The following is a 144,179-nucleotide window of genomic DNA, read 5'->3' as shown; positions in this document are numbered from 1 at the left end:
AATACACGCACCTGGCAATCCACACAAAGAATAATCCAGTTCATGAGTGATTTTGGTCTTGGCGACAGTTGGCGTCTATAACACCCAACTCTAAGAGAATTCTCAATTTTTTCATCAGTTCATCATTCATATTCATGCATCGATTTCTTCCTTACCAGTAATTCAATCATCTCAGATATCTTTGATCATCAAATCCACCCCATCATCATCAGTGACCATGCCCCAGTATCATTCAAATGGAACCCACCAAGACCACACAAACCAGTCACCAGATGGCGCTTTAACACATCCCTCCTGAAAGATCCTGAATGTCACAACCTCATCAAAAGAGAGTGGGCATCCTTCCTGGAATCCTTCCCCAAAGCCATCCCCCACACTTCTATGGGAAACAGGTAAAGCCGTCATCAGAGGAATTATCATTTCATATTCAGCCTATAAGAAAAAAGAAGGAAAACAAACAAGAATCTGAATTACAAGAGGAAATCAAACAGCTAGAAACTGTCAATGCAACCAACCCAACAGAAGAAAATGAGAAGAAATTAAGACAATATAAACTAGAAATAGGGCTGCACGGTGGCGCAGCAGGTAGTGCGCATGCCTCACCGCAAGAAGGTCTGTGTGAAGTTTGCATGTTCTTCCTGTGCATGCGTGGGTTCTCTCTGGGCACTCCGGTTTCCTCCCACAGACCAAAAACATGCTCATTAGGTTGATTGGTGACTCTAAATTGCCCCTAGGTGTGCATGTGAGTGTGAATGGTTGTGTGTATGTGCCCTGCGATCGACTGGCGACCGGTCCAGGGTGCACCCCACTGACAGCTGAGATAGGCTCCAGCCCTCCCGCGGCATAGAAAATGAATGAAATCCTGAACAAGAAAACTAACTTCATGACCAGCAGACTCCGACAGGAAAACTTCCATCACAATAAAAATCGCAAACCAAATGAAAAGAAATAAGGAAAAATCCACAATCTCCATCATTATGAACTCAGCAGGGAAGTCAACAAACTCAACCAACGAAATAAATCAAATATTCAGAGAATTTTATGCCAACCTGTACTCCTCAGATAATAACCCTAAGGTAGAAGACATCAGACCATTTCTTGCCAGCCTCAATTTACCCCAACTCTCCCCTGAACAAAAAAAGACATTAGACACAGCACTATCAACTGAAGAAATCCAATCTGCCCTCAATAGAATGCTTAACAATAAAGCACCCGGTCCTGATGGCTTCCCTGCTGAGTTCTACAAACACCTCTGGTCCATCTTAGCTCCACTTTTCCACAGAATTTTAACCGAAATACAACAAAACTCCAGACTTCCACCCAACATGAATACAGCATCCATCTCACTCCTTCTCAAACCAAACAAAGACCCCACCCTGCCTTCAAATTACCATCCCATTTCACTCCTCAATGTTGACATTAAAATTATCACCAAAGCACTCACCACAGATTAGAAAAAATCATTCCGTCCATTATTCACCCGGACCAAACAGAATTTATCAAAGGGAGAAACTCATCCAATAACACATGCAGACTATTCAATATAATACACCACTCAGCCACACATAACTATAATTCAATCATAGCCACCTTAGATGCAGAAAAAGCCTTCGACAGAGTTAACTGGTCATTCCTCATCCACACCCTACTCAGTTTTGGCTTTGGGGAATCATTTATTAATTGGATTAGAACACTTTACACCTCATCTACATCTACAGCCACAGTTATTACTAATGGACAAACCTCACAAAGCTTCACTCTTCACAGGGGGACCAGGCAAGGTTGCCCACTCTCTCCCTTTTTGTTCACCATTTTCATTGAACCCCTACAGTAGCAGCAGCCATCCATCAGAACCCCCTCATTACAGGAATCCAAACCCCCAACATGCACCATAAAATCAGCCTCTATGCAGATGATATATTACTTTTTATTGAGAATCCACAATCATCACTACAAGAAGTAATCATCAAATCATTCTCTCTTCTCTCTGACTACTCAATAAAGTGGAACAAATCCTCCATACTCCCATTAAACACAAACAGTCTGGATGTGGCAGCCCTTACAACACCCATCCCCTTCTGCACAAGTCACATCACTTATTTAGGCATCCACATTTCCCCCAGGCTGTCAGAGTTGATCAACCTGAATTTCACTCCACTACAAAAAACAATTCATGATTGGATTCATGATCCAATGATGGATGAACTTTCCACTATCCATTCTAGGCAGAATAGCAACAGTTAAAATGACAATCCTCCCCAAAATCAATTATCTCTTCTCAATGATCCTTACTCATCCACCTCTCACCTGGTTTCATTCCCTCGATTCATCCATCAACAAATTTTACTGGAAAAATAAACCCCCACGAATCAAACTGGCCACTCAAAAATCAAATAGATTAGGCGGACTCAATGCTCCAAATTTTCATTATTACTCACTAGCAAATCAACTTCAATACATCTACAAATGGACCCACCCCACTCAGTCAGATGGTTAGACATAGAACAAACAGTTAGCAAAGACATCCATATTTCAGATTTACCATTCCTTAGTCAAACTATCAAAAAACACCCGTGTTTCCAAAACCCCACAATATCATCGGCCCTGACAGCCTGGTGGAAATTCTACAACATTACTAACTCCACTCTGACACCTTTACTTTTCACCCCGATCTGGCACAACCCGGACTTCATCAGCAATAAACAATCACTATACTTTAGCACTTGGGTGGATATAGGGATTACTCACCTCAAACATATCTTCAACAATAACATCCTGGTTCCATTTTCCCTTCTGGTCAAGAAGTTCGGCATTAGGAGCCATCAGTTTTTACAATATCTACATCATCCATCCAATCAACAATGAAAAACAAGAATATAAACTTAGACCTCCCTCCTCCAGCCTCTACATTCATTAACATCCTTTCCTCAAAAAACTTTTATCTAAAATATATAACTTATTATCACAGGCCAATACATCACCCTCCATACCTTCAGAAAAATGGGAAACTGATCTCGCCATTGCTCCTGATGCCGACTTCTGGCTCAAAATCTGCCAGAACATTTTGTTCATGACAACAAATGCCAATTTACAACTCACACAATACAAAATCCTCCATAGAACTCATCTGACTGGACACAAAATGCAAAAAATGGGCTTCTCATCATCTGGAAAATGTTCACACTGCTCACTAAACTGCATTGATACCTACATTCATGCAACCTGGCACTGCACACCTGTTCACTACTTCTGGAGAAACATTACAGAAACATTATCCCAGATCATGGGCTGCCACATCCCACTTTCCCCTTCCCTCTGTTTATTAGGAGACCTACCCACAATTAAACTGTTCACTTCTAGTAGCGCTGGCTGTCGCCAAGAAAACTATCCTGAACTGGAAGTCTCGGAACTCCATACACATCATACACTGGAAAAACTGGGGGTAATTGATAAAACCATCATTATTACTGTAACTATTATGATTAACATTATTGTCACTGTCATTTTCTATTATTTATTTATTTATTTATATTTATACTTACCACTTAACACTTGGGTCCCTGCTGGGTCACGCTTGTTGGGCCATGGCCTTTGATTTCTTTATCCCTCCTGGCCTTCCCCCTCCCCCTTCCCCCAATTCTCCACCCTTGACTGTTTTCAGGTGGCACATCACATTTTTTTTAATGCACATCACACATCTAGTTTAGGAAGAGGAAAGGGGACCCAATCAAATCAGATTACAGTTCATGACAACCCCCCTCCTCGTTTTTAATGCACCACATTAGAAAGCAAACACACCTCTTACAGACAATCTCATATATATAAAAAAATAACTAAAAACTAAATAAACTAAATAATAAAAATAATAATCATAATAATAATAAAGACTATATATACACATCTAGACATAGGGTAAGGTGTTGTGCCGCATACAGTCCGGGGCACGCGGGAGTGGAGGGCGAGGTCCAGGGGTTTTGGGGGCTGCAGGCTGGTCCCGTACGGGTGGGCAGGGACCTGAGGTTTTCCATAAATTAAAAGACCTCCCCTCCTCCTCCACCCTCCCTCATCCCCTTCATCTTTATTAATATTGAATATTATTATTATTGATATTATTCGTACTATTATTTTTGCAAAAATTATGTTTACATTGTGGTATTTCTGTTTTGCTCTTTTGCTTCTACTTTCTTTAATTTTCTTATTTCTTTTTTTTCTTTTTGTTTCCTTCTGTTTAGTCATTTCTATTATTATTATAATTATTATTATTATTGACAATTATAATATTTATTATCATTATTATTAATATTATTATATATACTACATATATATAATACTGTTTTTCTTACTTTCATATCACACAACCCACATACGCAAACACAAAACAACAAATGTTGTTGTTGTTGTTTGTTGTTCACAACTGGTTTGTCTGTCCTGTATTGTCACTGTAATGTCATATTGCACAAGAAAAAAAAAACAAAAACACCTGTAGGCTGTGTAATTTCTCTCTCCCTCTTCTTAGCGCAGGGGGGAGCGCGGACTTATGGATCACTTTATTATTATTTATTTATAGTAACAGCATTTTATATTGAGCAGCATACATATGTTTTCTACAAATCTCGACCACATTTGTAAAGTTTGGATGAAAACAAATGCTGGTCTGCAGTGCGCACTGCCGCTATGTGTTTCATTTTAATTCTAAATTTGAATTAACAGGTAGGCTAATAAAAAAACAAAATTTTCTGACCTACATGTCGTGGGTTCAAATGCATCAAATTCCCACATCTAGTTCATGAATCCTGTTCAGTTCAGTTCAGCTGCTCTGGCAGCTGTCCAGGGTGCTGAACCGGGTGACAGTTAAAGTACTACTCGGAGCAGAGCCATGGCCTCTGCGTTCTTGTGGCTTGTTTGTGAATCGCGCAAGCCGCTGCTCAGGGACTGGCGGGCCGCACAAGTGGTGGTGGTGGTGGTGGTGGTGGGGGGTCTGTGCGTACTATGAAATTGAATCCTGGCGGTGACATCCATCCATCCATCCATCCATCCATCCATTTTCTATGCCGCTTATCCCTTTCGGGTCGTGGGGGGGCGTGGGGGGGGGGGGGGGGGGGGGGGGCTGTCAACGGGCAGGAGGCAGGGTACACCCTGGACCGGTTGCCAGCTGATTGCAGGGCAACATATATACACAAACAACCATTCACGCTCACACTCACACCTAGGGGCAATTTAGAGTCACCAATTAATCTAATGAGCATGTTTTTGGTCTGTGGGAGGAAGCTGGAGTACCCAGAGAGAACCCATGCATGCACGGGAAGAACATGCAAACTTCATACAGAAAGGCCCGACCCGGCAATCGAACTGGCGACATTGTTGCTGTGAGGCACGCGCACTACCTGCTGCGCCATCGTGCAGCCATCACTACAACATTACCATATTACATTTGCAAAAACACTGCACACAAAAAAAGATAACAAATTTTAAGGTCCAGGGCCCCGTTGGTTGCAGGGTCCTGTGCTCGTGCTCACTTTGCCGATGCAGTTTTTTGTCAATGCACAGCAATTATCTACCTCAATGACAAACTAGAGAGAGGGATCAGGTTGGACCATGATTGGAGTGAAGGTGAAGAGACATTAGCTTGGAAAAACCTTGCTCAGCTTCCAGGGCACAGGAAAACAGAGTGGAAGAGGAGATGAATCTGACCAAGCAGAGGCGTAAAATCTCAGGCGGACAGCATGGTGGTGAGGCAGATTAGTGGAGGCCACTAGAAGAGGATGAGGATGGCCCACAGGCAGGGAAAACTGGTGTGACTGCTCTGGAAGGCAGCACAAAGGCAGGGTGAAGTGGCAGGACCACGCCATCGCGCTGCTTTCACATTCCCTGCCCCAAATGCACCCACACAATCAGGCCACCACTCACGCAGCGTAATGCACACATCTGATGATGATCATCTGATTAGAAATGCAATATAACATACCTGGGTTCGCCCGCGATCCCAACACTTCTCCTATCTCCTGGCCTGCGACAATAATCCTGTGTGCATCTTTGAAACGTGAGTGTGGTTTCTCTTTCCTCCTGCCTCTGATGATGGGCTGTATATCAGAGATCTGCGTGCTTTTTGAAGTAGCTGCAAGTGCGGCTGTTAGGACCTGGCAGTGTGTCTCTCCCTTTTGTTTCCTTTTTCCCCTTTTCCCAGTGTGTTTTGTCTGTCTGTCTTCACCTACCTGTGCAGCTGGGTGTGTCTTACACCTGGCCGGCTCCGCCTTCCTGTGCAAAACAGTTCCTGATCAGGCTAATCAGGCACAGTTTAAAAGGAGAGAGTGCTTCTTTACCTGTTGCCGGATTGTTCCAGTCTCCTTCCTCCCGAGATCCTTCCAGGCCTGTTTGAATATCATGATCGTAAGTACTTTCGTCTTTTGCCATTGTGAGTGTGCTAATGATTGTTTTCCACCTTTAATGGTGTGTTCCAGTTGCCTGTCGTCGTACGGAGCTCCCTTGGTTCTTTCCACTCTGTTAGAATGCGTTTTTTGTTCATCGTTTGTTCCACTCCTTTTGTTTATAATAAATTTGTGTTACTTTTACCTGCCCTCTCTCTGGTCTGCATCTTTGCGTCCTTCTAAAACCGTGGTGAAAACCATAACAGCAGCACTACCACAAGTATAGTTTGTGTTGCAAGCAGTGATAAGGTGGGCACTATGCTGATAACCAGAAGTAGTTAAAATGTAAATATGTAAATATTTAATTTGCATTATATTGATTTATTCTCTGTTAATTATTTTATGTTAATGCTGCCATGGTAGTAAATGATGTATTGTGGTGTTTGAACAATGAATTAATTATTGAGGTAATTTGTGAATGAGATGTGATTAACTGCAGGCTAAGTGCTGGATTATGTATTTTTCTGATGGATAGTTTTGGTTCTTTTGTTGTTACAGCACAAATGAAAACAAATTTCTTGTAAACTGAACATTAAAGAAAAAACATTTGAAAGGAAAAGAGAATTATCAATAAATGCTTCGAACTCCCCAATCATCTGACCGTGGTTTTCCCTGCCTCTGTCCAAAGTGTCCCAGTGTTTCACCTTACTTAGAGTGTTCCCCACTCGTTTCAACTCAGGTTGGTGGCTTGGAGTCTGAGTGGACAGACGAGAGTGCTCTGAGGCTGAGTAGACAGGTAAGACCACTCAAGTAGTTGGCCTGGAGGCTGAGCAGATGGATGCCACTGGTGGTAAAGGCAGGACTTCTCCAAGGGTTGGGAAGGAGGTTGGTGGTGAAAGTGTAAGGCCAAGTGTAAGCAAGAAGGCCAAGAGAATGTGTAGACCATCAGGGCCCTGGACAGTAGGCAGGCAGGGAAAACCGAACCCCTCCGGATGTTGAACAGGAGGCTGGTGGTGAAGACAGAACTCCTGAGGAGATTGGGTTGGAGGTTGTTGACAAAAGTGGAACCCCTCTGGAGGTCGGGCTGGTAGGCCAGTGGCAAAGATGGAACCCCTCTGCAAGTTGGGCAGGTGGGAAAAGGTGGAATGCCGCGGGAGTGAGAGTCACACTTCCTTCTAAAGGGCTTCCCAGACAGTGGGGCCGGGGCAGAATCAGGCAGGAAATTGGGTGGCTCCATGCTAGCTAACCGGGTAGCTGGAAACTAGCTGTCAGGAGGATGTCTAGCTTTACAGAAAAAGGTGAAATCAGGCAGGAAGCTAATCTAGTTAGGAACAGGAACTGTCTGGATGGTAGCAGACTTGTGGCTAGCCAACTCAGGAGCTGGAGCCAGCTGGAGAGAGTCTGGCTGGATGTTAGTAGTCCAAGAGGGTTGATTTAGGACACGTAGGATGCAGGCTTACAAACCCAGTTTTTTTTGGGGGGGGGGCTGGAGTTGCCGCTGGGAGATAGCTTGCTGAAGGCTGTAAGACCAGGATGCAGACTGGAGGCTGGTGGGCTAGATGCTAGCAGGCAGAGGTACAGACAGGAAGCTAAGGGGTTGGATGATAGCAAATCGAGTTGCAGAATCCAAGACAGTATACTCGGAAATTGGGGCAGGTGGGAGGCTATCAGGCTTTATGTTAAACCAAGCATGGGAGCCACTGGAGGAATCCACAATGGCCAACATGATCTTTCCAAGATTGTCAGTCCCAGACAACCATAGTTCAACCATACCTGGAGCTTCCAAAAACCAGGGCTTAGAGTAGATCGCTACTTCAAAGGAGGTTTTGGTCCTTAATGTCCATTTTACTGTTTAAACAACAGGAGAAATTATACATTGCAGATCTCACCTCCACTGGAATCACCGTTAGAAATCTGATGACTGCTGGGTCCATCTCTGGTCAAGTCATTCTGTCATAATGATAGCAGTGCAAATGGACCCATATCCAGGGGACGGTGGAGTAGACAGGATCAAATGCTGAACTCTATATTGAAAACATCAAATCTGAGACACAGGAGCAGGCAAACAAAGCAGATGACTCAACAAAGACTGAACAGAAAACTGCAAAACTTAAGATTGTGAAATACAAAGAGATTTACCTGGCGGTGATAGGCTTGGGCTTAATGAGTAGTGTGTGAAGTCATTTGGCAAGGGATTGAAAGATATTTATATGTAAAACTTCAGTCTAAAGCAGAGAAGCTGACCACTACTCCCAAGCCATTTTGGTCCAAAAAAAAAAAAAAAAGAAAAGCCCAGGCTTCAAATTCTGTTGCCTTTCTGTGTTGAAGAGCATTAAGGATTAAAACACCTGCATAGCCACCTAAATGTTCCTTTGTCACCCAATGCTGAAGCTGGCACACCAAGGACAATCATGAAAAATGTATGAATGTAAGTTGGCTGCAAATCAAAAAACTTGAAAAATCCATCCATCCATTTTCTATGCCGCTTATGTCGCGGGGGAGCCTATCTCAGCTGTCGATGGGCGGGAGGCGGGGTACACCCTGGACCGGTCGCCAGCCGATCGCAGGGCACATACACACAACCATTCACACTCACACTCACACCTAGGGGCAATTTAGAGTCACCAATCAACCTAATGAGCATGTTTTTGGTCTGTGGGAGGAAGCTGGAGTACCCGGAGAGAACCCATGCATGCACGGGAAGAAAATGCAAACTTCACACAGAAAGGCCTGACCCGGGAATCGAACCTGTGACCTTCTTGCTGTGAGGCACGTGCACTACCTGCTGCACCACCGTGCAGCCCACTTGAAAAATCTAATCAGAATATTAACTCTCCTCCAAGCTCTGTTTTTGTCCACACAAATTGGAGAAATGTATCTCTGTCTGTGTGTCAGTGGATCCTTGGTAGGTAACATGGAGTGGGTTTATCCAACAAGTTCTCCAAAGTAATTGGCAAAATATGGCACAAAAATAAACAATGTTTCCTTATGCTGTATTTGCATTACAAATCACTGTTACAAAGATGATTCATATTAGCATATTTGGATCTGCCAACTTAATGGTTAAATTTTGGTTAGGTTTAGAACACAAAAGGGAAAAATGGTTTTCTGGGTTCCAGTAACTATGACATTAAGATTAACAAAACTTTGTCCTCATGTTTAAAAGAACTGCTTGGTTAAAGTTGGGGAACTATTGTGGTCATGATTACGAACACAATACCACAGAAAATGAAGATTTTACATTTGTTTTCCAATGTTATGTCCCTCTCCAAAGGCGAATTTATTGTATTTAACTAAATAAATATCAATATTTATATTCAGGCAATTTATATTAAGGTCATCTATAGTAATAGTTTGGATATTTATGCTTATATGTAGGCTATACATCTTTATATTAAGGCAATTTATGTATTGCTGTTCATATACAGCTGTTCGGCTGGGTATGCTGTCAGGGCCAGCAGCTTTACAGACATTCACCCTGCTGAGTGGAGAACACACGTCATAAGCGGAGAGCGTGAGGGGCTGGGTGAGGACCAGTTTTGGTGGCTGGTTGTGTGTTGTCCCGGTCGAAGCAAGCACAGAAGTTGTTGAGCTCATCAGAGAGGGAGGCATTGCTGGTTGGTGGGGCTGATGGTCTGTGATAGCCTGGATGCCCTGCCACATGTGGCTGGGGTCGCCTGTTGTGGAAGTGATCCTCAATCTGTAGCTTATGAGCCAGGCTGTTTATCCCCTTTCTGGAAGAAGTGTCGTGCTCTGGACACCTCTGACTTGCTGGAATACTCGCAGAGGCTGGCACAGTTGATTTCTTCTTTCTTCATATAGTTGCGCAACCGGATGTAGTCAAAGTTTGTCGGGATGTAGATCAAAGTGTGGGACATAACTGAGTCCCTGTACTGAGGCAGCACTTTATCTAAAAAGAACTGAAACTGAGCATCATGGTCCATGAAGCTGTCAGAGGAGAACATCTGAAACACATGAGGCAGCTGAACCAGCACCTGACTGATGGAGCCTGTTTCTGGCATGTTCTTAGTGTTCACTGTGCTTGGTGAGGATGCTGTTGAACTGTGGGTCCTCAATCGAAAGGTCAGAGTACAGCGGCCATTTTGAAACTAACATATAACCTATGTCTGGATGCTTGGAGTTATGATGGCAGATATTTTAGAGATGTGTGGTTCTCACAGGACAGCAATGCTACAAACATATGATGATCTTATGGTCTATTGCTGCAGATTAAACTACCCAAAAGATTATGAAGAAGCTAACATTATCTCAAACTTAAATATCTACAGCAGTAAAGTAGTACATTAAATTCAGCAATAAAATTAATCCAAAGACGACATATGTAAGAGCAAACCTGACCATAGACCAACTGACCACTGACCACCATGCTTTTACTTTTCAAATTTCAAGTAAATTAAACTGACATTACTTACAGCAGGCAGGGTCGATAACAAGAAAGCAGTCCGATACTAATTGCTGGAGAGTCTTGCATATAGGCGAAGAACAATCTGGCAAAGAGTGAGTGTGATGGAGCAGCTAAAGTATAGTGTAGCACTGATTGTGATTAGTCTCAAGTGTGTGCTACTGTGCCTGAATATGGTGTAAGATCGCTGTCAAAAAGACGTGTCCATAATTAAAGTTTCGTATTTGTAAAGTGAACAATTTGTGTGCCATAAAAGTTGTTTTACACAAAATTCTGCTGTCATATACGCGAGTCTGTGAAATTGGGTTTGGGTTACGGTTGTTTTTATGAGTATGAGTCTCAAAGCTGTGAGTGCAAAGTCTTGAGAATACAACTCATTTTTCAACAACTACGAAGTCTTCACTGTGAATACGAATTCAAGTTTACGGGTACGACTTGAAAAGTGCTGAAATGACGTCACTGAGGTCACAGTCAAGTCGCAGGGGAAAGTAATCAATCGGCGATTCCTCCAACTGCGCATGCGCATGCCCTAGACGCAGACATGCAGGGCAACGCCGCCATATTCCATTGGAATGTGTGCTGATTTGTTCATAAAACTTATAGCTGCATCTGAATTGCCAATTGCACCAGTCATGTCAGGGGGCCATGAGTTCATCTTGTGGCTGTGATTGATTAGGCCTTTCCCCAACCCCAGTCTGTTGGATGTGTTGGTCTATACCCCTCACACCAAGGTTTCATTGCAGACACCATTTCTAAATGGTGGTTCTCGAATGGAAGGGATGGCCCCTTTTAGTGGAGGCTCACTTTGCATGCTCCTCTTATTCACTTTCTCATCTCTCCTGTTGAGCTGGGTTCTGCCTGGTGACCCAGTTCATCTGATCTATTTCCTTCACGGTTTTCCACTTCACAAAGGCATACGATCCCACCATTGCCACCAACTTTTGTACTTGAGGATGATTGGTATGTGTGGGAAGAATGAACCAGCAAGCAAATGTTGAAATTTCAGGATAAAAAATAAGAAAACAGAGAACAAAAAAAATTCATTAGGTTTGTCACTTAGGAGCCTCTGCAGATAATTAGTTAGAAAAAAAATCTTCATGGTACACAAAACACCTACCCTCCATTTTCTGGGCGAGGGGAGAGATACAAACAGTTTTGCTGTCTTCAAAAACCTTTTACAACCTGTCACCTGCTGACTTTGGCAAATGAATGGGTCTCTGAAATTAGTGCCACTTGCCAGTACTTGCCAGTACTAGCCAGATGGCATCAAATTCCCCTTGTTAGCAGCTAAATAGTACTCAGTTGTACTTTTACAGAAATATTAATTGAATTCACCCTCTCAAGAGGCATAATTAAAACATACTAACATATTGTTAGTGAAGTTGATAAACAAGCACCATTCCCTTCTTTGAAACTAACTAACATTACAGCAGAAAAAAAATCTACAAAGACAGGTTAGAGCGCTCCATCTTCTTCTTAAGGGGTCAGGCATTGTCCAGACTTTTACTAAACCACCTACTATAGCTTAATAAACTCCCTTCTGGAAGGATAATCAGAACAAGTACGGCAGATACAACTCGAGGCTCTTTTTTTTCTCCCTTTTTCCTTTTATTGCACGCACACTCATTCACACGCTAGTTAGCCTGCTTACTACAGCTACACTAGCCTACTGATGCTTAATCAGCCAGTTAGTTAGACATTTAGTTAGGTTGTAAACCTGTAATGCAAATACAAAAACAAAACCCAGAATTAACCAACGAAAGTTTACAATCATTCATGTTTTGATACACTAGCAATGCCAGCTTATAGTCACCTACCAACAAGACGTACTGGTCCTGACGATCAATTAAATGAACTGAAACTTCAGCATTAGTAAACTGCGCGTGCTCCACCCACACAGACCGCAGATTAGGAAATTATAATCAAACAAACCTCAAAGTAAGATGAGAGATAAGACAGTGATCAACATTACAGTAATCTGGTTTGATTAACATATATAAAATGTAAACACAAAATATACCCACTACTTCAGGTACGTTCTATACAGCAATGATTTCAACTGCTGAAAAGTTCAACAGGCAGGTCAAGGAATCAAATTTCCCATGCAGAAAACCTGCATGAGCAGAAAGACTAAACACTAGTGAACAAGCATTTCTGAAATATCACAAGTTCATGGCTCATAATGTAGAACTGTTGATCATGTGCGCCTCCCGCTCAGTATACATACCAACATTGATTCAAGGGAATTGCATAATGGAAATGGAAAAATTAGGCTGTGTGACAGAAGACTATTTAGCTTTTGAAAACACATTCATCCTACAGCAAATAAAGAATTCATAAACAATAAAATCCACTCTTGCTCAGTTCAACACACTGAGGGACTTTGTTGCTGCAGTCTTACTTGATCTGGCAGTAGTGTTTGGTGGCTAATATTAGCTAATGACCAAGCTTCTTTGGAAGTATGCTGGTTCATTTTCTGGTGGAGAGACAAGAAGATTGATGGCCCTCTCGTACTTGTCTGCCAAATGTAAGACTACAAATCAAATCAAATCAAATCAAACTTTATTTATATAGCACTTTTCATACATATTAAAATGTAACACAAAGTGCTTCACAGGATTTAAAAACAATAGAAATCAAAATAAAGCAACAATAAAAACCCATCCCTCCCACCCTCCGTATGTACAAGCACCCACCCTCAACTACATGCATACACACACGCACACATGCGCACATACACGCACACACACACACACACACACACACACACACACACACACACACACACACACATATACACATTCTTACTGCAGACGATGGCAGGGGTAACGAGACATGGCACGGCACTAATGACTGAGGAAAAGGCCACCTTTCGGGTCGTCCACACCGAGAGACATCAGGGACTGTGAGCACAGGGGGCACCCGCACCCTGGCCCACCCGAGCCCGACAGACTGGTGGGCCCCACACCAAGGTAGGGAGTCCCCCAACCAGCCGGGCCAAGAGGGCCCGAGGACAGCCCCCCCTGCAACAGATCAGACACATCTCTCAGTGTGGAGGACCCGCCGAGGAAACACTGGAATTAAAAAATAAATAAATAAATAAATAAGTTGAAAAAATAAATAAATAAATAATCATTTAAAAGAAGAAAAGTTCATAAGACAATAAGTAAAGTAGATAAGATAGAGTAAAATAATACAATATATAAAACATGAACATTGAGTGAAATGAGATGAGTAAAGGAATAAAAGGAATAAATAGTAAATAAACTATAAATGAAAGCTATAGATAAACTAGTAATAAACTGAGTAAATGAAATAAATAGTAAATAGTCATGTCGTAAGAACATACAACTAAAATATGATAAGATAAGAAGCCTGATTAAAGGAATGAGATAAATCAGACATATCAATTAAAAGCCTGGTTAAAGAAATGAGTCTTGAGCCTCTTTTTAAAAACATCAACGGTCTCTGCGGCCCTGAGGTTCTCCGGCAGGCTGTTCCACAGTCGGGGGCCATAATGACTAAAAGCCACCTCCCCGTGTGTTTTAGTTCTTACTTTTGGTATGGTTAAGAGGCCGGAGCCGGAGGACCTCAGGGTCCGCGAGGGTTGATATGGTAAAAGAAGGTCAGATAAATAAGAAGGCCCGAGACCGTTAAGACATTTGAAAACTAATAAAAGAACCTTAAAATCTATCCTGAAACGCACGGGGAGCCAATGCAGCGATTTTAAAACTGGTGTAATGTGCTCCCGCCCTCTGGTCCTCATCAGCACGCGAGCGGCCGAGTTCTGTAGTAGTTGAAAATTTGAAGTACTCTTTTTGGGAAGACCAGAGAGCAGGGCATTACAATAATCTAAGCAACAAGAGATAAAAGCATGCATCAGCACCTCCGTGCTGGCCTGAGAGAGAAACGGGCGGACTCTGGCTATATTCTTAAGATGGTAAAAACCTATCTTTGTTATGTTTACATGTTTATGTTTATGTTACAGCCAGCAGTTGGATGGCTCAGCTTAGCACGAATGCTGAAAACAGGGGAAAGTAGCACGGCCCATGACTTAAGTCCTGGAGTCTCTGCTGGCTGCCAGGCAACTGCTCGAGCCAAGAAATAAAAATCTGATATACAACATCCTGTATAACTACATATTGTCGTTAGGCTTAGGTTTTTGTAGAGATTGAACAAGTAACATATACCATTTTAATGGTGAGGTCTAGAGTTGTTGGTAGTGGCATTTTGTTACCTTAAGACAGAGCAAGGCTAGCTGTTTTTACCCTGTTTCCAGTCTTTGTGCAAATCAATACGCCCACTCGCTAAAGTGTTTAATTTAACAGACAGACATCATATTAGTAGTGTCAATCTTGTGAATCAATCTTTTCTTAACATTCACCATTATGCTGTAATTGTCACTTGTGGCCACAGTGGCAACTGCTCAGCAAAAGTTGCAATGTGTGGATTTAAGGCCAGATGTGCTCCAAATTGAACGGCTCTCCGCATGTCAAGTGTACAGTTGGGCATGGACCCTCATCTGCAATTGACAAAATTTACATGCCCCTGACAGCTTTGTGGCTATGCAGACACAGTTGTATAATCCAATCTGTACTTCGACGATAGCCTGAATTCTGTTTCTGGAGCTGAGAGAAGAACAATGCTTTGGGGAGATCACATTTGGATGAGTTCAACATGAAAAAGAGAAATCTGAATGAGATTGAAACACAGAAAAAAATTGCAGCAATAGGTCATTTCTATTCAGTGGCAGCAGTATTTGAAAAACTCCCACAAACAGAGGAGTCAGGAAAAGAAAAGCACAATGATGGAGATGGATCTCAGTGTTAACAGGAAAAAAAGAAATAATCCACTTAATTTATTTAAAACCAGGATATCAGTTAGAGAAGCACCAGTGGGACACAGCTCATTTGTCACTTAATAACCCGAGTATTACTGCAGTCGATGCTCACATTTTAAGGATAAAGCTACAAAATTCCTCCTTGTTCAGAAAAAGATATTGAATATCATCTGCAAGAAATATCATGTACCAGCTGTTTCACTTAAAAACATTAGCATCTGTTTTCAACAACCCATATTAGTAAAACTTTCACACACACATGCAGAGACAAAGACAGCAACAGAGAGATAGAACAGAGGATTAAGATAGAAGCTATGTGGTATGTTCATCCCCTTAGGAGTTCATTCTGTTGGGTTTTCTCTGTGGAGGCAGCCAGCACTCAGAACTGAGAGGTTTATGTGGACACTATCTGTGCTGCACCACCTTCAAACACTGTGCAGGAAATGACATGAGACTTGCAAACTTACAAACTGGAAATGTTATATATCATATACACAAATGCATCTATATTCATCTATATATCTACACATTAGAAGGACCATTAAATTTCCTTAGATTCTTAACTGAAGACAGAAGAGGCAAGGCTTGGATATCAAAGTATGTTTTTCTCATGGGGATATTCAGGGACACTCAAGGGTCAGAGAGGGGATTCACTTAGATGATTTGTACAGAGATAAAAACATATATGTAGCAATGCAGTCATCACATTTTGAACACGTCTTGTAGTCGTTTGACAACCTTATTCATCTGGTGGCTGGAAAGAGCTGTTCCTACTCTGGTCTTCTACCATTTACAAGACTCAACCAGTTGCTGTCCTCCAGTAGGACATTCAACTGCAGAAAACAGGTGGATAATGAGAAGTATGCAACAAGCTGAGAAAATGATCTTTCAGACCACATCTTCCCTCCATCATTCTGTCAAGTGTCTCTCTGGAATAAAGTGAAGATAAAATACATGGTTTAAAGGGACTTTAGGGATGCCTTTATTACCATTCTGACCAAGATCTTGCTCAGTGAGGCTGTCTCAACTGATGAAGTCAGCCTCAGCAAATTTACTGTCTTTAGGGTGGACTGTATGACGTAGTCAGGTAAATAAATGAGTGGCTGAGTCTGCATTTTTATTTATACTTCTGTATCGCTTGCCAGACAGCAGAGCGAACAGGCAGTTGTTGGGGTGGGTGTTGTCTTTAATAACCTTTGGGCTCTGCACACCTCACTTCATTGATATCCCTGATGCATGGTAGATGGGTAGTTATGATGTTCTGAGTAGTTTTAATCACATGACAGTGTCACAGGATACCACCTTTTTCAGAAGTCAGTTTTGGAAAATTCTGCAACACTATATCAAGTGGGTGGGTGAACTGAAAGATCACTGTATGTAAGCCTCATATCACTATGTACGATGCCAAAAGTTGTTAAAAGCAGATTTAAGCATATGACAGCAGGACTCTGGAGCAGTGGAAATATGTTCTCTGAAGTGATGAATCACACTTCACTATCTGGCAATCAGATGGGCAAATCAGGGTTTGACTGATGTCAGAAGAACCCTACCTACCAGAATGCACAATGCCCACAATAAATTTTGAGGGATGGAGGAGGGTTAATGCACGACTTCTGTCCATAAAGACATGGCTAGATGAGTTTGATGTGGAGCACCTTGATTGGCCTGCCCGGAGCCCTGACCTCAACCCCACTGAACATTTTTGGGAGGAATTACAAGTTACACAAAACACACACACACACACACACACACACACACACACACACACACACACACACACACACACACACACACACACACACACACACACACACACACACACACACACACACACACACAATCACAACATACATTGTTCCATAGTATCCATCTCAGGGTTAGTCAACTCAGAGTCTGTTCTGGAACATACCACAGACATTCAATAGATGTGTCCACACAGAGTAGACAAGCCAGTATTAGTAGACAATATGGAAAATGTGTGTGTGTGTGTGCGTGCGTGCGTGCGTGCGTGCGTGCGTGTGTGTGTGCATGTGTGTATACAACTGAAAGCCCAATAACACTGTGCAATGCTGCAACACTGCAAATCTAAACCACCTACAGGTCTAGACAGCAAGTAGAGTATATCCAGATGTATCCAAATATAGAATATTCATAGTCATAGTTTCAAGTTGCAATCTATGTGAGACCAGTCTGTTGTCTGTATCACCAGCAGTCCAATGTAAGTGTAATATATGGAGTAATATCCCCGACAGCCTTATTGCTTTACATGGTAATGTAAAACTATTTTATAAAACTTTACTACATCAGTCGGTTTGGGCATGAAATGACACCTTTGCAGCTCTCTCTTAGCAGAGGTAATGAAGCAGGAAAGAAGTTATTACACACCTAATGACTGGATTTCCTTTTTCACACCCTTACAAGTGCCATTCACACATAAGGCTATTTGTATTAAAGCCCTGTTGTTATCAGTTGTGATGTAATGGTGATAAGTAACTTGGCAATTGGTGCATCAGAATGTATCTGGAAAGGACTGCAGGCATTTTGCTGAATTGAGTAAACAATAAGTGGACTGTATTTATGTAGTGCTTTTCTAGTCTTACAGACCAGTCAAAGTACTTTCTCGATCCAGCATTCATCCATTCACACACACATTCATGCAGTGATGGCAAGGTGCCACCTGCTCATTACAAGCAATAACCACTGAAATGCACACACACACTGATGGGACAGCATTGGGAGCAATTTCGGGCTCAGTGTCTTGTTCAAGGATGCTTCGACATGTAAACTGCAGGGGATCCAGGGATAAAACCATCGACTGTCTGATAAGTGGATGAACTCCTGAGCCACAGATGCTCTCTATATAGTCAGGATATTAATTAGCTTTACACCACACAACAGTTCAAGTTTTTGTAACATCTTTTTCATAAAAGGTTCACAAATTTATCACTTCAGCGTACACTTCCAACGCATGGTTTTAACACTACATACAAGCCATAATCAGTAACACTTTTCATTAAGGGTACATTAATTTACAATAGTTAATGCAGCAATAAGCATTAACTACTTAACTGACAGCTAACTAGTTTGTCAAGTTATAATTTAATGTTAATGGTGCTCATGTTAACTGAGGTATGAATTCATACATTATGTAATAACTTATAAAGCTGCCATGAACCATTTATATGGTAATAAGTATCAGCTAATTTATAGAATAAAAAGCATTAAGTAACATGCTAACATGCTAACCTACGGTAAAATGATTCTTAAATGCATTCTAATGGTGTTTGAGATCTTTTCAATGTGTTATTTGACATGCTAATGTTAGCATTAGCCCCAATGCTAACAGTGGCTAATGCTAACATGAGGTCCTATGAACTTGTTGGTGCATACAGGTTTGACTTTTGATGTCAGGTTGTTGTGTTAATATGCTAATGATTAGCATGCTAATTCTAACATGCTAACCTACAGTAAAATGCATTCTAATGGTGTTTCAGACCTTTTTAATGTGCTATTTGACATGCTAATGTTAGCTTAGCATTAGCCGCTGTTAGCATTGTCATAATGTACACACTTGTAGCCCCCGTGGCCCTTTCAAAATATCACCAGGAGAAATTGTCTAGTTGTTCATGTTCTGTGTTGTATGTTGTCTAATATGCTCTCAAACAGTAATGATAGCTTTACCACTTTGTTTCCATTTAGTCCTAAGTCTACCCTTCAGTACTGAGCAAGTTAGGGCTAATGCTTGGTACAATTCACTCCTTCGCCATTATTAGCTGTAATGTTTAGTGGCTAACATTAATGCTTTGTAGCTAATATTAATGCCAACATCAGCTGGTCCTCAGCTGCTATGTGGTGATATGGAATATGTACTGTAGATGGTCTCTGATATGTAGCTGGCATAGCGGCATAGAGTGTTAGTGTAAATATTAAATTGTTTGTTATTATGCTTTATTTCCTGTGAATATTGTACACATAATATGCAAAACATCCAACTCTGACTCATCTGCCTGACTCAAAACAGCATGCAAGTGGCAGGTCTGTAATATAAATATATTTGTTATTATTTTCAAAGGACAGTGAAATTATTAATCACTTTTTTGTTATTCCTTTCAAATAAAATTGTTAAATTTTCTGAAAAAAATAATTGCATTTTCTTTTAACATGTACTATAATGCTTAATAGCTGTGTGATTGTAGTGAACTTACAAGGGTCCCAACGGGTGCTAATAAACAGTGAAAAATTATGGAGTAATGTTGATTCAGCAATCTGATGCATCACAGACGGCCTCTACAAACAGGCTTCAGCCGTTTTCAAACACTAACCTATTTTGGGATCTATGCACAACTATCAGTTTTATAATTCAGTTCAATCTCTGCATTTTCTCACCCTTGACTTGATACAGTCTGTTGAATCTACCTCACCTACAATTTTAATTGCTGTCTTCGCTATATATAATGGATTGATATTCGGTGTTTATGTTCTCAACTAAACCACAGTAAAGTGGGGAGTGCAGCATGTTGAGGTGCTCCAGCATTTACTTTGCTTTGTTCAGAATTGCAATATTTGTGTCCTAAGTAAGCTGTGTGAGGTTTCTAAGGGAACTAAGGGAACCTCGCACAGCCTCCATGTGGTCTATACTTACACCCACTGGACACCTGATTTTGGGACACCCTTTCAATATTTATTCCCGTTGTAGATACTGTGACTTCATCATCCTTTTTTCAATTCCAAAAAACCTACATATCAGAGCCACGGCCTTTTTTCCCCCTGTCCTTTCCTTATGTTTCCCTCTTTCCTGGGTCTCCTGTGCTCCTTTCTGTCTGTGGTAGGTGTGGCAAACCCTCTCTCACTCCTTTAGCTCCTGGATCCCTGCTAATGAGGCACACCTTCTGAACCTGCCCACTTGCTGTCCATCATCTCATCAGCCTGGCAGGATTTCACCTTCGCCTTTACTTCCACTTGTCGCTGGATCATTGTTGCAATCACAGTGGATCGCGTCTCATCTGCCTGCCTGTCTGCCTGCTATCCCTGCACCTCTCCTGCCAGCCACGCTCCACTTCACCCACATTCCCCAGCTCTGGATAATTAACGGCTTTACTTCACCTTACCTCTGTGTCTGTGTCCTGCATTTGGGTCTACCTGCAACCACTCTGTAACAGCACACTTGGAAATGTACATTTAAAATGTATTTACTGGTCAATATATATAGTATATATATATGTGTAATAGCAACCTTACTACATGTAGGGCAGCTGTGAGTTAATAGGGTTCAACCTGGCGGCAGGGATATGTGAAAAAAGGCAAAAGTTTAACAAACAATTCAAAAATGTACATCGAGTTTAAGAGATCCACACAGTGAAGCAGGTGCGTCTACTGGGAGTGAACAGGCAGGGAGAGAGTCCAGTTCCAGTTCACTCATAACAGCAGACTGACACGGCGTAGGCTGGAGCATGAAGGTAGGCACCTGAGCACAAAAAGACAGGAGTCAGGAAGGATTGATAGAAGGCTGATGCTTATGTACTGTGGCAGCAAGTGAGTCTTAATTGTCTGATAGAGAGCAGGTGTGCTCAGGAGAGGAGGAGGCCAGAGCTGACCTTCCAGCCACACCCTGCAGTGAAACATACCCACACAACAGACAGAGAGGGGAGAGACAGACAGGAGACAGGGGGAGAGGGAAACACAAAGACACAGGAAAAAGAGGGGAAAACAGATCTCCACATACTCTAAACACAACCAGTCGAAGCAGATGGCCATCCACCCACAGCCAGTTCTGTTTGAGGTTTTCCACGCTTTTATTGCCAAGCACTTGCTCATGAGGAAATTGTTGGGTCTCTCTATATTAAAGAGTATGGTCTAGACCTGTTCTAGAAGAGATGACTTTGTTGTCATATAAATAAAATGGAATTGAATTGAATGAAATGAAATGAATTGGACATAGCTGAATTTGTCTGGGCTGTTTCTGAGTCTGTTGTTTTAACTTGAATTTAAAAGCCAAAACAGAGACAGTGACTGCAAATTGCCTCAGTTAGATGCCCTAAAACATTATGTCTGTTCAAATTGTATTATAATGTTTATCTGCATCATCCATGTTAAATTAACTAACAAACAAAGTAATTCAATACCTAATTTGAATGCCACAAATCATATTCTACTCACCTCCACTGTATTGGGAGTGTGGTGGAAATGACAAAGACCTGCATGACATAACAACAGGGGTTTTTCCGTGCTGATGGCTGAAAAACTACAACTGCTAGGACAAATAAATAAATACATAAATAAAAGATATGTAAAACACGATATTTTTGTTTTTGAGGTGGAACCAGCAAGCAAGCGTGATTTATGAAGTATAACATGGAAACTACTTGACAAACTGGTGTAATTGGTGTAATTGATTAATATGTCCCACAAATTGGTTTCACATTAAAACACACACTTTGTTTTCACAACCACTGACCTCTTGCTGCAAACATACAAACCATCAAAACTATTCAATTTTATTTTCAATTTTATTTGTATAGCGCCAAATCACAACAGAAGTTGTCTCAGGACACTTTCCATATAGAGCTGGTACAGACCAAGCTCTTTTATCTACAAAGAAACCAACAATTCCCCCATGAGCAAGCACTTGGCGACAACTATTATACTACTTTCTGAGTGTAGTGGGCTAGTTGTGACTTAGTGCTGTATACTAATCTTATTTTTATTATTATTATATCAGCATTAATATTGTTTACCAAAATAAATCACTTTGTCACACTAAACTCAATTTGGAAGTCAATCTAATTGATCACACTATTTACTTTTCCATAAAATTAACAGTCACAAATTGTTTCATTTAGCTGCACTCAGCTCTCCAGCTATGGATCCATGTTTTATGGTTGTTTTTTTTTTTTTTTTATGAATCTGGAAAGGCTTGATGCACCGGCAGACACACACAGTATGTGATGTGTGATGATGGCAAATACACTGAGAAAGCAGTGTAGAAGACAGAATGTGTTTGTTTAATTGTGTGTGATCTCAGGAGAGGAACTGGATTTTTCCTGCCTGTTTTCTCTACCTCATCACTGTTCTTGTGCCTATATGAATGGCTGGCTGCTGGGAAAAGATACTGGTGAAGTGCCCTTGGGCCCTGAAACTACAGACTGTGTGTTTCATGTCGGATTGGGGATAAAAGGCCAGAGGAGGACAAACAGGATTTAAAGCTGCCACGAAGAAGCAAGATACTTCTGAGGACTACAGTGGAAGAACAGTGCTGGGATTTGTGTCAGTCCATAGTTTGTTCCAGTGTAATCACAAGACCTGCTATTACTCCGTTCCTAATCTGCTCTTAAAGTGTTTAATATATGTGATTCAGTGCTCGTACTGTCACCAACAAACACTGAAACTATTGAAATGAAACCAGTTTACCCAGCAAACATGCAATGTCGGGGTGAGACAGACCTTGTGATTTATGTTTATTTTGGAATGTGTACTACTGAGGAGCAAGCTTTTCTGATTGTACTCTGGCTTCCTCATATGTCTCCATCATGGCTCAAGAGTCCACAGGTTGTGTTTGCATTATATGTTCTTCAGCAGACTGACTTTTTGGTGTTTTGTGGATGCAGTTGCATCATGGCCAGAGCATGAAGCAGATTTGTCCGGTGGACTTCAGGGTATCTGGGCACTTTAATAGGACTGTGGGATAAAACTTACATGAACACAGCATGATAATCCTCAAGGACTAATGCAGTAAGAGTTTTAAGCTGGAGGTCGGAATGGAGAACAGGTGTACAAGAGTTCAACTTGACTGTCCCACATTCCTTATGCTTTAGGGCAGTGGTCCCCAACCACCAGGCCATGGACTGGTACTGGTCCATGGGTCATTTGGTACCGGGCTGCACAGAAAGACTGAACAAAAAATATTTTATTGATCATCAGAGTCTGAAAGAAGTTTTGAACGTCTTTGGAGAGCTTCTTTTGAAAGAGGAAAAGGCCAAATGATGAGACAGGAGAAGAAGAGCCTACAACTTCCAAGAAAAAGAAAGCTGCATTTAAGAGACAACATCAGCAGTCCTACTTAAAATATGGGTTTATAGCTTCAGGTGATTCTCACGCACTAAGCCTCCTCATTGAAGAGAAACAAGCGCAGGGCCCCCACTAATTACAACTACATTCAGGGTAATGGTGAGTTGTATTTTGAATATTTTTTTTGTATTTGTTTCTATACCGGTCCATCAAAATATTGCTTTACCTGAAACCGGTCCATGGCAAAAAAAAAGGTTGGGGACTGCTGCTGTAGGGCCCCTGAATGGTCATGAAATCATTAATGCCACAATATCATAATCAAAGTTCTTTAGTTGACTAAAAATCTCTGCTCTATCTGTATATCAGATATTTAAGATTCATTTACATGAATCTGGTGGAGGCCATGTGGATACATTGAGAGAGGCAGAATGTTGTAGAGACTGAATTCTAAAAATGACTTCATCTGAGTAAACAACACCTGAAATGCATCATTCAGATCCAAATACTCCTGGGTCACTTCAAAATGAAAACAAAAAATGATATCATGAAACTAAAAATGAAACTACAAAATGATGTCATGCAGTGTATGAGTGTACTGTCCTCTATATGATGACAACATGTGTTGATCCCGGAGTGGAAATCAATGTTAAATATCCATAAGCTTTCTAGCACAGATTAGAGTGAATCTGCACTTTCAGAGATGACAGTTGAAGGGGCACTCTGCTGATTTGACACAACAACATCAATTAACTCTATGAATGTTGCTCATTTGCAACTGTGACAACACTCATGTTACACACACTTTAGGTTTCAAAGCTTGTGAGAACATTGCTCTATGTCTGTTGGATGTGTAAATTAGCTATTCCAAACCCTTTTCCTGAGGGGGACCCCTCTTTATTATTGATTAAACTGATGACTCCTGACTAAGTGACATTATGTGAATTTCATATTATATTGAATGCATAAAAATAACAGTACAGAATAACTGATAAACTGTAGAATGAGCCCAAATAGTGAACACAATAAGTGCATAAGCAATTTGGTTAACAACTTGATATCAATAATCAGTAATTACAAGGTTATTGAGGGAAAACACTGAGTTAATGTCCTAGTAGTTGTAGAATATGGTCATACGGAATAAGGCATTAATAAGTGGTTTACAGTGACTATGCTATAATATATATGCTACTAATATGCATGCTAATGAGCAGCTAATGCATGGTGATTATGTGCACCTTAATATAAAGTGTTACCAGGTTTTCTTACACCCCTTGAAATCAATTGCTTCAAAATGTCCTACTTCTACTGAGTGTTTGAGTGTGTGTACTTGGTGTTGAAGGTATTAGCAAAAGATTTGAAAAATACTTTTTTCCCATAATGAAAAGATAAAAACATGCAAAAACTTTTTAATTTGTAATCCAAATTACACATATACAAGGATTCAGGATATTAGCATGTCATTTTCAGAGACCACAGCCAAAAGAACAACAAGAGAAAAAAAAAATACAATCTGTACATATTTCAGTTTACAGTGAGTAGCCAGTTGGAGAGTACCAGAGAACACTAAGGCAAATCATCAGCAGACAGAAGAAACATTGCCTTTTTTGTATTTAATCCACCACAGCAGAGTATCAAGAAGTACTTTTGCTACAAAACAAGGACTGATGTTTGCCTTTATTAGCAATCAGCTGCATAAGTTACATTGTGATAAAAGCAAAACAAAAAACAGAAGGTATCTATCTAAAGTCTAGCATTACTGTACATGTCTTCTCACTAGCTTTGGAACACCACACTGGCAAAAATATGCAGCTCTTTTGTACAGCTCTGGGTTTGACCAATGTCTGCCTCCCACCAATAGAAGCTCTCAACAACACTGTGAAAGGCTGTGACTCGAGAGGAAAAAGTGCAATTCATCCAGTCTAACCACCCGGCGCTGAATATGATACAGGGGATTTTTAACTCAAAAGAGGAGCATGAAGCTGCTCTAAAGCTTTACAGCAATTTGCCCAATTGATTTTAAAGGTACAGGAAACAAAAGCGTGAATCGGTCAATCTGCAAAGAATTCCCATTGTCCAACACAGTCTGCAGCATGTTAACTGTCAAAATCATTCTGACCATCTCAAAAGCCTGCCAGCAGAGTGAGAGTGTCATTGCTAAACACAATGAAGAATTAACTGCACATGAAAATATAATTAAACACAGGAGGGACTTTCATTAATGGAAGGATATCATCCAGACTAAAGGGGGGAGATTTCTCAAGTTTGATTAAGTAATCTCTCTCCCATATACAAACTGGAAAACAGAGCTTGTACTGTCGACATTTGTTGGGATGATGCATTAGCTTGTCTGTTACTCAGGAATATTGACTATCAAAAGTGAACAAACGCCTTCCATTTGTTTTTGTTTTGTTGGGTTGACCATAGATTTATAAAAGAGATGTTATTCTGTGTATTCTATCCTGTAGCTTTAATATTTGTTTTGTGCAAGTGGAACTTTTCATCTTCATATTTGTCCTCCAGGGACCATGGACATCTATGGAAAATGTCATGAAAATCTGTACCCTGAAAATAATGTACCCTCGACTAAACTGTTGTTGAATTTTTTTGCTACCACGGCAAAATATCTCCAGATGACCCAAAATAATAAAAAAGTAAAACAGAAAATCTACAACATCACGGTTCCACTGCTATATGCAAAATTAGTGAAGTTACATCGTCATTCCTGAAATTCATGTGTGTTATCAGTAACTGTTAGAAATATGTATTTGCAGAAGCAGAGATAGCAGTTTGATTAATCGCTTCTCTGCCTCTTTTTCACATTCTGGTATTCCACCTTCGCACCATTCTGCTGCAGATCCAGACATTACAGAGGAAAGGTGTTGGATTGGTCATTTTAAGCTGCAGACCTGAATATTAGTCATCCCTCAGTCACTTTATATTCTGTTCACTACCTGTTCATCAAACATACAATACACATTCATCTGTAAATATAAACTCCTTCCAGAATGTGTCTCCTGAACCTACACACACACACAAAATCACTCTTGCTCTCTGTTATATTCATTACAAAATTAATTTCTCAATGAATTTCCTTCATGATGGGAATTTTAATTTATTTGTTATTTCATAGATCTTACTGTTGCTCTGCAACCAAAAGCACTTCAAGTGTTTTCAGATTGAGTTTTCTTTGCTTGTGGCCTTGATTCTTTGTTGTTGTTTATGCTTTCTGTTTTCTTTCATCTGCACAAACACATAAATGGAAATGATATTTTAGCACTGTTTTTCACCACTTTGCTTCTGTATTTTTGTCATTCTGCAAATGAGCTAAACTACATCCCATTTAAAGACCCCATTTGTGAAGGTGCAGCAAGGACATAACCATACTATTTAAAATGCACTACAAATAACATTTTCTGCTTGTAAAAACCTCCTGGATCCAGAGAAGAAGTTTTTTAATTTCATTGTAGCACTAAATGTCCTCGACTCTCTGACAGTGTTGAAAGCCAGGAGAGGCAGACATTCTTTTATAGCAATTCAATCAAAGCTTTGACGTTATGTGATGTTGACTGATCAGAGTTTGGAGAGGAAAATCAGTGAGGGAGAGCAGAAAGAAATTAAAACTTCTGATCTCAGCTAGCTTTGTTAACATGGGCAGTCAGTCACATTAACACCAGAGCAATGTAGTGAAATGAGCCTGTCTTTTATGCATACAGATATGCACCTCAAAAAGCCATGGAGACGTGTACCAAATATATGTGCCGTATCACAGAGAAAACAGTTGTGAGTCAGCTTCTGGCCGGAGGAGAATGTCCCTTCAGAGATTCAGTATTCAGTGTGTATGTTACTCATTAAGACAAAACTTAGTCACAGCAAACCTAAATATGTATATTTGATTCTGCTAACTGATTGAGATCTACACATTGTGCTATATGTGAGTGAAGCGGTCATTTTCTGACTGAATTAAAAAAAAAACCTCTAATACCCAGAACTGTACAGTAAAGACATGTTTTTGCTGGTAGGATCATCCAAGGTGTCTCATAGTAGGCTCTGCCCTTTAGAGTGTCCATCCAGTGTGTCTCTGTGGAAATGACTCACACGCACTCTCACACACACACACACATACAGGTAATGACGTGGAACCCAAGCACACACACTCATCATCATGGCGAAGTGCTCCTCCAGTTGCTGCTGCAAAACACTGGGAGCTTTAAAGCAACATACAGAATCGAGACTGAACACAATCAAAAGAATGTACAAAAAGGCACATTTGACCCCAGTGCTCCTGTACTGTGAGATTCAAGTGTAAATGAGCGTCTGTAGCATGGCTGTCGTAGCTCTTAACCATCACAGAGACAACGTCTCTTCTGAGTGCATTGTTCTGGCTGCTCACATTTGTTAGCACAAGGGCTAACACTCACATGATAACGTCCATTAGCTTGAATGCTAGCCGGTGCCAGGCCTTGCTAGGCCAGGAGTCAGAATGGTCTCTAGTGTCATCAACCGTCGTCAAGGGGCAGCAAGTCTCTTTACAAGCTGTCCTGTGGTAATACAGAAGTGCCAATCCATACCCCATGTTTATCCCATATTCTCTTTCATCAATCCCATCCACCACCTGAGCCTTGAAGCAAGGGTGGGGTGGAGAGGTGGTTGCTGTTGGTGGGGGTTTGGGGTGCTAATCATCACCTCCACCGTATAGGTCAGCCAGCTTGCGGAAGCGTGGCCCCCAGTCGCCGAGGTAGTCGTAGTCCTGGTCTCCGCAGCTTGAGGAGGAGTGGAGGGAGCTGAGGGAGCCAGCGGTGGAGCCACTGCCCTCATAGTCAAACACCAGCAGGGAGTCATAGGGGGGCGCAGTGGGATCGTTGTCTGCTGCCTTCAGGCCCTGGAAAGACAAATGGAGGAGAGAGGAAGCTGAGCAAAGGGAATCACAATGTAAAATAACAGTAGCAGAGAATGCATCCTTGTCTAGCACCACTGAGAAAGAAAAAGACTACCTCTACAAAAACAGAGTGTGGAGGACAGGTACCAAATACTAAATATGGGTTTCTAGTCTTGTAAGAACATTATAGATTAAATAAATATGGAGATAGGAAAGTAAGCAAAGAGAGAATTAGAAAATATGCATATGGAAAAGATCCTGTATCAAATTCACACATTATCGCTGACTGATTAATAGACGCCCAGAACCACGTCAACGCTTGGTTACTGTTGGTGGCTACACATCAGCAGTGGATCAGTTGGGGATTCAGTTGCTTGATGTCACCTTATCAGTGGTTGCTGAGGCAGGGGAGTAATATCGCTGATAAAACCTTCACACACAAAGCCTGTGTTTGATGAGGGATAAACAACATGCATATTCATATCAGGCTCATGACACAGGTTAATCCTTGGAGTTCCATATACATCTCTTCTAAATCAGAGAACACTGTTTGAAATCTCTGCTAGGCAGAGCTGTCAACTTTCAGTTCATTAAAAATGAACAGTGCCATGTTTGCACCAGAGATTTTCCACACGGCAGTGCAATAACCCATACTCCAGAGTATCACTGAGACTGAGAAAAGCAGAATTTATGGTTGAGAGAGCTACAAGACTCTGAGGATATCTAGTGCAGGATTATAGTAATCCTATAATATTTCCATGGTAACTGTACAGTAAACCTAAAAGGGTATTATAGAAACCTGTGTACATGCTTTCATACCAAAGCAGAGAAGTGTTAGACTCAAAACCACGTCTGATGACCCTTGTTGACCTATGAACACCATCTGAAAGTTCACTTTTCCAAAGAACTGGGAGTCAAAATGTCAACCTTAAATACCAAACTCTGAAGACAAAATGAAAGTCCTTGTCTCCATTTTTAAAGCAGGTTAGAGAACATCTACCCTATGCCATCTGTCCAGGGGAATGAGAGAGAGAGAGAGAGAGAGAGAGAAGAGAGAGAGAGAGAGAGCACTGAGGGCCATTGAGGAGGGGACAAAAATCCCAGGAGAGAGGAGGGGTGGGTTACGACGACAGGGTCTGAGGGTCTCTCTGGGAAGCCTCACCCAGATTAGTCACACAGAATTAATCGCAGCGGAGAACAATGGTCGCCGAGCTTCTGGCAACCCCAGCTGTCGCTCCGTGAAAGAAAAGAAAAGCAAGATTTAGGGCTGCAAGAGTTTGGCTGCAGAGTGTGGTGGCAGTCACACACACACACACACACACACACACACACACGTATGCACACACATATTTTGAAGACATATACGCAGTTTTTATCAATTCATTCAAAGAACATTTGTAAAATGAAAGTACCATCTAAAATTAACATTTAAATACATTTGCCCAAACTAACAGTCAGAAAATGGATGGTTTTTGCTCCTCAATGCTATTCAGAATGGTTGAAATGAAAGCAGTAAATCTGATAAGCTGTGGAAATGTTTTGTGGGCCACATCTGTCATCTGACTCAAGACACTCCTGTCACTCTGAAACTCAACAGGAGGAGAGAATTAGCACAGAGAGAGAGAGAGGGAGTGGCAGGGCAAGAAGCATCAGCTTGTCATGTCTGCCAGATTAAGCTGTCTAGATCAGCTTGCCTTGTCTGACAGCTCCCGCTCATTATTCATAGCTCCGCTTGGCAGATGTCTTTATGCAGCCGACCAAAAGACACACACGCTCGTGCACACAAACAATATGGAAGCAGCTAGCACACAAAGAACAACATGCACCAGCAATGATGACTCTTCACACCCAAGATGCCCAGCTGGCCATGCACTCATGATGTAATGACAGTTATCAGCCCTGTTAAAAGAAGAGTTCAGTCTCTTCAGGAGGCCTATCTAATTAACTCTGAGACTCCCGTTAATTCATTTGAGAGAGTGTAACATTTTTAGGAAGGCTTAAAGGTAGAGCACACACACACACTGACAGCACAGATGAAAAACCAATGACAGATACTCATATAAAACATGCTAAATGCATACATAGGGCAGTACAGGACTGATGGTAGGTGGAGTGTGTGAAGAGGGCTTTTGTCACCTTTCCAGTGTAACCATGAATTCCTTTGAGAAAAAGTTGTCTGCTGTTCTACAAATATTTACTGCATCAAAACGACAAAGACAAACAAGAGAAATCTTGAGAGGAGATCAGGGAGGCAGTGGGATGTAGCAAGGTGAAGGCTTTGATGGCTGGCTTTTCACCTCACCTGTGGACGTCTTCAAATGTGGTAGGACCTCTTGTCTTATGAATTAGTTCACTTGAAGCATAAATCCTTGGAAAAACTCTCACATCCACACCTGGAAGCTGCTTAGTACAACCACAGTCTGATCTGCCAGCCAAGGAGCAGCTCCACTGGAGCAGTTGGGGTTAAGAGCCTTACTCAAGTGCAATGGTGATGAAAGGTGCTTTTCACTTTCTCCATCCAGACCTAGCTTGCTGGTCTGTGGGACTGAACCTTTAGGGCACAACTGCCCAACATGATTTCGGTTCAGTTTCCCATTAATCTGGTATCCAGCAACAGCAGGCAGCTGTTTTTAGTGAAAATGCTCTGATAAATCTTCTGCACCTGCATCTATCCAGCACGAAACAGCAGACAGATAAAGTTCACGAATATGATAGGTATCAATTGATTCTCATCTGTTGGTACACGCTTTGTCTCATTTCCTGTTAGTATAAAATGGAACACTGTAATTTCCTCTCTGCTGTGGGTTGTTTGCACATGATGTCACGTCACTCTTTTGTCGTGGCGCAAACTGCAGATGGAGGGTCAGAAGTGATTTTCTGCATAGGAAGCACTATAACACTCACACTCAATGCATACGTTTTGCATCGTTTATGGTTGCTCAGACCGATCAATCCGAGGAACCATGAGGAGCTTTTGTTGAGTACCAAAAGTTGTTGTTTATAAGGGTGAAAAATGCAAGAAATTTACAGAAAAACGCTGGAGAAAATGGCTTGTTAACTGTCTGCAGTCAGAAATGGTGAAACATTATTGTTTTAGATCAGTGATGATAGATTTAAAGTAATGGCTACAAGCAACAGACTGACACTTATTAAATCAGCATTAACAGTTTCACATAAGACAGGTGAACGTAAATAATGCAGTCTGTCTTGTCTTGTTGCCACGATTCACATCTTATTGTTGATTCCGCAGACCTTTGTGGTAAACCTACCAAACAACTGCAATGGAAATGTCAATATTCAGCATCGCGGCTCTCAACGTTTGTTGCTCGGTTAATCCACAAGACAATACAATCTACACAGCCTGGACAAAACCAAACTACAGTCATCCCAGAGCACTTTGGCATCGAGGTCGTGGACCTGGCCGCTGACAAGAAAGTGGCATGCCTCCATACTTTTGTATGCTTTCATTTGTCGTCTTGAGTAGAGCGACAGCAGAATGACAAGGTAGTTGGTTATATCCACGGCATATCCACTGCCTCAGTAGCAGGCAGGCATATTGTCCATTGCAGTTTTCACTTCCGACTCTCTGTCTGACTTTAATGTCCTGCGACTGTAAACAACCTGTTCTATGTATACCTATAAGAACAGAAACTAGTATACTCTATATATCATGGCAAATATCAGAGAAAATAGAACACAGTTTTTCCCCAAACCACAAACTGTCCTTTCAAGAAGCTGAGGATGGCCTGTAGCCAGTCTGTGGGATTAACTAAACTCAGTGGATTTACCTCCAATTAGGTAGCCAGGCTGTGGCCACGTCTGAGGCCAGCTAATCCTGACCATTAGCAAAGACAATTAAGAATTACAGACACTGTACTCTGTGTTTCTCTGCCTCTCACTCTCTCGCTACACTATTTTCCCTCAAAAACCCAGTGTTGTCTGCAACCTCCTGCTAACCACACACCATCACATATCAATGATACACCACTGATACTTGTGTTTTATATTGTGGATACACCAGAAAAACAGACTGTACAACTCAACCCATAACCAAATGCTTTTATGCATTGTTTGTTTCAGAATTTCTGCCTGTACTTCCCTGTTTGAAAACAGCCATTGCATTCTGTTTTAATTAGCAGTAATTAAAGTCTTTAAATGTTACACTGGGTTAGTCCCCATACTGGCAGCTCTGAATAGCAACTGTTTGAAAAAAACATTTGAACTTCAATATCCTTAAATCCTGTAAGGTGGTGAGGTAAACTGCACACACCCCAGCCAGTCTTTGATGCTTTATAGTAAAGGATAGAAAAGGGATGAGGGAAGCAAAAATCTAACATTGGCAAATCCAGCTTTTTCTGGACAAAGTGTTTGCTTACTGCTGTCGAATAGACAGTTTGTATTTCACTCAAGTTGTGATTCATCACTTCCTGTGTGCTGAGAAGGGCATGTGACAGACACCAGAATTCAATCTGGGCAAGCAGACTGAATGTCAGTTAGTGAGGATGGGACACCCTCCTCTGCTGTGCTCACATGCTGGTTTAGACAGACGAGAACACTGACATTTTACACAAACATGTTACCATAGAAGTTTAAACTGGTAAAAGACACCATAAGATGTGTGGATTCCAGTTGTATATATCCAAAACAATCCATCCCTGAGTGTTGTCATACCTCATGGATGAAGTCTCCTATGTCACCTGGGTGGGGGGCAGCAGAACGGAGAGGGTACTGGTGGTCATGATGGAGGGGCCTCTCATCCAAACGTCGGATCCCCACCTTGACACACTCTGACTCCAGGGCATCAGGCTGCTGCAGCTGACTCAGATCGTAGTCCTAAACACACACACAAAACCACACATACACATGTTGACATTACAGTAACTCAAGTCAAATTTATTTATACAGCCCAGTATCACAAATCACAAATCTGCCTCAAGAGGCTTTACGATCTGTACAGCATGCCCTCTATCCCTAGACCCTCAATTAACTGTAAGGACATTCCACACTGACTACACATCCACAACATTGTCCTTAAACCCCATCACCACTGGGATACCTAGATCCTGGAGGAAATAGTCAGGAGGCTTGCATGTATTAAACTTTTCATCATTCCTGTTGGTGTTGCTTGCTTGTTTGGTTTCCAGTCCAGCTGAATTGAAAAGGACGAACAATCATGACTATGGAAAAATAAATTATTTCTGGTTAATATCTGTTAGGTGAAGCACACTAACAAGATTGAGAGTCTGCAGCCACATCAGCAGCTCTGTGAGGCTGCACTAAAGCACTTCTGTGCAATGTGCTAAATGTCAATGTCAGCACACCAATACGCTCACAATAACAATGTGAGCAAGCTGATGTTAGAACATAGTGACCATCTGTGAGCTCTCATAAAAAATAAACCAGCGTATTGGACAGATTCAAATGATGACCTGATAAGGGTTCTAGATGAAAAGTCTCAGAGAAAAGTCAAGTGGGTTCATTGCCTCAGTGCCAAGAAAGTCTGAACCAAAGTCTCATGGCATCTGTCAATTACTTGTTGAGATATAACTGACTAAATATTATTTTTCCTGATTTCATATGGAATTTAGAAAATAATTTGCCTATATTGTGTAATACAACCTCTATCGCCACCCATCTGCTGGAAAAGTAAAAGCAATAAGGTAGAATTGCTGAACTTTTCAGATAAATTCCTCTGAAGCTGGTGAAGGTTTTTTCATCTACTCTATCGTGACAATGTTGAAGTGAAAGTATGGATGACCTTCCACATACCTCTATCACTGTGGAGACTTTTCTACGTGGATGTGTGCCAGTGAAGCAGAAGCAAGGATTTATCTATTTCTGTCTATACTGGTGTGGTGTTTTGCTGGTGCAGGGAATGTCCACGTCATTTCGTATGCATCACATAAATACTCGCAAGGGAAGCTGACCTGTTGCTGCAACAGCATGATATGGTGAAATCATGGCTGTATACGGTTTAAAACACATTATTGTGTGAAGCAAGATGAGAGTAAGAATACACTCTTCTGAAATGTCAAATTTATTACAAGATTTGACCAGTAAGGCATGATGTAAAGGCAGTAATACGCTGGCAGGACTGACTTAATTGTTGCCTTTAGAATTCAACCTCAATAACTGTTAAAGTAAAACAACCTGCAAAACACTTTTACTGTCCTACAGTGTGATTACTAACTAAACATGGTTGTTTTGTGGATTATTGTGATCTCACATAAAATTGCATGATTATGCATGGAGATGGTGACCTCCGTATTGTCCTAAAACATAAGTTCAACTTCAAACACCTCTCCTGAAAGTCATTATCTGTCCTTGGCAGAATATTTGGGCTGCTGTAAATTCACACTTCAAGCTGACAGAAAAATTAGTTCTGGGATGGGATTTCAATTCCAAACCCTACCAAACCTACATAAATGTATAATAGTACATTCTTCTTAATGCCAGGTTGGAAGAACATACATTCACACACTTCTAATAAACTCGCCTATCACTACCTTCAGGTTCTAGCTGCATGAAATAGTTGATGTAGTGAGAATTTCAATGACTCAAACGAGCAGCACAGTGTTCCTCTGATCCAGCGTCTACCATTTCTCCTCCATCATCTGTCCTAAGGGAGGTATGAACCCGACTATCTAATTAGCATCCACTTAGAGAAACACAGTCTCTCTTTAGTCTCTCTTTCACCTTCTCTTACAAAACATCTGCACAGTCAGCGGGCAGACAGGAAATGTGTGTCACAGCCTCTGATCTGTTTATGTTGAATAGTATTGTCTGAGTCACTGCAGCAACCATCCAGAAACCATTTCGTGGTCCCTTGTCTCCAGGGAAATCGACTAAAGCAGCCTTTTCAGGACAATAACAGCATGCTGTGGACTGACCTTGGACTTTTTTCACTATAATGGCCGACTGGCAGAATACTTTTCACTGAAGAGCAGCTGAGAGCCCTCAAATAACCTGGCAGGGAGAAAGGAAATGCTGTGCGCTTCTTGTATTTCTATACTTACAAGGACCAGATAGTCATCTCAGCAAGGACAGTTTCACTTCTTAAAGGACTTTGTTTAAAGAACTATAGCAGTATTTTTCCACTTATTTCCAGCAAATGATGTATATTTTACATTATTAACCATTTAGTAGAGCATGTTAAGTCTTGGATATTATAGTTTCAGGAAGAACAAAACTCACTGTTCACAATCACACAATTGCACATGCAGACAAATTTCTAACAATAAAAACAGTTATAGCTGAGTTTCATATTTTATGGCAATGAATAGACCATGATGATAGGAAATTCCATTCGGAAATTGATAGCACTATAATGTTTTCATTATTGTACTTAAACATGCAAAACGCTGCTATAGCTCATTGTAAAAAGTTAGTACTTATTCTTGGGATCTCAAGTACACACATGTAAAGTGAAGACAACAGAGTGGAAGCGCTGCTGGGTCTTCTTGTTGATTACAACACAGGTGCTCTTTGGATACTTCAGGTACTTTGCACTTACTTCTCAGGTGAAGGGCTTGTTGCATAGGTCTAAATGTCTCAGTAAAAAATCAAAAAATAACAAGCCTCCTTCAAAAACACCAAGGCACACTGTAGAGCTTGTGTGTTATTAAAGGGGTTAAAGTTAAAATGCCTTTATTTTACATGACAAAACTGGTCCAAAAGAGTTAAAAAAAAAAAAAGAGACCAACGCGTATCGACCAACATAGGTCTTCATCAGGGTCAGACTGGGGTAACTTGCACACCTATGCTGTGTTACACTAATGAGTTGAGTAGGTGGGAAGTTCCCTGTCAGAACACACACCCACTGGCCAGACACCAAGTATATCCAAGTGAAGAAATGGGGGTGGGGGACAAGAAAATAAAGAAAAAAAGAGGGGGAAAAGTAAAAAAGAGAAATGAAAGAAGAAAGAAAAAAGAAAAGAAGAAAGAATATAAAATAAAATAAAATAATAAAGAAGAAAAGAAAAAAAGAAAAAACACCCTAGGGAAAGAAAGGAATGAAAGAAAGTGAGTAGTAAAAGAGAAGGGAAATGAAGTTGGAGGTAAATCCAGACCATTAGGAAAAGGGAATGAAAGTAATGTGTCTATCAATGCAAAATTAACTTAATCCTTTCTTTATGTACACCTGGTAAATACATCACCATCGTCTGTTTTCATGATTTTCAAATCTAAGAAATTGATGTCCTTCTTGCTGTATTCCAAAGATAATTTCAAACTTCTGTTAGTATTGTTCAAATATTTGTGATTTTCACAAATATTACATACTACCATTTACAGGAAAGTCACAGATCAAAATACAATCTTAAGGGCAAACAGTTTCCATCCTAAGACCCTTATAGATAACATTCCATTTGGTCAGTTTCAGAGACTAAGACATATCTGTGACACAGATGAAGAATTTGATGACAAGGCTATAGATATGGCAAACCGATTCACTGAGCGTGGATACAAAAAGGAGACAGTGGAAAAATTTTGCCAACTGCAACACCACATATGTCATTTACAGACTGGAATGCCCATGTGGTTATTTTTACATTGGACGAACAAAAAGAAGGCTGAAAGACAGAGTTGCAGAACATAAAAATGCCATTTGCACAAAAAATCTTGACTATGCCATGGCATTACATTATGTGGAAGCTGGACACGACAACCCAAATACACTGAAGGTCATAGTGTTGGAAGTTGTTGAAAAGGACATCAGAGGAGGTGATCTCTTAAAAAGGCTCCTTCAACGTGAAACCTTTTGGATTGTGCAGCTAAAAGCAACAGAATATCCTGGCCTCAACGATGACATTGATTTTTCTCCTTTTTTATAAAAATGTTAATGAAATGAATTCTAAACTGTGTTGATGGTTATGGTTGATAGGTATTTTATTTTATTTTATATTCTTTCTTCTTTTCTTTTTTCTTTCTTCTTTCATTTCTCTTTTTTACTTTTCCCCCTCTTTTTTTCTTTATTTTCTTGTCCCCCACCCCCATTTCTTCACTTGGATATACTTGGTGTCTGGCCAGTGGGTGTGTGTTCTGACAGGGAACTTCCCACCTACTCAACTCATTAGTGTAACACAGCATAGGTGTGCAAGTTACCCCAGTCTGACCCTGATGAAGACCTATGTTGGTCGCTACGCGTTGGTCTCTTTTTTTTTTTTTTAACTCTTTTGGACCAGTTTTGTCATGTAAAATAAAGGCATTTTAACTTCACACAAGCTCTACAGTGTGCCTTGGTGTTTTTGAAGGAGGCTTGTTATTTTTTGATTTTTTACTGAGACATTTAGACCTATGCAACAAGCCCTTCACCTGAGAAGTACACACATGTAAAGTCTTGGCTTTCAAAACTGTAATTTTGATCAGCTGTAGAATAATCCTACTCCACAACTACAGCACAATTGGTGGCTGTTTGAATAATGGAAAACAATGCTGGAGTCAGTGAGGGGCTCCAAAAAAGAAGCTTATGACTCGATCTTGTTCACTCATGCAGATTCAAAAATGGCAGGCTGTTGGGCATGTTTAGCATTAAACATATAATTTATGTACTCAGCTCCAATTGAGCAGCTGTTTTTTGACATTGCCTCAATACTAGCTTAAGATGAAGCAGTTCACTTTAACATACAGATTAGCTCATATCTTTGCAGTGGGCTATATTTTCTGTGTACTATATGCTCTTGAAATATTGTAGAAAAATGACACAAAAGCAGAAAAAATTGAACTTGTCTCTGCACTGAGAAAAATGATTCATGGGAGGATGTAAATATAACACAATTAAATCATATAAACAATAAAATGTTAGTTTTTCTCTCTACAAAGAACAATTTTTGCCTGGACTTAATGTAGATGTGTTCATGTAATTTCAGCCAATCTTCTCATGTCCATTCACACAACAAACATTTTATTGTAATATTTAATTTGAAAAGTGAGTGGAGTCACGTGATTCCCTTTCAACTGCCTGTCACTCAAATCAATGCTGTTACTGTGAAGTTTGCCATTGTAGCAGCCAGGGGTTCACCACCACCCCGCCGGACATTTTAAGGTAAGAATAAAGTTAAAGTAGTAGACGTGTGTAACCGTATTTTCACTTTTCGTATTGTTATAACGCAAAAATTACTTTAACATAACCGTAGGCTTTTTGTTAAGACCATGTTAGTATCTGACTTTATGGCTAACGGTTGAAGGTCTGTAGTGTGATGTATGTAACAGGGTTTCTGTTAGTCAGTAATTGCTGGTTTTGCATGGTAAAATGTAATGTAAAATGTAAAACAATAACTGTTAACAAGCATGGAATAGATATGCCCTCAATTGTACAGGAGGAACATTTATTTTATAAAACATATTTTGAGTAGGGCTGCACAGTGGTGCAGCAGGTAGTGCGCGTGCCTCACAGCAAGAAGGTTGCCGGTTCGATCCCCGGGTCAGGCGGGGCCTTTCTGTGTGAAGTTTGCATGTTCTTCCCGTGCATGCGTGGGTTCTCTCCGGGTACTCCGGCTTCCTCCCACAGACCAAAAACATGCTCATTAGGTTAATTGATGACTCTAAATTGTCCGTAGGTGTGAGTGTGAGTGTGAATGGTTGTTTGTCCTTGAATGTGGCCCTGCAATCGGCTGGCGACCAGTTCAGGGTGTACCCCGCCTCTCGCCCATTGTAGCTGGGATAGGCTCCAGCCCCCCGCAACCCCGAAAGGGATAGGCGGTATAGATAATGGATGGATGGATGGATATTTTGAGTAGGTGATGGCCAATCATATGTGTTGATAGGGACATGTGATGCATATGTATAAAACTGTGTGTGTGCTACAATAAACTCTCTTCCTCCTTTAGTTTCCAACAGAGTGTTGAGCAGTTTATGCCTCTGTATTATTAGCCTCTAGGTTATATCAATGTAACTAGGTATGCACGAGTCTCCGTGCGATTCCACTCTGACAACAATATGCTAAAAACATGTCGGTGAAAAGTCCAGTCATAGTATCTTTGCCAGCAGGCGCTAAGTTAATGTTAGCTTAGCCGCAAGCTATAATGAGTGGTGTTGACCAGGTGAGGTGAAGTTCATTTCGTTCAATGGGATGTGCTTTAATTTGAGAATCCAACTTTTTCTTGAATACGTGACTTACATAAGTGATTTGCAAGTATTATATTCACCCTTGGTTGAAATCAATAGCACAACTGTCTAATCGTACAGTCCTGTTGCACCAAGGCCTAAGTGTTAGGATCCACTAGCTGAGTGTTTCCCCACACCTAGCTGGCTCCGCCTCTCCAGCAGCGCACCTGGAGTGCATGAGCCTGATTAGGGCTCAGTATATAAGGAAGACGCTCAACTTCGTTTGTCGTCGGATTATCCTGATCTTTCCCATGAGTTTCCAAAACCTGCGCTTGGTGAGTATCTCCAGTTGATTGCCAGTCGCTGTCTCAGTATTTGCGCACTTTTTGAAGTGTTTTTTTCTTTTGCCCTCATGTGTGCTTCTGTCTTTTTTCAGTGCCTACCAGCCACGCCCAGCCTTTGCTCAGCCTCAACCTCCCATGTAGAGTTTTGTTTGTTCCACCCGTTTGAGTGCGCTTTTGGTTAGTTTGTTCCACTCCTTATGAGTGCGCTTTTTGTTGTTTTCTTTATTAATAAACTTGTTTCCTTTTTTACTCTTGTCTCCGGTCTGTATATTGAGTCCAACTACTTCCAAATTAAGGCCCAGCCTAACACCGAGGGTATCAAAAGAAACGTGTCCGTTCACGAGTGAACACGATATACAGACAATAAACCTTTCAGTTTTGGTGACTTAATGACTTTTCCATGAAAGTTTTTTTTTTATGTCATACACAAAAAGCTCAAAATCTGTGGGGCAGATATTGAGTGACCAAAATGTTAGCTTTATACAAAAGGTATCATAAAATGTAATACTTGATTGCTGTTATATTTCACTGGGAAATGTCGTGCTTGATTTAATTAAAATTAAGGCAACTTTTGCATGAGGTTACTGTGCAGATCAAGCAAAACTGGTATTTGTATGAACTACTTAATTATTTGTATGGAAAAATTACATTTTTAATTAAAGTTAGCCTGATTTTGGCTGTAAAATAACTTATTTTTTCAAGTAAAATTTATATGATGTGATTTTAAGTTGACTTTACATAGAAAAACTAAGTTGATTTGTTGAAGTTGAAAAACAAAGACAAGTCTTGTGTGAACTACATAATAATCTTGTGCAAAAAGTTGCCTTAATTTTTTTAAGTAGATTAAGCGGGTTATTTTCCACATGTGGCGCCATCAGGTATCAACTCAAGCACTGCTGACTGCCTCTCCCACACATCACACAACGTCTGCATTAAGTTTAAACTTTGTCTCCTTCATGTCATACCACTGGACATCTTTGAGTCTCTGCAGCTGGTGACATTATGTCTATTGAGGCTCAATTCACAATGACTGCCATCCTGTCTCAAGCATACTTGAGTCCTTGTGTGCGAATAGGGGGTTAGTCTGGTCTACTAGAGCTTGGAAAATCTAATGACTTAAGACTTTGGAAGACTTTTGTACACCTAAATTTGGAAAGACCTAATATTTGGGGGGAAAAATGGAATCCCTTTATTACTGATCCCTTTATTAGCCTAATTCTGTAGTTTTCAGGAGAACAAATGTGTAGTTTGCCTAGTTTGCATATAAGTAAGTGTGAGCTGAGCACTCCATGCCCAGAGAAGGCTTAAGTCCCTACAGAAAAAACATATGGGAACTGTATTTATATATTACGAGCTACAGTGACTTTGGTAAAGCCAGATTGTGTCAAAACCCTTACAGTGTCCAAAATGTAGAACCCAATTCTCATAATGTCACTGCTGCTATAACACACCTCTACAAAGCAAGTAACTGGAATGCTATATCATAATACAGGACATTGGTGAGCACTAACATGTAAGTCACCATAGATACACTACATGCATACACATTGATAACAACATAGCATGAAAATGTGCTTTGCTAAGAGCAACTTCTGAATAAAGTTTAAAGAAAAACAGTGCAAAATTTGCTGCACAGCGCATGAGCAGCGCATACAGATAATGTGAGCTGATGATATGTCTCTGCTTGCAAGTATTCTTTCATTCAATGTGACACAGAGTGTGACCAAAATATTATTACACTCACCTCACACAGTGTGATATGATGTGACATGATTCTGCAAGATTCCAGGTATCACATAATGTATGGGGGCCTTTGGGTACAATGACCTTTGAACAACAATAAAAGCACAACCTCTACCAGCTCCTGAGCTTTGAAATGCAGCATTCACTGATGACAGTTCTCCACAAGTATTTTACTTTGTGTTACTCTTCACTAATCAGAAACCTCTGATGGTATTTACCAGCCATATTCTCCAGGACAGACATGTATACTCATAATTTAATGTCACTGCATAATGTAACCTTTAATCAGCCTTTAAGGTTAAAGAAGTATTAGTCAAAGGTGGGGATTAGAAGTGATGGAACAACTGCTATGAATGAAGGACAAATAATCTCTGTGTACGGTGTGTGTGTGTGTGTGTGTGTGTGTGTGTGTATTATTCTTCTGTGTATTACTGTTGGGGACATAAATCTACACAGTCACCTTCTTTATAGGGACAAAACTCAAGTCCCCATAATGTAAACCATTACATTTTAGGATGAAGACCTGGGTTAAGGTTAGAGTAAGGCAAGTAGTGGTTATGGTTATGGACAGGGTAAGTCGCAGGGAAAAACTGTGTGTGTGCGTGCGTGCGTGCGTGCGTGCGTGCGTGCGTGCGTCTGTGTCTGTGTGCGTGTATTTCTCATCCTTCGCATGCTTAAAGTAAGAGTGTGTTCCTGGGAACTGAGTCTGTTTTTATCCAAAGCTTAAATCCAACCAGGCTGTCTGCAGTAAAAAACTCAATAACATAAATATCTACTAAAACACATTCCAAAACCTGTGCAATGTGTTAGTATAGCAGTAATAACAGGAGAAGCAAACCTTGATTTTTTTTCAATAACTTGTGTTTACTGTTAATACAGCAGTTGAGAGATGACATAGACTCCTATGTATTGACTCATGGAGAGGAAACTAACACAACCAAAGTCAAACAGCACAACCACTAAGCTAAGCTTTTATTTTATGTTTCATTGAAAGTGGTGTGCAAGACATTTTTTAACATTTGACTTTTGTCAATATTCGGGAAAGTTATTGCTTTTAGAAAATAACAGAATTTAATCAAAACCTCCACCATGCCTTCAGTGCCTGCTGCTCGAGGAAAGGGGCCTTTCTGTGTGGAGTCTGCATGTTCTCCCGGTGTTCACCTGGGGTATCCTCCTTAAAAAAACCCCCACTAAAAACATGCAAGAAGATCACCACCTGACCAATGGTGACAAAGGAAACTGGGTCCCCAGGCGCCGGTCGGATGGCAGCCCACCACTCCTGGTCTTCTAATCCAACATTTGTTTTTGTTTTAGGAGAAACTACAAAGCTTTTTGGGGCCATTTTTAGTTCCAACTGCTTTGTAAGTTCCAGGTTCAGTAAGATCCTAACAGCCCCTAACATAACAATCCCTATATCAGTGGAACATGCTCAGTTGCCAACAACAGAAGCTTAAGTCTGGCACCATCATGGAGGCACAGTGAAGAACTGTCTGTCTAAATATAAAAACAGCCAGAGAAGAAAAAGGAAGGTACATGAAAGAGTGTGTTGGTGTGTTGAACTGACCTGCATGACAATAACACAGATATTCCACTTAATATGGTCATGTTAATCTAAACACTCTGCTGAGAGAGAGTTCTCACTTCATTTCAAGGTTTGCTTGATGTAAACCATGGGATCCAAATCCTTCTAACACCACACTGTATAACAAAGCTCCATCTTCCCCCATTTATTCACCTCCCTCACTACAACACTATGTATGACTGTCATGAGTGTCACATTGGGGGATAATACTCTCCCATAAATTGTGATATTCTGATATGAGATTAGATATGTATGAGATTAAAGGTCATACAGAAAGGTAGACCCAATCAGACTTGAAAATGTCAGATTGAGTGTGATTATTGCTGTATGTGTCACCTGAGTCACACATAAAATATTACAAAAGGTCTCAAGCCACGCTAGTGGCTCTGTGAAGATGGACTGAACAGCGGAGGTGCAACATGCCCCCAGTGACACTACTAACATGCTAATGCTAGGCTGCTGTAATGTTTACAGTAAAAACTATGACTTTCTGGGGGCGATACATGAAAAGTCAGGGGATCAACCAATTAGGACAATAACAGGCAATAAAAGTAGTCTCAACCAGACTACAGCAGTGAATCTTGCAAACTCTGCAGGCAGCAGGAAAAATAACCACAGGCTTACTAGCTCTAAGTGTACTGTCTGACTCTGATACATGAGCGAAGCTGGTGAGCACCGAAAACGTGGTCTCTTTGGTATTCTTCAGCATACCGGCTGTTGCTCAGTGTGTAAAGGAAGTGCCAAGCACAGCGAGTCTGTAGGAGCAGAAGTTGAGTCAAGTATTTGGGTTTGTGGAGTGAACAGTTTCAGCAGTGAAGCTCATACAGTGATGGTAAGGCCTGAGGGTAAAACATGCTATCAGTCAGTCATCGTCTGCAATGCTTAAAGGAAACGAAACTTCGTTACTCTGAGTGAGTCTGTAATACTGTTAAGGTTGTAGTGTTTCCACTGGGACTGCTTGCAGTCAATGTGAAAATGTAATAAAAGCCAGGTGGGCTGGTGAAGGTGCAAGCCTTTGTCAGTGCAAGGCTGAGGCTGTATCCTGGAAGCAGCATGCGCCTACTCACAAGAATAATTGGTACAAAAGATTTGTTTTTCATTTTGTTCAAGCATTAATCAGTTAGCAAACAGTAAAATAGTGTGGTGCTTTATGCAAATGAATCCCTCACCTGTGTCTGCACAATACAATCATATGTGTATGTTTGTACATACAGTATACTGTGTAACTCCCTGCCTTCTATTGCCTCTCTAATGAGCTTCTGCTGCAATAAGTCCTCAGTCGAGTTGGCTGGGTAAGTTAGGGTTAAACATTTTTCCCAGCACAAGTGCAGAGCAGCCTATGTACTTGGCACAAGCATACGAGTTGTGGGGAGGGACACAGGAAATTGTTCTCCAACAGAAAGCAATTAATCCTGTTTCGAGGTCCTCTTTTGTAGTACACTTAATCTTAGCTGGAGGACAGATGATTGAAAACTGTAGAGAAGCAGTGTCTGTCTGTGTGGCAACATTTTGTGTCTTTTATGGTTCATTTCTAAGACTATGTGTGTGTGTGTGTGACTGTCTGTTGGTGTGGGTGTGTGAAAGAAATTAGTGTTGCAAGAATTGTTAAAACGATGTGTATACCATATATTTAAATACAGCTTGAGGCAATTTTTGTCACAATTAATAGTGGCAGTAAGGTAAACCTAGAGCCAAAACTACCAGCCACAGGTAGTGTAACACTAACCTGTTGTCAGTTCAGCCAATCAGAAATAACAAACCAACACAGTAACAATGGAGAGAGAAACCTGAGCCAGATTGGTGCAGATGGCCTCAAGGTTAAAAATTGCCAATTTTTCGTGTGTGCGTGCATGTGTACCTGGTCCTCTTCTCCGCCTCCCTCCTCATCATATTTCAGAATATTGTCTCGGACGTCGTCCTCTGGGTCAATGAGTAGTTGCTTGGCCTGGCGCTCCTTATCCCTCCTCTTCATCCACATCACAAACAGCAGCACCAGCACTGCAAACAATAACGACGCTACTTAATATGAAGGACAAGTCAGGTTCATGAGAGGGTTCCAGAGGAGTCTGTGAATGAGCAAACCAATATTCTACAGCTCCACTATCAGCTAAAAAAAAGCCCAGAACATTCAGTACACCTCACCATAGTTAAAAAAGAACACTCGACTGACAGTGTTTCTGTTCTTAGAGCCTTGTGACTGCAGTAGGAAATATAGGCACTATAGAACATCCCATGAAATTGTCTGATTCAAAACAGTTCTTATTGGGAGCCTGTACATACTTTTCTTGGATATATATCTTAAATATCCCAGCATTCAGTCTGTGCAAGTTTGTTGTAAAAAATTCAAAATTCAAAGCTAGTTTCATGATGATCTAGCTATCATTAATCTTGCACACAAACTTGGCCCATCAGTGGTACTGGAGGCCAAAACATATAGTGATCTGACAATTAGATTTTGAGACAATGTGGAAATTTTGGCAAGTATCAAAAAGAGGAAAGTTCAGAGGTTCACTAAGAAAAATCTGAATCATTGTCTGGGTCTCTGATTACCAACAGCAAATTTGGCAAGTCATGCGACTTCTTTGAAAGCAATAAAAACAACATCCTAAGGGCACACCAAAACATTGCAATAAATGAAGAGACTTTATCAACACGTATCCCAAAATGACTGAGACATCTACATTTCCATGAATCACATCTAAAATATCTAGTTAATTTCCATGATTGTCTTTTAGTAACTACATGTGGTTTGCTTAGTGGATATTTAATAAATGAATTTATTTTATCGCTGATATGCAGTTTCTCAGTCATGGTTTTTCATCACACGGTAAAATCAGTCTAGTCTTGGGATACATGACAATTCAGTTAACCATAATCAAGCTAACTCTACAGACCTTTGCAAGGTCCACTCTTATGCATAACCTCTGTAATTATGTATTTGCAGCTGGCAATTCAACTTGGTGTGCCAGTATGTGCACCTTAATTATTGCAGACAGTGCTGGGTGAGTCCAAGGTCAATAAGATGGATTGAAAGATGATTAAAGTGAAAAGAAAAGAAAAGAAAAGAAAAGAAAAGAAAAGAAAAGAAAAGAAAAGAAAAGAAAAGAAAAGAAAAGAAAAGAAAAAACTAGTTTTGTTTTCTAACTTTTTCTTCTCTGAAACCTAAATCTGAAAAGGGTACATGGAACCATTCCAACCTACAATAAATCCATAAATTGTGACAGGGGATTGCGACATTTCTTCATTTTAAGAGGTGACAAGCCAAAAGAGTTGGGGAACCGCTGCTGTAAAATACCATGAAACTTAGCACTTTACTGTGTGATGGAAAACACTCTGCATTCCTAAACTTCTCAGCTTTTGGAAACACAGCTACCTCAAAGCCTCTGTTATATCCTCAGCCTACCTTTTAGACAGTCCTAGTTCAATACCAAACAACAATTGAAATCCCCCCACATGGGACTACGTATTTTAAGGAATGGCAGAAACACAGAACTCTTATTTTGAGACAGCTGGTGAGTTTTACAACAAGATGTGAATCTTTTTTCTTTTGATCATATTAATCTGGGTGGATATATGAGAAAGAGGAGCTCAGGGTGTGCATGTGCATGTCTTTGTAAACCTGCACTGCTGTACCTGAAGGGGCCAAAATACATTAGGACACTGAGTGAAATTCTAAGTGAGGACAATTTAAACCCTAGAGGGGCGATTTGAAAAATGGCCTGTCACCATTAGTAACATTGGCTGGCTGCTTGCAGCCTCACAGCCTTTCAACAAGACAACAGACAACACATCTAGTCTATTTAAAATAACAAGACTGCTGCTTGTACCTGACTCCAGAATTGGCCTCATTCCATAATGTGGTCAATGTGCCAAATACTGAGCTTTAAATTAACTCTTTTGTCTTCAGGTGACCAGGCCCAAGGGCCAGCAGCCTATTACTTCTGCTGTCTCTTTTCTTTCTCCTTTCTCTCCTCTTCACACACTGCTTTTTCACAAACTAAAATGGCTAAAATTTTGCACAGCTCTTAAGAGTGGTGCCATAGCAATTGTCAAGATTTAAAATGAAAATTCACAAAAGATCACTCATTAAGGAAATAATTTTGCCTTTAACTGCAAATAATAAAAGGAGAAGAGCAATAAATTTTGTTCCCATGGAACAGAGGCATAAAGGTGTTCATGGTTGTGTAGCAGAACTGGCCTCTAACTGACCTTCTCTTACCCTTTCTGCATTCCTTCAGGAGAAATGGAGTTGTAAAGCATCCCAACTTACAAGAGCTATTGACCATTTGAACTGTTTACAGGGAAGGTGTTAATTTCAGAGACAAGATGTCTGGACAAGAGACATCTCCTCCATGTTTTCTTTTCAGGGAAGCCAGGGACACATACACCTCAACATCAAAGCTGGCCTTCTCCTCACCTTCTCCTCACTATGTTTCTCATGGCAATGCTAATTCTCTCCTGATAGCCCCAAGAGAGATCAAGACAATAAAACCGTCTGGAGAGACAAACGCCAGGCTCCAGAGGAACCTCCACAAACATCAGCAAATGCTGATGGGTCGTAAACCGGACATCCATTGAAGCAACTTGTGTATGCTTGTGTGCTTTTCCTCAACACTCCAAGATAACCAGATTTTATGTTAAACTTAACTTTTCATGTTTTGAACTTGCAGGACTCGTTGTACGCATAATATTGATGTTTTCCCAGTATCTCCCAGTATTGAGTAATTATACCTGTTGGGATGAAACTGTACCAGAATTATCATTTAATGTTGTCACCCAACCATAGGAAGTGTCTAATGCATGCTGTGAACAATATTGAAATGTCATTGAAATTTTGTCATTGAAATTATATGTGATTGACCATAGTGAGAAGCAGATGAGCCCCTCGTATGAATCATTGATTAGTTCAGCTCCTTGAGGCGATTGCGTCACAGACCGTCTCACGTGATTCGATGGCCTGCCCTTTCGACACGCCCCGGAGCGACCTTTAAAAAGCAGCGTGTAGTACGCGTTACTCAGTTTTTTTTTTAGTTTAAGTTTAGTTTAGTTAGGTTTTGTTTTTAGTTTTTGTCTTGTCTAGTTACTCTCAGCTGAGTTCTTTTCTTTACTTTTGTCTTAAGTTTTGCACAGTCGTTTTGCTCCTTAAGTTTTCGTCTTCGAGCTACTCCAAGCCATTCTGAGTAGCGTAAATTATCTTCAGAAGACGTATTCTTATAATTTGCCGTAAGCTTTAAAGTTAACTTTCTCTTTAGCCAAACGTTTTGTTTTTAACATCAGTAAATTTAGGCAAGTAATACTAATTTTGTAGCCTTCTTCGACCGGCCATCGAAGAGACTCTTAATTTGTACTATCAGTCTAAAATAAGCCGTCACGGACTCAACCGAACCAAACCCTGCAGCCAGCTGTTGATCCTTGGTCCGGTTAACAACCATCCGGAGACGCCCCGTTCAGCATCAGCTCGTCACCTTGGTGCCTGGGCCTCCCACCAGATCACCAAGCAGATCGAGCCACGGACGAACATCTGGAACATCTTCGAGTCAGTTCGGAGCAGAGCACAACGGGACGCCAGCAACCAAGTAGGCACGCTAAGCGGGTTTGAATAAGAGTTGGTCCGTGAGGTTAAGAGTAGGTCAATTCGTCCATATTCTCTCCATTAATCGTTCATTCCCTTAACTCCGCGTTCGCGTCCCCATTATTCCCTTTCAACTACCTCTCACTATCGCCAATCTATTTACCATTGTGTTGCCATAAGTTTCTTGTGTGTTCTGTCATATCACCTCCCATCTTATGTCTTATTATTCATGGTACATTACCCATTATCCACAATTCTGCTTAATAAATGATATTTTGATTTAAGTCCTGGTTAGACGGTGTCCTTTTGAACTGAATATCTACGATCCCTGTATCCAGAATTTACACTTCAGGTTATCAGACTGGTTTACTGTTAGTCCATTCGTTAGTAATTTTTATCAGCTTATAGCAGTTAATTTCTGCAGTCCTTCTTAGCTCAGGAAGGTGGTGCCCCGACATTTTATCAACGAATGCAACATCAAATTAAGGTAGTACACACTACAGTTGGATTAAAATAGTCAGGTGCCCTGGGAAAAAAAGGCCGCTGCCTACTGTGAACCTCTACACCAAACCCTACTTCCACTCTCCGTGCCTTGTCCACGTAGCTTCTTACCTGCAAACCCAGAGACCCAGATATCTATCAGTTTGTAATTTGATTGAACAAATCTACAATATCAATCTATCAATATCAAGTAAAATAACATTGGTTAACCTGTCAGTACCACAGTGTCGCTAAAACAACATGTGTGTGTATGTGTATGTGTGTGTGTGTGTGTGTGTGTGTGTGAGTGAGTGCATGCGTGTGTGACTAAAGTGGTGGTGACAAGAGAGAAGTGTTGATTTTTAATGACAATACCCTCACTTTCATTATTATACTGTGCACATATCATTAAAAACCTGTATTTTGAATTCATGGTTTGTTGTGTTCTTCATCAGTAGTTTACTGTAAATGTAGATATTATGGCAATTCACGATGGATTTTTGCAAGTTTGGGTTGCAGGGAGAAACTTCTCTTTTTGGTTTTGTGCTGAAAATTTTGGGAACCCCTGTTGCAATGCCACCAGCACGGCTAAAAAATGCACTGACACATCTATGGTAAATATAGGAGCTCAAAGTTGAAAAAGGGAGTAACTGATGTAGGTGAAAAGAGAGGCAAAAAAATGTAGGCTCACCTAATAGTATGATGATACAGATGAGGATTGCGATGATGGCTCCGGTGCCCAGTCCAGCAGCAATGATTCGCTCCATGTCTACGCAGTCTCCATGGTGATCACACTGACAGACCTTGACCCTCAGGTAGGACGTGTTGGACATGGGCAGGTTACCAGAGTCTGTGATCATGATGGGAACCTCGTAGATCCCACTGGCCAGTGAGCCGATCCGTAGTCGAAGCTGGGCATACTCACCTGGAGTATGACAAGATGAAAATGGAATGACAGATACACAGACAAAATGAAAGATGGACGAGATTGATAATTCTTCACTTACAGACTTCACTCTGTTTCATATTCATACCACTCAATTACACTGGGATCTTCCCAATACTGCCAGAGTGTGCTAATGGTGGTCACTAGAATAGCCAGGGGTTCTTAACTTTGCAAAAAGCATTCCAACAATATTTGCACTTTCCACAAAACACATTTTAAAAAATACCAACAAATACAGAAGTAGAGATTTTACTCAAACCTTACTCCAGGCCTGAACCCACAGAAACCACTCAGTTACTGTGAGATAACTTGCAAAACTACTTAAATGAAAAGGGAAATAAAACTTCTATTTCTAAATAGCTCCTGCCACAAAATATAACAGTCCAACAGGCTGTAAGGTATCTTTAATCTAACAGGAGAAAGTTGTATTGGAAAGGAAAACCAAGAAACGGAGCTGAGAAAAATAAAGATACACTGCATGAAAAGTCACATTTCCGTCAATTTCCGTCACTGTAAATTGCCGTGGAAGTTCTCTCTCAGCCACTGTGACCATGAGGTGTTAAAATGCAAATGTAAATACTGCAAAGCTATACAAATGCAAATTGGGATTTTGTGTGTGTGTGTGTGTGTGTGTGTGTGTGTGTGTTCTGTGCCTACAGAATACAAAGATTTTTTTTTCATGAGGATTTAAAAGTGTGTTTAAATAATTTTATAGGATACATACAAGATAAGTGTCCTGACTCTCAAAGGTCTTTAATTTTCCACTTAAATTGCTAAATCAAAATTGTGAAAATTAAAGCATCTACAGTTCTTGGACACTGGTCACAATTTTTCACATTTTCACAACACCAGATGAACAATGCTTGTGTGATTAGCTTGCAAAATTCCAGCAAAGTCCACTGATGATTCTTTAAGTAGGAATAAAAAGGGAATACACCAAAGTAACTTTTCTTTTTTTTTATTTTCGATGATGTCACTTTAAAGAAGTTTATATGTTTTATAAAATATTCAGGTACAAAAATAGAAAATCAAAGTACCTAACAAAATCACAGCATGTTTTTCATTCTACGCAACAAAAATGGTCTCGCGAGAAATTCCGAGAGCGCGACCTCGCATATGATTGGACGCCTCCTCTGACGCAATGACGTCTGAAAACGACCTCGGCGCGTCTGTGAACGCGAATCGAGCTTGGATTAGAACAGTTACGTTTCGGGTCCTGCTAAACTTTAACTCTGTTCATGCAATGGCCGGACGTCGTCTTCAGTTCATCCCAGAAGGCACTCCTCTGCGACGAGTGGACGGCCTGGCTGTGGAGCGACCATATCCAGAAAGTCCAAACAATTTAGAGAAGAAACTGCTGGGCGTCTTCAGTGGATTGTCTCGGCTGCTAACGCAGCTGACCGCGCAGTTGGCGAGGAGAATGACCGTGAAAAAAGCCAGACTGCTCGCTCTGGAGGAGCAGCCCTGACCAAACTGCAGCTGCGGAGACGAAGAGACGGGTGCGTAAGTTACGTACGTAACGTTAGCATTTAGTACCACATTGTGCAGTTTTTAGGGCGCCAAACCTTTATTATTCTTATTGCACTACGTTCCGAACGTTTGGTAATCGTTCACGTTACATTTAACATTACAATGTATTTTGTATTTTAAAGGAAAAGGTGCGACGTCTGCACAATAGTGACGGACACGACAGGCAATATAAACCTGAGCAGGGGTAAGTTAATAAAATGCACAGGAAATATTCTGCAGAATATAAGTAAACGTAAACGTTTGCATGACCTGTACTTTTTGTGTTTTACAGACTAAACTCGCCCCACAACGAAACGGTGACGTCATATTTGATGGCGACTTTAACTGGGAGTCCAGACATGGATGGTGTGGACAGCAGTCTTTTAAACCCTTTCTGTTGTTTCTTGTTGTTGTTTTTACTGAAGCCTTCCTTAATTATTTCAAACCAATATATATTTTCTTCCAGCGGCCTGTAAGACATATTATGAGACGGTGTGGAGGAGCTTCAGGTATGCCCAGCCAGCTCTTTCAGTTCAGGCAGCAACTGTGAAGATTTCAGCTCACAGCAGACAAAGAAGGAAGCAGGTAAGAGTCCCATGAATGCCGCTTTATTTTCACAACAATGTAAAAATGGGCTGAATTTAATTTATTAGCTGCATTGTTTTTGACAAACATGCTCACATATGTTATCATGTGTTATTGTTTCTTAGCAGTACTAATATTATATTAACACCTGTATTTACAGCTGCTGGAAGCAAGAAGGAGTGTCCTAGCTCTCCAAACTCTGCCAGACACTGCAAGAGCGGCTGGAGAGCGACCCAAAGTATGTGGCGACACACCGCAAGAGGCGTCGCATCGAATCCCCTTCAAAGCGACAGGCGCCAACTCAGTATGACCCAGAGGCAGCAAAGAAGCATTTCCAAAGGCCTTAGACTCTTTTTCATGCACCATGGACCAGCGGCATGGCCCAACCCAGAGACTCTTATCAGTGAACCCCTCTGCACATTTCCTTGCTTTTTTCCCCAGTAGTCACTGATTTTACTTGGTTGATCCTTGTTAATGTGTGTGTCACGATTTCATTAAAGACTTTTTTTCAAAATGTTTCTGTCAACTGTGTTCTACTGTGCGGTAGTGTAGAAGGTGGATCGCAAAATAAATCAATGAATCATCAATCAAATAAAATATATATATCATTTATATTTTATATATATATAAATATAACAATATAATAACAAATTTTAATATATTAATTTATTCTATAGTATTTAATTTAATATGTATTTATTATTACTATTATTATTATTATTATTATTATTATTATTATTATTATTATTATTATTATTATTTGTGGCGCACAGATGACCAATAGCAGCAGAGTTGTCATCCAATCACATGATGGTTTCCTTTTAAAATGCCTGTGGAATCATCCAATGGTTGTTTGTGAAGTCAGCAGGCCAGCCTGAGTAGATCAATGTCGGTGGCATTCATGTGCTAATGAGAGCTATTCGCACCTTCGCGAAGGCGCGATTAACCCCGCCCCCCGCCAACAGATGGTTCGTTTCCGACGATTTTCGGAGCCGGCGAAGTTCCCCGTAAACTTGCCGTAAATTGCCGAAAATCAATGAAATTCGCGGGGATTTACGGGTCGAAAATGTGGTTTTTCATGCAGTGATAGAGAAAACAGTTTGCTGTGTAAATCTGGAAGCATACAAGGAACTAAATCAAACCGGGCATGTTCAATAAGGCAAAATGGTTGGTTTGCAACCACAATGTGTAACAGTCATAGCTGGCCAGTTGAGGTTCTTGAACCTGTAGCTGTTCACCTTCACATGTCCACTGGTCCACAAGGCCTCTGTGACTTACAGCTTTCTTGATCTGATTAGTGTCAAAGTTAGCTCAGTCAGTGGAAAGCAGTCCAACAGACATTTGAATTTGGCAAGCTCTGTTTTCACTATATTATCACCTACCTGTCAGTGAACTATAAAGGTTCACTGATTGGCTCTTTCAGCACGCTTAAAAGTCACAAGGTGTCAGCACTCACCACAAACCTTTCTATACCTAAACATCTCTGCTGGTACACTCTAAAGATAGGATCCCCCTGAGAGGAAGACTAGAGTGGTGTGTGACATCACATACAACAATGACCAAATCTGTAATAGATAGTATCAGCTGTCTGTGAAGACCAGACCAAAACTGCTCACAACAACAACCAGGAAGAGGTCATTGACCAGGAGTCAGTAGACTGGATCAAGGAGGGCATTCACATCTGACACAAGAGACCACCTTTGAACAGAGACAGGAGTTACCATCTCCTTCCACATATGACCACCTGGTATCACGTTCCACAGATACATCACATGATGACAACTGAGCCAGTCCCATTCACGTAAGAAGGCTGTAAGTTCTGGAAAAATCCATTAATTGGAATTTTGAATATCTTACCAAAGAAGACTCAAGTAAGTGAGTAGATAACTTGACAAAGTTCTTCCGCCTGTTAAGCAAGTCTCAAGTCAATTCACAAGTCTTTATAAGCAAACTGCAAGTCAGGATGCCTTTCAGGTCTGTAAATGCTCACTACTAACAGCATTTGAACATTTTGGTTTCAAGACTGCATTAAGAAAACTGTCATTCTAGAGACCTGAGCTGAAACCACCTCCTCTCAATGCATAGACCCATTTACTAAATAAGGCATGCTAAAAATGTGACACTTGAATGGTTTTGTTCAGGTCTCACTTCAAGTCTTCAGAGAGTCAGGTCTCACATAACCCCAGTCATGTCCAAATCAAATTTCAAATGGCTCCTTTTTTGTGATTGAAGTTTGACTCAGTCCAAGCGCTACAATGTTTCAAAATATTTACTGGATCTGGAAATCTGTGTATCATTCGTTCATCCGTTTTTCAAAATAAAACCAAAACCAGAAAAACAAAATAACCACTCGTTTTTTCAATATTTGTTTCCAGACCCAAAACGAAAAAACGGATAATGAATCGTTTTTCCGATTTCCGATTTTGTGCACTATTGGAAAATGGATAAAACCGATAATGGGCGATTCTCCAATTTGGAGAGTTTAATTTGACGCAAGCCGTGTGACCCAGAAGTGAACTTTGGCCTTGGAGACGAGAGAGAAGAACGGCGGCAAACAGAATGACAGAATAACCAGAATAACTCTTGGTATTGTGTTGTTAGTACGTGTTAGCACCGCTTTGATTCAGACATTCACAGAACCTCCTCTGTTTTCTTCTTGCCATTGTTGATAAAAACTCCACGATCAGCCTCTGTGTTGCCTGCCGGCTGCGTCCTGCGCGTATGTGCAAACTCACTGGGCAGTCCGCAGGGGGATATCTCGGCAACCCATTGGTCAATTTTGATGATCGACACCTCTATCAACCAGTCAGAGTCATGAGATTGAGTCATGAGCTACCACCAGTTACCTTAAATGCCCATATTACAGCTTGGGGTTTAAATTGTGTTTCTCCCCCGTCATTTTGGTATGAAATATGTTGGGATTGGTGCTTCCTAGCGATGCCCAACCAGAAGGCATAGATCATCTGTAGCGCACGTATCTGACACTGCCCCTTGTAAAGGGGGCTCTCGTGATGAACAGGCTAGGAATGCTGTTACTTTTGCCTATATTCATATGAAGGACCAGCCACATATGCCGACACATCAGTTCTACGCACCTCAGAATTAATAACACAACAACCCAAATAAAACAGAGCAAAATAATAGAAGACTTGTTCGGAGCCCTGGACCTGACATGGAGAAAAAAAAATTAATTCGTGCGAACAAAATACTAATTCGTGGGAACGAAATACTAATTCGTTCCCACGAATTAATCACAGGGTTATGCTGCTGCCGATCGCACATGGCACAATGCTTATTGTCAACAAAGCAGCGACACACAGCCACATAGGCAAGCACAGTCTTTGATATGTCATCAGATAAGATGGGACAATCAATAAAGATAATTTAATGTAGTAAATAGTGTTTGTTGTGGTTATTTTGCACAGAAATGCGCCTGACATCTTCTTTGAAGTCTGCACGCTGCACTGACCATAACATCATTTTTAACCCAATGGGACCGAAATGCGCAAAGTGCGGTTAAAATTACGCTCATGTTTGAGTTCGTGTTAAATAGGTCTCTGTATAGCGGAGGTCGGCGATATGCATATCAAATTAAACAGGACGATCTCCTCTACAATGTGGTATAAAACACATGGCACCAAAACACACTATCGTGTGACCCAATGCTGTAGTTTAAGTTATGAATTTCACCAGAGACACAGTTATATAAAAGCTATGGTCAGCTGTGCAACTCTGTGACTCTCGTCTGATCCCTCGCTCCTGTCTGTCAGCAGCGTCAGCAGCCATGTGTAAACACGCCCACACACACAGACTTCACACACACAGATGTCAGGCGCATTTCTGTGCAAAATAACCACAACAAACACTATTTACTACATTAAATTATCTTTATTGATTGTCCCATCTTATCTGATGACATATCAAAGACTGTGCTTGCCTATGTGGCTGTGTGTCGCTGCTTTGTTGACAATAAGCATTGTGCCATGTGCGATCGGCAGCAGCATAACCCTGTGATTAATTCGTGGGAACGAATTAGTATTTCGTTCCCACGAATTAGTATTTTGTTCGCACGAATTAATTTTTTTTTCTCCATGTCAGGTCCAGGGCTCCGAACAAGTCTTCTATTATTTTGCTCTGTTTTATTTGGGTTGTTGTGTTATTAATTCTGAGGTGCGTAGAACTGATGTGTCAGCATATGTGGCTGGTCCTTCATATGAATATAGGCAAAAGTAACAGCATTCCTAGCCTGTTCATCACGAGAGCCCCCTTTACAAGGGGCAGTGTCAGACACGTGCGCTACAGATGATCTATGCCTTCTGGTTGGGCATCGCTAGGAAGCACCAATCCCAACATATTTCATACCAAAATGACGGGGGAGAAACACAATTTAAACCCCAAGCTGTAATATGGGCATTTAAGGTAACTGGTGGTAGCTCATGACTCAATCTCATGACTCTGACTGGTTGATAGAGGTGTCGATCATCAAAATTGACCAATGGGTTGCCGAGATATCCCCCTGCGGACTGCCCAGTGAGTTTGCACATACGCGCAGGACGCAGCCGGCAGGCAACACAGAGGCTGATCGTGGAGTTTTTATCAACAATGGCAAGAAGAAAACAGAGGAGGTTCTGTGAATGTCTGAATCAAAGCGGTGCTAACATGTACTAACAACACAATACCAAGCGTTATTCTGGTTATTCTGTCATTCTGTTTGCCACCGTTCTTCTCTCTCGTCTCCAAGGCCAAAGTTCACTTCTGGGTCACACGGCTTGCGTCAAATTAAACTCTCCAAATTGGAGAATCGCCCGTTATCCGTTTTATCCATTTTCCAATAGTGCACAAAATCGGAAATCGTTTGGGTCTGGAAACAAATATTGAAAAAAACGAGTCGTTATTTCGTTTTTCTGGTTTTGGTTTTATTTTGAAAAACGGATGAACGAATGATACATGGATTTCTGGAGTTGCCGTAAAACTAGACTTCTTTTGGACTTCTGTACCTTGCTGGAAGGTATAGTTTGCTGTCGTGTGATCTTCCACTGACATGAAGTTACTATATACTGTAAACACCTTGATTTTTGTTTCTGAGTTTCTTCAATTTAAGCAGGCACAGGAAATAAGAGAGTGAATAAATGAAGACAAATGTCAAAACTAATGCTCAGACTGACCATTAAGGCGATTCAGTGTCCAGTTACGGCGTACATCTAATGGACGACTGGCCAGCTCGAAGGCGAAGGGTCCAGCATTAGGGGTCAGGTCAGGGTCACTGGCTGTGATGTTGATGGCGTTGGGATCTGGTTTCTCACACATTTCCACCTCAGGAGGGAACACGTGGGGTGCATTGTCATTTATATCCAGCAGATACATCTGGAGGGTGCCTGTCCCGCTGGCAGGTGGGACACCTGTACAAACAGAATAAAAACATGTTCAGTATATAATTTTTATATTTTATTTTATTGTTTATTTAGCAGCTACAATGCACAATACATTTACTGCATCCAATATAGCTAAAAGTTTACTACGATCTGTAGTCCCTGGGTGGAGAACCCAGCAAAAGCTGCACATTACACCCAATAATAAAATCTGTCCTGAGGACTGTGGCGGAAAAAGGGGTCTTAGGGCCATTATAACCATTATTAACCACTAATCACTTAGGCTGATTAATGTAATGGAACAGGCAATTTTTACATTGACACATAATATGTGCATGAAGTATGTTCATATTTTAGACTGCGAGAGGCACAATAGGTCCTGCAGTGTCCAAAATGAAAAGCGTTCAACCTCTGGGGGGATGATGGGATGATGTACACAGTAAATTAAATGGCAAACCTGAGTTTGGGCGCTGGCTGCTTTTTGAGATCTCGTTTGCTTTCCCTGAATGCCTTTCTCTTTCCTTTTCTACCAACATTCGCATAAGCTCGGCAGCATACTCAGCTTTCTTTGCTGGCATCTTGTTGTCAGAGACGTGTAAACACGTCCCCCATTGTCCTCCAAGCTTTGCGGTCTTGAAGTTTTAGTTGTACTTGGACAATAGATGTTCACTGATAGGATAATTGCTTGTTGATCAATATCGCTGAAATAAAATAAACGCTATTGTACATCTAAAGAGTGGTCTGTGATTATTTGTGTTGTGGTAACAGCTGGTTGTAAGCATCAGTGCTTGGATGCAACCCTTCACTGTTCACCTGATAAATGTAAAATGGTATTTTAAACATTTGTATTTTAAGTGAACAGCTCTTTTGCGAGACTGTATCCATTGTTTGGTTATTGGTCCCTGATCTCATGGTGGTGTCCCATTATAATTAATTCTCATTCTTAATTTTATTGAGATTACTGCAGTTATTGTTATCAATAACTACTTTTGATATCGGCTAATAACCAAACCTGGTCCGACCACATCCCAACATTTCTCTGAGAATATGGCACCATTGTCCATAAACTCTAACCAACACATCAGTGAGCCACACTGTTGCATTGTGTGACATGCTCCTTCGTTGGCAGAACACACACTGTCCTGCTAGGGACAGCCCTACTGTCAAATGGGGATTCACCTGCTGCTGAAAGCAGCCCCCAGCAAAAGCACTATTTCTTCCAGTTTGAGTAACATTTGATGAAAACTACAGAGGTCCACCGTTTTAGGAAAGTACTGAGTCTTTTTTAGAAATAAAACAATATATCTGTGAGCTATTTTTTGAGGTTACGGCTAAGAGACAGTTGTAACAGTTAGAGTGTTGTTTTTAGTCTTTTCATGGGATTTGGTGACAATAAGAAAAAATACAGAATATCACCAACCATCTCCTTTAAATGAATGTTTAGCTTCACAATGTGAGAATGTGCAACTTTATACAGCAAAACCTTTCCCAGTAGATTTTTGGATGCAACTTGGATGCAGGATTTCAGCAGTATGGATATACTACTAATGACAAGGCCACTACATAAGTTATTTGGATGAACTACAGTATGCTCAGTAAGAGAAGGTGACTGTTGTACAAATGGTGACTGCTGAAAATCTGCAGACATGTAACCTGTTGCACAAGCTTGAGTGTGTTTGTCCCTGTGTCTGAGCAGGAGGTTTTATCAGCGAGCTCCTTGCAGTGTGTGTGTGTGTGTGTGCTCGACAAAGGCAGAGAATGTGCTAAGACAGTCAGTTAGCAGGAAATTCAGAGCACAGCAGGGTCTCTGTATGAAGAGAGTGCAGGGCAGAGTGGATGGATGGAGCTGCTGCTGAACGACATTCCTCTTGAACAATTTTCATCTTTGAACAGAGAATCCTCTTTTCAATGACTATAAAGAACAGTTGTGATCAGAACAAGAGCAGGACTTTGGGAATCATGCACTAAATAGGCAGACAAACGTCTCCATCGGAAATCAATGGGGGTACTGTGCCCAAAAGACTGTCTATGTAATCCTATAAGCCTCCCTGATCAGGACATTTGATTACATGAATAAAGAATTGAAATGGGTGGATAGTGTAGTCTGTTTTCCACAGGAAGACGTCTTGACGGAAGCGTCTCAGCCACAAGACACAGCATTGTTTGGTCATTGTGTAGCTACAATGTTGGTGTAACATCCTACTGTTCATTGCAGTTAAAAATCTTCTTCTTTTTATATTTTAAAACAATGTGAATACTCTTAATGATGATCCCATTAAAAAGAGAACCAAAAGGTTTCACAGTGAACAATGCTGATCTATGAACAACGGATTTTAAAAACTTTACTCCAGTACTGGCTTCTGTGGAGCACAACACAGGCCTAAATAGATACTGGATGAAAAATAAAACCTCCACTTATTGGATTAAAGTTTTTCCTTTTACTAGTCAAAAGTCATGGCATTGTCATTTTCAAGCTTGTGCCATTTTTTTTTATTATTAAAGAGACAAGAACAAATGTCTCTGCAGATATCAGAAATGCCTCTTTAGTCTCCAAGCCTCTGCATGGGTGGACTGGTGTATATTTTAGATTGACAGCTAAGCCGTCAGGGGCACTGAGACGCTATCAACAAACTTGCACTACTAACTGTATCCCACAAGCCAAAGACATTTTTGTGTGAAGTGGTCCTGAACACAAAGAAATACACCATACAGTACAGCATCCAAACTGACTGAAGTTGAGATTAGCAAACAGGTCTCGCTTGCAACCTTACATTAAAGCTCACATTTCTTTAATAGATGTTTGTTTGGTCGTTTGCTCAGCATGAGAAGGCGCAGAACAACATGTATCTTTGTTTGTAGAAATGAAAGAGAGATATTTCCTGTACAGTTTTATGGATGTGATCCTAAATCTAATCTTCTTCAGGTAATCATGGAATCATGATGACTGCTGCTTGTCATAGTCAGAGAACTGAAAGTAATCTGACTAGTTGATACAGAGGCTGCTGTCATTGAAATCAGCAAAATATAAAAAATAGGTTTGGATTTTTCTTGATTTTTTTCTCAAAAAAGATTACAGAGTGTCATTTACAGAGCAGGTCTGCTAGGTGAAACAGAAAACAAACAAACAGATAAACAAAAAATACTATTTAATTCCAGCTGGATTTTAAAGCGTTATAGGACAACTCGTCTTCGTCATCTATCTAGCTATTTTCAAAATCATGTAATGTTTCTAGTACTGAGCTACTTTAGCAGATAGTGTGACTAAATACTACATCACTCTATTCTATTTTCTCTTGAAGAAACAAGAAACTATTTATTAAAATAACCTCAATGTGTTAAGCTACTTTTTCTGAATAGCTAGTAGCTCGTTTCAATAAAAAAGTGGTGTTGCTGGAGCTGAACTACTTTCAGTGAAGATGAGCTTACAGCTTCACAAGCTACTCTTTTTAAGAAGCTTCCCCAACACTGCAGATACTCTGCAGAAGCTGGACTATGACACTGACTCCACATTAAAACCAGCACCGCTGCAATTACTGAAAGAGCACTGAGGCTCAGTGAATGCAGTCCACCTCTGTATATGGGGGATGGGGTTACTGCAGGACACCAGCGCTGTCCTCTTGTCTCACCGTTATCAGAAGCCATGAAGGTAACATTGTAGAGGTTGTTCTTGACGTAGGGGGACTCTCGGTCAAGAATAGCGATGGTGGAAATCCGACCGTTAGCCGGGTCAATCTCTAGCCAGTTGGCAGGGTCGTACATCTTGGAGTACCTGGATTCAGTCAGAGAGAGATAGCATGAGAAACTACCACAGAGAGGCTTCTTTATCTGCTTCCCTGGCTACCGGCCAAGCAGCTACTGCTGAGCTGATAATATGGAGGCTGTAGCATTCTCATGAAGCAACCACAACTCATTCATTTGTTCTGAACACAAATGATTCTACCTTTAACAGACTTGAGCATTGTGTAAAAAAATAGATTCATCAGTGGAAATTTTTTATATGTTATGTTTTCTAGATTTAGACAACCCATGAAAAGAATGACGCCTGCCAAATCCCTGTGACCTACTGATGAACTGTATTTATCAAACTGAATTTACTTATATGCCTGCATTGTTGTAACAGCAGAGGCCATGTTTCAAATGGACCAGGCAGTTGAGAAATAATGGGAATAAACAGGGAAACAGCACAGCTTCAAACAAAGGAGAGCAGAGCTGCCAAAAAGCCACCATAAACCATCAATGAATAGGGAATATTGTCCATTTGGTACATTTTTAATTGGTGAGAAAACACAGTTGTGAATGAATGTAGCAGCATCAACTACAGAACACAAAGCAACAAAAAAGAAAAATCTGAAACCAAAATGTACTCCCTGGCCTGCTCTATAGTGCACAATATACTTGCGTGTGTGTGAGCATGTGTGTGTGAGTGCACTCGCATGTTTTTGTGAACACAGTGTGCGTCCACCATTGGCTGTTGCTAGGCTACAAAGACTTCAGCACTACATTTAGAAACAAATAGTGGGATGTAAAAGAAAGGACGGGGACAAGAGGCAGCAGTCCTGCAGGCTCTCACTGATCTGCTCTGGTTGCTGTCAGTGCTGCTGGATCTGGAACACACTTTCTGCAGACAAGATGTTTTCAGTAATAAAAAAAAAAATCCAGCCATGTTATCAGATTTTATCTCAAAATGGGGCTGCAACAGAGAACAGCATGCCACCATCACTAATTGAGTAGTAACGTTCATCCTACTGAGCAAATGAAATTGTGTTGTTGAGCATGGTCGCTGAAGGGAAATCTGAACAAATAAAAAGACAAATGAAAACTGTCCTCATTGGGAGACTGGGAAACTTCAAGAGTTTATGTTCATTACTCCAAAGATCATCATATAACCTCTTTATAATCTAATATATTAGATATTTTCTATTTTATATTATATAGGTTTGAACCTACTTAAACCATTCATTTTGAAAAAAGGTTCAGTTTTCGCTTTAAAAAATCTAGTCCTTTTTGTATAATGCTACTTTGAAACAAGATACAGAATGGAGAACATGGTTATAAAGGAAGTTAATTGAGAGTTTTGTTGTTAGCAGCACTAATTGCTCCTGTAAACCTGGAAGTGGTTGGTTGGTTCCCATATTACAAGTCCTTTTTGCTACTTTGAAACACCCTGACAAATGTTAATGATAATTCGAGATATTTTGTTGGTGGCACCACTAATTGTTCCTGCAGGCATGTTAGCTAATGTTCCCAAACTAGGAAGTCAAGAATTGGCTATGACAACTCCTGCAGTCACAGAGAAGGGTTTTACGCTCATTATGCCTTAATCTAATCACAGCGTCCCAGCTACAAAAAGATGTGCATTGTATGAATAGATAAAAACATTACTGTAACTGAGTTCAAGGCTGAATTAAATACATACTAATAAGATAATTTCCTTTGAGTCATACCTTGTCAATGACAGTCTTTGACAATGACTTTTGAATTTTATTAATAAATGCACGATATCCAAAGGTTCTTTTTAAAAGAAGACAGTTAAAAAAACATTTAGCTCTCCAAGTAAACCTGCTCAACATTTAAAATTACAAGTTTTAATTATATGTACTCTTTAATTACTTAAACACTATACTTTTCCACACATGACTTCCAAATAAAACTCCGTGAACTCACCATCACAAAATGAAAGCCAAAGTCATATTTTCCAGGGGGTAACTTACCTGACATTTTGTCTCATGAAGCGGTCTGGGTCCTGGGCAGTGAAGGTGGTGAGTAGAGACCCAGCATGCAGTCCCTCCTCCAGTTTGATGGACTTGGGGTTGGGGCTGAACTCTGGACTCTCATTGATGTCTAGGATTCGTACAGAGACAGTTGCCGTGGACTGACGAGGCAGGTGGATGCCACGGGCCAGCGCAACCTCATTCTCTGCCTCCACTGTCAGCATGAAGGAACGAGTCAGCTCGAAATCGACGGGCTGGACAGGAAAAGGGTATAATAGATAACATGGATGGGTACATGGATACACTGGATGGCCACGAGATGCAACAGGGGCGACCTTAAGTGCAATACAAACCATTGTTTTCTCTTTACATGTTATGATCTTAATAACTACAGCTATGTATAAGCTGGCTGCATTCTGAGCTTTCAGAATGCAACCAGGAACCTGGGGAGTTTTCATAGCTCCATACAAGCATACAGAGCTGTGATGAGTGAGAAAACAATCAAATCAAATCAAATAAAAAAACAAAGCTGGGTAAAATACTCCACAAAGTGTGCTCTGCAGGCCTAGATGTTAAAGCTGACCATGAACATCTCTGGATGGAATCCATTTGGGGAACTTACAGCTCCATAACTCTCTCTCTAGTTTCCTTTTATTGATCTACTTGAATCTCTTCAATAGAGGCATAAAATGCCCCAAAACTGTAAGTACACCTTGCTTCTACATTTTTTTTTTTTTTTTCAGTATTTATTTTTCTGTAGGTCAAGGTCCATTACGATGCTGTTCTTGTAGACCCTTCATAGAATTCTTCTCAATCATAGCAATGGTTTCTTTAGTAGCCCGAATGCACTGAATTGTGGTCAGTCTGTGGGGGTCCCATAAGGTTATCCTTCCAGGCAGAAAATAGAGCTCCTCACTGCACAGGACATCCAGCTTTATTTTTGGATTTTCAGGTCAAGGATGTCTTCATGTCCATATTAAAACTGGGCTGTAGACATTACACATTAGAAAACTTTCTACTGGATTACATTTTCATGGAAAAACTCTCTGCCTCCATTAAAAACAATTCAATATATTATGATTCAATGTGACAACCATTTATGAGCTTCCTGCATTCCTAATTCCATTATATTTAACATTGCTTTCTTGTCTTTTGCTTGACCACCAATCATAGTAAACACTCATAGGTTCACAGGCATAAGCGCAATTGCACATACACACATATTAATAACAATTATCATAACATTATTAATATTATTATGTTCGCTATCATCAGTGATTATTGTTGCTCATTGTATCATTTCATAATTAACTGATCAATGTGGGTTTTTGCTTTCCTGTCCATTACAGTGCTTTATTATGATGATGATGATGACTTTTTTTTCTAATAATAATAATAATAATGATAACAACAAACAAGCAAACAACTAAATAATTAATAACAATATGTATATATATACATGACTCACACACAATGGAGTGGATCCCTCCCAATGTGAGAAAAATGGAAATGACCTGCAATGGGCTAGCTCTCTCCTAAAGGTCTGGGTGAGGTCCAAGACAAGGAAACCCATAAGATACAAATGAGGAAATGAATTACAAGAAAAAGAGGAAGAGGGAAAAAAAAGGGAAAAAAAAGCTGGACCCCACCCGCCTGGTCTGGCTGCCTCCTTCCTGGCTGCACTGATCCCCAGCTAGCCAAGTTGCATATTATTATTAGTACTGTTATATTACATATGCATGCATGTATAAGCATTGTCATTTTCACCACTTTTTCTTATATTATTAGTATCACTTAGGCAGACATGAATACATGGCACATCTACACAGCACACATTCATACATGCAGTGCTCCCTGTAAAAAAACTAAAACTAAAACTCTATACCAAATCCAAATCATAAGCCTCATAACTTCTTTTATGTCTTACCGTTATGTGTTATTATCTGTATATTACATTACATCAATTTGTCTGTTTAATCGGTCAACTTTTCGACTGTCCTATTGCACTAACATAAAAAAGAACGATTCTCCCAAAATACATATTTGATCAACAAAAGCTCTAACCTAATTTTTCATACAATTGTGGTTGGAATATTTTTTGTGCAATATTATTCAATTTTTTTCCATTAAGCAATCACTTTTCCATATAGTAGTAGTGTTCATTGTTAGTGGTGCAGTCTGCTATCCCCACATTGGATTCAAGTCACTTACGCATGTACAGGCATTTCATAGAATATTATATATGAAACTACCAATGATGCAACTTTGTAATTTGATCTTACTGATATCCATCTCCATGTTTATTGTCCACTCTCCTACAGCATCTTACTGCACTTTGTTGCAGCTGATGTAAACCCAGTCTTTCCTACTGTCAGTGTAAACACAATGGCAAGAAGAGAGAGGGTGGCTGCTGCCCTTCTGAAGCTCTTTTCTACTGCATTGGGAGTTTATGATGCTTCAGCGCTCATACAGTAGCTTGACCATGGCAACCACAGCAGCAGCAAGGGAGACAATATAGGAGTGAGTTTATTGATCTGAATTCCCTGAATTTTACACATACACCAGCAGACAACAGACAGCAACAGCTTGCTGTCTAATAGCATGTTAGGAATTACAACTTTAAGTACAAGAAGTCTGATGATTGACACTTTGGCATAAATGACCTACATGAAATCCATACAGGATTACAGTATGTGTAGGACGTGCACATGAAAGAGAGAGAGAGAAAACAGTAAAATCACCCAGAACTCAAAGAGAGCAGCCTATTACAAAATGATTTATATCCCGAAGCGGCTTTGGTTTAGGCCTTTACATTTTAAATTTGTTCATTCTGGTGTGTGTGTGTGTGTGTGTGTGTGTGTGTGTGTGTGTGTGTGTGTGTGTGTGTGTTATGCAGTGGCCAAATCTCACCTTGACCACAGTGAGCAGGCCCTCGTTGGTGGTGGGGTCAGTGGGGATGGAGAAGCGCCCAGTGGGGTCTCCAGCGATGATGCGGTACACAGCGCTCCAGGCTTGAGTGTGAGGCTGGTCTTTATCCGTCACAGTCAGGTTAGCAACTATCACATTCACCCTGTTCTCATGAACCTCCCCAAAGAACTGACAGATGGAGAAAAAGACAGACTTGTTAACACTCTGCAGAATATTTAACACCAGTATGTCACTGCAAAAATTAAGCAGCAACACATTAATATCTGGGTAAAATTACTGTAAAGAAATGAGAGCAAAGCAGAGAGGATGGTTTCTGTCTCACAGCAGAGCTAAGTGCTTCATTTCCCTAACATAAAGAGCACTTCTACTACTAACACTGCTCCTTCCTGTCCAACCTGTTCAGCTTTACTGAGGACCATAAACATATTGGAAGTTTCATTGGCTTTTCAATCCTCCACCATCTGCCACAACCAATAAAAAGTCAGAGAGCTTCAGTGCCATTTAGAAGAACAGTGCTTCGCCCCCACCAGCAGTTTCAGAGCCAAAAGATTTCCTCTGTGCACACATGAGACTGTGTGAGGACCTACTGTGTCTGTGGTGAATTCAGGGGGATTGTCGTTGACATCAGTAATCTTGATGACAGTGGTGGCTGTGTTGGACAGGCCGTAGGTGGGGTTTCCCTCCATGTCCGTAGCCTGGATGATTAGAGTGTACTGGGTGACTTTCTGCAAAGAGACAGAGAACAAAGAGGGTCAACAGCACCAAAGATAACCACAATTCAAATATTGCGACACAGATCATAGATATAATCTAATTAAAGGAATCTGACAAAAGTGGAATGTCTTTCTGTCAAAGCACCATTAAAGCTGATGACTAAAAAGAAAGCTAAGTGAAAACAATGTAATATCCATTCTGAAAAAGAAGAATCTGGATTACACTCTACCTTTAAAAAGTAGCCTGTGAAACCCAGATCAAGCTTCATGCTTCCCATTCTAACATTACAGACTTTATATCTTTGAGACCTTAAATACAAACAACATGTCTGAAACAATATTTCAGTTCACAACCAAGTTGAGTGTTTGGTCTTGGCTTTGGAAAGGTTCCTAATGACAGAAAGTAAGAAAATCACCACATTCCCTTAATTGCTAGTTCTAGAGCTTTTACTGTATCACATGGTCTTCATTGGCAGACTGAGTTTGCTCAGTAGTAGATGTTCATACTTTCCAATTATTCTAACCTTCAGGACTTCACGTCCATGTCCACTTAAAATTCTAAAAAAAAGAACTGTGAAGATCAAAGTTTAAATGCCTTCAGTGCAGACTGTTTTGCTGATAACTTCAATCTTATTTCTTACCATGATAAAGGGATGATGAGGAATGATTAGTGTTATTTCAGATGTGCTCACTTTAATGTGTCTTAGATAATTTGGATGAACTGTTCTGATTGTTTGAAGAACTCAGTGTCTTGTTTCAACACAGCACGCTCTGTAGAATCTACTGAAGTAAGTATATGACTAGAAAAAAAGCTACAAGCTGTCTTTACACTGCAGGAAACACTGCAGGCTGGGCTGACATTCACAGGTTGAGAAGCAGCTGCCACACACACACACACACACACACACACACACACACACACACACACACACACACACACACACACACACACACACACACCTCCCGATCAAGGCCTGCTGCCACAGTGATGATGTCACCAGTCTTGTTGTTAATGGTGAACATGTTGGAGGAGGGGCTCTGGGGATTTTGAGAGAGGATCTTATATCGTAACATCCCGTTGGCAGTTTTTGGATCATCCTTGTCCACCGCTGTCACTGTCATCACAAATGATCCTTTACAGAAACAGGTAAACACAGACATGTCAGTGAAGAAGGATTAAATGTATTAAATGTAACACAAGTTAAAAGTGTATGTATCTGTTTGAGAGTGTGTGTGCTGGTACCAGGCTTGGATCCCTCTGGTACAGAGCCGTTGAAGATGGTGTGTGTGAACTCTGGTCTGTTGTCGTTCTGGTCGATGACGTTAATGACAATATCGATGGGATTCTCCACCTGATTCCCATTCAGATCCACAGCATGGGCTCGCAACTGTACACACACACATGCACACACACACACAAACACAAACACACTCTCCATCAGGTTAAGTGGCGGAGTTAAGGCCACTTTTGACACGAATACTGAGTATTCCTCCATCACCTGTGCAACTCTAGGTGCTTTAAACAGTTTGGTTAGACATCATTACACATAGAAGAGATTCCTTAAACTAAAACAACTGCATGAGTTCACTCAGGTTTGCCAGATCTCAGGAGATAAAAAAGCAAGACAGACTGTTAAGAACACAGGTCTCAAACTCATTCCACAAAGGGCTGAGTGGCTGAGGGTTTTCTTTCCAACCACGCAGCACACCAGACTTGACTCATTTCATCAGCTGATCTCAGTCTTCAGACAGCCGATTGGTCAGACTGCATGCTCTTGATTGGTTGGAGGAAAAACCTGCAGCCACACAGCCCATTGTGGAATGAGTTTGAGACGCCTGGTTAAGAACAAAGTCGATCATATGCCTACAGCATTCTAGCAGCTCTGTGAGGGGTGGTACTTAGAAGCTCTGAGCTAAATGCTAAAAACGCCATGTTAACAATGAAAATGTCAACATGTGAATGTTTAACAGATAATGTTTGCTTTCAGCTTGGTAACCTTTGCTAATTAGCATTGAATTTAAACAAAGTAAAGCTGAGGCTGATGGGAAAGTCAAGTCACAAGTCTTCTGTGAGAAACATTTATACCAAATTTTGTGCCAATCAATCAGTGGAGCATAAAATATCATAGATAGCAGGAGCGCTTCAAAATGACAGCTTTGCAACGTAGACTTTTTTAATTAATTTGATGGGCTGATGTTTCATTGACATGTCTCCTTCAGAACATACACATCATTCTTAGGTGCTCCTGATTGTTCCTGAAGTTATACTTGTTGGCAGCCTGATGTTCATCGGGATGTGCTCTGTAGTAGAGCATGTCCCAGCAGGTTTGAGTATAATCAAGATTAGCCTTTAATATCAGCTCAAACATGGAATGTAAAATTGTGAAAAGTTCTGAAAAAGTTTAAAAGACCAATTTTTGCTTAGCAATGAAAGCATGTCCAAGAACAAAAACATTTCCAGTCTTTATATAACTTCAATGAACATAATGTCACTTTGAAAATCAAGAATCTATTTCTTGTAAGCATCTTTGATGTTCCCAATTAAACAGCAGGCCTTTGTGATTTATGTACTTAGCATAAAATGGTCAAAGATGCTGAATATAATTATTGATTGGCCTTGGACCCTCAATAAGCCATTCCTTTACAGCATACGAAGCATCCGTATGAGGCTCTCAAAGAGCCAAAGCCTGTCTCATGAATAAACATGCTGGCCAATCCCAGCTCCTAGCTCTGACAACTACATCCAATCACATGAATATTCAACAGACAGCTTAAATGCAAATCACCCTGCTGCGACTCCAGATTTCCACTCCCCTGTGTGAGATGTGAGTGTGTGTGTATTCCTACAGATCAAAAGGTTAGACTCTGCTCTCGGAGGTGTGTGTGACTGTATGAGATATACTGTAGTGAGCAAACACCCAGAGTCTTTTTGTAAAGAATTTCTTCATCTCTGTGCATGAGAGAGAATATATCTGGCAGAGAGTGACAGCAAAGATGAAAATAAAAACAGGAGGGTGACATGCAACCATGGTGGCAAGGCAGACAGGGAGCACATTCACCCACCGAGCCAAGCATGAGCTAGCCTAAATCATCTGAAATGTATTTCTGCTTATTTTTTACAGTAAAGAGACTGTGAGTGAGTGCTGGGGTTGGGGTTAAACTGCATGTTAAATAATCTGAATCAAGTTTTGAAGTTATTATTAAACCCATTTAGGTTCAACTTTCAACATAAATTTGAACAGTACTTAGATGGAAAGATTCAACTGAGATCTATAATCACCTTCTTTGGGCCAAGAAGGCAGAAACACTAAAGCTTTGACTGATGCTAATAAATGTGAACAAGATATGGCTACAGCCTGAAAATCAGACTAGCAGCACAAGATAGAACACATGTAGCCTACTTGCTTTTGCACAACATATTTTCCATGAGATACATGATCCAAACAAGCTAACAAAAAAAGCGAATGAGAGTCCAGCTACAGATGTGATCTGATCAGTTAACTGAGTTCAGCAGAGAAGACTCACCAATTTGTTAGTGGTGTTAAACTTCAAAAACACACAGTTCACTCACAATCAAGATCTTTGGCAAAGTACAGCAGCATGCTTGCAGCAAACTCACTAAATAAAAAAAACACATTACCTTAAGGCTTCTTGACAACCGAATTACATTCTTTATCTGCCAACTGGAAAATTTAACATTTCAACCCCCAAAGGCAAGAGTCAGCACTGGTTAAAAAAAGAGACATCTGTTTTGTCAATATTTCATTTTTGCTCTTTAGCAATGTAAAGAGAAAGACAAGAGACATGAGAGATTTGTTTGTTAGTCAACCTGGAACTAAATTTCAGGATTAGACATGAAATCTTGCAATATGACTTCTTTTTTTGACCTTAGCTGTCACCACATAGAGAGTCTTACATGGAAGTTGGAGATGTGCTCTCTGTCCAGAGGCTTGGTGACGGACAGCTGGCCTGAGATTGGGTTGATGATGAAGATACCGGTTGGAGGCTGGTCGGCCCCAGGGCCCGTCACACTGTAGCGCAGCATCCGGTTCTTATCCCGGTCTGAGCGGATCTGAAACACAGACGCAGGGAGAGAAGGAAGGGCAATGGCAGAAAAGTTAATTTCCAGTTAATCTGCTATATGAATACATACAATTTAGCTGGGAAAATAATTAATGTGGAAGTAATAAAAACTAAAGAGAACATCCTTTGTAAAAGTACCTGCACAATTCTTTTTTTCATTCAATCTGCTGCATCTACTGCTGTCAGTGTATTTTGGGAGATATTTCTTCCCAGTAAGTCTGTTTAAAGGTAAAAATCTAATAATATACAAGTCAAGCTAAACTTTCTGAGTTTGACCTGGATGTGTCTCATATGTCGGTATGACTTAGGGCTTGCACAGGCAACGCTCAGCAAATGCTTGAGGCTGCTGCTACATAACTAGAGAAAATCTGAGCTGAAGTCAAAATAAACTGTGACGCATGGTGCACCATTAATATCCTGCGCATTGTCATTATGACCAAAACATAGGACGAGGAAGGCAGCACTGTGAGGACCCTGCTTCCAAAATAAAAAATGAATGTGAACATGAATATGCTGCAAATTCAAAACAAGCACTATTACCTACAGCAGTCTTTTCAAGTTTAACTGCAACTATATTGAGCTGAGTTGATATAATTGAGTTGTCTGTCTGTTGAGCTGTCGAATTTTATCGACAGTGTTATCTGCAGGATACTGGTCAGTCCTGGGTGCTAAAGAATCCCCGTAATATTCCTTTACTCATGCTAACAGAAACACTTAACATTAACAAATCAATTAGAAATCAAACATACGGTTCCAGGTATAATCTGTCTTTTTTTTGTGAAATGGAAGTTATCACGGTATTGCCATGTATGATTCCGATGAATGATTTCCAGTGAGAAACATGCAGCCTTCACTTGGACTATGGTGCAATGACAATCACCTGAAGCTCGATATCAGCAGAAGCAAAGAGCTTGTGGTGGACTACAGTGCTTCATATATGGATGTTGCTATTCAACAGCACAGAAGATCTATACAATCAGCACAGTTTCAAGGTGGACAACCAAGGACACCTTTTGTACATAAACTGTCATCACTTCATAATTGTATCCTATGAAACATTTGTGTGGAATTTTCTCATAATGAGTATGTGAATTCCTGAGTTATGGCCAAATACACATTACAGTAACCTTGATCTTTGAAATCTAATCAGTTCATCCTTCAAGTCCAAGTGAATGTTTGTGGCAAATGTGAGGGAATTCCCTCAAGGTGTTCGTGAGATAAGAGAACATACATGCATGAAACTTGAAAACATAATCCCTCTGGCCATGGCTGTCGCTGGGCCGGAGGCATAAACACACTATGTATTAAAAAAGATAGGATGGCAGCCATGTCATAGTTAGTGCAACCAAAACTGGTATTTTAATTTTCCTGAAGCTAAAATTGGCATGTAATGTTATGTTACAGGAACAATCACTCCCAGTAGTGCAACAATTAGCTAAAGTTAATCAATAGTTGGTTTCTTCAGAACAGAGCAAGCCAACACTGCAATTCAGGGAATCAACTGTTATGGGGCATTAGCCTCACTGCTACAACAGAAAGAAAGTAACAATGTGACACTTTGGCATGGACATTCACATTGGAGCTTTGGGAAAAGTCTATCATACAAAATAATCAAAGATCAAAAGTTCACCCTGTAATGTAGAGGTAGGGACCATTGTTATATCTGCTTCTCCCTTGTTTCCTGTCATCATTCTCCACTGGCTTAAAAGTCTTCTCACTAGCTGTAGCATCTGAAGATCAGGTGACGACACCTGAGCCATTTGCTGAATGAACAGTACATTTGAAAGTCAAATCTAGTTGGTGAAACAGTTGATCTTAGATTATTTTGCAACATATACTGCTCACCAAGACCATGAATGAGATTCCATTATCAAGTATCACATATTCATGTCATCTGTAATGTAGCAGTCACTGCTGCATAGCCATCTGTATACATAATAATACATAGAAAGAAAAGGCCATGACACTACTCATTAGTTGAAAAGCCTGAGAAGTTTGTAGGCCTGTCTGGCTGAGTATACAGATGTCTACATCTCTGAAGAACCTCATGTCTAGAGTTAGACCTTATATGTGATGTCTCCCAGGGCTCAATTCTTGGTCTGCTGCTCAGTTTATTAGTGTTTCACATCATCCAAAAACATGATCTATGCTGTATAACTGTGCAGCTAAGCATTCCTGCCCCATGGAAGCATGGGCCACATCATATCATCAGTTGAGTTCATTAAAGACATTGGTTGTTCTGCAACTCAACACTGACAAAACTGACACTTTTGAGTTACATGAAACTGTGTTTCTATTGGTCTTCAAGTACCAGGAAGTGAGCAACCTACGTGTAGTTGCTAATTGTGATTTTACTTTGAAGGCAATGTCAGCAACTTCTTGTCACAGGTGAAGCTCATGCTTTTATCTTCAGTTGCATTTTGCAATGCTCTTATGTAACCTACAGAGACTGACTATGGTTCATTTGGAGTTTTGAGAAGAGAAAATTTCATCATGTTACACCAGGTCTCAGATGTCTGCAGCATTCTTGAATTCATACTTACATTTTACTTCTTGTTTGAAAAGTCCTGCATCACCTTGCTCCACACATAACAAGCATGTCAGGTCGTCTGGTATGGGCATTTTGAGTGTTTCAAGGTTTTAATTCAAAGTTGGTGAAGATGCTTTTAGCTTTTTATGCTTCCAGTTGCTAGAATACTTGAAATACGAAAGCACACATTCCATTCCCATGACATTCCATTGTTTCCTGTGCATGTGATTTGCTTTATTTTGTTGTAATTGCCTTATAAATTGCATTTGATTACAACTGCAGTTAGTGTTGCATGTGTATATGTCTTTCATGTTCTTTATTATTATTAGCTTTTAAAAGCAATTTGTACTTCCCTTCGAATGATTATGCTGGATATCTTTTTGTTTGCTTGTTTTTTTCTTCTTCTTACAGTTGAATGTTTGAGCGTCATTATGTATGTGCAGTTTGACACTAAAAGGCTGTTTTTACATCCATCTGTTGAAAGCAGAACAAAATTTTGTCTGTGCTCAGTAAAAATCCAGTTTTAAAGAGATGGGCCTACAAGCATGATTTGTGACATCACAACTCGTTTGTTAGGCAATCCTGGTCCAATGTTCAAAGTGTGATAAACTTAAATTCTGCATGGCACAAATGCTGAGAATGGACTTTTCAGTGAAATAGGAACCATCTCTGAAGCAGTGAAACTTCTGAAATGACACATATTTGCCTACTCATAGATTCAGGATTTTTTTCTTTAACTATATTAGATTTTTTTTTGTACAGTTCTATGTGCATATACCTTTAATGTTTATCTCCATTATCTACATTGTATTTCCCATTGAATGAATGTGCTATATAACTGTTATTTAGCTTGTTTCCTTGATTTTGGGCTCCAGAAAAAGCACAGCAACACTGAGACAGGCATGTGTGTGTGTGTGTGTGTGTGTGTGTATGTGTGTGTGTGTGTGTGTGTGTGTGTGTGTGTGAGAGAGAGAGTGTTTGTGTATGCGTGTGCATTTGTGTGTGTGTGTGTGTGTGTGTGAGAGAGAGAGAGAGAGTGTTTGTGTGTGTATGCGTGTGCATTTGTGTGTGAGAGAGAGAGAGAGTGTTTGTGTGTGTATGCGTGTGCATTTGTGTGTGAGAGAGAGAGAGAGTGTTTGTGTGTGTATGCGTGTGCATTTGTGTGTGTGTGTGTGTGTGTGTGCGTGTGTGTGTTTCTTACCCTGACTAGGTCCTCTGGGAACTGTCCTCGTGAGTTCTCAGGGACGTTGATAGGCGGAATGACCCAGTCCCTCTTCACCCTCCTCAGACTGCCATCACCCCTGACAACCACGCTGCGCCATGGAAACAAGATCTCTGGTACCCGCTGAGTCAGTGTTGCATCACTGGGCTTTAGCTGAAGAGACAGTAAACAAGCATTGTATACTGGACTACAGATACATGCAAACATATACACACACACACACACACACACACACACACACACACACACACACACACACACACACACACACACACACACACACACACACACACACACACACGCACGCCTGAGCTACAGAGCCTTCCTGCTTGGAAGGCTTGGTGACTCAGGGTATTTCTGACCTCATTCCAGAGGCTTGGATTAATGCTCTCATTATAGTCTGTCTGATGAATGACCACCACCTGTCACCATGTGCGTGTGTCTGTGTGTGCGTTTGTGTGCACGGGTGTCCTGTGCAACCACAGATCTGCATGACTGGTCAGTGAGCAGCCACACTGCAGGATTCACAGACGATGATAAGGAAAAGAAAACGCTTCTCAGCTACTCTGCCCTCCAACAATTCACCTGCTGCTCAAGCCAAGTTCAGCCTGTGACCTTGGAAATAGGGATGGGTATTTTAACCAGACTTTTTAAGACTTGGATTCAACTATGATTTTATTTATTCAATATAATAAATCGCATATTGCCAATCATTAATGGATAGTATGGTATAAAGAATGTATAGATACATTATAAAAGCACATACATAAGGAGGGTAATTAAGAGATCTGTAATCCTTTATTAATCCCATAGCAGGGAAATTTGCGATGTTACAACAGCAAAGGAGATAATATTAAGAGGCATCAGAAAGAAAAAAGCAAGATATGACATTATGATAAGTACAATAAGTGATGTACTTTGCATGAGAGAATTTGTCATTTTCAGTGTGCAGATTATTTGGTGGAGTGTCTGTGTTGACAGCAGCAGGAAGGAAGGACCTTCAGTATCTCTCCTTCACACATTTCAGGTGAAGCAACCTGTCACCGAAGGAGCTGCCCAGTGCTGTCAGAATGTCCTGCATGGAATGGAACATGTTCTCCATCAGGGGTGATAGCTTAGCCATCATCTTCCTTTTTCCCTACAATCCAGCAGGTCAATAGGGGCCTGGCAGGGCAGAGATGGTCTTTTTAACCACCTCAATGTCCATTCCCTGGATGTTCACTGGTGTAGGAGGAGATAGTTTACATTTATAGAAGTCCACTATCAGCTCTTTAGTTTCCCTGCATTGATCTGGAGGCAATTCTGCTGGCACCTCTCCACAAATCCCTAGGTCAGTTTTTCTGTACTCCCTGTTATCCCCCTCTGTGACGAGGCTGACGACTGAAGAGTTATGAGAGTGGCAGTTAGCTGATTTGTGTGTGAAGTCAGCAGTGTAGATGGTGAAGAGGAAGGGAGCCAGGGCTGTTCTCTGTGCTGCAGACAACCATGTTGCACTCATAATCCTGTATTTTGACATACTGTGTTCTGTTGGTGAGGTATTCCATAACCCATGCAGTGAGGTGGTGGTCCATCCCTGTGTGCTCCAACCCATCCATCAGAAGTGTGGGCTGCATGGTAGTGAAGGCACCAAAGAAATAAAAAACCTGATTCTCACAGTGGTTCCAGCCTTTTCCAGGTGAGAGGGGATCTATGTAGGAGGTAGATGACACCACCATCCACCCCAATATAGACAAGGACCAGCCTCTCCAGGGTCTTCATCAAGTGTGATGTCGTTGCCCCTGGATTGTAGCTGTTGAGGTCTTTGGCAATGGTACTGTAGGATTTTGATGGTAGTTAACCTCTACAAACAGCATGAGAGTCAGTGGGATGGAAGTGTGGAGTGTGGTGTAAAAATAAACAGTCTTGGACAAACAGGCTTTTTCTTTTCTTCAGAGCTATAATTCTTTTTATTCTTTAATGGTGGCCATACACGGGTAGCAAAGAAATGCACACCCAAATGTTGCCGAATGCTGAGCAGATCACTGTAGCAAAGCTTACCAGCCTGCCTCCTCTCACTATCAAACAGAGGACCCCCTCACCTGCAAACTATCCTCACTATTTGATTTGGCCCACACCATTACCCATGTGAAGGGACCCCCCCAGACACAAACTTCTTTAAAAACATACATATACCATTTAATGTTGTCAAATATTACTTTGTACAAAATGTAAAGAACTATAATCTAATACAGGTTAACCCAAAATACATAATGAACTGAAGAAACAACAAACCAAAAGCCCAATTTAACAACTCCCCTGCTACTCGCTCCACTCACTCTACCTTCCACATTGGTATGACCTAACACAGTGATTTGGAACTGCTGGAGTCCTGTGGCTGCATTCTCATGTGTGCACTCCATGAAAACACACCCCCTGGAAGTCGACCTCAGAGAGAGGAGTTAGTCAAAATAAAAGCACTAAACCAAAATCTCAAACTTCCTGCATTAGTCCATTCTTTCTTACTTGACAACAATGTTCAGTTTTCACCTTAGTGAGGGGGGATGCTTTCCAGACCCCTCACAGGTACAATGCAAGATATTTTTTTCACAGCTGTGGGGCTCTCCCAAGCTTCAGGCTGGGGTTAAACATGTGCTCAACTAACAACTGGTTTGCATAAGACTTAAGAAGATTTGACCTGATGCCATCCAAACCTGCATCCTAAGTTCATTGCTTACCTGTTTGGAGTTTGTGGGATGGGGGTGAGGCAGTACACATGGTTTCAGATGATGTGAGCTGCAGCAGGGAGGACTGGACAGTGGTAGGGGAAGATGACCGATCAAATTTATTGAAGAAAAGGTTCAGATCATTCACTCACTTTCAGAACTCATAGGGTGGGAGCTGGGTTCTTTGGAGCCAGAGATTGTTTTAAGGCCCCTCCAGACACCGCTGATATTTTTCTGTGCCAAATGCTCCTCCATCTCCCTCCTGCAGCTATTTTTCCCTCTCTGATCATCCTCAGCTCCCTCTGCACATTCTTCAGCTCCTCTGTATTTTCTGACCTAAAGATTCTCCTTTTCCTTGAGGAGAGCATTTATGTCATGACCAATCATGGATAGGTTGTTGAAGTCTGGGTGGGTATGGCATTCTCCACAGTGATGTTGATATAGTCCATACCACAGTGTGTGAGACTGTCAATGTCCTCTCAATGGGCATCATGTACTTCCCACTCAGTTGTATCGAAACAGTCTTTCAAAGCCTCCTCAGCCTTGTTGGACCATCTTCTCACTGCGGAAGTGACAGCTGGCTGCCTCTGTATGAGAAGTTTGTACAGAGGCAGTAGATGCACCAGGATGTGATCACATCTTCGCATGGATGGGACAGGTGATGAGTTATATGCCTCCTTGGTGTTAGAATAAAATAAATCCATTTTTGTGTGCAGCATGTAGTATAATGTGTGAATGTGGGCAAAGTGGAAGGATGGTCTGCATTTATATAGCACTTTTCTAGTCTTACCAACCAACTAAACCATTTTACAACACTAGTCAGCATTTACCCACACATACACATATTCATACACTTGTGGTAGAGCCATTCACAGACACCCTCACACTGATGGCACAGCATCAGGAGTAAATTGGGGTTCAGTATCTTACCCAAGGATATTTCGACACATAGACTATAGGGGTCAGGGACTGAAACGCCAACCTTTTGATTAGTGGACAACTGCTCTACCTCCTGAGCCACAGCCACCCAGAGAGGTGTGATTGAAGTCACCAGAAGAAATAAGAAGGGTATGCAGGTGTTGTGTCTGCAGCCTGCTTACAACTGAGTGCATGACATCACAGGAAGATACACCTCCATGGAAGTAACAATGCGAGAATTCCTGTGATAGATAGTATGGCCTTATGCTAACAGCTCAGTGTCATTACTGCAGAGCTGTTCTTGATTTGCACCGAGCTGTACCATCTATCATTGACAAAAACTGCCAGCACTCCTCCGTTCCTCTTACCATTGTCCTTTGTCCTGTTGACTTGCATCATCTGTATCCTTTATTTTCTTTTTTCATGTGAATATCTGAATATTCAGCTTGCATTGATGCAATGTTTTCTTCTATGACTATGCCATGTCATTTTGTTTCGAAAAGTTTTTTTAATTTGATTTCATTTTCTCCAGCCAAATGAAGTGAAAAAAAAAGAAACTATAATATGATTATTATTACATTATTCTTTTTGATCCTCAAAAGTCCAATCCTATTTTACAAAAAATTCTTGTCTCGCTGTCTAGAAACCTGGATGTAATTTTGACAGTGACCTTCTATTTTCTATTTTTTGAAGAACAAATTACAAAAGTTGTTCGATTGATGAGTATCTAAAAAAATCTGGTCTTTTCTCTATCGTCCTGAACTTGAGAAGGCCATTCATGTTTTTATCTCTTCTTGCTTAGATTACTGTAACTCATTGTACTCAGGGTTAAGCTGAAAAATCATTTTATACATTCAGCTGGTACAAAATACAGTTGCTCTGCTTTCAAAAACTATAGTAACTATACTAGAAGACAAAATCATATCAGTAACAAGTTTTAGAATTGATTTTAAGATTTTAGTAATTACCTTTAAAGTACTTCTTGGTGTGACACCCAGTTAAATTGCTGAATTTGGTCCCCTACGAGCCAGAGCTCAGCCTCAGATCTTCAAGCAGAGCTCTGCTGGCTGCTCTTAAGTCCAAGACTAAAGGTGCCCAAGCTTTTGCAGTAAATTAGAAGCAAAAGCTAGTCTGCAATATACTCCTCTTAAATAAAGGCCTGCTTCTCTCTCAGGTTGAGGTCCATACATTGGAGAATCAAGTTTTAGAACAACTTGATAATTAAGGTGCATTTTACATTTCAAAGAATTGGATGGCCAGCACCGAGGACAAAGACTCGCATACTTCATTGACTTCATATAAGTAAGGTGTTGTTATAAGGTGACCCTGTCTGATCTGTCAACCAAAGACTGATTTTACTGACATTTGGAGCTTGGTGGGCTGTAAATGTGATGCCCATTTGTCTCACTCTTCAGTTTCATTTGATAACATCCCTGGTCCTGCCTCTCAGTTGAAGGGCACAGTGCTGACACTGCTCCCCTGCCAAATGAGTGGCTGTTAACTGCCATGGCTGCTCCTCATGAGATTTCCTTATGAAGGATTGTTGACAGTTTCTTTCACTCTCTGTGATTCTCCTCCTCACTGACGGCAGCAATTGATGCTGAGAGCAACTAAAGCATATGGCAGCCAGTTATTTCTAGGCTGTGTTTAGAAGAACAGCCAATCAAGGCCAGTGTCTTTTCTAAATACATGCAGAGGGCCTTATTATCGCTGTTGTACATCAAACAAACTCACAGATGGCTGTTTGACTCGCTTTGTCTCTGCAATCAGCACTTGGCCAACCTCAGACGCCTGCTGGGCTGGAAAAGCTGATTTTATATCTGTACATAGTTCATCCAACATTACTGAAGCCTTGGGGGGAAATAACAGCCCATTATGCTCAGACTGTTTAATGATTCTGCTTGTCAAAAATTACAGCTCTCTCAGAAAGGCTTCACACACACTGGCATCCTCAGACTCAGATGTAGGTATGTGTTCAGTCTGTCAGCTTCTGCATGTGTTAATGAGCTCACAGTTATTCAGATGCCCAATGACTCAGTGAAGGTAGATGTGTATGCACTGTATAATAACTAAAGACAGTGAGGGTGGTGTACTTACAGTGGATGAATAACACTGACATTTCCAAAACATGATAAATAGAATAAGTACTTATACTGCCCAGTGTTCATCCTATGTTACTATGTATTGTTAACCAGTCGTGCTTATTAACCAAGCTAACACATGCATTAATGAGCAAATTAGGGCTTTGATTGTTTATTATTAATTCATTATATTATATGAATGATGTTTTTGACATTCTGTTAATCTGTTAATCATTTAATCTGAAAATGTCAAAAAGGTCAAAAATGTCCATCTCAAGTTTCCTGAGCCCAAGGTTACATCTTTAAATAATGTTTAGACTGACCAACAGTTTAAGGTATTCAAAAGTAACACTATTAATTATGAACATAACAACTTCTCACATTCATCTCACAGTAACTGATTCAATAACCAGTAGATTCAGCCCAGCGGCAAAGTTGGGGACAGTAATGATATAATTTTAGTTTACAACACAAGAAGCCCTTTCTTTACTACGAAGTGGTATCTGCACATAAATAATGCACATTCATCAGGGAAGTTATGGAACCTTTACAACCAAACATCTGTCAGCTCAGGAGAGTCAAATGAATGGAAAATGGAAGAACAGTTTTCTGGTTATTCACAGTAAAGCAGATTGTGCACACCATGTGCCCTGCTGAAAATGTGGGTTTACAAGGAAGCAGCTCTCTACTTCTGCAGCTGTGTTACCTGTTGAGATCCTGTGTGGAGGTGGACTCTGGTCTTCCAGACCTGCTTGGACTGCAAGTCTCGAGCGTAGACCACCACCATGGCTTTTCCCTTTCCAACTAGGCTGAGGTGCCGCAGGGTGTAGACCACACCATCCTCACTCACTCTGAAATCAGAAGAATCTCCAACCTCAAACCACACCTTCCCTCCACCGCAGTCCATGAAGCTCACTAAGAGAGAAGGACAGAGACAGACATGAGGTTGAGAAGAAAAACCCATCAACCACCTGCATGATGATGGGTCATCACGCTGCTGCATGCATCCTGAGAATTCATGTTCACATATTTCCATTTACTCTATTTAAAGATGTCATCAGCATTTAACACAGACACCACATGTTGGGTAAAATTTCAGGAAAGTGAATATCAATGGATCGAAAAAACTCCAACACCTTTACATGACAGCCAGGTGGACTATCAACCTTCATGTGACCTCAACAAAAGACCCTGCAGAGGACAAAGGTGCCCTGGGAGTTTTCTTGTAAATAAACAAAAGTTATGTTTGCCTTCAGTGTTGCTCAGCAATACTTATTGAGTGTACTGAACACATTTCCATCCATCCATCCATTTTCTATACTGCATATCCCTTTCGGGGTTGCGGGGGGTGCTGGAGCCTATCCCAGCTGTCAACGGGCGAGAGGCCTGAACACCCTGAACTGGTCGCCAGTCGATCGCAGGGCACAAACACACAACCATTCACTCACACTCACACCTAGGGGCAATTTTACAGTCACCAATTAACCTAATGAGCATGTTTTTGGTCTGCGGGAGGAAGCCGGAGTACCCAGAGAGAACCCACGCATGCACAGGAAGAACATGCAAACTTCACACAGAAAGGCCCGACGCGGGAATCGAACCGGCAGCCTTGTTGCTGTGAGGCACGCGCTGCCACCGTGCAGCCCTTGAACACACAACACGCCACCGTGCAGCCCTTGAACACACAACACGCCACCATGCAGCCCTTGAACACATTTCCTTCCTCATAAAACATTTGCAAAGCAGATGTGCAGACTTTGAATCCTGAATTATTTACATCTGTGTTTAATACCTTAAAGTCTTGTTCTTCCCTGTCTTTGTTGGCATATTGCTGTGTATTTACTGCCATGTGTAGATCAATCAAGTAGTGTGAAACCACTGGCTGGACTATGGACAAAACAGGGACCCACTAAAAAAAGGGAACCTGAGATTGCCTGCCTGAGATTACCCACCAGTCAATTTGAATGAGACTCAAAACGGCTCAAAGATTCTAAAGCAAGTCCAGTTGCACTTCTAGATACCTTCACTTGAACTAAGGGGCCACACCCAAACTGTGAAAAGCAGCCTCAGGATCTCAAATTGTTTCAAGGCCAGATGGGATGTGTAATCTCCCAGCATGCTCTGGGTCTGCTCCATGGTCTTCTTCTACCTGTGCCTGGCACACCTCAACAGCTATGAGTCAACCAATCAAGCCCCCCAAATTTCCCACGATATCAAATATGTCAGACTGCACTTTTGGGGAAAAAAAAAAAAGTAGTTCAAAACACTGACTTTGAATTATTTTCTCTTGAAGAAACAAGCAGATACAAAATATATATGTGAAGCTGTCAAACAGTGCAGAAAAAGTATTTTTCTTCCTTTAGTGCTGCTTAAGGGGAAATTTAAGGGATAAAAAGGCTTTTAAAAGGTTAAAGAAAAAAAATGGCTGAGTAACAGAGTGAAGAAAAAGTCATGTAAAACCTGACTTGCTTTCAGATGAGCATTAGCGCAAAGATCGATGGATCTGGCCAGAGAGAGTTTAGCCTGCTTGTAAATCCCAAAGCTGAAGTGGGATTTGCAGAAGTAAAACCTTAAATGGGCAGAAATGGGACCAGTTTTCAGCAGGAACAGCAGGCTTTCCTCTCCCTGCAATTCTGTCTTCTTTATCTGTTTGCCAAGTATAGCCTACCTTCAGAGAGGAAATAGCTTTTGTGATGGCTGGGGGGGAGTACGCAGCACTGTGACAGCATTTCTCCGGAAATCATCGTAAGTTTGTCCGCAATGTGATTTGAAGAGACACAGCACACTCAAGCAGAACAAAGCTGTCAAAGGCAAATGTCAGCTCATCACAGTCGGCACATTACCAACAAGTCAGTGCATCCAGAATGGCTTCTTCCACCTCAGCTAGAAGAGAGAGAGGGATGAAGGATGCAGCTTTCGTTTCTGTCCAGCTACTTCTTGTGATAAGTGATGGAGTATCAAACTAGAAAAGGAGGCTGGAAATCATTTTCACAGACATACAAAATGTTTCTATGCTTGTTCTGACGATGTCTAACACGGCCTCAGATGAGTCTCCAGTGTGATTTCAAGGACTCATTTTAGTATAGAATAATCTGTGGAATACAATTAATTAAGTAATCTATAAAATTAAAGAAAATGATGAGAAATGCTCATCCCAAGAGTCCAAGGTGACATCGTTAAATTACATGATGTCCCAATATATCCAATTTACAGTACTACAGAATAGAGAAAATCAGCAAATATTCACATTTGAGAAGGATGCAGTTTAGATCTGTAATATCTGCTTTTGGCTGAGAAGGCAGAGATACTGCACTAATTTACTGTAGTCTATTTGAAGTGTAGAAACACGGTCCACTCGCAGTCTTACTGCAGTGACACAGAGCACTGTTCCTTTTCCTCACAAATGATCTTGGATTTCTGACACCAGCTTGGAGAGGGCACCTTGGCAACAGGGAAGATATTCTTGTTGACGTATTATCAAGTTAATTTACAACATTAAGGTTAATTAAATACAGCTGATATAATCTGCCACTCAGTACGTTTCCCATCTCCACTGCTGAAAGAGACAGTGGCAGCTAAAGCTGAAGCCTGATGTCACCTGTATGTTCTGTAGGCTACATTTTTAGTTAATAAACAAGACTGATAGTCAACAGCTACTCTTGTGGCTCTTCAGGTCTGTACCTATGCACTGTGTGGATATCATTCATTCCTCTACAAACATTATTGGCAATCCATCCAATAGTTGTTGGGATGTTTCAGTCTCAACGCTAAGTGGTACCCTGACCAATCAACAGACAGACACAGACACTGCCATCTGATAGCAGCTACGATGCTTCTATCAGTGCTTAGAAAATCCAGACATTTTGCGAACCAGCAACCAGATCAAAAATAAAACTGGCTCTCATAAACCAGCTCTACTCAGTTTGAGTTGTATGACATAAGAAAAAACATGAAAATATTGATGTATTGTATGGTACTAAACGACAATCCTCAGCAGCACTTATTTATGTCTTTAATGGTTATTTTTCACATTCACAATTCATTCACTTTCTTCAGCTGATAGAAACACACCTAATTCACAGTTTATTTTTAGCAGTGTCATTAAAGTTGATTTGAAATGTGCTTGATGGCTGGATGGAAATAGCACTTATGAGACAGAGAAGAGAGAGATAGGAGGAGAGACTGAGAGAGAAAAGAAAACCAAAAAAATGCAAAGTTGGAAGTCAAATGACTGCGCTCTTGATTTTCTGTGTTTCTTGTATAACTGCATATCTGATATTTGAAATGCATCAGACTACAATGTGCTCAGTGTGAATAAAGTTCAGTTTCATCACGATAATGTATGTGGAGCTGGTGATCTATGTAACCTGATGAGACTTGCGCAAAATGCTTTAGTCTCTCTTCCATTTTCAGAAAATGGCTGAATAAATACCAACAGCAAGTTTGTTCACATGAGCTCAGTATTGTAGTGTGCAGCAAGCTCCTGCTTTCCAATTCTTTCAAATTGACTGTTTAACTATGGTGTAAGATCGCTGTCAAAAAGACGTGTCCACAATTAAAGTTTCGTATTTGTAAAGTTAACAATTTGTGTGTCATAAAAATTGTTTTACACAAAATTCTGCTGTCATATACGTGAGTCTGTGAAATTGGGTTCGGGTTACGATTGTTTTTATATGAGTATGAGTCTAAAAGCTGTGAGTGCAAAGTCTTGAGAATATGACTCATTTTTCTACGACTACGAAGTCTTCACTGTGGATACGAATTCAAGTTCACGGCTACGACTCGATAAGTGCTGAAATGACGTCACTGAGGTCACAGTCAAGTCGCAGGGGAAAGTAATTGATTGGCGATTCCTCCAACTGCGCATGCGCATGCCCTAGACGCAAACATGCAGGGCAACGCCACCATAAACATACATAGATAAACAAGGTTAATACTGTCATGTGTTTAATTCAGTATGACAGGAAATGTTCAATAACTTTACTTTGACCGCCACTGAGACAAAAATTTTGGATTTTCCTCCATACAAGACACAACACAATTTAGACAATAGGAAACTGAAAGTCTTGATTGAAAGCAGCTCTCTTCAGTCTGAGCCCTGGGCCCTCTGTGAAATAATGTAATGAGATAGAAAAACTTACTGTCTACTTTATGAATTCACTTCATGTCTCTTTTTTTCTTTCTTTTTTTTTTAAATATTAAAGAGTTTTCAGCCTCCCAGCCTTCGGTGATGATGAATCAAATCAAACAAGCGAAAAGGCAAAATCATTTTCTGGTTGAGCTGTTCACCATATGCACGCCTTGACAGGGTGGACGTCACTTTGTTTTACGGCATCACAAACCAAAAAAGTTTCAGAACCACTGGCATTGCAGTGCTCTGCAGTAAAAATTTACAAATTGTATCACATCCATGAGAACAAAGTCCATCAGATTGCATTTAATAAAAGGACAATTTTGTCTTGATGGACTCATGACAGTACTGCTCTGTGACTACATGGCAGACGAGTCATGAGGTCACTGCATCATTATCATTTCCAAGTGAGGATTAGTGGAGCTATTGTTTAATCCCATATTTGATATTTCATAAAAAAAATGCAATTTGGTTGGTTATTTTTGTTGACTTTTGTGTTCTATTTTCAAATTGATAGACGCAGAGATAGAAAAGAATAGAAAGCTGCTTAATTTGAGAAAGACCAAAAGTCAAAAGCCTTACAAACTGTCCACAGTCTAACAATTATGCTATTCTAGAATTCCTATCGAAGTTCAAGGTTCTTTTCTAGGTCATCTTCTTTGTCATTCTACAACACAGAGTTGAACAACCAAATGCAAGTTGCAGTCCCTTGACACTACACAAGAAAAACTATTTTTGAGGTGAAGTGCAGAGGATGAGTTGAAGAGTCTAACAGCCTGAGGAAAGGAGCTGCTCTGTATTCTTTTGGTACAGCCGCAGATACTTGTGTATTGCTTGCTAGACGACATCAGTGCGAACAGGCAGTGGCTGGTCTGGGGATTGTCTTTTACTATCTTTCTCGCCTTCACTGATGCTTGGTTGGTGGGTAGTAGTGATGTTCTGTGTGGTTTTAATCACTTGCTGCAGAGCCTGGGCACAAACCATGGCAGTTTGTAATGTTTCCAGACAGGATGCTTATTATCGTTCCTCTGTTGCCAAGACCTCACCATAGGAATTTTGCCTTCGTAAGTTTGCTTCAGAAAAACAGTCGTTTCTGAGCTTTCATTACCAGGGTGAACATAAAACTATTCACCCACTCCACCTCAGCGCCACTGATTTAAACATGGCGTATATGTGTGCCTTTGCCTATTGTTTTTTTAATAAAATCAATGATCGGCAACGTCTAAAGTATGTCATTTGTCCTGAGGGTGATGCTACAGGAAAGGGAACAGGGTTATAAAATCAAAAGAGTTTATTACTTGTACAAATGTGATCAGCACATTAAATGGCATCCTTATCCCAATTCCGATAACATTTTTTATAAAATAGACTTGGCTTGAAGGTGGTGTTAGCAAGAGAAACTCTAAAATGGAAAGGGTACATGAACGTGCTCAGTAAGTTCAATGATTAAAAGTCAGTAGGAAACATTCTTTATGGAGATACAATTAAGACAAGTTGAGGGACTTAAAGGAAATTGGTCTAAATAAAAGTGGATATCTAAGATTTTTTTTATCCTGAATTTCTTGTTCCTACTATGCCTGATTGTCCAAAAACACTGCATCCTGCACTGTGGTTAATGCATCTGACTGGAGTGTTTTCATTAGACCACTCCTGCCCAGTAAACACCCCCGTCTTTTAATCTTTTTGCCCCCAGTGTGAAACAAAGGCTTTCTGTTCTAAGAGACAGCTCGAGGCCAAGCTCAGATAGATGACATCACTATGACATCATCAATGCTACTGTCTTGGAAAGTGTGCTCAGGGCCACAGAAGAAGAAGAAGAAGAAGAAGAAGAAGAAGAAGAAGAAGAAGAAGACAACACTGTTTTCACAGGCCGAGTGGTAAACTGATCTTCATGTGGAAAATATGTACACTCCCCTTTTAGGGACAAAATCTATCAAACTAATATCAATGTGACTTTCACATCCTGTCTGCACATCAAGCAATTCAGTCTGGGTTCTGAGCCCATGTTTGAAACACTGGTCTCACCACTCAACACACTGATGGATTGCCATAAAGGAGAAAAAGCTTCCTCGAGTACTGACCCTCCCCTCAGCTGTAACATCTTTCACTCTCTCTGATGGTCTCTAGCAGCTCGGTGTAAATGCTCATATATTATCCATGGTCATGTTCAAAAACACTCATGCTGCTACATGATGTTAGAACTGTCTGCTTTAACACCCCCCACTGGCAATATAGAGGGAACTGGGGCAGAACTAAGCGCAGGGCTTTCAGATGTTACTGGGCAGTAGCAGGTGGTTACAAATTCACCCTCTTATATTCAGACAGCGAAACACAACAACATGGAATAAGATAAACATCCAGGGTCACATGAAATGCAACAACATCAACAGATCAGGGCGCTGCAACCTGAAGCAGCTGCAGTGTCAGTCTGATAAAGTTTGACTTTGTCCTATCGTCTCAGCCTGCACTGTTGAAGCAACACATTTTTTATAACGTGATAAGTTTTGAAAAAACCTCTAATTATACATGAATAATAAGCTAACAACAGCTGCTAAATGGACCTCATGGTGAGATTTTGCAAACTCTTTGCTCTTTCCAGAATCAAGACAAAAGTTTCAATGATTATTGAGATTATGAAGTTATAAATTACAGGACAAGAAGTAAAAAATAAAAACAAAATGACATTGGATCTTTTTAATAGCTAGTTTATTACCCTTGACAAAATGCTATGTTTATTTACTCAACATTGGAGTCAAAAGCCCCAGGTAGTCATTGACAGCCTCCACTACACAGAAATATTTAATGATTTACAGTTTTTAGCCATGTTAGAGCCATGACTCTGGGGGCGGTCATGTCTGTCTGTCTGTCTGTCTGTCTGTCTGTCTGTCTGTCTGTCTGTCTGTCTGTCTGTCTGTCTGTCCATCCATCACTGAGAAATCTCAACAACTCTTGGATAGCTTGAAATTTGGTATAGCTTCCATGGTCCCCAGAGGATGAACGCTAATGGCCTAACGTTTTCACTTATCTCAACATCTATTGGATGGATTAGCACAAAACTTTGTACATGAATTTAGGGTTACCACAGGATGACAGCTTGGTGGTGATCCTCTGACATTTAATATAGCAAATTGTCAACACGGATGGATGTCAATCAAACTGTAACTTTGGAAAGCTCCTTACCAATTAAACCTCAGAGACATAAAAATTATTTCTCTCGGACTTAATACATATTTTTTTGTTTTCCAAGATTTTTTGAGCCGTCTCATCGACACCCAGTTAATTTTCAATTTAATTTCCAAATTGAGCAGCTCTGCTACTCACGCAACCAGACCACCACTCGCGCAGCGTAATGCACACACCTGATGACGATAACCTGCCTGGGTGCAATGTGCTACCGTTTGCATCCAGATTGTTTGCCTGAGCCCCCAACACTTCTCATATCTCCTGGCCTGCGAAATAATCCTGTGTGTGTCTTTGAAACGTGAGTGTGGTTCCCTTTCCTCCTGCCTTTGATGATGGGCTGTATATCCAACATCTGCGTGCAGTTTGAAGTAGCTGTGAGTGCGGCACTACCGCGAGTATTGTTTGTGCAAGCAGTGATAACGTGGGTAACTGGAAGTGTTTAATGTGTAAATATGTAAATACTTAATTGCATTGTATTGATTTCTTCTTGGTAAATTAATTCATGTTAATGCTACCATGATAGTTAGTGATGCATTATGGTGTTTGACCAATGAATTAATTACTGAGGTAATTTATGAATGAGATGTGATTAACTACAGGTTAAGTGCTGGATTATGTATATGTATATTATTTCTGATAGAAGTTTTGGTTCTTTTGTTGTTACAGCACACACACACACGCACGCACGCACGCACACACACACACACACACACACACACACACACACCTGCAAACTAATTTCCTGTATTCCACTCTTTTCACGCTGTATTGTGGGAGTATAGTCAACAGCACACACAAAATGTCAGCTTTGAATACAATTCACTTTGCCACTTTTCTAGTGTGAACACACTATACACTCAAAACCTGCCAGTATGTACCACGTCACGTGAAGTTAGTCTTGTCTACATGTTTGCGTGCATATTTTTAATGTCTTGGTGCCAAGTTATAAAATATTCTGCTAAACTCTACATAACAACATCTAAACACTGTGTGTCAAATATGCTGTCTGTGGCTAACCTGCTTCCCTCAGCTGCTGAGGCAAATAAAGGAAAATGTACAATTTCCACTATATGTCTAGCTAACAATATGTCTGTGATAACCCGATTATGGTTAAGTGGTTAAGTGCTTCATTGAATATGCAGAATGGTTAGTGGTTAATAGTTACAATTTATAGAGCTATTATCACATTTTAAATTATTCAAAAGTGTGCAAGTTGCATTTTGAGAGTACTGGCAGAAGAAGAGCAGGAATATAAATGAATACAATCAAGTAAATGGGGTATAGCCTGAAAAAGCTGCTCAGTAATGACAGTGGGGAGGGGTCTTTTCAAAGAACCCTTCTGAGCTGATCAATATCCTTGCTGGAAAAAAAGGCTCATAATAGTAGTTCCACTCTGAAAAACCCAGTGGACACACACACACACACACACACACACACACACACACACACACACACACACACACACACACACACACACACACACACACACCTACCTCCATGCTACAAACCTTACATCATGAAAAGATACCGGGACAGAGAGCAGGACAGACCAACAGATAAAACAACAGATACAAGTGTTAAAGATTTGTTTGGACTGAAGCTACCAATATTCTTAAATAATAACCTTTTCATGCCTCAGAACTGATAAGAGCATAGTCTCTTCCTCAGAGTGTTAGTCATATCAGAATAAAGACCTTGAAAATCGCCATTTAGGCCACAGTGGGCCAAAACTCTCCACTGACACACAGACTAATGAAACAGTTTGAGTTGCTCGCAGGGCCTCAGGGCAGGTGAAGACCGATTCATTACGTGTTCAACTCATTGCAAATCCTCCCACAGCACAGCGATTTCACTAGTCGAGACATTTGAAAAGAAAAACCAGCTGACCACAAAATCCTGAAAATTCTGACAAACTCAGAGTTGTTAAGCAAAACAAAGCTTCTGGCATATTCACCAAAGAAATTTGATTTAGTATTTACAGTTGAATATGATTTCTGCTTGATTTCTTATACTTAAAAAAAAAAAAAAAAAACCTGGGAACAATAATTTCTGGATGTCATATTTTGGTTTTTGGTTTGTGGTTTTCTATAAAGTCTCAAAAAACTTGCATGAGTTTCCTGCTCACTACATGCACCAACAGCAAGATACCAAGAGGACGTTAAATGCTAAAAAGTTGATTTGAAGTTATTTGTTGTCTTTTCCAGGGGCCCTGTCTCAAAAGTTCAACTTAGTCAAACATTGATAGCAAACACAACATCCAAGTGATCCTGAATAACTGGCTTCATGAAGCTGCTAATCAGCTGTCAACTTTGCATCTACCAATCAGAGGCTGTGCAAATCTTTACACAACAGATCTTTTCCAATCAATTGAATTTTGAACTCCGAATTTGAAGTCAAATAAGCTGCATGAAGCCCATGAAACTTACTGTTAGCCCAGTTTACAGTCAGTTAATGAGCAGCTGTTCAAGGCTGTAGTTAGTAGGCTGTAGCACAGCGGTGCTCTGTGCTCAGTGCTAATATCAGTGCTAACAAGCTGATGTTTTGCGGGTATAATATTTAAAATGTTCACCAACTTATTGTGTCAGCGTGCTAACATTTGCTGACTGGCAGTAAACACAATGTACAGCTGAGGCTGCTGGGAATGTCATTTGTTTTGCAGGTATCTGCTCATTAACTAAAGGGCTGGACTGATTGAAATGTTGACCTGATAATGCCGCTAGATGAAAAGTCAGAGGATCGCCAAACCACAATTCATCCTGAGGGGACCATGAACATGTATCTAAGTGTGTATCTTAAGGTTTCCAGAAGGTTCTTACCAAGATAAAAGTCATGTTACATAAATAATGTAGGTGATTTCTTACATTAACGACTGTTAATGATTAACATCAGTAACCATGACGTTGTTGGACTGTCCACAAAGAGTGGAAACATCAACTGAGGTCATGACAGTAAAGCAAACAGTATGTTGATGTTGTGTCTGCAGGACACTGTGAGGGCCAACTTGATGTAATTGAAGTGGGACAGACATAGACTTTGACCTGAGGGGATTTATCGGGTCTAATGTGACGAGCACTCAGGCTATTGATCAAGACACAGCAATCATTAAACCTGCTGTGGGTCAGTGTGTAATTATCAGCATGTCCATTTCACATCAGAATCTATATTTGTACATATTTTAAAGTCAACGTTAAGGTGCGAAATGTAAAATGTTAAATCAGGCAGGAGGCTAAGAGGCAAAGCCACAATCCTGTGACATGGTGTGGAGCCCCAGCAGGAGCAGAGCTGTGATATGCTTAACACACTTGCAGATTAAAGGACACACACATTTACATAAATGAACACACACACAAATGAAGGCACATCTGAACCTGCACACACCCACACAGACACACACACACTTGAGAAAGATTAAAAGACAACAAAGAGAACTAAAAAGGATTAAAGCCTCACTAGTGAATCTTCATAAACAATTTTCTGTCTGCTAAATACTGACAAACACTGCTGAACTTTGAGGCTCCCGGCATTCTTAATGCGTGCGTGCGTGCATGCGTGTGTGCGTGTGTGTGTGTGTCTCTTAGTGACAGCTGGGTGTTGCTAGATAAACTCTGTCTAGGAGCGAAGCCAGAGGCCAACTTCCTTCTTCTCTCTGTCAACCCAACCCATGCAGCCAGAGAATATAGAGAGAATAATATTTCATGAATTTAAATGAAATTAAGAGGCTCCTGTCAGGCCCTGCCATGTCATTTAGAACGACAGCTTATCTAAGACATTAGAAACTGACATTTTGTACGTATGTGCTAGTTTTCTCAGCAGTAGAGTAGCAATGCTTTCCCTCAGGACATCTAATGTTGTTCTTACATCATATGGAATGGTTGTTAGTGATGGGACACATTGAAAGCATTCATTGAACCAGAAAACTAAAGATGGTTTGCAGACTTAGGCATGTAAAATAATACATATATCAATATGTCTAATATTGTACATTGACAATATATAGAAAAACGAACGAACGAACAAATTTGTTTGCCTTATCAAAGACTTCAAATATATCAGAGATTTCAAAAATCAGGGGCCTCATTTATAAAACATTGCGTAGAAACCTTACTAAAAGTGTGTGTGCGCCCAAAAGCTGAAAATGGCGTACGCCAAAAAATGTTCGGATTTATAAAACCGTGCGTACTCACACCTGCACGCAATTTTCCCTTTATAAATCACACTCCACCTGGAAGATTGCGCAGGTGGATTCACCTCACATCCCGCCCCCGACACACCCACATTTTACCATGAATGGTCAATGCAAAATACCTCATGAATGTCTTTGCATATAAATATGCCTGCTGATCAATGGCATTTTACGTTCGATCATGGCAGAGAAACGAAAAAGAAATTTTACAGAGAATGAAATCGAGGTGCTTGTGGGTGAGGTAGAGGCCAGAAAGGATCCTTCGTTTGGTGGTCCAAGTAGTGGTGTCACGAATAAAATTTAAAAAAAAAAATGGGTGGCAGCACGTCGTCACCGCAGTGAATAGTTCCAGTGCCACAGAGCGATCTGTGGCAGAAATTAAAAAAAAGTGGTCGGATGTGAAGGTGGAGGCCAAGAAGAAAGTGGGATGGCACCGTCGAAGCGCATCTGCTACTGGTGGGGGCAAGGGCGCACCCACGCCCAGGCAAATTGCCTTTTAATGTTGGCCTGTTCACCCACAGTGTAAGGAAACCTGATGTATGGACTGGTCATTTTTATAATGCCATCCAAAATGGCTGGCATTATGGCGCTGAGGGATGGCTGTGATATCCCAGACCTAAGGACATAATTTAACTGAATTATATCATACCCAAAAGGGGCTTTAGACAGACAATGTAACATTATATAATATTAATCATATCAAACACTTTCCTGTCGGCTAATTCCAACTGAAAGGAGCCAGTCGCCAGAAACCCCAGAGTGGTCAGCACCTGGATATGCACCGGGATGGTGCGGTTCCGGCGGGTGGGACTATCTAACACTGGGCCCAGTTCAGCACATAGATCCAAGAGCACCGCTCTAGGGAATCTAAATCGGCTTATTAGCCAGTCATCATCATGGGCCAGGAAATCTCCATGGTCCCTAAAACTTCTCTCCATCCTGATCCTACCATTTGCGTGATCTTCCAGCAGTGCCAGCGCATCCATTGTGCAGCATTACACACGACTGTCACCGCACTATTTATATGCTTACTCAGCAAATTGAATGATTGTTACACACCTTGTCGCAATTAATACTAATCCATCAGTTCCATCCACCATTCTGTATCATTTGAAGATGGAAGTATGATATAGTTAGTTTTAGGGACCACAGAGATTTCCTTTTTCCTCTCATGATGCCTCAGTGCCCTGCCATTTTCGTTGGGGTTGGTGTGTGTGGGTATGTGTATGTGTGTGGTTGTGTGCGGGTAGGTGTGTGCATGACGTATGTCTGCGGGTGTGTTGGGAGGGGTAGTTGCTTTTATATTGCTATGTTATGTTTTTATTTTTTTGTCAAGCACCTTGTGCTGCATTTTTATGTATGAAAGGTGCTATAGAAGTAAAGTTTGATTGATTGATTGATATGAACATTGTGCATAGAGTAGCAGGCCTAATGGCTCACTAAAGGAACACATCTATAACACTGCAGACTTGGGTGTTTACGATTGGGTCTATAAGTCTGATATGTGATGACATTAAATGTATGAAATCAACCTGGCTGCAATTCACCACCTCACTATCTGCACCGCCAGTTCCCCCTGTCTCCAAAATGTTCGTACGCAAGCATCAAAGTTGGCGTAGCGGTGCGCACATTCTCACGCTAAGTTTATTTTTATAAATCACAACCTTTGCATAGGAAGTTGCATACGTAACTGTCAAGCCCCGTTTTGTGCGTAAGCAAGTTTTATAAATGAGGCCCCAGGTCATTATGGTAACTATCATTTGACACAAAGCTCCATTAAGATTCTGGAAGAGTTAATCTACAACCATTTTCAACATTAACTGGTTAAAACTTCAGAAATGTGAGAATCTGCTGCTATCCTTTGCCTTGTAGCACAGTAAAATGAAGATCTTTGGGTTTTGGACTGTAATGCTAACTGTTCCAAGCAGCATGACTAATTCTTCTGTTTCTGCATGTTTAATAAAACACCTCAGTAAGACAACTGAAAGGAAGATTTTTTTTTTTCACGTGTTGGAGATAGGAGATGGTTCCCCTTGCTCCAAGTAATGCAGTTCTTCAGATATTCCAATAGAAATGAACTAAAAGATGAACTATGTGGTGTTCCCCCACCCTGAATTTAAAACCTCTCTGTGAAAAAAAAATAATACTCCCTCGCTAGCGGAATGCACATGGTTTCTAAGCACCACCCTGATTTCCCTTGCCAATTGCCCCGTTTTGTCCTTGCAACTGGCCCTGCTCAGAAAGCCAGTGTTTTCCTCTGTCCTCAGTGGGCAGAGCTGCACCAACCACCCCCGCCCCTCCTGAGAGAGATAACACTGGAAGGCATGCAAAATCAATCAGCTACGGCCCTGAAAGGCCAATATGCTGTTAAAGCACACACACACAGGCAGAGTGGATGCTGAGCTGGTAGTCAGACAAAAAGAGTCAGAGTTCTGCAGTCCTATAGCTGCATTACACACTCTGTCAGGGTATTACCATGTGAAGACAGCACAGGGCTGATGGATGGATCACAGGCAATAGAGTTGGAGAGGCCACGGCTCAACCACTATCATCACCTGTTATTCACAGCTCCTACCATTTACTGACCCACCAGGCCTTCTTGCTCCACAGCTGGCAGCCTTAATGCACTTTGATATGTGCTGAAGGGAAAGATCTCTCCTTAAACACTCTTGGCTACTGTCCAGCACACAGATTTGCAAAGAAACTGGGTTGTTTTCCACATACTGCTGCTCATACATTTTAATGAACAACTGCAATATGAGTGTCTATAGATTTGTTTTCCATGTTGCACAGTTTAAATGAAGGATATTCATATTTCCAGCTTTCAGTCACAGTTCCCCTTTGCTTTTAATAGTGGGACATATATATTGGCAAGTTTATCTATGTCAAAATTCAGAAAAATGTGTAACTGATCATGAATGTTTTCTGTTTCTGATAGTGTCATACAACGCCTGACATGTCTGCATCATAGTTTAAAGTGCTATTTCATGCATACTGTCTTTGCTTGATTTTGTCTCTTGTTGCAGTCATTACTTTAGACAGATACTACAACCAATTGCAACAAAGTGACAGCACATACAATTCATTGACTCAAAGAAGTGGAAGAATGCTGTTTAGTCTTGTATCACTTATCAGGTTTTACTGCAACACATTTCAGTGCACTGTAATGCCTGTCTTATCATATTGTGCCATTATACTGATAACATATACATTGCGTATCAATTCTTAAATCCAAACATACCGTCATTTATTCTATCATATATCTAAAACACTAAAAAGCACTGGGTTAAAAATGTGGCCTACCTCAAGTGAGTCAATACATCACCAACAAAGCACTGGGTTAACTTCACCCAGTACCAATGGGTTGTTTGATTTGCACCTATGGTTTCGTACTGTATCAAGGCTGGATTACAAACCGGACAAAGCTGCCCTGATGGTCATTTGAACTAAGCAACTTTAAATAACATTTATTGGGTAATTTGCACTACTAAAATTAAAAAGAATTATTTACCTAATTCTGCAGTCCTGTTTTGTAGAGCAGCACAACGTCCCAACAAATTATGTTCATATTGGACACTTCCATACCTCACAGTGTACATCCAATGCCAGGGCCCATGAAAATGCAGGAAGAGGTGGTTCCAAAATGTAGGCTGGTGAGACTTTCATGCACTAGATCATAGTCTGTGTGCCATAGACTTGCAATTAATATTCACTTTTTGATCTTCGATCTTTCACCAACCTTAGCCAAGAGTTTTAGTTTCCCAAAGGCAAAATGCTGCTCCCACGGAGGTTAGTTCTGCCATGTGCATTATGTTATGGCTATAGTGTCTTTGTTAAACATTATTTCATTTTGTATTGTATCACATCATGTTGTTTTGCATCATACAGTGATTTGTATCACAGTGTATTTTATCTTGCTGCATCATGTTGTGGTGCATCAGCATAAATTAACACAATCACACCAAATTGCTGACTTGCTCAGAGATATAAATCTGCTTTATGAATGTGGTATAAATCTGCTTTACGGTGGACTTCCATGTAACACGTGCACACACACAATCTCTCTCACACACACACACACACACACACACACACACACACACACACACACGCACGCACGCACGCACGCACGCACACACACACGCACACACACGCAGTCATGTTTCCATCACTTCAAAGGACATTACATAGACTTACATTCATTTCCTGGAGACTTACTCGAACCATAACCATAACCACTACTTGCCTAACCCTAACCCTAACCTTAACCTAAACCTAACCTTTTTCTGACCTTATCCCCAGTCTTCATCCTAAAATTTAATGAGTTACTGTAAGTCATGGGGAATTGCATTTAGTGCCCATAAGGGAGATGAGTCTCCACAATGTGACTGGGTAAACAGATTTATGTCCCCACAACATGAGTAATACACACACACACACACACACACACACACACACACACACACACACACACACACACAGTGAGAACAGCAGTGCTTGTGAGCTTGCAGGCAGAGTATATAGTGAAGTGGTTTAAGGAGAGCCTCATCTTAACCAGAGCTCCCATCTGTTATTCCTACAGTGTTGGACAGACAATCGATATCTGTAGTGCAGATCTGCGACAACTGCTGATTGTCTTGGTGGACTCTCACAGCTAAATGAGATTTACTTCATTATACTGCTTTATCTAATTGTAGGAGTGCCAGTGCGGAACCACAAAATAGCCCCTGGAGAAATCAGGCTGGCCACTGGACCTGTGGTCACAAAGTATGTTTCCAATTTCATTTTTAATAGAGAGATTCCAGAAACTGTCCATTTATAATGAGCCAACAGAAGCTGGATAATTACTCTGAAGGTGAATAACATCTATAGTCTACTGACAGTAAATTTTTACAAATAATTTTACCGGCGTAATTGAGTTTCAGACTCGTTTCAGACAGATGTTTGAGCCTTGAGAGCTTTTTCATCTCCAACAAAAAAAAAAAACATCTATTTAGTAAATGGGTCCTGAACACCTTAGCAACGATCCTTACTGTGAATCAGACAGAATGGAAGGCCTTCAGTTTAAACAGCCTGTCTCGTTTCCACTGCATGAAGTCTTAAGACTGAGTTGTCTGAGCAAATAATCTACAACAATCAGCATTCACATCCACACATTATCAATTCTTAATGTTGTGTTTGTTAAGGCTCTGATCAATCCCTGCATTGATCTGCCACTAATCACACTACACACACATCAGACATGCAAACAGACTGTCAGATTAGCTGAGTGGCTTAGAGCAGCACACAGCAGCCATGTTGAGGCTGATCCACCCACCCAACCTCTCGTCACTGATAAGCTGGGTTGTGGGTGAGGAGGTGCTCGGGAACAAACACTGAGGAGTATCTGGAGACAGCAAAGACATGGAGAACACTCTCACACATAAACCCTTACCAAACTTGCTTGAATGAGGTAATATGATACAATAAACATCGTGTCAGTAGGGCTGGGTATCACACCACAACAGTATTAAAGAGCTGACAGAAATGCACGTGCAGAAAAAGTTGGTGTCCAACATCCCTATCTTTTGTCACATACACACATACAATTTTACATTACTTAAAGAATTCATTAAAAATGAAAATTGTTAACTGAATCATAAACTAATCATCTTCACACTGTTCTGGAGCACACTCTTTGCAGAGAAGCCTGGTTTTGTAAACCTGCCACATAAAGCACACCAGCAAGTGTTCTTCCATTTCTGCATGACTATGCTTCAAGCCAAATACCAGTTAAAATTCGGTACACAAGTCTGTTTCGTCCCTATCAGAGAGAAAGAGAGGGTTGGACGCAGGACAGCACAAGAGAGATGGAGAGAAAACGGCAGAAAAAGAGAGCACAGACAAAGACACACACAGACAGCCACGGGGGAACCTTGAATCTCAAAGCCAATGAGACAGTGAAGATCTCCACTTTTAGATCTGTGCCTGAGCAAACATGAGACTACTACCAATTATCACCTCCTGCACCTGCCAACACACACACACACACACACACACACACGTAGCATGCCTTGTTCCTCCCCAGTCTACCAGTGGGGCTCTCCTTTTCAGAAGGGCTGCTGGGTGTTAATGAACCCATCTCATCCGTGTTAATGAAGCCATTCACAGGTCTGCTCCCTCCTTCTGCTCCTTTGCTCCCCCTCAAAATCCCCCATAACCACCTCCTGAATTTCTACATGGCCCTGGATAAAGAGCGCCAATCTGTGGACTAAAGGAGTTTCATGTGAAATAAACCTTTTATCCAGCTCATAGGCATTTAGAGCTGTCACTAGCGCACACACACGTCTCCTCCTCCTCTCCATTTTCCTCTGGGCTAGAGCCACACCGCAGCACGCACCAAAGATATCCTTCTGGAAATCGCTTCAGGGAAATCTTTGAGGTAGAAACCTGAGATGTTTAGGCAGTCTGGTATCAGGTTATATGATGCAAAAAGTATGATGGCTGTGTGTTCATATATGACCCTGGAGGAGTAAATGACATAAGTCTAGTTTCTGGAGAAAATCAATTGCAATGCTGGAGGGGGCTGATACCCCAGGATTCATCACAGCGATAAACAGAGTGTGGCAGTATCTGAGGGCCTGAGTTCCTTTCAGCAGTCGATGTTAAAAATGGGAGATGTGACCCTAAATCCATTTCATGATTAATTGTCACAGTTACCTCAAGAGTAATAGATACAGCAATCTATTAAATACACTTATTCACAAGATTCTACGTCCTAACAGTGGACTTCTGAATGTTATTGTACTGAACGATAAACAGAGTCATGGATTATGGCTCTGAGAAACATTTATTAAACATTTTCAGTAGTTCAGGCTGCAGTGATTGATTTTTTCACCATTTCAGGGTAGTGGAACAAGCTGTGAACACAACATTGACATACAGCAAGCTCATAAAATCGTTAATGAGAATGCTGAAGCACATCATCAGCATTCACAAATATGTTGGACAATTCCACCTTTTTTTTTAATCACGATATTAAGATTCTAACACAGAGACAATTCAGAGGGATACTGGGCCGTTCATTTGGAGTGTTGTCCATCTGGTTTTTCCGATATTCACTCTCTTTCAGAAAGAGTTGTTTGGTGCTTGACAGGTAGTGTATAGGTGGTTCATCAGAACTTTTCCACTAAAAGCAGCTGCCGACTGTTGTTGGAAACAAGGTTTGTGAGAATTACATGAGATATGAGACATAATTATGAGAGCAGAATTTGCAGGCTGACAAACCAAAACATAGATCTCAAAGACATAAAAAGCTGAGTGGAGCTGAGGGAATTGGCAGAGTTGTGGCTAATTGTGAGTTTGTTAATACAAGGGACACCTTGCACAGTAGACATTTGATCCAGGGTTAACACAAAAATAAGTAGAAATGAAAACTCTTTTTTACATCACATTGCATTTGCATTACATTAAAAAAAAGTTCTATTATACATCTATTTAATAACATATTGATTGCATCAGCACTCATCATATTGCATGATATGATTGTGTTACAGCTGATGGAATAAATTTCTCAGGTTTCCTCTCAAAGCTGTAATTTTTATTGCATGTAGTGTAATTGCATATTGACTGATGCCAAACTGTGTCTGCACAATCTGCACCCACAGTCCCAACTGGAATTTCCCCAACATTTGAGTCGTTTCATCTAAGTTAGGCTATACTCATGGCCAATTAAATCTATTAAAATGTCTAGATGGAGGACTGCCGACTGGCTTTATTATGAATAAACACAAGCACATGCTGGCTGGCGAGGTTGGTTGGTATTGAGGGATAGATGTGATTCCTAGTTGTACAATCAGGTGCACTGTAGGGGTGAGCTACAAATGATCAAACATTCTTTTTAGACTCTGTTTTTTTTACTTTAAATTAGTCTTTTATGTGTGCACTTATGCAGTGAATGTTCTATTTGCCATGTCTGACTGACTGTAGAGTTGATTGTTAATTAACAATGGCTGGCAGAGACACAGCTCACAAAGACTGCAGAGGCTTGCATGTAGAAGAATTTATCAAAACCATTTTTACACCACTTCTATAGCAGATATGTGAGATTTGAGCCTTGATATGTAAATGTGAAAACATGTAGTAAAATGACGTCATCCCATGGGAACCAGCCCTTGCCTTCATCTACTGTAATTTAACACCAGTCTGACGCCCAGTCACTGGAAAACTCTTTAACACTGCTATGGTTGTGGTTTGTCCAGCTATTAATCTCCATAAAAACAAGCAGTTGCTGCTGCTGTACTGCAACACTACACCTGTGTTCCAGAGTATATTCTTTTTACATCATTTTCTTTTCCATTTTGGTTAGGGATGTAATCCATAATCCATCATAATCCATGCTTCAATTTGGATCCATAATAACTTAAATAAATTAATAAATATATAATAATAAATTAAATCTAATTATTTAAGTGTAAAACCACAGTTTACATTTGCTTATCTATTAGCAATCTAAAGCAATTGTAATTAATTTTATTCAAGAATATTATAGCAAGCTTCTTACTAACTTATTCATTTACTTATTAGTTATCTTTGTACAGAATGTCCATCGGATCTGATTTATGGTGTGTAGTTTCTGATGACATGGCTTAAGTCAAAGTGAATAGTCTGGTAAAGCAGATTAATTTCTCAATGTAGGTTACTGTGACACAGTGTCTTCAGTTCACTGATATTTATTCCAACACTCTCGAGTTGGAGCTCAGTCATCCTCAACAAGCCAGTGTTAATGAGCTAACAAGCCAACAATCCATTTAGCAGACAGTATTGCTGCAGGGATGGGGAGGCTCTGGCTCACGAGGTAGAGCGGTCATCCACTAATCAGGTCAGTGGTTTGATCTGTGGCCCCCGCACTCTATGGGCTCTATTTTCAACTCCGCCACCGGCGCAGCTCAGGCTGCGCAACCCGCGCAGTGGTATTTTCGTGCAGCGCAGACAGGTGCACGGCGCATTTGGTATTTTGGTAAACCGAGGCGCACAGAGGTGCGCCAGGATGGGCATTGCGGCGCAGTGGGGGGGGTGTCGGCATAATTAGCCGGCGCATTTGGATTTTCGTCCCATTTCGGTGAAAACGTGGTTGATGACACCGTATATCACACCTTCAACAAGACGGCAGCGTGGTTTTGACGCTGTTTTCAGAAGTGCTCGGTCAGTCATCGAACACACACTGCAATGAATAATTAGCAACAGCCACGATTCAATGCAAATATCTGAGTCAGCACATACAGTCAGACCTAAATTTATATATTTTGATCAGTATCTCATCTGACCACATCGAAAGTGCACTTTAAGTGGTTGGTAAGACTAGAAAAACACTCGATACATGAAGTCCATTTACCATTTGGCCTCTGTCATGTTTTTGGTGTGAGACAAATGCTTTCAGGCACTGTTTCATGCAATTAAAACACCCCAAAAAACAATACATATGAACAGCTCTTTATGTTAGAATTCAGGAAACATGAAAATTCTGGAGATTTTTGATTGTTATTGAAATCTTAAAAGAAAATGGGATACAAGTGAAGACAGATTAAAAGTCCTCCATACAATATGACTGACTGGTTCAATCACAATGCAGTGGGATATGGTCTTTGCATCACACTGGCACCCTGTTCAAATGGCATGGATGCAGTACCAGAATGTTGCCAGAGCTGCAAAGGAAACCTTGGTGAAGGGCCTTCCAGTTCAACACGAAGTGACGAGGGAAAGTGAAATACAAAAAATGTCATTTTATAGTGATGGCCAGTATGGATAAACTATGCTGTTGGGTTTATTTATAAATGAGAAATTCAGTTTTTGTACAATGATCCACAACCAGGGGGTCACCTCTGAAGGAAGGGGTCACAAGAAAAACATCAGAGGTTGTTCGATGATACGCACAATAAGAGACTATACTCTTTGTTTTCTTTTGAAGTGAATAGAACATTTGATTTCCTCTGGCCTCGGAAAATGACTGAAGTAATGAGTAAATCAGTCTGATGAGGAAAAGTGAGAAGGAAAGGTTACTCTTCAGCCAACTGCTGACAACTGGTAGGCATATGCAACCTGTGATGAAGAGTAGCAAGTCGACTGCTTCCTTGTAACGGCTCACAAGGCAAACATGTTGGAAACCACTGTGTGTCATTCTACCACTGGAAAGACGTGCAACATAAGAAAACACCCCAGGTGCCTTCACACATTCATCAGTGCTGCCCTTCTGTCCAGCATTTTAGGAATCTAATGAAAATACATTTACACAAGTATACTGAGTGGCAGGTATTACTGAGCACACTACATTTCAATCAGGAGAGACAAGTGAATGGAGTAAAGATAACTGTTTAATGTAGGAGATAATGTGTGATGATAATGTCTTGCCAGAATGTCTTTGGCACTTGGACTCTACTGGGAGATTTTTGTAATTGAGGGGCATTGCTCTGAGCTGCAGCAAGATAAATCCCCCCATGGAGTCCAGACCCTGGTGGTGATGGGGGCTGATGATTCTGCTGAGACTGATGAAATTATAAAGCTGATGAATCCGCAAAGACTGAGCAGTGATGAGGAGCTGGAGGGATGCACATAACAGCAGCATGAATGTACTACGGCAGTGAGAGAATCATGTTTAAAAAGACAGCAGCAAGATGATAGGCTAACATTGAAGGGGTGTCGACGTGCTATTGGATAAATGTGGCCAGCTGAGGAAACAGCTGATATTTCAATGACAGCCCCAGACAATGACAGAGTGAGCATGCGTGAGAGTGAATGCATGATGGTGTGAGAAATAAACTCCAGGCCTAAGCATGCAAAAGTACCGCTATCCTGACTGAAGCTTTGAGAGAGTCTTATTTCCCAGAGGCTACTCAATATAAGAAGACTAACAGCACTCAAAACAACTGCGAGCAGGAAGACTCAGCCCACAAACCTTGAGCAATGTTTTGCAAAAAAGTATGTCATGAACATAGCCTCAGACATAAAAAGACTCAACCTCATCTCTAAAGCCATCTAACATCACTAAAACATGCATTTAAGACCTCTCCACCTCGCTGTACTGCTATAGAAACACCCTGTCTTCATGTTTTTATTGGAGGCTATTTCTATGTTTGGAGCTATAGTTTTGCTTTAATGACAGGTTATGAGTCACACTTCATAGCTAGACTTGAGACTGTAAGACTGAAGGTTTAGGGTAAACATTTGAGTGAGTGCATGTAAGTAATTATGACTGAAATCTGGAGGGCAAGATTACAGAGTCAGCCTGTTGCTGTGTTTGCCTGTATATGAGGAGCAGACTAAACTCAGAACGACAGGACATGCACACTATAGACACACACAGCTAATCCTCATAGGACAGCTGTCGCCCTGTCCTGATTGATCTGATACACACACACAAACAGATACATATACAGACTTCACACAAACAATGTGGGTGATGGGCTGTTTCCAGCCATATACCACAACCCTGGATTATGGATGTAATAAATGCTGGCTTTGAAATTACATCATCTTAAAATCAATGCCCCCCCCACCCCCCCACCCACCCACCACACACATACAAACACAATCCCATAATCCTCCCTGAGCCAGACCTTCCCCCAGAGCTGCGACCACACCCCTCTACTCTGCACGCTGGGACACAATATTTGGGTATTTGATACTTTGTGCAGCACTAAAACCTCCACCATCAAGAATCACATGTCAAAGCAATGCATCACATCAAATCAAAGCAGTGCGTCAGTTTTATCTTTTAGGGTGGATTAGATATCTCTATTGTTCTTTTTGGGTTGGGAGAAGCAGTGGATCTGGCACATCTAACTACAGTATGACACTGACAAATCTCAGGTCGGAGCAGATATTGATTTCAACATCTAGGGCAGATGTCATGGTGGCCAGTATGATGGAGGTGAGAACAGGATTTTCTCCTGAAGTGCAGAAGCGAGGCCTGTCTTATTTGTGTTATCGTAGATAGTATACTAGTTTGGTACATTAGCACTAGTGAAAGGAATGCATGGGGAGATGGCTCTTGCTCTTAGGTTACGTCTGGTTCAGATTCTGTTTCACAATTTTAGAGGCCTTGCCATCCATTGGCCTATAAAATAAATCCTGAACTGCCAACATCAGGGGTTTTTCAAGTCTGACACTGTGGGCAAGTATGCCCCATTTTTTAGCCAATATTTGTTTACAGTTTGTCAAACTGGCACCATTAGATGCATGCTGGATTATCTGCCATTACAGTGTACCCATGGAGACAATTAGCACAAGATGACTTTGATGCAAAGAAAACCTGATGATTCTCAGGCAAACTGTGCAGTTATAAGGATCATCTTTTTTCATGGGGAAGATAAAGAAATCCTCAGAGAGTGGAAAACACATTGAAACTAAAAATGTGTATTGTGTCTCTGTGTTCAGATTTTTGGAACACCTGCATGCACCTGTCCCTTTCACCTCACACACATCGTTGCCTCATGTCTCTCAGTGACCTCCATCCCACATCAAGAGGAAAGTAGGCCAAAGCCAGCAGAGGCCCACCAGCCAGACAGCTGCTATCACCAGGAGAGCACTGTGTCCATACAAAGTCTAGTCCGGCAGCTACAGGTGAGTCAACCCCTTGGGCGGGGAAACAGAACACACTCATGAAGGCCAAACAGGATCATCCTCACAGGCTCACAGGCTGCAGCCAACTTAGATCGAAGGCAAGCCATATTTTCAGATTTCCTGCAATAACCTTACATTTCATGACTTAATCATAATTGACACTCTCAGACTGTTTCAGCCTTTGATGTCAAATAAGACACAGTCTGTTCAACCTGCAGTCTAACCACAGCATCACACAGAAAGACTGAGATTCTTTTTTCAATGGTTCAGTCTCACATTAAAACCAGAACAGCAAACTAAAGAACTCCTTAGAGCAATAAGGGAAATCAGCTGTCTAACCAAGTGGAACTTGCTCAGGTATCATCATGTAACCAAAGTTTCGTACAACTTTCATGATCATGAAACAAACTGCAGGTACTTTAAAAACTTTTTTTTTTTTTGGAGACCTGGTGTGCCTGCACCTCCAACAACTGGCACATTCGCTTCCTGCCAACTCTGCAAAACTGTGAGGAGGATCTGGACAACAGATAATGGTTTAAAATATCAATCACTGATTGATATTACCTTTAATGACACAAGCAGCATTGACCTTCAAGTACCATCAATAAATCAAACCTTTAAATTAATTCTGATGTTTTTTTATTGGCTTCTGTTCGTCTGGCAGGTCCACTGGGAAAACATATTTCCTGTAATAGTGACCTCCACTCTTAAAATGCACAATACTTTCTTGTTTAAGTCAAATTCATTCCATTGTTAGTAACAACTTTGACTTGCATACACAAATTTTTCTGTGGCCTACCAAACTATGCACTGTTTTAAGTGTAACTCAGTGTGAACCTCTCACAAAAGTTCAGGGAAGGGTTAAAGGAGAACAAACAGGAGAAACATAAGGAGGGAAAAGCCACATGATTATGTGGTGTGAATCAAACACACAGCCTCTCACATACTGACCTACCCACCCACCCACTACACACACACAAGCAGAAACAGCCTGTCCCCAGTTGGGAGTGTGTTTTGGTGGAGAGCCGGGGGAAGCTGTCGTCCCAGATTAAGGAAAAACCTTGATGAGCCTTTAGTTCTGAACTCTGACCCACCAAACCCCCCTCAACCCACCAAAACTGCATGTGTTATGTGAAAATATTATTAAGCTTCTTGTAACAGTCTCAGTATGACATGGCAATTCCTCAGACACGTGGCCCACGTCCAAGCAATAACATGGTGAAGTTCTAATGTTCATGCAAAGTTAAGATTCTGGAGAAGTTAGGATTTATCAGAAGCCGCCCACAGGAGAACTAAAGGTAAATGGAGGGTTGAAGCGAATGACAGATAAGTTGTTTTGGCATATATGTTGGCCACTAAGTAACAGTAGATGCGGTCAAGAATTGCCAAAGATACGGTATGTTGGAAATCATTTGGCGAGCACCGTCTCCATGACATAGTTTGACCACCAGAGAGCACTGCGGAGCTTAGCTTGCAAAATACTCCTCAGTACATTTGGCTATTTAGATCACAAATATTTGCTATCAGATGTTAAAACAACGAATAGCAGCTGATCTACCATTATCAGAACAGGCCTTAAAAAAATGAGTATCATTTTGATCAAAGTTTATCGTGGCTTCAAGGGCTAGACAATAAAGCAACAAAATGCATGATATATTTCATTTAACAATGTTTCAACATACATACCTTCACACTGCATCTACTTGTGGATATGTTGTGTGTACTTGTGTACTTGTACTTGTACTTGTGTGTTTTGTCAACTACTGTTTCCATGGTCAAGAATGAATAGTGTCTCAGTGCGTTGTGACGTGAAGGCAGGACAATGACTAGGATGATGGCAGCAGAGCCCTAATAGACCGTGACAGGCCCTACTGATTATATTACCCCACTTTTAGACAGAAACACACTTGCTTCCACACAGCAGCACATCGTAAGTAACACACACACACACACACACACACACACACACACACACACACACACACACACACACACACACACACACACACACACACAGAGCTCTCTTGGGTTTACAAAAGAGCACACAATGCCTACACATACATGGGTAAACTGTATTATGGAGCTGGAGGCCAGCATGCACTGACGGACAGAGCGGCTGTCAGTCACAGCACAGAAACAGAACTGTCTGACTCGTAACACATCTAGACCTGAATTAACACGTCAGAGAGGACTGATGGAGTTTGTCTCCTTCTGTTCCCCTCTCTGCCTCTAACACCCTAACACCCACCACTTAACGTCATACCACTAACTGATCATGATGTTGAGGTGAGTTCACCACTGTAGCCACCGTCATCATGGGCAGGTGAAGACTGATCTTAAGCAATACCAACACCAAACACAAGCCATTTTTACCTTAAAGGATCATACTTCATACAGCTTTATATATCAGGGCTGTAACTAAAAACTATTACTCACTCATCTGCTGCTCATGTTTTTCAAATTAATTTACAGATATATGCAATAGAGAAAAGCAGACAACTATCATATTTAAGGAGCTGGAACCAAAGTGTTTGGCATTTTTGTTTGAAAAATGATTACCTGCTGATCACCTGCTGTCAAGAAAATTCAAAATAAATAAAAAAATAAAACAAAACACATACATAAGATGGCAGGCACATTGGGATTGGGGGCAAAATAAAAAAACTGACATATACCTACACGGTTCACTATAAATCTTTTCTGGCAGAAGGAAAAATGAGTCTGCACTAAATATGATGAAATTCTGTGAGGCTTACAGTCAGAGCAGCTATTGTCTTGAGGGAGAATTACTCTGAGTAACTACCACTTGTTTTGTTAGCTACAGCTGATTACATATATCTGTATGTGCCTAAGATCTTCCTCTAGCAAGAAACTGCTGCTGGGCATCACCTGAAATTTCAGGTGTCGAGATGCAATGTAGCAGAACTGTACAACAGTGGGTTGTGACGGGGAGTGTTGGCAGAGGCAGTGAAGCATTGAGGAGTGTGTGTTTCCTCACTGCCATCGCATTCTACACAGGTTGGTTTTACAAGGAACAGCTGTGACGTTCCTCAAAAATGGAAAACAAATACAGCATCAACAAGGCAGCAAAACACATCAGTACTTTGCCACTTCAGTGTTCATGCTTACTGGGAATTCATTGGCTGGCAGGTGCCCATCAAGAACAGCAAACAAAGAGTTTCCAGTTTAGCTCTTGTAGTAAATCAGTGCACCAGCTACATTAAACTGTGGACAACTGTAGAAACAATGGAGGTGATCTGTTCCACATTATCTCTCGCTTGTGAGTCTTCAGAGTCTTCAGCTCCATCTCACAGTGTGCAGTGAATAATTTTATTTTGGTCATGTTATAAACTCATTTCCAAACTCAAGAATGAACTTTGTTTCTTCTTTGGTTTTCTTCGTTAAGCAGCCACTGTTTAAATATGATCCTGCAGTCTGAGGAGTCCTGGAAAACATCACTGCTTTATGTCACAGTGCTGAAGGGTGACTGCAGAAACATTAAGGTCTGTGAAAGCGACACTCTTTTCAAAGTGCAGAGTTAAAGCTCTTAATCACTGCATTCTCTAAGGGTTTCTTTGTGAAAACAAAATTATGATTTTGGGCATAAACTCATCAGCTTATCACCATTAACTTAGTTGTGATTTGGGCACATTACAAAAACCTCCTGTATTTCTGCTTGTATAAACAGACTGATCTCATTCTCTCTCAATAAGACAGGATAGACTTGGTTTCTGAGCATGATTTTGCTCTCATTACACTGCTCCAGACTGCATGATCTCCTGTTTGCCTCTGTCCCTTATACCAACTTCACTCTGCAATGATGCAAGTGCATTTTAAGATGAACAAGTTGGTACACAGGAAGAGTTTTTATCAGGGAATATATTTGAGATCTTTTATGTATGTGACTGGCTATCTCTGTAGGAGGTGAAGAATAAAAGGCTCAGAGGGAAACCACAGTACTCAAAGTTAGTCCTCTGATGGATGGACTCATGGTGGGTATCATCCCTTAATGTGCACAACTGGGTTTCTCATCTATCATCCAGGGGAGCTTCAGTCGCCTGAAATGTTTGGTGCTGAGAGATAACAGAAGAAACATGCAGTCCTCTGCAGTGTTTCAACAAATGCAGAATGAAAAAGAAGAAAAAGGAAGTTTGGGCTGCACAATGATACAAATCCTGGGGCAATATAAATGTAAATGTCAACAATGGTTGTTCTCTCTCTCTCTAACATGTCCAGTGTATTAGACCATTGTTGCAATGTTGCATGACCATAAGCATAACCGTTCATTGTGATACTGGATTTTTAAATGATCAGTGTGGTAAAGTAGTGGTGGTGCTACATTACAAGCTTACACCAAAGTGATGGACTGGACAACACCACCATCCCAAGACCCACAGTGTTTCTACACTACAACCCTGATTCCAAAAAAGTTCTGATGCTGTGTAAAACATAAGTAAAAATGCATTTGCAAACAAAAAACTTAACCAAGAACAGTTTTACACAGTGTTTCTGAGCCCAGGTAATAATATTCTTTATCCAATCCTGCGTTTACAAAGTGGTGAACCTCACTCCATCCTCGCTTATGAACAATTGAGCCTTTCCAGGATGCCTTTCACATCCAATCATGATGCTATCACCTGTTACCAATGAACCTCTTTACCTGTGGAATGTTCCAAACAGGTTTTTTGGAGCATTTCACATCTTTCCCAGTCTGCTCCTGTCCCAATTTGTTTGAAACATGTTGCTGCAACAAATTCAGAATCAGCAGATATTTAAAAAAATCAATGAAGCTGATGAGGTCAAACATTAAATATATTGTCTTTGTATTGTTTTCAGTTGAGTAGATGTCAAAAAGCAAATCTGCAAATTCTCACTTCTTTTTTATTTATGTTGTATACAGTACAAATTAATGTATTATATATTAATATTAATATGCAGTGGGGAAAATAAGTATTTGATACACTGCCGAGTTTTCCCACTTACAAAGAATGGAGAGGTCTGTAATTTTCATCGTAGGTACACTTCAACTGTGAGAGACGGAATCTAAAAAAAAAAAAATTCAGAAAATCACAGCATGATTTTTAAATAATTAATTTGCATTTTATTGCATAAAATAAGTATTTGATACAATAGAAAACTAGAACTTAATATTTGGCATAGAAACCTTTGTTTACAATTACAGAGATCAAACGTTTCCTGTAGTTCTTGACCAGGTTTGCAGACACTGCAGCAGGGATTTTGGCCCACTCCTCCAGACAGATCTGCTCTAGATCTTTCAGGTTTTGGGGCTGTCGCTGGGCAACATGGAGTTTCAGCTCCCTCTCCCTCTTTTCTATTGGGTTCAGGTCTGGAGACTGGCTTGGCCACTCCAGGACTGTTCTGTTCTTGGTTGCTTCTTACGGAACCACTCCTTAGTTGCCCTGGCTGTGTGTTTCGGGTCATTATCATGCTGGAAGACCCAGCCACGGCCCATCTTCAATGCTCTTACTGAGGGAAGGGGGGTGTTGCCCAAAATCTCATCTCAACATGGCCCCATCCATCCTCTCCTCAGTACGGTGCCGTCCTCCTGTCCCCTTTTCAGAAAAGCACTGCCAAAGCATGATGTTTCCACCCCCATGCTTCACAGTTGGGATGGTGTTCTTGAGATTATACTCACTGTTCTTCTTCCTCCAAACACGGTGAGTAGAGTTTATTCCAGAAAGCTGGATCATCCAGATGGTCACTGGCAAACTTCAGACGGGCCTGGATATGTGCTGGCTTGAGCAGGGGGACCTTGCACCCGCTGCAGGATTTTAATCCAAGACGATGTACTGTGCACTAATGGTAACCTTGGAAACAGTGGTCCCAGCTCTCTTCAGGTCATTGACCAGGTCCTCCTGTGTAGTTCTTTGCTGATCCCTCACCTTTCTCAAGATCATTGATACTCCACGAGGCGAGATCTTGCATGGAGCCCCAGTCCAAGGGAGATTGACAGTCATCTTGAGTTTCTTCCATTTTCTAATAATTGCGCCAACAGTTGTTGCCTTCTCACTAAGCTGCTCGCCTATTGTCCTGTAGCCCATCCCAGCCTTGTGCAGGTCTACAATTTTGTCCCTGGTGGCCTTAGACAGCTCTTTGGTCTTGCCCATGGTGGAGAGATTGGAGTCTGATTGATTGAGTGTGTGGACAGGTGTCTTTTATACAGGTAACAAGTTCAAACAGGTGCAATTAATACAGGTAACGAGTGGAGGATAGGAGGACTTCTTAAAGATGAACTAACAGGTCTGTGAGAACCAGAATTCTTGCTGGTTGGTAGTTGATCAAATACTTATTTCATGCAATAAAATACAAATTCATTATTCAAAAATCATACAATGTGTTTTTCTGAAATTTTTTTAGATTCTGTCTCTCACAGTTGAAGTGTACCTACAATGAAAATTACAGACCTCTCCGCTCTTTGTAAGTGGGCAAACTTGCAAAATTGGCAGTGTATCAAATACTTGTTTTCCCCACTGTATTCATATTAATAAAACACTGTATCAGTTCAGAAAACACACCAGTCAGGCCATTAGTCAATAAAGTTACATTATAATCATATAATTCCATTCAACATGAGTTTAAGCTGTAGAAAAGTAAATCTATTGTACAAATATAAAACATCAAATAGCAGATGAACAGCATTTTCCCTTCATACTAACACAACCCTGAGCTCCACCACCCATACGTGCACGCGCTGTGCACATATGCTCACTCACACACACACACATTCATTAGTCAGATGTGAGGTCAGGCATGTAGCCATCATTCATTTAACAGAAAATGGCTGAGAGACAGAGATGGAGGGGGAGATGGGAGGGAGGCAGAGAAAGACAAATGGGAGGACAGGATTTAGTGGAACATGAACAACCACAACTGGAAGAGCACCCGTGGGAGTACACACATGCGTGTGCGCGCGCGCGCGCGCGCGCGCGCACACACACACACACACACACACACACACACACACACACACACACACACACACACACACACACACACACACACACACACACACACACACACACACACACACACACACACACACACACACACACACACACACATTCCAGCCATATCTGTGGAGCTGAGAGTGGCACTGCCTGGGTTTTGTCAATTCAATAAGCAGACGTTATAATGAGAACCAGACCCAGAATCTTTCCCCATACACACACACATACAGTACATAAACACACACAAAGCAAGTTGTGGAGAAAGTGGGTCTCTTTCTGTCTACACTCTGTGGTCAGTCTGTGGTCCATAGCTGTCTCTAGCTGGCTTTGGAGTATTTTTATGTACGTTATGATGAATAGAATTAGAAAAGCAGACCGGGAAAAAAGGATCTGGTTTCCTCAATATCAGCAATAAATGTTTAGAGGAAGAAGAGGGAAAATGCATTTATCACTGAAGAGATCTGTTAATGCAGGCCATTTGTCAAGCAGACTATGACACTGCCATGGTTAACTCTCATGGGAAAAAGTAAGAGCAGCTATGGACTGAAATGTGGCTGTAAAATATATGACCTGCAGAAACATCACATGTGCAAGACTCACTGTCTCCACTGTGGTTTACAAATAACTGGTGGCATGTAAGATCACCAGTGTCATTTCTTTGTTTTTTATGATGGAGGTATTTGTTATGGCCCATACTGACTTACATTAAAGCTGATTTCTTTGATATTTTCTTTTACATTTGCTCATTTACATTCAGCAGAAACAAAGCAACATTAAAATTCATTGTTGTTCTGCAAATCCAATATTCTTTCTCCTTTTAGCTCTGCTTTGGTCTACACCAGAGAAATATCTTTAAATTATAGTTAGAACTTTTGTTCTTGCAGTCTGTGTTCATTTGACCAGCCAGTGTACCACTTGTACAAATGTTACCTAGTAGTAGTAACGAGTTGGTAATGTGTGTACAAACACGAGCCTCAAGTTGAGTGCAGAATTTCAACTTAAAATGCCTTCAGCTCTAACCTCACTTTGCATTGTCTTGTCTAAATTTACATCCTCTCCAGTTTTTGCATTGGATTTGTCCTAAACTTCCCTCATTCAGTCTGAACACACCTTTCCATCACCAGTTGAGCTTTCACAGCTTTTTAAGGCGCATGCTAGGACTAAAAGGCAGAATTAGGCAAAATGATATTCAACAGAGTTTGCGTGCCTCACAGCAAGAAGGTCACCGGTTCGATCCCCGGGTCAGGCGGGCCTTTCTGTGTGAAGTTTGCATGTTCTTCCCGTGCATGCGTGGGTTCTCTCCGGGTACTCCGGCTTCCTCCCACAGACCAGAAACATGCTCATTAGGTTAATTGGTGACTCTAAAATTGTCCTTAGGTGTGAATGGTTGTTTGTCTGTATGTTGCCCTGCAATTGACTGGCGACCGGTTCAGGGTGTACCCCGCCTCTCGCCCGTTGACAGCTGGGATAGGCTCCAGCCTCCCCGCAACCCCAGAAAGGGATAGCCGGGTATAGAAAATGGATGGATGGATATTCAACAGGGTTTTCCTCTTCAAGCAGGCAGAAGTAATGTGGTTTATGAAAAAGGTTAATTTAGATATATCCACTCTGGTCTCTTGTTGCAAACTTCATCATCATTAATTTGACTGTGTTATACTGATGTTTAAAAAATTATACACAGAACAAGAACTTTCAAATTAGCTTGATTGCACTGAAGCAGTACTAATGCTCCACTACAGACACACACACATACACACGTACACAAACACACACACACACACACACACACACACACACACACACACACACACACACACACACACACACACACACACACACACACGTATGCACTTCCCTCACTAACCTTGACTGACCTCTCATTCACTCCTCACATTGTGGTTTTTAACAGCCAGGTTCAGCAGGGAGACATTTCGCTCGTTTACACCTGGACTCTTACAGCTCACCACGCTTTGGCAGTAGTTATTGTGTACTCTTAAATGTTCATATTTTAGCTGTGATATCAACCTCTCGCTGCCAACACATGCAAAGGAATTAAGAAACAGTGAAGAGCATAAACCAACACAAAAATTGCTTGTGTTTCAGATTGGGATGTCAGTAATTCCTGGCTGCTAGGCTGTAATTACAACCACTGCATTCCGGTGGTCCAGCTCAGACACCACAGAGAAGACACAATCACTTAGGAGATCATTCTAGTCCCCAAGAAAAATACTCGTCCTCATTTACAAGCTTTGATTATGATGTTTGATAACATTTAGATTTCTGTTATTTCATTTTAAATGAGAACAGCTATGCAATGTTATCTTGCGGTTTCAATTTTGTATGATTAGCTAATTATAACAGGAGTTCTGGAACCTGTTATCTCCATTCATATACAACAAATCAGGCTTGTGAAACATATGTTTATTTTTAATTACATTGTGGATTATACATTCTATTAACATAAAAGAATGGTGTGATGGATCTCAGCAGTGAGCTGAGATGCACATACAGTCACATTTAAAGGATCCCTTAGGGGGTTTAGACCTCCAGTAGCGCATTGCTTTTTTATGAGTGAGTCCCACTTTTGTTCATGAAGGACACACACATACAGGTGACACTACACGCATTCCTGACAATGGCTTCACATTATTCTGATGATCGACAGGTGGTGGTAATGCACAAGTTATGCAAGTTATGCAACACAGGTAAACACAGACAGTGGAGTCTGCTTGCTGGTAAATGTGGTGTAAACAATGCAGGATTGAAAATATTCAGAAAATTGCTGATTCACCAATTGTTAGACTTGAAAGATACACTTCTGCTGAAACCAGCTGTAACCTTTCAGTCTAGCTAGCATCAACTATGCACATGTCTTTATACCAACCAATTGTAACGTATCGCACTGATGCAGTGCAGAACTGTACATTGTCATGGGGAACTGACAGTGTGCCAGTTCCAATCTTTTATGAGAGCAACAAGCAACAGGAAAGGCCTTTAAGCCTGAGACCAGTTTGAGATAACAGAAAGGACATGTTGACAGCTTGAGACCAAGACCAGACTCATGTCCCACAGCAGGTTTATATTGAAAAAATCTGCAAACTGTTCAGTGTCAAGCCAAAATGTGTATAGATACATGTACAACATATTGTAATAATATCTGCTACTGGTGCCTAAATGCATGATCAAACTTTCCATGGTTATGTTAAGGCAACTCAAAGCAGTAAGATGAGACATCATACCCATGCTTTTATTGAAAAAGTCAACATTTAATCTTTGCCCATTTTTTTTTTTGCCCAACTCATGCTTTGTAAGCCCAACAAAGTGGACAGTGTGCCACAATGTTGGTTTTACATGTTGACCGTGGTTTCTAATTGGAAACATTCAAAGTCTGAACTGATTATTTTGTGAAATCTGTGAAGAGCAACATTACTTGAAGAAAATATGATGAGTCCATGACCTTATGTTTGGGTCACTCCCTGGGTACACTACTATCCTTTGGTTTTTTAATCATCGTCCTCCACACTCAAACCAAGTGTGGACATGAAGTTGCTGTTCTTGATGTTTATGGTTCATATATTACTGGTCACTGATGATGATGAAGATGGGAGAGGACAGATTAGTTTTAGCCAGTGAGGACATGTCACATGGCTGTGACAGAATGCACCCTCTTCCTTCCTCGCTGACCACTGGCACTGAAATAAATGGCAGCTGCTCCTGATTGGTGCTGAGAGAAGCCTCCCACCTCCCTGAGAGCAGTCCCCTTTATCACGATCACTAATTTAACTGACTCTCTGATGGAGAGGCATTTCCAATGAGACCAACAGTAGAATAAGCTTTCTTCCAGGATCACTTGATATAGAAAAGAATGCAAAACTTTAAGTTAAGGGTTGGTTAAAACTTCAATTGACTGTACTGATTGCTTTGAAATACACTGAACATCCATAGAAACACAGTGAATGTTCAAAATGTTTTAGACATTCAACCAAAAGCTCTCATTCTACCTCAGACTAACTAACTTTCTCTAACGCAGAAAAGCCCAATTCATACAACAATGCGTTATCTGCATAGAAAATCTCTTGTATGAACTGTGATCTGGTGGTGGTGCTCAAGGAAACGGTCATTAAAGTCGAATGGGTTATCATTGGGAGCATGGATGTGCTCTGCAAAATGAACTGCCTATTATCTTTTGAACAAACTTGACACTGTCGTATGTATGACAATCACAAAAAACACTAGAACTGGGAACCAATTCTGTAGACCAGGAAAATCTAGATCAGTTTCAAAATCTAGCAGACATTAATTCACTGTATTAGCCAAAAACAGATATTCCATTTTGAAAGTGTTGGACAGAAGAAAAGACATCTACCCAGCATTCCGTAAATTAAAACGAATAATTTATACCTTGGAGTGGTATGAATGGAATAATGCCTACAACGAAATTGAAGTAACAAACACTACATAACATTCAGAAGTGAAAACACATAAGAGCAATGAACATCCCATTGCTAAGATGTTAACAAGCCCCTAAGAGACAAAACAAGGGCAAAAGCAGGAATCAACTGAGAGGGAAAAAAGAAGACCAGTCCTTCAGGTAGAGAGAGAGGGAAAGGGGGAGAGAGCTCTCCTTCTATTTCCCTGCCGCCCTTCCTGTATTGGGCTGTGAGGGGAGACAGTGATATATGAGGCAAGAATAAAGTAGGGCAATCCCCTGCATGACAAGAAAAGAGAAAGAAACAGGAAAAGAAAGGGAGAGATAGAACGAGAGGGGGGTTTAGAGGGAGGATGTGGGAAGATGAATGTGCTCAGTGTCTGCTGGCTCATGGGATGGGGGTCTCCATGGCTGTGTATGGCAGCACTGACCAACAGCCAGCTGTACGAGGCCCGTATCGCTGACTAACACTCACTGCCTTAATAGGAAGGATGGATGGGAAAATGGGAAGGTCAGAGCAGTCAGCCCTGCTGCACTCCACAGGAAGCACGGGATAGCCACTGACCTTAGCCTGACTATCACTCGCTCACACACACACACACACACACACACACACACACACACACACACACACACACACACAGAGAGAGAGAGAGAGAGAGAGAGAGAGAGAGAGAGAGAGAGAGAGAGAGAGAGAGAGCAAGTATGAATACTGTACTTGAGAAAACAGACACATACGTGTGTGTATATACACACATATAGAGAGCTAGATAAATAGTAAATGGACGGTGATGGTATCACATACACACACACACATAATCAAGCTAGTCTAACAAGAATAGTGAAGAAAATAAAGTGTCTTTATCATTCTTACACACTCGCTTGATGAGTACATCTTATTTACAACTCTAATATGCAGCTTAACAATGATGCTGCTGAAATAAAACCCAAGGGGGACTGCCTGGCATGTGATGTGTATTGTTTTTGGAAGTATGACTCATGGTATACAGTCTCTTTAAGTGTATGGTTCAACTTTTCTCCACATTATTAAAAAAGCAAAGAAAATCACAATAAATCATAATATCGAATTGACAGTACATACTGGATTTGTGCCTAGGTATTGTGAGAATATAGAAGCTGAGGATAAGTATATTGTCCCAGCCAGGCCCACCAACACCAAAACTACCACATCCATATATCTTCACAGACAGACACTAATTCTGAATACAAATACACAAGAGCACAGAGGGACTGTCCACTGACTAAAACACTGGTCTGAGAGCAGCTGGATCAACTTTCCATTCCCCTATTTATTTTTGTTTCCTTCCAACAGAAACAGAAACTTGACTCTGCCAGGACTGCTTTGAGGCAGTTTCCTGTAAGGGTTGACTAAAATGAATTTTTATTGGTTAGTTTTGTGCAGAGACAATGTTGGCTTCAATGCCAATCTTAAATAAATCAGTACAACCAGAACATATTCACATTAACAGAAGGGCTAGGTGTCACTCAAAAATACCAGCGATGATGCCTGAGTGTTGATACCGATAAAAAAAACCTTTGACTAATATCAGCATATTTCTATTTTTGCTTCAAAGGACTGTTGTGAATGTAAGCTTCTCCATTTCTAAACATCTGTACAAAAACTTGGCTCAACTAAATAAAATTGTCATATTTTTCTAACTTCATACTTTCTGTTCTGTTTTTAAACCAGGTGCTACAGACATGTCAGTGGTATCAAAAACATGAAGGTTCCATACCCAGTCCTAATTCCTTAATGTTATTTGTAATTACCCAAAGTCCCAAGCTGATCCCCAGAATCTGGATTGGGCCTGATCCAGAAAAGTTTTGATGGATCACAGTAGGCCACAGACATAACCTGACCTGTGCCGTTTGCAGTTGCTTGTTAAAAGACTGTGACAGATAAAAAGAGGATTTTAATTTTAGATTAACTCCTAGAAAACAATCCAAAAAGCCTGAAGACTATTCAAAACAATAGAATGGATCATATAATCTTCAATGCTATTTCCTGTTTCCTCCTAATGTCTGTCTATATCAGTCTGACTATGCTGGTCTTCACCTCTAACTGCCTTTCCTGCACAACCCATCCCCAAGACACGGTCTGTCTGTTGATAATTATGTCTCTCTCCCTCCATCCTCTCATTAATAATTCAGTTTTCCTCTGCTCCAATTAAATAATTAACAGCACCCAGAGCCATCAGATTGTAAACCAGCAAAGACACCCTGCACTGGTCCTCAGATGATCTTCAGATGGCCCAATGAGTGAACATCCTGCTACAAACAAAACAAAACCATCTAAATGTCTTCTCCAGTCTCACTGAGTTTGTGTAATTATGGCGAGAATAAAAAAACAATTTAATTTGAAAACATATCTTTTAAAGAATACAAGGAAGAAAAAGCTAGTTTTGTGAATTTTCTCAAATAATTGACCTCATGCTGTGACCGCTGCAGACTCATTTCAATAGCCCAGCATCTTTCCATCAAATTTGACCCAATATCAATGTTCCTGCTATATTTCAATACATGTAGCCACACACACAATGCTGTTAGCGTGTTCACAACCTTTTCTGTTGTAAGAATGTTCATTCTTATTAATATACTTAATATTAACGAACATAATCTAACTACAATTAGCCGACTATGCCCACACAATCTCCATCAGGAATCTACCCTTATGTTGCTGGCATTGGCATATGCTGTACGTTGATACTTTCTTCCATGCCGATGTGACAACTGAAGGTCTAACAGAACTATTGGAATAACTATAATAAGGTTGATGCCAGAAAAAAAGGCGAATTTGACAAACAGACTAACCAAACACTGAAGGGAGAATCAAAAGGCGTGCGAGACGACAGCTACTGTAAAAGGTAAATGGACCAATGCTAATGTGAGAAGTGGAAACACTCGAGAGCAGGAGGACTACAAAGTTGGTATCATGACAAAACCACAGTTACTGTCTTTATTATCTTAATATTTAAATACAATACTTCTTTACTTTATTAATTATCAAAGTAAAAAAGTGTCAACTCAACTATGTACATTAAGTGAGTATTGTGCCTCATTCCTTCTTTTACAGGGCATCTTATTATGTCTGGCTTCATATGGCTGCTCTGGTCAGCTTGTTGGAGAGGCAATGACAACAACTCACAAATGATGTACTGATTAGTATCTGTTCCACTGTATCAGTTTGTTTCCTAACCCCTTCACCCACACACACTGGCACACACATCATGAGCATCACCGCAGATGAACACACTACAACACCCTCTCCTCTTGTTTCTCAAGCCGTTCTGTCAGCGTAAGTCACTGTTGCCTTGTTACACTTCACAGAGCCCATACAAGCCCACTGAAGCCCGCAAACATGTGATCAAACACACACACATTCTCAGAGTTATTGTTGGGTTTTTGCCTAGTACTTCAATGTGGTTAGACAAAGCCTGTTTGGTTGGTCAGCTTTGTTTCATACTTTCCCTCAGAATAAAGTCATAACACAACAAAAACTTGTTCAGTTCCAGCAGAGGGAAGTCACTATCTGACCTGTATTTCTCCATGGGAAAAGCGACAGAAAAAGCCATTTCATATTCATGCAGTTTCACAAGTTCATGCTGGGAGCTGCCCTGTACAACCACAGGCTTCTCCTGTTAAACTGAGGAGCATCTCAGCAGTAGATGCAGAGACACAGGGATTCAAAATAGCAACCTTCCAGACAAAACCCTTGGTGATGTAGGGAGTCTAGTTAACACTATTCCACTCAAACACAACTTCAATTCACTGATATTAAAAGGCAGAACACTCATGCAAATTCAACGACATCAAAGGGTCTGAGCACTTCCTGTATGGAGAGAGTAAGCAGATGCAGCCACTGAAAAAGATTAATGTGTGGAGATATTGACTGCCAACACACATCTCTCCCATCACAGACACATGTCGACACAAGGCTGAAACATGCATGCGTTAGTGGGCTGATTGAGTGCCCTCTGCAGAACATCACCAAGACAGTTTTAGAAAGCTCATCTCTTCCTCAGTTGCTGTTAAATCAGTATAGGGAGGCTTCTTAAGACTGTGACATTATGACAAATAAAAAAGCCCCAAGGAGATTGAAATGTAAAAGTCTGCCTCAGAAGAAACGCAGAGGTATCCAAAGCAGCATCGTCGCCGATGAGAAAGACCCCTGCTACAACAGTACACTGAACAGAGCACACCCACCCTGGTCTCTACAAATGTACAGCTCTTATTGATCAGCCTGCTGCTAATACCCTGAGGCCCAGTCAATGAAACTGATCAGTCCAGCCTCTCTGACGCACACAGCAGAGAATCCTGCTGACTGAGCCTGGTGCACTGGGTAAATGACAGCAGGCCTCGTAACCCATATCTACATTGTCAATACAGTTTGACGATGTAGTGGTGTGGTGTCACGTTCCGCCACAACATGGATTTTGCAAGACCCTCATTCCCATGATAAGTGTTTTAGCACATTAAAAATAATGTGCTTTGCTGTGGCTGTAATGTAAAGGGGTCCACATACAGCATGGCATGACTTCAGACTGCTTTGAGAGCCAACACAAAGCAGGATTTTGTTTCTAACGTGAAGATCAGGGATGGACAGATCCAACTTCAACCTTCAAACCTGCAAGGTTTGCCATTTCTGTGTTGCTTCACTGTATATTTTGCCTGTTGAATTTGGCATTGGCATGTTGTACTGCAAGAAGAAGAAGAAGAAGAAGAATTCCTTTATTCCTCACATTACACACAACATGCATAGTTGAGGGGGGAAACTGCACACGCCATGCAATTGTGAAATTCTTTCCCGCATTTTGACCCATCCATGGTTAGTCCTTCCTCCACGGCAGACCAGGAGCGGTTGGCTGCCAGTCAACCGACGCCCAGGGACCCAACTCTCATTTGTCACCATTGGTCAGGTGGTGTTCTTCTTGCATGTATTTAGTGGGGGTATTTTTATGGAGGAAACCCCAGGTGAACACAGGGAGAACTCCACACAGAAAGGCCCTTATTTTTCCTCGAGCAGCAGGCACCAAAGGCATGGTGGAGAACACGCCCCCTGCGTCCATAGCGGGACTCAAACCGGGACCTTCTAGCTGTGAGGCGACAGTGTTACCACCATTCCACCGTGCCAGCTACACCGTGCCACCTAGTGTGCTAGAGGCATCTATTGTAAACCCACATGCTATTAATTGTTGGCATATATAATATTGAAGGCCAGCCACGAGCAAAATCTCCTCTGCTGCATCAGTATGTGTGTCTGTTGTATGTAAATGTACTTGATAGACATGCCCAGTGGTACACTGACTGGTACATATATCATATACTTTGACTTTCAGATCATATTGCCCACCTGTAAGATTATATAACTTTTTAAAACAAAAATAATGCATACTTTCATACAAACGCCATTCACAGGCCATAAAATATACCCACTCAGCTCAATGCAGACAGGTTTTGTATGACCAGTAGCATATAGTGACTAGCTTGCTGACTTGATGTCTCTTGAATACATTCAGAGCTTTCCAGAATTGCCAGTGGCCACTCAAACAGCTGCTTGGGTACATTCATGTTGACTTTATTAAAACTGTTTTGATTAACAAGCTGTGATTTTTGCATGGAGTAAATTTTACAACCACTGGCCTCCACTTCAAAACAATGCAAGCAATACAAGCTTGATGCCCATCTGTCTGTATCAGTCCCGCCCACACATGCTCTATATAAACGTGTGTGCTCAGCTGGAAGACTGCGTACTGAGTAGAGAGCGGAGAGTCATCTTCATGTTTGACAAATGTTAGCAAAATAATTGATAACAAAACATTTAATAACTGCGTTATTGCAGACAGGCCACTTTCTGATTGGGCTTTTTTGGAAAATGTCAGAAAATGTGTGTGTAGGCAATGTCCCAGTCTCATACTGTAATTTTACACATTAAAATGTCCTAGAACACCTCTGTATTTGTTGCCATTGACCAATTCCACAAATTGATGATAGATGCCCCAAATCGTGCTTTATAAAATATAATGAAACAGAACTTCCTGCTTTAAAACATATGATGAAGTTTATATATATTTTCTGATGCTGTGTGTAACAAAGTAAATATTCCATATTTCTTATTCACTACATGTATATAATCAAGTGGGCTCATTCAAATATGCAATAGGGCTGCAACTAACGACTATTTTAATAGTCGACTAGTCACCGACTATTGAAACGATTAGTCGACTAATCGGATAATTATTAATTTTTTCTTAAATTTAGCATGAAGTTGATTTAATTATGTGGCAAATGATAATAAACACAAGAAAGATGGGTACAATGAAAAATACATCTTTTATTGAACATGCTGCGGAAAAAAATTAAAATATGTTTGTCAGGCACGGTCTGGCATAACGCTCAAGCTCTCTTTTATAGCGAAAATATGCTTTTAAAATGTACAATGTATGTCATAAAAACCGTATTGGCTTGAATATTACTTGAATCTTACCGAGGCAGGTCAGACTCCGTTTCGTTCAACTGCCCGACGTGCTTTCTCTTTAAATGTTCGTGCATCACCAAGGTACTGCCACGATACGCAAGGTCTGCTTTGCAAACCTTGCAAGTAGTCTTTTCATTAGAATATGCCAGAGTCCATCAACCAGAGGCTTTTACAGCCAAACTTTTTCACCCCCAGAACCCCCCAGCTGGCTACTTTTCTCCACTTGTTGGCCACTCCATGTTCTTGTGTAAAACCCATTACAACTTGAATTTATAGTTTTAGGACAACCTGAAGGCCAGACCACAGTTCAGTCAGGTGACTTTACTTTGTTTCACATTCCTCTCCTAGCATTTATTAAACCCCTAAAAACTCATCTCTGTCTATCAAAATGACATCTTCCGAAGTTTTTCCTTGAAAAAATCTCTTCATATTTTAAAATGGCTTAGATGTAACTATACCTTTGCCTCATTTAGTATGCATAGAACTATGAATATGCAAATACTGCAAATACACAAACAGCGTCTTCTTGCAGAAAGGCCTGAAGGAAAGCTTCTTCCACATGCCATATGCACTTAAATTACCTAACCTTATCTCAAAACTGGCAGCTTATGAGAACGACCTTTATCATGACATATTTTCTTTGCGAATAACCTCAACAATTTCTGTCTGAATTATTGTCATGAATTTAGCCATCATGTAATGCAGCAGCTTAGCTATCTAACAAACTTTTGAAGAGTGTTAAGGGCATCTTTCATCTTTCATATAAAGTGTCCTGTCCTCACCAAGACCGGTAATACCACAAACTTGTTTGACCACCGTAGCCGCGCTCACTCTTTGGAGCGCAGCCGTATTCGCCAACATCCAACATCTGAAACCGCAGCACCACCGCACAAGCAGCTGACCACCATGCAGAGGTATCTGCTTCAGTGCTGTATGACAAATCATCTCATAGGCACAAAGACGTAACGGAGGCAGCGGCATATCATATAGCTAAAGACATGCTTCCGCTGAGCACTGTGGAGAAGCCAGGTTATAAACATCTCTTACACGTTTTTTTTTTTGTTTGTTTTGTTAACACACTTGCAATAGAAATATAACTGAATAGTTCATGTATGTTTAGAGTAAGAACAGTGACTAAAGTTGTTCATATGTCTAGGCTGGTTTTATAGTTCAATCAATCTTACTGTACTGTCTATCATGTTTGTTTACAGATGTCAAGTCTACCTCAGTTTCTGCTATGTTTACAAAACACTGCACATATTTGAAAACATTTTATTCACCAGAGGGTGAATCAGCTTGTGAACTTCCTGCACTAAACCTGCAGAAAAAAGTTCTCAGGTTTCTCTCTGTTTACATTTTTATACTTTTATTTACATTTATTATTTGAGTGTTTCCCATGGTTGTGTTGACATTTCCTTTCCTTTCTGCCTTGATAGCTAAGGCGATTATAATCAGAGGAAGGTTAAATTTAAAATAAAAATGTTTAAATTGAATGTATTTTTCTCCTGGTCCTTATTTTAAATAGGTCATAAAAAATATCAATAATTATCGATATCAACCGATATAAAACACTTATATCGTGATACAGTTTTCAGCCATATCGCCCAGCCCTAGTCCTGTCAGCCTTTGACATGAATCCTCATGTAACTCAGCAGGCTAATATTAACATTATTTGACATTCGTTATCTAGCACACAGCAGATTTGCTGGACACAGTCAATAAAGCAAAAAAAAAACCTGACTGAGCAACACATTGATTCACAGTCACTAGATGGAACAGTGTCAACCATGAATATACATTTCCAAAATCCATCTCTTTTTTGTGTTGAATTTTCAAAACAGTGCTCTGGAAAATGGCTACAGCTGACCTGAGTTCTCTCTGTCTCTCTGGTAACACATGGAGGCTGAACATTTCTCCCTAACCAACTTTGAAACCAATGAGACAGCATGTCTCTGCCATCTCTTCATTCCCAAAGAAGTAATGACAATGCATAAATTGATATCTAATCACTACATCTTTTCTTGTGGCTGGAGGAAGTAGACATTCCCCAAGAACAGTGTTCTACTGATGGGATAGAAACCTTAAAAATAGCTCTGAGACCAACATCTAACATCAAACCCATCCAAGAAAAGTGCCCAGAAACATTCACTGAAGCTTTTACAAAACAATCAAAAGCCGTTCAATTCTCCATTCAGTCATATTTCAGCACAACATTTAAGCTGCAGTAATCAGGATAAGACAGACTCACAACATTCCTCTCTACACTCAGTCATCACAAAGGTCAGTCCTCATGAAGCTCCATTATGGTTCAAATATCAGCAGGACTCTTAAACAACCCCCACCCAACAGCAGGGGATTATTACTGGAGCTGTCTCTGCTCCAAGTCTGTGTGTGTGTGTGTGTGTGCGTGCATGCGTGTGTGCGTGCATGAGTGTGTGCGTGCATGTGTGTGCATGCGCGCGCACTGACCGTTGAAGATGGCCTGGCCCTTTGCCAACTCTTGGTCCACTTCAATGATGTATTCCTTCTGAGTAAAGCCCCTTGTGCATGGCAACGACCCCTGCTTGCTCGACAACGAATGCTCGGCCTCTCCACCCAGAACAACAACCTGGCGAGGGAAAGAGCAGACAGATGAAAGGGAATAAAGAATATTCAGATATTTGCATGGGTCTTAGATTACATCTTGATGACCTCACAATCTATTGACTTGAATGTTTTTTTAATGACTTTTCTTCAAACTGAAGTTTGCCTCATTCTCCTGTGTGCCTTGAAAAGGTTTCATCAGCATCCATCACCCCATTTGAATCTTAAAAAATGTAAAGCCAAATGAAAAGTTTACAATTCTCCTTTTCCTGGGGCCTCTCACTGAAGCCATATGAACTGATTTGGTTCTCTGCCATTGTTATGGCTGAATATAAAGATGGGAAACAGAACAAGGACAGACACAATTAACCAGTGATTTAGTTTTCCACATTTTCTTCATGGGATTTGGTGTCCAAACTTGCAACAGTGAAACACAAGAAAAATGTTCAGTTCAGTACCAGTCCAAAGCAGGAGACCATTATTAATGAGTATGAGGGGCAGCAGACACTCGAGTCAATTAATTTTGATGATAATTAGCGTCTAGACTTTTGTCTCTCCTGTTGTTTGAGCCCCTGCCCGATATGAACACTCCCCCTCCCCCAACTCCTGTCCCACATATACACAAACACACATATTCTGCAGAGCAGCATGAAAGCATCTGTTGTAGTTTGTCAGTGTGTGTGTGTGTGTGTGTGTGTGTGTGTGTGTGTGTGTGTGTGTGTGTGTGTGTGTGTGTGTGTGTGTGTTTGTGTGTGTGTGTGTGTGTGTGTGTGTGTGTTAGTGTTAGTGTATGGGGGTGTTCTGTGATTCAAGTAATGAAGCCAAGAGGGGTGCTGCGATTTGCTTCCACTTAACCCAAAAACTTTGAACCCTCACGTCCTCCCTGCCCATCCTGACATGTCTGGAACAGGTGGGGGAGGGGGGATTTAGCAGGGCTGGCTTTCATCTCTCCCCCTATTAGCATAAGGAGGAAGGAAGTAAACAAATAGCTTGAGTCCTAAGAAATACATTCTAATTTCTGCCACATTCCCTTTTATTTTTTTCTCCCAAACTTCATCTTGTCCATTAATTTGTTTCTGAATTCTGTGTTTAGCGCTTTAAACACATTTCATCAGAAAGTGTGTTTAATAATGTGGTGGATAACAATTTCAGCAAGGCAACAAGAAAGTACTCAAAACTTCATGAATATCAGAGAATCTGATGTAACACAAGGCTATCTTTTATCAAAGGGGTCTTCTGCAGGACAGCCTCCACATGCAGATCGAACACATCGGGTTAAAGTTATTCCTTGTTTATTTCAGTGGTGACATTTAGAGGGCAGGCAAAAATCCAATCACAGTCATTAGATAATATAAAATATGATTTTAAAAGATAAGCGTAAAAGTTCACTGTTGAGCTAATAGTAGTTGAAAACAATCTCAACAAAAGGGCCAATTAGTTGTTCCTAAGTTCTAATTAAAAACATTAAACAGTGATAATGACAATAGTTCCTTGTGCAGCCAAAGTCAATTAGTCAACTGACAGAGAAGGAAGTGATAGGCAACGGAACACTTTTTTATACAGTGTGAGATAAAAATGCTTAAAATAAACTAAACTGAATATTAATTATAGAGACTTTTCTGATTAAGGCATTGATGTCACATCACACACTGTGGGATCAAGCACACAGTCATTTCATCCACAGTGGGTATGTGACAAGGCTGATCTGCATCACCTTTCCTCCTTGCATTATTTGGAGGTATACAGAACGTACTGATGCTTTAACCAGGATGTGGAGGAGAAACTTTCCTTAAATGGCTTCATTTTTTGATGCACATTGAATGCTGATCAGAGGTCAAATTAGAATATTTCAGCCAATTAACACAATTGAAATCCCAATTATCACTTTCATTTCTTAAAATAAAACACATGCATTAATTCATATGATTGTCAAAAGCCAGTAAATTACTTTTGAAATTATATTTATTTATTTATACGTTAGCCACAAACCATCTTTGTCAGACATCTGTCAGCTCTGGTTGGTTAATATGACACATTTTCCAGTGAGAGACAGCAGCCACAGCAGTGATAACGCTCACACAGACCGCACACAGTTAGCTCTACAGGTAGTAAGAACTGACCTGTGTGTGTCCAAAACCATGGACAGACAGCACAGCTTGAAAGCATGTTGGCCTATATCAAATTCCTGCAGTTCCTGTTTGTAACATCAGCATTCGAAAACCCTGTTTTCTGTCAGAATATACCAAACACTAGACATATCTACACCACATGTATCACATTATTGCAACACTTCATATTACACAACTGCAGTGTACTGGCAGCTTCACTCATAGGAAACTGTGCCGGTTCAGGGTTTAATCAGTATTATTGATCAGCAACACAGGATGGTGAAGAGACGTGTTTGATTTTTGCCTCAAAAATTCTACGCGCAATAATGCAACACATTTTTCATCCAAAACCATCCGCTAGCACAGGTTTCATCAAGTCCCACACTTCAAACCGATCAGCATCTGACAAATGCTCACACCATGAATTTTACAGCCTTAAACATGTGTAACAGTGTGAGTACTTTCCATCATGTGAACTCCAGAGCTCCGACTTCTAGAATTACTAGCTAATTCTGCACTCAGAGTTAAGTGGGTGGGTTCACTCTTGAAAAAACAAACACAAACACAAGTCCTGATGTTCACCCTGTCAGAGGCTCTCATTCATCGTGATGTGTTTTCTACTTTTCTGCATGTTCACGCATCTCACTGATGACATGCATCTGTTATGTAAAATGTAATCACACTCCTTTGCCTTAACCATATGTATACTGTAATATTTACTGCAAGAGACACCTTTTTTTAAGTAAAATAATTTATCGAGCAAGTCCAGCAGAGTGGCTAATGGAATTAAACAATACTGATAAGCATGTTATCCATGATGCAGACAGAAGGTTAAACAAATATAGGAATCTGTTCCAGCAACATTTCCAACACCTCATCTCATCTATGGGTTTGTATGTCCTCTCTCTTCCAGCATATATACAATATGGAAGTAGTTTAGTATAAGTAGTAGCTTCCCTTTCAGTGAAATGGATAAACGGCACTTCAAGCTTTACTTGGAGCAACATAAACCTGAATCAGTATCACCATGAAGTACAGGATTCACAAATGATGCAACTGTGCATCAACTACCCCCATTTGGAAAAGGTCAGCGGTGGGTCATGGTCTGATGGGGGATAGGATTTAGAGTCACTTTACACTTTGTAACACAGCAGGTAAAATCAAACCTTAGTCAACTTCCAATATTGATTTCTTCCTCTTGATTTAACTACAGGCGCTGGGGAACAAAGGGATTATCATCTCTACAAACTTAAACAATGTTGTGTCCATTGCTGTTTACTGCTTTATCTCCAAGCCTGTAAACCATCCCATGGCTCTGTGGAACTCAATCGATAACCATATCACCACAGTTCATATTCATGCAGCCATGTACATGCAGCATACAATATAGGTGCTGTCAGGTATAAATAGAAAACATGATCAAAGCCTTTATATCATGCTCAAAATTGTAGCTAAAATTAAACAAAAGCAAATATATGAGAGTCCATTGTAGGGTTTAAGGTAAGCCCTGGACAGTGCTGACCCTGCTGTTTTGGGGCTGAGGCTTTGGTGATGCTTTTATTTTAGGACATGAGGACTAGTGTCCTCTCTATTGATTTGTCCTCATGGTGTGGATCTCTTTTTGTGCCATTATGACATCCTGCTTTAGGTGAATCTCCAAGCTCGGTCCAACCAAAGCTCACATATGAAAATATACAGTCACAGCAGTGTGCAAAAGGTGCTGTTAGTTGTGTTTGCTGGTTTACACCAACAACACACCTTTAACACTGCTGCTCACCACTTTCCACAGGAGGCTATAGTTAGGAAGAGGTTTTGTTGTTGTTGTTGTTGTTGTTGTTGTTGCTGTTGTTGTTTGCAAGATTAAAGGCCGAACATTGACAGGACAACAAAATAATGACTTCAGACAATTAACAAAAGTTATTCGGAGAATGGCTTTCTTTAATTTTGCTACCTACATAGGCTACATGTTAATGGAATCACAGGTTTTTCAGTGTTTGTGTACAGCTGAAACAAATGGTAGCCTACATGAAGAAACAAGGTCAGCAGTAATACAAGGTTCATGTCATTTATAGTTGGCATGGTCCTTTAAAAGTTGTAATTTTGCCTGTGGCAAAGGGCTGAACAGCAAGAGGCCCAAACAACATCATGTATGGACTGCGAGCCTCTCATGAACAGAACCTCGCCAAACTCCATTCAGAAACGTGCCAATTGTTTAGCTTAATGTCAAACAGGGTAAGATGATTCGAGACGTTCTGAAAATACAATTGTGGTCAGTCACTTTAACAAAAGCCTGACATTCGCACGGGCGGCAGAAATAAACTATATCTGAACGTGAGCCTGGAGGAGCAAAATGATGGGTGAGCTTCGAAAGGCAGGTTTGTTTGGGGGGTGTCGAAATGTGCGCATTTAACGTAGAACTGTTGCAGGGCAGTGAGTGAGAAGGCTCAACAATCCCTACTGAAATGCAGCTTACACTGTCTACTAAACAGAATACCAAATAGAAGAAAGACACGACTCATACGACGTCTTGACCCTGGCTCCAACACGGTGTCCGATTACAACAGGACACATAAAACTGCCATCTTTTGAATGAAGATCAGCGGATGCTCACCGCAGGAAAACCCACACGGATCGGGGGCTCGATTCCTTCAGGCTTAACTAGATTACAGCCCAACAAAAGTCAGGCATCCGATGTTGGCAGAAAGCAACATGGATTGTGTCATAGCTGCGATGCTGAAACAGGCGACAGCAGCAGCCTGCCATACGAGGATGGATGGATGCTTCAGAGCAAACCTCGGAACGCTTTTTCTCTTCAGTTCAGACGCGTTTGATGTGAAACATGTTTTATCTCAGAGAGGAACCGTCAGGGTACGGCTGCGTTGCTCCTGTTTGATAAATTACTCTGTGCAGGACCCGGAATAGGTCTGGGATCATCAGCATTTTACTGCTTGTGTCGGCCCTTACTTTGTCGAGGATGGCGGAGAATTCAGAGTAAATACAGAAAATAAAGCAAGCAAAAGCAGATGAGGACTGAACTAAATTGTCCCCCCTTCCATCCAACGGTCTTCTCTAAGCGGGCATCAATCTGTTTGTTCTGATGTGGATCTACAGCAGCTCGAGCCAATCGGAGCTGGCGCGATAGAAAATTTAAAAGATTTTTACCTGCAGAGTCGCCATCAGCATCCAAATCCCCCCAAAATGCATTTTGTTGTGTAATAATTCCTCCCCCCAGAACCGTAAGAGTCCGTCGCGCAGCGCTGGACGTCAGATTTTTAATTCCCGGTAAACCCCGGCGGCATGAAGAAGCCTTCCTCCCTCCACCTGTCCTCCTCTGTCTCTGTGTGCACGGCTCAGCGGTGCTCCAGCCTTCCTGCGCCTGACTCAACGCCCCTCCACCAACCCCCCACCCCCGTCCTCACTGCCGCCCTCTAGTGGACACCAGGAGTAATGAGCCCGGCTACACAGATTCAAAGATAATGCTTCCATTCAGTTTATGGATGAACATTCAGGTTTATTGAGCCAGGAAGATATCAAAAAATGATAAAGCTCTCAGAAAGGAACACACCAGCTAGTTTGTTGGACATGAATTAACTGGTCAGTATTGCACATAGTAGCAGAAAATTTGTCTGCCATACAAAACAGAAAAAATATGGACAGAAAGTGACACAAACAATAAGGTTAAGGATGAATAATATGGATGGATCCACACACAAGCGCCTTGCTTGATAGCTGAAGGCTCTGGCTGCCATTGTACATTTGGAGACTTTAGCAACCACAAGTACGCATGCATTCTGGGAGCACAGTTCTCTAGTGGGGTAATAGAAGACTATGAGCTCTTTACCTGACTGTTAAAGAAACATTATGCAAGATTTGGTATTTTTTTGCAACTTGCTGCCCCTACGGTTTTGAGTGCAATTCAATCACACCACTGTCGTACTGAGGTGATTTAGAGCAGCTCCAACCAGGGCTCTGATTTGGACCATATACCCTGGAGAAAATATTTTCAGATTTTCCATCTGATGTCCTTTTGCTACTCTGCCACAACTCTGTCATTTACAAAGTTTCCTGATGGACAGATGGCTTCAGGGGCCATTCAGGTGTTGCATCTTGCTTATGTCATACTGAGGACTACAACTCAAAGTTTTAACCATTCTGACAGCCTGACAGGTAATCCTTGAGATTATAAGAATATGAAAGGTTTAGGTTTCATTTACATAAATATTAGAAGCATTATTCAGCGTGAAAAATTGGATCTATAACTTGTTTAAGATGCACTGTGAGTGATCCTGAGGTAGCCTTTGTTGATTAGAACCTTTTCAAAATGGACAGAAATTCAGGAGGAGACCTTTTTGTTTTTTTGTTTTTGGCTCTAAAGTGTGTAAAATGATTTTGTTACTGTTGCTGGAGTTTCCACATTGACTGCTTCCTCCTCAGCTGTTGATGAGATAGCTGATCTTTTAGCTCCATATAAAAATTCACAGATGATTACACTGAGTGATTTTCAACTTAAATTGGTTGAGTCCTGCCTCTGATTATTTAAAAGAGGTTTGTGGCAATATTAATCTTCCAAAGACCTGATCAGGCCAAACTTTAAAGAACCCTTTAAGTCAAGTCCGATTGACTTTATTTTAACAAACAGTAAAGAAAAAAAACACTGACTCTGGAGTGTTTGAGCTCTGTTGTCTGATCACTGTCCAATATCTTGCGTTAGAAGTACAGTACCAGGATGAAAAAAACTGTCATTCAAACATTTTGATGAGGAAAAACTTCTTCTCTCAAGCTGCATTCACATTACTAATAAAATCAATGATGTTGAATGAGCTCTCAATAATTTCTCTAGGTCTTTTAACTCAGTAGTTGATTTGCATCTACCTTTTAAAAAATAAAGAGTACAGAGTAGGTGAAGTCCCTCATTCTCAGCAGAAATTTGATCCTCACTTAAAGAAAGAAATAAAGCCTGGACTGTTGCCAGGGGATCCTGGTCACTGGCTTGCTTTTTGGCAACTTAGAAACACATGCACACCTGCAATAAAAAAGACTAAATCTAATTATTATGTGTATTTACAACTATTGATCCTGATGCCCAGATAATGCCAATGGCTTGTTTTGTTTTGTTTGTTTGTTTTTTACGCTACAGCTGTCCTCTTCTGGTGCTGTGGCCGGTGCATTACTAGCTATAGATTTAAAGAATTTGGTTGGCAAACTTGATCCCTGCTTTTGTTATGCCCCCTAGCTCATGGTGTAAAAAGGGAAGCAACATACAGTAGGTGGAATTGGTTAAAGCAAAGTTATTTATTATAAAGGTAAGGAAAATGATGTTTACAAACAAAACCTGAGGCAACACTAAAAGGAAATGGGCCAGCGAGTGCTGATAAATCAGAAAACAATCAAAACCAAAAGAGGACTTCTCTGAAGTTAAAGCTAATTAACGAGAAACAATCCAAAACAAAACCCTCTCCGATTAACTAAAATTTAACATAAACAACAGATCAGCACCCTTTATTCCTAATTTGACTAAACAGGGTTGTCACTACCTCCATGTAAAATATCAGCATCAGGGTTGAAACTGGCCCTTTTCCAGTCCTTCTCATTATTCGAAATGCCTCTCACACCAACAATACAGCCACACGCTGCACTACAGCTGCCCCGACTGCCGGTCCCCCGAGCCTTTCTGTCTCCACTCCTCGATTGCCGCCTGCGGATTGGTGAACAGGCCCCAATGTCAGATATAATTATATATCAGAGAAAATTAATATATAAATCATATATAGAGTATTTATATCATTCCATATCATTCACAGTCTAGGCTACATCAGAATATTCTATTACAATTAATCCTACATGAATATTAAAATACGCCGAACCATTTGTCCTGTATCATAGCTACATGTATGACGTTTGCAGCAAAAAAAAAAAAAAAGTGTGAAAATCAGTTTAGTATTCAGAGAGTTACGATGAATTAAATGCGCTGACTTCTTTGCGCCTGCCAAACAGCACTGAGTGGAGCGGGTGACCGGTCCAAGATAACGGCCCCATGGCTCGTCAATGCCAATAGGCAGTAGCGGTCGATGTGGCGTCTACTCTTTATATCTCTATGGTCCGGTCCTACAGGACTGGTCCATCCCTCAGGTCGAGTCCCCCTAGTGGCCTGGTGCACTTCCGTTTTGTGGAGTGAAGCTGCAGCGTTTCTCTCTTGCAGCTGTTTTGGGTTGTGTGTGTTTTGATATTTGCAGCATTTTTTTTTCGCATTTGTTTGTGTGTTTGTAAGTTTTTGCTTCTGCTTTGTTTCTGTGATTGCAGCATTTTTCTCTTGCAGTGTCTTTCTGTTGCATTTGTTTTACGTGTTTGTGTGTTTTTGGCTTTGCATCATTCCTGTGTTTGCAGTGTTTTGCCATTTGCGCGCATTTGCCCTTGTCAGCCACCGTACACACTTGCTTTAAATTAGGATAATTATATATATATATATATATATACATACACACATATATATGTGTGTGTGTGTATGTGTATGTATGTATGTATGTATGTATATATATATATATGTGTGTGTGAGTAGAAATGAACACTCCACAGCTCTTTTTATAAACCATTCAATACAGTTGATCATGCTTTGCTTTTAGAAGGGCTTCACAGTATAGTGTCACGTCCTCCACACAAACAATAAAAAGAACTAGACAAATTCCCCTCGGCGGGAACTTTGGAGAGTGATACAGTGCGCAAACGCCGGGCCGTGTTGCTGACAGAGGTCAGTGTTGCTGACAGAGGTCAGTGTCCAGTACTTAAAACACAACATGAAGCCAACATTAGGATGTCAAAAATCACATTGAAAAGGTCGCAAACACCTTAGAATGCCTTTACCAATCATTTTAACGTATGTTAGCATGTTAGCATTAGCATGCTAACATTAGCATGTCAAATAACACATTAAAAACATCTGAACCATCATTAGGATGCCTTAAACAATCATTTAAGCCTAAGTTAGCATATTAGCATTAGCATGCTAACATTAGCATGTTAGCACAACAACCCGACATCAATAGTCAAACCTCCATGCACCAACAAGTTCATAGGACCTCATGTTAGCATTAGCATGTTAGCATTGTGGCTAATGCTAACAGGCCAACATCACTCATTACCTCACTAACACATACAACTCACCAGTAGTAGGCTAGGTTGTGGCTGGTTAGCAAGCCACTGCATAGCTGCAGCTGAAGCTATGTATGTGTATGTTGGAGAGTAGTGCTCACAGAAGTACTGAGGCTCAGAGGTTGCCACAGCAATTTGAGGTGGCCTGATCCATGATGTCATCCACTCAGACACAGGTGCACACACACAGACACCTGCTATCAGGGCAACAGACACTTTATGCATTCAGATGGAGAAAAAGTGATTGTCTGCCTCTGCATTGGTCTGACATTTGGGCTTTTGCTGACAAAACGGTAGCTACTATCAGAACAAGACACAGACCGTCATCATTATCAGGACTTCCTGAACAGTTCGGTGTGATTTCGGTGTTTCTGAAGTCAATATTTCGCAGACACTTGCGAGTTTATAACAGGGGTCCGTTCTGCTTCTCTCAGAAAATCTTTGCATTGGAGTCAATGAGGAGCACAGACAGACGTGGCCGCATTTAGAGGCTGCTAATTCAAATTTAAGTAAGCCCCTCAGAGTTTTTAAGCACATTGTGAGAGACAGAACAATTTTTTTTACAAACTTTGAATAAATCATGCGTGTAGACTGTAAATTGTGGCTGGGAGGAGTGTGGAAAGAGACAAAATCTGGAGTTTTTTCCGGCTCTCTCCCACTCTGGCAGTTGCTCCCTCCCGAGCATCACACCCATTATAATCTGCAGCGGTCGCCATGGTGACGAGCCCTTTCGGCTCTGTGAGGGTCTGTGAAACGTCTGAATTTGGCCTCTGCACACCCTCCGAACAAACGCTTCTCACGCCAACACTGGTGTGAGAAGCCAGTGTTGGCTTCTCACGCCACTCCTATTGCCGAAATTTCTTCACCGTCAGAGTCACAAGGCTGTACAAGCTGATCACTTTCTTTTTCCGCTGACCTCAAAAATGCGGATTTTAGAGCGAATTAAAAAATGGCTGGTTTCTGTCTCCTCTGTTTTTGATTTGTATTGGACCTTATGGGCGAGGTCAGACGCGCTCTCCTCGCTCAGAGGCTGAGAACTCAAAAACCGTATGTCCTATCACTTAGCCAGGCACATTGTGAGAATCAGCGTAAGCGGCACTACAACTCTGGAAATTTTCACGTGGGTAGAGCGAAATTTGTGCTTTGGAGGAGCGAGGAAGGACGAAAGTTTCAGGCAATTTTCAGAGCTTCTCTCCACTCTGGCAGTTAATCCCCTCCACTCTAGCGCGAACATTCCATGCAATACGCACCCATTATAAACTCACAATTTCTCCCAAAACGCTCACGGTCATTGAACGGCGACTGCTCACAAACTATATGACCCATCAAAATGAGACTTAAGACAACAATACACGAGACTTGTGTCTACATTTTAAAGTTGGAACGGCATCTCTAGGTGAAAGTATGCCCGAGCAGTAGCCCTTTGAAAAAGGGGGAGATTTTTTCGCATTTTTCGGCTCGTCCCATTCATTTCTTATGGGATTTTTTCGTAGAGAAAAATAATAGCGATCGATTCCCGATCGAGCTGCACGTTTTGATATATAATTTGCCTGGGTGCTCTCAAAACTGTAGGACTAGTAGCGAACCGAAATTTGTACGGAAGAAGAAGAAGAAGAAGAAGAAGCGCACAGAAGAACAATAGTGGTTCCCACAAAGCCCCTGCTGTGTTCAGTGCAAAGCACTGTATCACTAATAATGGCTCAATAGGGGTAAGAGGCAGCAACATACAAAGGAGGACGCCACACCAGGAGTATTAGTTTCCCCATGAGCTTTATTGAGCGAGAGAGAGAGAGAGAGAGAGAGAGAGAGAGCAGGCTACTGCACGTAACAATAGGATTTGATGAAATTACTTACGCGTGGTTTCAGAGTTACCCCATAAACATGAATCAGTGTGTGGCTATTTTAAATCTGAATGTGTGCAAATTGCAAAAGGTGTTCCACAGGGCTCAATCCTGGGGCCTGTTCTGATTACTCTTTATACTGATGATACTGTGTCTTCTGTAAATGGTTGTAATTTACATCTTTACGCAGACGATACTATTTTGTACTGTAATGTGGATAACATACATTTTGTGTTAAGTCTTGTCAATACTGCTAAGTTGTTCTCAGTAATCATAAACTTGTGTGGACAATAGAGGGAAGACCACACATGAGTTGTAACTAAAAATATGTTTATGTTGCACAGCTAATATGTAACTCAGGGGAGAGAGAAAAGCCTGGCTGACTGCCACTAGCCTGTGTACTCTTGCAGCCAGATCAGGTGAGCTGAACCTTACCTTCCTGCTGACCCAACTCTGCCCAGCATGCCCCGAGAGAGAGAGAGAGAGAGAGAGAGAGAGAGAGAGAGAGAGAGAGAGAGGAATGCTCAGACAGTCTCAGTTTTTCAGGAGGAGCAGAAAGTTGGTTGATTGTGATGTTAAGCAGTTTGAGCTGGTCTGCTCCTTGATCTTATTTAGCTTCAGTAACCACTCTGACAAGAGTGCTACACACTCTGACACACATATTTATTGTCTCTCCTGGAAACAGCCTCAACAACAGTGAAGAAAGCTAATGTTGATAATAATAACTCAGTGCTTAGTGTTTTAGTGTTATACAGTTATACTACACCTGCTCAAGGCTGTCAAGCACTTAGATGAATGTGTTTCAAACAGTGGACCCTAATCAGGCAATGATCATATAGCTTCTGTTCGTTCCTTTATCAGTATATGCATCAATACATAAATAAAAGGTAGTCACAGTCTGGATCTGATTCTCCATCCATTCCTTGAATTTTAGGGGGAGAAGGGAAAAGAGAGCTGTATATGAGCTATATTATAAAATATGAATGCTGCACATATATTTCACCAACACCACAAACCTAAGAAGTTTCAAAACATATTTCCACCTGGAGTTGTAGGATAAACCCAGAGAACCCTGGAGTAAATATCAAAGCAGTGTCATATCTTTCTCTTGTTGAATATTTACAATGGTGGAAAATATGATCACTTGCCCATGTGTATAACCTCAGCCATCTAATATGATTAACTGGCTCAAGCTTCAGACTAAACAGATTATCCTTGTTTGTTTTGTTTTATATTTGTACCATGTCAGGTTATGTATGTCATCTAGTTCTGTTTCTTTCTCTTTTCTTTCTTTGTCGTTGTGTATTTAATTCCCATTTTAATCATTGATGTATCTCAGTAACTATTGTTTTTCACCTTTAAAAAAATAAAACACATAGTTTGAATTAAAAGCAAACATGCTCTATTAAAGGTGCAATATGTAATATGTATGCAAGAATGTTTGTTTAAAATGTAAAAAAAATACCAAAAAATGGTATTTTGACAGTTTTGACATTATGTTTATGTACTGTGTTGCAGAGATAGCTACTGAAATTTGCATGCTAACCAGCTGTGACCTTCTACAGGTGTCCAATTTTTACATTTTGCACCTTTAATGTAAACTACATAAATCACACAATATTGTGTGAAATCAGTCAAGAACATGAATGATTGAAGGAAAAGCAGCATTTTCCTGCCTCCTTTGTATATGCTGCATGAAATCCATCAGTTCAGGGTCTTCTGCTGGAACTACGGAATAGGCAACAGGCTTCTGTTAGTGCATTGTAATGTTACATGAAGTTGATTTCACCATTTGGATGAGAAATGTCTTTCATCAGTGATTCTGTAGTGTTGGATGACTCAGTTTGACTGACAGGTTAGTGAATTTACCAGCAGGAGTTCAGTTACAGCTCCATCACCTGCATCAGTTCCTGCCTCAGACTGAACAGCATGGAGGACTTTGGTAGAAGGGAGCTGGGCTATGAGCAGGGTTGAAGAGAGGCTTCTTCTGCTATGTATACTGGCTGGTCAGTTTGGGGATTGGGGTAGAAGTGGCTGGCTTTCAGAATGCTCTTCATTTCATTTCTGGTGCAGTCTCTTGGAAATATTATTTTAAGAGCTCTGTTATGTATTTGTACATGGACGGTTTACAGACTGTTCTACATTTAAAAATAACCTAGCTGGCTTCATCACTTGGGGCTCTATTTTCGGCCCCGCAGCTGGTGGGGCGCAGGGCGCACACCACACGCAGTGGTATTTTCGTGCAGCACAGACGGGCATGCAGCACACTTGGTATTTTGGTAAACCAAGGTGCACAGAGGTACGCCAGGATGTGCGTTGCAGCGCAGAAGGGGGAGGTATCTGCAGGATCAGCCGACGGATTTGGATTTTCGGTCCATTTCAGTCCACGCCGGCGGCGTAAAAGTGCACTGAAAGCTCGCCACCCCAGACCTGGTCAACTCTGTGTGCCCACGTCATCAATACCTCACAGGCAGGTTTCCACAGTGTCTGGCATTTCACTGCGATCAATAATTAGCAACAGCCACAATTCAATGCAACTATCTGAGTCAGACCTAAATTTATATATTTTGATCAGGATCTCATCTGGCCACATCGCAAGCGTGTTCGGCAGGAGTAATGGTCACTCAACCTGACTGAATGTACACAGGTGAAACAGGGATGCAAACTAATCAATTAACGTCGCTGTGCCAACCAAAAACAGCCATGGCATCCTACAGAGCATATATACTGCATCCATCTCAGAGCACTCGAGAGACAGAGAGAGACAGACACACGGAAAAAATGTAAGTGATGATCGTTGTCCGCTATTACCCACGTCATTTCATTCCAAATACAAATGTTATCATTGTAATGCTTAATGTTATCTACAAAGATGGAGTACATCATTGCTTTGAGGAGGAGGAGGAGGAGGCCGAGGATTTACGATCTGAGGACCTCATATTTAGACATGAGTGAGCAGGAGTGCAGGTGGGCCACGAGAATAACGCCTTCAACACTGTAGGCTATGCAATTTCTTTCATCATCTACTCTTTTGCATGTCACAGGAACAAATTACATCTGCCAAGGGAGGTCGTTGACGTGGTAGTGCGCATCGTGGCCTCCGATGTGCAACCCGGCTGTGCTCTCCCAGTCGCGGTAAGGGTGACAGCGGCTCTGACCTTCTTCATCACCAGGTCTTTTCAACATACCGTGGCCTCGGTGGTGGGGATCAGTCAGTCCGCTGTCTGCTCAGCTATACATGCAGTTTCCTCCAGTCTAGTCCAACATGCAAATGCACATCATTTCCCCTGCAACACCTGAGCCAGCTGGAAACTAAGTGAGAGCTCTAGTTGAAATTTGGATTCCCTGGGGTCCTGGGAGCAATGCACTCATGTGCAGTTGCGTGCCCCAGAGACCCAAGCCCACATTTATGTGAACCGAAGGGGGGTCCATTCCACCAATATCCAGGTGATCTGTGACTCAAATTGCCTGGTGATAAACGTGTATGCCAATTTCCCTGGGTCAGCACATGACTCGTTCATCCTGGCGAATTCTAGCATCCCTACAGTCTTTCAGGGGGTCACCCCTCTGGATGGGTGGCTGCTAGGTGATAACGGGTATCCACCTAAAATGTGGTTGATGACGCCATATATCACACCTTCAACAAGACGGCTGCGTGGTTTTAAAGTTTTTTTCAGCAGTGCTCGGTCAGTCATCGAATGCACATTTGGGGTTCTCAAAATGCGTTTTAGATGTCTGGACCGGACAGGTGGTTCATTAACATACAGCCCTCAGAGTGTCGACACATTCTTCGCGGCATGTTGCGTTTTACACAACATGGCTGTACGACGTGGATGTCACTATGAACTTACGGAGGACACATGAAGGGACTTAAGACGGAGAGAGACTGAACTGCATGTGCCGTGTCAACTGGGAGAGTAGCAGAGTGCACGGGAGAGGAGGGAGCGCCTTGCTGCCCAGCTTTGTCATTAAGTGAGTATTTGCGGTTCAAATAACGATCAATAACTTTCCACACTAAACAGATAAACACTATTGAAATAAATTTCGCGAGGCCGTAGATATGGCCACTGCGAGCCTGGACCTCCCGGACCAGGACGTCAGTCTCCTCCTGGGAGATGTTTGGGCATCGGACACTTTCCTGCACGGACTCACTCATCCTCGAAACTTGCCATGTGCCTCGCCAGCAGCGTTTTTAAAGGTGAGGCGAGGAGCTAGTGTGATTGGTGAAGATTGGACTTGGTTGTGTCAAACCCACTACCCCCCTCTCCCCTTCCTCCTTCCGAGTTGCACTGCTGGGTGGGACCGAGATGAGAAGGGGGAGGAGTTGTAAAATACCAAAGTCTGCTCTGCCAAGCCCCATCAGCGAAGCGGACATGACTTTGCATATGGAGTCTTCCTCCAGGAGCTGAGAGTGCATCCTCTGCTTTGAATTTTATACAACAACTATGTTATTCAATTAATTTCAGGCATTCCTCAAATATTCAGATTGGTGACACTTGGGCTGCACAAAATTGGGCTACAGGCTCACCTGATGGGAAAAAAAATAGCATGCATAATATTTGTTAACACAGGAAGCCAGGAGTAATGTGATACTATAGGTTTATGCTATGACCATTAGTTGTAGTCATTTCAGCTTTTTTGTCTGTTTTCTTTTTCCACATGAAGGGCAGCAGATATCAACTGTCATGCACTGTATATACCACTCAGGGTGGATTGACCATTGCATTGGCCTCTATATCAAAGGAAAAATCTGGTTTCTGTACTATCCACATTGTCAACAAATCTATGAAAGCAATAAAAAACAGTGCATTGAAATGTGTTTCTTACTAACAACTTATCACTGCCTGATATATCATCTTCTTCTGTGCCATAGAACTCCACTGATTTTCAAAAACTATAAGAAACACGTCAATGAGCCACACTTTTGTACTGAATGACCCAAATACTCCCTACAGCACCCAATGTGGATAAATCTGCCACCGAAAAGTTTCCAAAAATGCATTTTTCTGGTTTGAGTTAAGTTTAATGAAAAACAGAGACAAACTGTTTTAGGAAATGACCTTTTTTTAATTTGTGAGCTGTACAGGCAGAGTAGTGACATCAGACAGTATTGAGACATGGACAAACACAATTGTGTTTTCATGGGGTTTGTGAAGAACAAAAAAAATAGAGAATGTAGCCATCTTTTATTCTTTTATTTATTCTTTATTAAGTACAGACTGAATGCACTAACACCACCTGTGTGACCGACCCCCTCTTCAGTGTTTGAGTTCCAAAAAAACTTACTATGTCCTCTCTGGGTATCCAGGAAGGAAACAGTGAAGGCCATCAGATTTGACAGATTTTTATGATGCACCAGATACGTGGTACCATGGTACATCAGAAATATGATGAGATCAGAAATCGAGTTTCCAGTTAATATCTATGGCACAACATCTCTTAAGCATTTTTGTGGTTTTCCAAGTTTTTGAATACATAGTGGCAGTTCTTAGACATTTCTGTCTGTCTCTTGCTTCATGGAAAAGATATATCTAGAGCTCGACCTGTACCAGCTCTATATGGAAAGTGTCTACGGACAACTTCTGTTGTGATTTGGTGCTATACAAATAAAATTGAATTGAATATATTGATGATGTTGTGGTCACATGGAGAGGTGACAGAGGACAGCTGGTTGATTTTCTGAAATTTATAAAGTACTGCTAACTAGTTTTCTTTTAGAGCATGGAACATCAAGAAACCTTTGTCAACTTTCCAGTCCTTATACTTTAAATGGGAAACAACAATATCATTGAGACTAAAATCTAGTGTAAACCGTTAAGCAGAAACACATTAAAGCTGAGAGTAACCATCCAAAACAGCTTATTTACAATATTCATAATGACCAGTTCTTGAGATTGCCCAGAAACTGCAGTACTGGTATAGATTTCAAGTCTAAAGCTGTTGAAACGAAAGCGTGTTCTAGGATACGGGTTTACCCATCAAGTATCTCTTCACATCAGGGGGCACTACATACTAGTTAAGAAAACTAGAACTCCCACTACTTCCTCATAAATGGCGTCCCCTACTCTCCTCTGGCAGCCAGGGTCAAAAATATTATCCTTAAACTCTTCATTAAGTCCCTCATTAACTGCAGCAGTATACATCTTGCCTGTATGCTGAAATGTCCTTGTGGTCTGCATGTCTGCCAAACAAAAGCAGGTTTGAAGATTTGCATATCTGAACATAAGGAGAAGAAGAAGAAGAAGAAGAAGAAGAAGAAATGTACTTTTATTTATCAGACATAGTTTAGTTGCACACACTACATGCTCACATATTATGCTTCCGTGAAATTGTTTTCTCCGCATTTGACCCATCCTCAGTCTGTCGATCCTCCGTGGCAGACCAGGAGCGGTGGGCTGCCAGCTTCCAGCCAACGCCGACGCCAGCGCCGGAGACCAGTCCTCCTTCGTCACCATCGGTCATCTTCTTGCATGTTTTTAGTGGGGGTAGTGGAGGAAACCCCGAGTGAACACGGGGAGAACATGCAAACTCCACACAGAAGGCACCCTTTTTCCTCAAGCAGCAGGCACCGAAGGCATGGTGGAGGACACGCCACCAGCGCCCACAGCGGGATTCAAACCGGGGACCTTATAGGCGTGTTACCACTTGTGCCACCGTGCTACCCAAAGCTGAAATACAGCGACAAAATGTGGTTTATACCATTGCTTGACATTGTGCAAAGGCTAAACACAGCTCTGCAGCATCATTAAGGTTGTGGGGAATAGAAAAAATTTCACCATCTCCTGGAGGTGGTGATGTCATCAACTCACTGCTCTGGATGAAGGCATATTGGATTCACATTCTGAACACAGAAGAACCCCTTAGTATAAATGAAGAACTTAATTTATCATCTTGCCACTATCTTACACTCTTGATGGTTGTTTGTAACTTTAAGAGAGGTCTGTG

At 41.0% G+C, this 144,179-nt stretch overlaps 1 protein-coding gene across 1 annotated transcript; it reads right to left on the bottom strand.

Moving 5' to 3' along the window:
- Positions 1-25,010: 25,010 nt before the first annotated feature.
- LOC139329939 (cadherin-2-like) lies at positions 25,011-131,658 on the bottom strand. The gene is made up of 16 exons (XM_070960601.1): positions 131,410-131,658; positions 126,026-126,164; positions 81,276-81,484; positions 74,848-75,021; positions 70,950-71,105; positions 68,277-68,421; positions 67,994-68,166; positions 66,908-67,045; positions 66,303-66,488; positions 63,393-63,646; positions 61,308-61,450; positions 57,478-57,711; positions 49,964-50,197; positions 45,079-45,218; positions 33,180-33,341; positions 25,011-28,511 (listed from the first exon to the last, which is right to left on the bottom strand). Exons 1-16 carry the CDS (start codon positions 131,449-131,451, stop codon positions 28,305-28,307), a joined length of 2,736 nt encoding a protein of 911 aa, XP_070816702.1. The 5' UTR covers positions 131,452-131,658; the 3' UTR covers positions 25,011-28,304.
- Positions 131,659-144,179: the final 12,521 nt, after the last annotated feature.

This window comes from Chaetodon trifascialis, chromosome 4 (genome assembly GCF_039877785.1).
Source record: "Chaetodon trifascialis isolate fChaTrf1 chromosome 4, fChaTrf1.hap1, whole genome shotgun sequence".
Lineage (NCBI taxonomy): Eukaryota > Metazoa > Chordata > Actinopteri > Chaetodontiformes > Chaetodontidae > Chaetodon > Chaetodon trifascialis.
Note: the sequence above shows the minus strand (reverse complement) of the source record. Positions and strands in the feature narration are given on the sequence as shown.

Bases quoted from the DNA above. Each gene is read 5' to 3' on its own strand.
- LOC139329939 (XM_070960601.1), bottom strand. From the start codon at position 131,451: ATGCATTTTGGGGGGATTTGGATGCTGATGGCGACTCTGCAG. The intron at 81,485-126,025 runs GTCAGTGCGCGC...CTTCTCTCTTAG, and splicing joins GGGCCAGGCCATCTTCAACG to TGAGCTTCATGGACTGCGGT. The intron at 66,489-66,907 runs GTAGGTCCTCAC...TCCATCTGTCAG, and splicing joins CTGAATTCACCACAGACACA to TTCTTTGGGGAGGTTCATGA.